This window comes from Chionomys nivalis, chromosome 19 (genome assembly GCF_950005125.1).
Source record: "Chionomys nivalis chromosome 19, mChiNiv1.1, whole genome shotgun sequence".
NCBI lineage: Eukaryota > Metazoa > Chordata > Mammalia > Rodentia > Cricetidae > Chionomys > Chionomys nivalis.
Window position 1 is genome coordinate 15,127,378 of NC_080104.1, and position 144,179 is coordinate 15,271,556.

At 45.4% G+C, this 144,179-nt stretch overlaps 1 protein-coding gene across 1 annotated transcript; it reads right to left on the bottom strand.

Moving 5' to 3' along the window:
• Positions 1-46,876: 46,876 nt before the first annotated feature.
• On the bottom strand, positions 46,877-113,515 carry Tnfrsf21 (TNF receptor superfamily member 21). The gene is made up of 6 exons (XM_057751930.1): positions 112,966-113,515; positions 93,071-93,719; positions 91,124-91,618; positions 70,905-71,170; positions 49,555-49,783; positions 46,877-48,456 (listed from the first exon to the last, which is right to left on the bottom strand). The coding sequence occupies exons 1-6, from the start codon at positions 113,059-113,061 to the stop codon at positions 48,227-48,229; spliced, it is 1,965 nt and encodes a 654-aa protein (XP_057607913.1). The 5' UTR covers positions 113,062-113,515; the 3' UTR covers positions 46,877-48,226.
• Positions 113,516-144,179: the final 30,664 nt, after the last annotated feature.

Below are 144,179 nucleotides of genomic sequence, written 5' to 3' on the forward strand. Positions count from 1 at the left end.
TCTTAGCAGGGGAGGTGGACTGAGTTCTCCCATGTGGATCTTGGCTAGCACTGCTTAGAGAGGAGAAAAGAATGGGGTTTTGGAGTGACACCTCTCTCTGTAGTCTTAAGACTTCTCTCTGGGCCTCAGTCTCCCCATTTGCAGAACAAGAGGTCAGTGTCTGCTCTGAGGTGACATAAGGACCGTGACAAATATGCAAAGGCAAGCATATAATAGAGGCTCAGACGTCGGTTGCTCGTCACCCAGCTCCTTCTTTTACAACCCAGTCCTCGCTGACTCATTCAGGAGAGCCACAGAAGGGCAGAACACGTACCTCCGGGGGAGTGGGAAAAGCCAGGTGTGTCTTCCATCTTCAAACAAGAGCCCTGAGGCTCTGTGTGCCTCTTGCCTTCCTTTCTCCAAATTATTCCCGTAATTGGTTTGTACAGCTGTTACCAGCCTGAAGCAGTCACGGCAGGTCACGGCCACCATCTCCAACCCTCCCCTGTGCTCTGGGGGAGCATGTTGTGTTAGCACTTGGTGCTAACAGCATTGGAGCCCAAACTGGCACTCATGGGGTCTCACCGCAGCTCTAATACATTTGGGGATCAGAATACCGGGTACATAAATAAAGAGCTGTTAATCAAAAAGAATTTTCCTTCCTCTATTTCACTTAACTTTCTCTCTTGGCTGAACTCCATTCACAATTACATAGTAAGTACATGCTTGGACCAGTCTTTCTCCCCAGGCTTCTTACACTCATCCATTAAACACTCAATACTCAGAAGCAAAATGGGGCCATTTCAGGTACCCAACAAACTATATATAATACATAAGCGTCCCCTGCTTTCTTTTACTAAGCCCAAACCCTCTCTCCATCCCCCAGCCTCCCTTGTTCAGTTCCTCCTGCTTCATGAGGGTCAGTTTGCTGGGTGACTCTTTCTAGAGTTTCAACTCCAGGCTGACTGGGGGGCTTCTGTGCAGGTACTTCTGCAACAAGCATTGCCAATTGTTTTTTCTATAAAGACCCAGATACTAAATGCTTTAGGCTTTCTAAGTCAGTTTGCTCCTCAAGTTCCACATGGCAGAAGAGAAGCATGAACTCCTAAAAGTTGTCTTCTGATCTCCACTGTGAACTGTGGCGCATACATAAAACATACATACATACACCCTGTAAATGCAATAAAAATGTAACGTTGGGCTGGAGAGATGGCTCAGAGGTTAAGAGCACTGGCTGCTCTTCCAGAGGTCTGAGTTCAATTCCCAGCAACCACATGGTGATATACAACTATCTATAATGAGATCTGGTACCCTCTTCTGGTATGCAGGCATACATGCATGATGGAGGAAGGTCATTGGTTAAATAATAAAGAAACTGCCTAGGCCCATTTATAGGCCAGCCCTTAGGTGGGTGGAGTAAACAGACAGGATGCTGGGAGAAAGAAGCCGAGTCGGGAGTCGCCATGATTCTCTCTCTCCAGACAGACGCAGGTTAAGATTCTCCCTGGTAAGCCAGCTCGTGGTACTACACAGAATATTAGAAATGGGTTAGATCAATATGTAAGAGCTAGCCAATAAGAGGCCGGAACTAATGGGCCAGGCAGTGATTAAAAGAATACAGTTTCCGTGTAATTATTTGGGGGCATAAGCTAAGCCATGTGGGCGGCCGGGTGCCGGGGACGCAGCCCTGCCGCTCTTATTACAACACATGCAGGCAGAGCACTGTATACGTAATAAATAAATAAATCTTAAAAAAATGTAATGCTGAAATTTATTTCATAACCAGTCACTCACTATCTGAAGTGGTTGTCAACCTCCATTTGCCGTTTGTTTTGATTCTTCCCCATTCTGCCTTTCTTCGTCAAGTGTATTGTGATTCTTTTCATCTTCTTTTCATTTATAGTCAGCTCTGGTTCAAAGGAAGTGTCTACCTGGGAGTCCGGCACTGCATGAACAGTGGTCCTTCATAGAGATTTCCATTAGTTTCTAGACTGAGAGCACTCTGAACACTGGGTCTTATTTTAAAACGTATTCTCGGCTAGATTTTTGTAACTCACGCTGAGAGTTTGAGTGTGGCTGCATGCCCACATAAAACCAGCCTCGGGTTATAGAGCCTGACTTTGCCGAGCCATCAGAGTCCAAGCAAAGGCTTGACAGTTTCCTCTCCTTGCACGAGGAAAGAGAATGGGGAAATTCCTGCTGCAAACCCTCACTGAGGGCTACCCGTTGGGGTCACTTACACATGGGTCTCTGCTCAGACCCCCTACATCCTCCCAGGCGTTGTACCCTGTTTGCTATGCCACAGTGCCTTGTTTGTAGACCTCTGAGGGAAACTGATGAATCTTCCCATCATTCGAGGATAGACGGATGTGCCTAGGGGAGGCTCCAGCTTAAGCACTTACTTATCTCTTTCAATCTCCATTTCCTCGTGTGTTTGTTTCCCCCTGATTCTCCCGATAGCATAATCATGCAATTTGAATATATATTGAAAACCCCTCGTTTTTTAAGGGCAGTGGGAGAAATCCCCCAGTCTCAATAATTCAGGCCAACAGATGCAATCAGCAAGAGGTGTCTTTATTGATTACACAGGCGCCTGTGGATGCTGCAGCAACTAAGTTACAATTAAGTTACTGAGCATGCCAGGCTGATGGCACATCATGTATTTATAAGGATTTAGGAGTTACATAAGAGGCTTGTCTAGCAACATCATTTCATTGGTTCTCAAATTGGCGGGCTTAGCTCACCCTGGGGACGGCCCCGTGTCTATTCCCGAATTTCCCCCCAAAAAACCATAAAGCCAGATAAAACACCCTGTAGCAGGTTGACAATTTAGATAGGATGTCTTGGAGGGGGTGGAGTAGTCCCGAAAAACCACAAAGCTAGATAGAGCACTCTGCAGCAAGTTTGACAATTTAGATAAACTGCCTTGGGGGGTAGAGGATTCCCTCTTCTTAGCCTAGTCAGTGAGTCTGCAACCCATAGATATCCAGTTTTAGCATTGGCTGAGCTGAGGGTCCCAGCTAAATTTCAGCAAAGTTTAACATAGTACATGGGCATGGGGGTCTTTCAAGTATGGGGGTCTTTCAATATGTTACTCAGAGGGCCAGAGAGATGATTTGGGAATTCAGAGCTTGTCTTGCTCTTGCGGAGGACCAGGGTTTAGCTCTTAGTACCCTCGGAGTGCTTCACAGGCATCTATAGCTCCAGTTCTAGGACTCTCTTCTGTCCTCTGTGGGTATTGGATATATGTTGCTGCGGGAGCTACTTTTGCTCCTTTAGCCAATAGCCTTTGAGATACCAGCCCACTGGGGTGTGGTATCTTTTGTTTTAAAAGTAAGCGGCGGCTGCCCTCTTTTTCTCTTGCTTGCTTCGGATTCCACTTCTGACTATCAGATGCTTTTCCTGGTCGTGCAGGAGGCTGTTGTCTAGGACGGTGATCTGTAAGTTTTTTCCCTTTAAATAAATAACCCTTTTATTAATCATAATTCCAAATTGGTGTGGGATTGTTTTGTTTTGTGACTTACTCCTTTAACATGTGACACTCACACACAGATACACAGACCTAAAATTTAAAAATCAAAATAAATCTTTAAAATGTTTTATTCAGTATGTTTAGGTATGTTAAGGGAGAAACGTTTTAGGGTGTCCAGTTCACTGATCCTCCGGTGTGTGTATATACTTTGCTGTTGTCAGCCAGAGTGTCATGTAACCCTGAATGACCTTAACTCACTTGTATAACTGAGACGGGCCTGGACAGTCTGCTCAGTCTTCTGAGTCTTGAGCCTACTGGCACATGCCAAGCTCATCTTTGGAAAGCTCTAATCTTCCAGACTATGAGGTGGCCTTGGCTGCAGCCCCCTCTGGTGCACAGCCTCCGGTATTTATTCTCTTCCGCATTGAGTCAAGGGTTCTTAGAGTGGCCCATGAAATGCAGCAGAAGCGATAGTTTGTCAGAGATCAGGGCACAGAAGAACATGGCTCCTGTTTGATCTTTTAGAGGTCATCTCAGTGATGACAGCTTCCATGTCAAGGGGACACTCACCCACACAGCGATGCCCCATTTGAAGGACAGAAGCCCACCACCGGAAGAGTCTCCATGCCAGTTAGGCTGCAAGTGACAAAGCCCTGGCCAATGTGTGTTTGCTGCCCTATGAGTGACCTGGAGCCAGACCTACTCAGCTAAGGGGTTGCAAATTCCTGATCCTCAGACACAAAATAAAGGTAATAACTTGTTGATATTTAAAGCAACTGAGGGGCCCAAACAATTGTTGTAATAGGAGCGGCAGGCCGCTTCCTGCAGTCTGGCTCCCATCCTCCTGGCTAGCTTTACACCTGAAATAATTACACGGAAATTGTGTTCATTTAAACGCTGCCTGGCCCATTAGTTCTAGCCTCTTATTGGCTAGCTCTCACATATTAGTTTAACCTGTATCTAGTAATCTGTGTATCACCCCGGAGTCATAGCTTACTGGCAAGATTCTAACCTACGTCCATCTCGGGCTGGAGAACCCTGGTGTCTGCCTGACTCTGCTTTCTTTCTCCCAGCATTCTGTTGCAGCATTCTGTTCTGTCTACTCCGCCTATCTAAGCTGCTGTCCTATCAAAAGGCCAAGGCAGTTTCTTTATTAACCAATGAAAGTAACACATAGACAGATGGCCCTCTTACACCAAACGATGGTTAAATAGAACGAGGACCTCATGTGCCAGATGATCTGAGGACGAGCCCTGAAACCCACAGAAAGGTAGAAAATGAGAAATGATTCCACAGTCTGTCCTGTGACCTCCACCCATGCACTGTGGGACAAATGTGCCTATATACAATCATAAATAAACAAAATTAAGTAATTAATGAGTAAATAAGGTGATTAAATTGGGGGAGGAGTACCCAGCAAAACATCAAACTTGAGTTCTTTCTGCTCTAATGTAATTTTAAATATTTTAGAAATGTTTTATGACAATTGGACCAGAAATCCTCCATTAAATCCTGTGTCTACAAAATGTGCATGGTGTCTTACACCAACACACTTCCACATTGTCTTCTAGGACCTTAAAATTATGAATCTTGAATACATACACATGGGGTATGAGATAGGTGTCTCCAGCTGGTAGTAGTGGTGGCTGTGGTGGTGGTGGCGGTGGTGGCTCTGGTGATGGTGGTGGCTGTGGTGATGGTGGTGGCAGTGGTGGTGGCAGCTCTGGTGGCTGTGGTGGCTCTGGTGTCTGTGGTGGAAGTGGTGTCTGTGGTGGCTCTGGTGGCGGTTGGCTGTGGTGTTTGTGGTGGCTTTGGTGGCTGTGGTGGCTGTGGTGGCCATGGCAGCTATGGTGAAGGTCTACAGAATCCCAGAATGGCCTGTGGTTAACAGGGAACAGGTGAGTCGGGGTCACTGAGGTTGAGCCTCACTCTTCACCTTCGCTCACACTGCTCCTCCTCCTTGTGTTCCTGGGCCCTGTATGCTCCTTGCACAGCTCAAGCCTCACCTTTCCAGTACATAACCTTCTCTGATTGTACCAGAGAGGAATGACTGGTCCCTCCTCCCCGAGAGTCCTCCTCATCCTGCAGTGACTTGGGGAGCACAGGGCTACCACACCATCTCCCAAACCAGAAGAGAAACACCTAGGCATTTGTGGAGAGCAAACCTGGTACTTCTCAGTGTACTGTGCATGTCATAGGTGCCGAGACGTCTATGTGTGATGGCCAACCTGGAAACGAATGCGCCTAAGAGAAGCTCATGTTTTGGGATAGTCTTCATAAAGGTGGCTCAGGCGTCTACAACTTGAATTCCTCATTGGTGACCAGGGGACACCCCCACAGGAGATAGTTGCACTCACCACCATGATTATAGTACATCCACTTGACAAAGGGACTACAGGGAGGGACCCTCTCCCCCAGTCTGCATCACACCATTTTTGTGCTCCAACCTCCCGGAAGCAACTGTTGAAATAACACAGGGATGTGCTGAAGAGCCCTGAGGCCTGTACCAGGTACAGCAGCAGAATCTTGTTCCCCACAACCTGACCTGGGGTACACACCCATGTGTTCTGTCGTTAGAAACCCAGACAGGAGGCTGGTCTTACATCCAATCATACGGCAAAGGCTGTTTGCTGTCTTCCCTGGGTTCTGACTGAACCTAGCCAGGTCCTTGGCTTAGGCGTGCGTCCAGCCGGGACTCTTGGAGGTTGCACATTTTCCCCCTACTCAGCCCGTCAGTTTTGTGAACGCTCTTGATGTTCACTGTGTGCTGCTTAAACCAATTTTCAGTGTTTATTCAACATTCCCGGTTTTTAAACTTTTTTAATAAAAAATCTAGAGGGTATTTCCACTTGTACAAACAAAAGAGAAAGACAAGGAAACGCACTTCACAACTGGCACTGAATGGCTGATGCAAGAACTTGTCCCTTCGCTCAATATACGAACTGTGACTACTGACTGCTCTCTTCCTTCTACACTTCCTGTACACTCTTAGCAACCCTTAGCCAAGAGAGGAAGAGGTCTTTATGCATCCTCAGATGTCAGGCTGCATCCATAGTCATCTATGTGTGTGTAAACATGAAAACTGCCGTCAGCCTATAAGTGAGTTCCGCACTTCCTCCCTCCTTTCTTCCTCCCTCTCTTCCCTCCCTTCAAAGCGCTAAAGATCTCGCCAAGCACACACACATAGCAGGCTCTCTACCAATGAGCCATGCAGCAGGCTGTGCTCAAACTACTGAAACTCTAATTTGAAGAGCGATTCTTTAAACTTTTATAAATTCTTTATCACTTAATACAAAAAATAATTATATTATGAAAACCCAACTTAACGTCATAAACATCTTTTCAAAGACACGGGTGGAATTCAAGCTCGTTCCTGTGCCTCTACCAGATGGTGCAGGATTTGAAAGAGCTGCAGCCTCGTGATTTCAGAGGTCTAGTAACCAAGGCTCAGAGCTTTCCTCTGCAATCCCGGATGCGTAGTGCTCAAGTAACTTAGTTATTTCTTGAGTCCCCTGGGACAGCTAGATGCTAGTCCCCATTCTCCATCCATCCTCTTTGTTGCTGGTTTTCCACCTCAGACCTCTGGGAAGGAAAGTTACTGAGAATGTCACCTTCCATTGAGCCCTGGGAAGGTTGACAAACTGATGAGAACTTAAATGATGTGGTGAGGTTAGAATGTTACAAGTTCAGAGCCAAATTATCTTGGGGGCGTCTTTAGGAACCTAAAGAGCCATTTATTGGTCTTCTGTGTGCCATTCAGTAAATTCTATGGAAGGGAACAGACTCTTAGTTTCTAACCTACCAAAGAACTAAGAAATGGCATCAGATAGCACCGGCGTCTAGAACAAAGGTGCCCCTGCACTGCTACGACCCACCTACTTGATGCCTCCACTTGTCTTTGAAAAAAAAAAATGTCTTGATTTATGAGTCTTTTGTTCTGTTACCATAAAAACGTTATCAGATCTTACCACATTGGAACATGGAATGCCTGACAACTCAAATCTGTGTTGCTAGACCACGGGAACTTCTATTTGGCTCCAGAATAAACTGATTGTTACCTGATTTGAGGTGAGAAGAGCCGTGTTTTTGCATTAGCACCCCGTCTTTTATGTCTGCATCGTACAGATACAGTGTTGGAAGCTTCTAGAGCCCTGGCAGAGGACCCAGGAACTCTTCATTAAATCATGACACTGAGCACTGTGGACCTGGAAGCCAGTGGGCACAAGCCTTCCTAGCTCAAGGTGGGGTTTGTCACAAAGGTATTCCTATTTTTGTTTTCCTCCCAAAATATTATTATAAAAATATTCAGATGTACAGCAACATTAAGAAGCACAGAGTGAACATCTTAATTCCCTCTCTCTATTATGAGCTCTATTACTGCACTTACTTTAGTACAAGTCTGAATTTCTATGCATGAGAGTTTGATTCATTTCAGTGATTTTCAGTTTTGTTTCCTGATGCTGGGATAAAAGCAAAGTAAGGCCAGGCAGTGGTGTCACACACCTTTAATCCCAGAACAGGCGGAGGCAGGTGGATCTCTGTGAGTTTGAGGCCTACCTGATCTACGGATCGAGTTCTAAGACAGTCATTGCCACACAGTGAAATCCTGTCTCAAAACAAAAACAAACAAAACAAAGGCAACTTAAGAGAAGAGTATGCCTGGCGCACAGGTCCAGGTTCCAGCCATCACTGCAGGGCGGTCAAGGCAGCAGGAGCTTGACAGAGCCAGTCACATCACGCCCACAGTGTCACACCCACAGTCAAGAGCCCAGAGCTCTTGCTGATGCACGCACACCAGTGCTCAGCTCACTCTCTCCTTCTCATTCAGCCGAGAGCTCAGACCATTCAGTGACACCACCGCTAACCAGGGTAGGCCTTCCCACCACTACTAACCCAACTAGTACCATCCCTCCCAGACTTGCCTGTAGCCGACCTAACCAGATGATGCTTCCTCAAGACTCACTTTCCACGCGACTCTGGGTTGTGTCAAGAAGAGACTGAAAACTAACCCTCACTGCCCCAAACTCTGAAGCCTGCAGACCACTATCTGTTGCTTCATTTTTAGTCAGTTTATTATTTTCTTCACATATGCATTTATGACCGTTATGTCACATGGGTGCAGTGCCTAGCGAGGCCAGAAGAGGGTACTAGATCTCCTGAACTGCAGTTACAGACAGTAGTCAGCCTCCCAAGCTGAATTCTGAGAACCAAACGCAAGTCCTCTAGAAGAGCAGCAAGCACTCTTAGCTGCTGAGTGGACTCTCCAAGTGCGCATAGCTTTCTTGAAAGGCGTTATTCACACAGAGTGGAAAGCACTGGTCTTGTTAAGTCTCCTGTAAGACTTACTGGACCGCTAAATCTCACCCTGATCCCCTTTCACAATATAAGTTCCTTCCTGTGCCAGATTTCCTGCAGCCTCTGGAGGTTTAGCATGAATTCAGTGGATAAGTTGCATTCGTCATCTTGAAGTGAAATGAAGTTTTATAGGAAAAGGCAAGTGGGAAAACTTGAAAATTGTTATTGCAATAATTTCTTGAGGTTGCTTACTAGTTCTTAATTGTAGGAGATACTTTTAGGTCCTGACACTATTGAAAAATTATTTTTTTTCTACAAAATATCAGTGTGCTCAGTATCATTCATACTGATTCTGTGTGAGAAACACTAAACTGATTTTATTTTTTATTATTTAGCTTCTTTACTCTTTGATAATTTCATACATATACGGAATGTAGTTTTCTTAAAGTCCCCATTCATTATCACCTCTCATCCTCTTTCCCTCATTCATCAAATTCCTCCTTGTCCTCAAGTGCCCTTTGCCCTTTCCTGTCTTCAGGGAGGCAGGGGAGAGACCCACTGCACTTAACTGGGGTCACCAGCATGATCATAGGTAGGGTCTATTTACTTGAAGGACAAAACTATGCCAGTGGCCACGATTAACTTCCCCTGGCAACGTCAGGGTCTCATGCACACTCCCTAAATCCATGACGATGCTGATGGGCCCAGTCCTGTGCAGGTGGCCGCCACTGCTGTGTGTTCACGGGTACAGTAGCATGTCACAGGACCACAGTAATTTCCACACAGCCGTGAGCTGTGCATCGCTGCCACTGTTTTCCAAGCGCAGACACGAGGGCTCAGAGCAGTTAACCAACTTACTCAAGGTCACTTGGCTCATAAACCACACAGCAGAATATCAGAACCAATTTGAGTTCCAAGCCCACTCAATAGTCAACATCTCACCAATATTTACTGGGCATCCACTAAGTCCCTACCACAATTCTGGAGATGAAGTGGTCAATGGTAACCCACATTCCACACTCATAAGGGCTTATCGTTCAGTGCAAAAGACACGTTAAACTAATAGATGGAGAATTCTGGGATATAAAACATGACTGACAGGAAATCACACACGATGGTTGTTGTGCTATTTGATTTCAATGAAAAAAGAACCATACTCACAAGAATGGAATTGTGCCCGACTTGCTGGTACATGCCTTTCATCGCAGCACTTGGGAGACAGAGGCAGGCGAATCTCTACGAGTTCAAGGCTTGCCTGGTCTACAGAACCTTTCCAGCTAGCCAGTGCTACGTAGGGAGGCCCTGTTAAAAAAGAAAAGAGAAATTCTTCAAATACTACAGTTCCAGTAAACAGATCCTTTTATAACAAAGATCAGGGAAGATGGCTGCTTAAGCAAGAAGCCGGTGAGGGGTGGAGGACCTCTCCAGAGGTACTCCCTGGGAAACTACAGGTCACTGCAGTCACGGAAGCAGGGAGGCTAACTGCCGGATCTTCATCTCTTCCCCGACTCCTCCAAATCCAACCCCCAGTCCCATCCCCAGCTCTGTAGCAGGACTGCCTGCTGCAGCCTTCCCCACCCCCTGCTTCCATCTCCAGTGATCACACAGATCTCCAAATGTCCTCCCAACATAGGCTTGGTTTGTTCCAATCACCAACTCCAACAGGCACCCCCTGGGAACCTAAGTTCATCCTGGCCAGGGAAGCAGGAAACTGCAGATCTTCATCTCTCTGCTCCTCTAAATCCAAATCCTCCAGTCCCATCCCTAGTTCTGAAGGAGATGGCCTGCCATGGCATGCCCTGCCCCGGCATCCCCTGCCCTGGCGTCCCCTACCCCACCCTGGTTTCCAATGAACCACACAGATCTCCCCCTCCTAATCCCCACACCACACCTATTACTTTATCCAAGCCCCCAACCACAGCAGGCTCTCCCTGGGAACCCGAAGGCCATTCCAGTGAGGGAAGCAAGTGGGCTCACTACAAATCTTCCTCTCTCTCCTCTCCCAGACCCAGATGCCTGGACATTAGTGCAAAAACACAATCAATAACAGTCAGGAAAATGTGACTCCATTTGAGCCGAGCAACTCTACCACTGGAGGCCCTGAGAATATTGCAGTGTAGCTAGAGCACAAGAAAAGACCTTAAAATGGCCTCTCTGAGTCTGATAAAGGTCCTTAAAAGGGTAAATGAATAAATCCCTTAAGAACTCCCTGAAAACACCAACAAACAGTTGAAAGAAATGAATCAAACAGTTCAAGACCTGAAAACGGAAATAGAACCAATAAAGAAAATCCAAACTGAGAGAAATCTGGAAATGAGAAATTTAGGAACTAAAACAGGAATCTCTGAGGCAAGACTCACTAACAGAATAGAATGGAAGAGAGAATCTCAGATACTAATGACACGATAGAAAAAATTAATACCTCAGTATTAATTAATTTAAAAACATTAAATCTAAAAAAAAAAAAAACTCACACAAAACATCCAGAAACTATGAGACACTATGAAAAAACCAACTCTAAGAATAATAGGAATCAAGGAAGGAGAAGAAATTCAGGTCAAAGTCACAGAAAATATTTTCAACAAAATCAGAAGAAAACGTCTAAAGAAGGGGGTGCCTATCAAGGTCCAAGAAGCTTACAGGACATCAAATAGACTGGACCAAAAGAGAAATCTCCCTCAGCACATAGTAATCAAAATACTAAATACACAGAACAAAGAAAGAATATTAAAAATTGCCAGGGAAATGGTAAAGTAATATTTAAAGGCGAACTTATTAGAATTACACCTGACTTCTTAATGGAGACTCTAAAATCCAGAAGGGCCTAGATGGAAGTTCTACAGACTCTACGAGACCACAGGTGCCATCCCAGACTACTATGCCCAGAAATTTTTCAATCACAATAAATTGAGAAAAATAAGACACTTCATAATAAAACTAAAATGAAAAGATATCTATTTACAAATCCAGCCTTACAGAAGGCTCTAGAAGGTAAACTCCAACCTAAACAGGTTAACCATGCTCAAGAAAACACAAGGAATAAATAATCTCAGACCAGAAAATCAAGAGTGGAAAACCACACACACACACGCGCACACACACACACACACACACACACACACCCTACAACAGCAAAATAAAAAGAATCAATAAACACTGACCACTGATATCTCTCAACATCAAAAGTCTCAATTGCCCAATAAAAAGATGCAAACTAACAGTGTGAATTTGAAAATAGTATATCCATACTTCATCTGCACCCAAGAAACATACCTTAGTATCAAAATAGACATCACCTCATGGTAAAAGGACATAAAAGATATTCCAAGCAAATGGACCCAAGAAGCAAGCTGGTGTAGACATTTTAGTATCTGACGACATAGATTTCAAATAAAAACTAATTATAAGAGATATAGAAGGACACTACATTCTCATCAAAGGAAAAATCCACCAAGACAACATTGCCATTACTTTTGTTTTGTTTTGTTTTGTTTTGATTTTCAAGACAGGGTTTCTCTGTGTAGCCCCAAATGTCCTGGAACTTGCTCTATAGACCAGGCTGGCCTTGAACTCACAGAGATCCACCTTTCCCCGCCTCTGAGTTCTGGAATTAAAGGCATACACCACCAATGTCTGGCTAAAAAAGTCTTTGCCAGTTCAGTTGGTGTTTGGTTCTCATGAGAAGTTGATTTGGAGCTATGGAAGTTGATTTGACTACGAATCCTATAATTTTTCTTTCAATTTTTTAATTTTATGTGTATGGGTGTTTTGTCTGCATGTATATCTGCACACAGCATGCATTCCTGGTGCTCAAGGAGATCAAAAGAGAGCATCAGAGTCTCTGGTACTGGAGTAGCAGATGGTTGTGAGCCACCATTTAGATGCTGAGAACTGAACCCAGGTCCTCTGGAAGAGCACCCAGTACTCTTAAATACTAAGTCATATATCCAGCCTCAATATTCCAATTCTTAACATCTATGCTCCAAACACAGGGACACCCAAGTTTGTAGAAGAAACACAACTACAGCTTAAGTCACATATTTTAACCCTCACACACTGATAGTGGGAGACTTTTCTATCCCACTCTTCCCAATGGTCTGGTCAACCAGACAAAAACTAAACACAGAAATGCTGGAACCATCAGATGCTATAAACCAAAAGGACCTAACAAATCTTTACAAACCATGTCACCATAACACAAAAGAATACACCTTCTTCTCAACACCTCATGAAACTTTCCCCAAAATTGACCACACATTCAGACACAAGGCAAGTCTCAATTGATACAAGAAACTGGGATAACCCTGTGCAACCTATCAGAGCACCACAGACTAAAGATGGATATCAACAACAACAGAAACAACAAAAACCTACAGTGTCACAGAAACCCAGCACCTCCCTATGGAATGAAAAGTGGGTCAAGAGGGGAAGCAAAACTTTCCATAACTGAATGAAAATGAATCAACAACATACCCAAACTAATAGAAAACAATAAAGGCAATTCTAAAAGGCAAATTAAAAAACAAACTATGGAGAGATCTCATACTACTAACTTAACGGTGCACACGAAAGCTTTAGAACAAAAAGAAGAATTCAGACCCAAAAAAGTAGAGAGCAAAGTAAAAACAAAAAACAAAGAATCAATGAAACAAGAGTTGGTTCTTTAAGAAAAATCAATAAGATTTACAAACGATTACCCAAATTAACTAAAAGACAGAGAGAAAATATCTAAATTAACAAAATTAGAGATGAAAAGGGGGCATAACAACAGACACAGAAGAAATCCAGAAAATCATAAGGACACACCTTAAAAACCTGTACTCCACCAAATTGTAAATTTTTTTTTTTTTTTTGGTTTTTTGAGACAGGGTTTCTCTGTGGCTTTGGAGTCTGTCCTGGAACTAGCTCTTGTAGACCAGGCTGGTCTCGAACTCACAGAGATCCGCCTGTCTCTGCCTCCCAAGTGCTGGGATTAAAGGCGTGCGCCACCACCGCCCGGCCCAAATTGTAAAATTTAAAATAGATAAATTTCTCTATACATACCATTTATCAAAGTTAAATCAAGATCAGACAAGCAATTTAAACACACCAAAACCCCTCATAAAATAGAAGCAGTTATTAAAAGTCTCCCAGATGGTTTTAGTGCAGAATTCTACAAGACATTCAAAGGAGAGTTAATGCCAGCACTCCTCAAATTAGTTCACAAAATATAAACAGAAGGAACGTTGCCCAATTTGTTTAATGAAGTCACAGTTACCCTGACACCCAAACCACATAAAGACTCAGCAAAGAAAAATTACAGACCAGTTTTCCTTATGAACATAGATGAAAAGATTCTCAATAAAATACTTTCAAATTGGAATCCAAGAGTACATCAAAAAGGTCACCCACCATGATTAAGTAGGCTTCATCCCAGAGATGCAGGGATAGATGGTTCAATATATGTAAATCAATAAATGTAGTCCACTATATAAACAATCTGAAAAATAAAAACCCCATAATCATCTCATTAGAAGCAGGAAAGGCCTTTGACAAACCCCAACAACCCTTCATGATAAGAGTCCTGGAGTGATTAGGGATACAAGGGTCATAATAAAGGCAGTTTACAGCAAAACTATAGCCAATATCAACTTAAATGGAGAGAAACTCAAAGCAATTCCACTAATATCAGGAACAAGACACTTTCTCCATACCTCTTCAATATAGTACTTTAAGTCTTAGCTAGAGTAATAAGACAACTGAAGGAGATCAAGACGATACAAATTGAAAACAAAGAAGTCGAAGTATCTTTATTCATAGATGATATGATAGTATATATAACTGACCCTCAAAATTGCTGAAGACAACAACTCATTGAACACGGAGAAGTTAAGCTGGTGCCTACCTAGAGCCTCCGCCCCTTGACACTGGTGTCCTTGGTACAGGAAGCTACTCTGCACACTACCAAAGGAGAATGGTAAACACCAACCCAACCACAAACCCTTAGGTCTGCAATGGTGTCCTGCCTACAGAATAAGCTAGGGCAATGGTGGTCAAAGCTTACGGGAGTAACCAACCAACTCTAATTTGATTTAAGGCCCACTCCATGAGATTGAACCCATACCTGACCCTTCTTGGATAACCAAGAACCTGAGACTAGATATAACCCAGGGACCTAGGGTAAAACTAGATACACTGTTTTTAAACAATCAAACAAGTAGCAATTGAATGACTCCTAATGACATTCTGCTGTACCATAGGTCAGTGCCTTGTTCCTCCATCATCAGAGATTCTTCGGCCTGCAGTAAACAGAAACAAATACAGAGACCCACAGCCAGTTATCATGTGGAGAATGAGAGCCCCTGGAACTCTCAGCCCTAAATGGGATGTCTCCATCAAACCCCTTCCCTTGGGGCTCAGGGAACCCTGGGAAGCAGAGGCAGAAAGAGTATAGGGACCAGAAGGGATGGAGAACAGCAAGAAATCAAGGCCGTTTAAATCAACAGGAGGGATGCACGCGCGAGCTCACAGAGACAGAGGCAGCATGCACAGGGCCTGGATGTGTGCACCAGACAGCTCTTGGAGCTGAAAAGAGAGGAGGACACATGTCCCGTCCCTAACCCAGACGTTATCTACAGCTGACAACCACTTTCCAAAGCAAATTTGAAATGAGTCTCACAGGGGAATCAAACTACTCTTGAGGTTAGGCCACACGCCCAGCGCTAGACAACCAACAGAAAAGGAACTTAATGACATTTTTGTTGGTTCTTTGTCTTACAAAGACAATGCTGTGGCAGGGGTTTTCTGCCTAGTTTTGATATTTTAATTTTATCGTCTTTATTTTTATTTCATTTATGTATTTTTTCCTTCTTTCTTTTTAACCCTACAGGTCCCTTGGGTGTGTGTTATGGATTCCAGTTTAGTGTTTCTATGGGATTCCTGAGAGTGGGAACAAGTGGCTCTGTTTCCCATGTCTTCTCTTGGGTTCTTTTTCTTCTGCTTTTTTGTTTTGTCCTAGTCCGATGTGTTAGTCTTTGTTTTTTTTTTTCTTACTCTATTTTATTTTATTATTATCTCTTAGAAGACTTTGTTTTTTTAATGAGAGACGGAAAGCAGGTGGATCTGGGTGAGATGGGAGATGGGGAAGAACTGGGAGGAGTAGAGATAGCAAAAACCATAATCATTATGTGCAAAAAAAAAAACCCTATTTTCAATTAAAAGAAAAAAAAAGAAGCTGGTCTCAGAACACCATGTAACAGGCAGCAGCAAGTTTTCAAAGAAACCAAACATAGGGAGAAAAAGGTCACACACATGCACACACACATGCACACACATATTTAAATTTTTGAGAAGTTTTTCACACAAGAACAGAGCAGGGTATGATGGCACCTCTGTTTTGGAATAGCTGACTAGTTATTTGTTTGTTTATTTGTTTGTTTGTTTGGTTTTTTGAGACAGGGTTTCTCTGTGTAACAGTCCGGCCTGTTCTGGAACTCACTCTGTAGACCAGGCTGGTCTCGAACTCACTGAGATCTGCCTGTCTCAGCCTCCCAAGTGCTGGGATTAAAGGCGTGTGCCACCACCGCCCGGCCTGACGAGTTTACTTACATTTCTAGTTATACGGATCTACTTCCAGTTGCCCTGGGACCACACTCAGCCCTGGGACCGATCTACATAGACTGAGATAAAATAAAATATTCTGAATTCAAAGCAGTCAAAGCTTCAGGCCCGAACTCCGGAAGAGGGGCCGTTAGGAAACCCGGTTGTCTTTAACCTTTTGGTTTTGTGCCTCGGCGGACAACCCTCTTGTCTCAACCTCCCCTCAGAGCTGGGGTTACAGATTTTCACAGTATGTCCAGTTTCTTACATGGCTTCTGGAATTTGAACTCCAGTTTTCAGGATTTCACAGCAAGCACATTTAACCCATGAGCCATCTCTCTAGCCCCTTTACAGGAGTTTTTTGAAACAAGAACTCACCACATAGCTCAAGCCATAACCCCCCTGGGCTTTGTTACAGAGTCTAAACTAGCTTCTGTCTTGGGAAGCTCCTTCCTCAGCTTCCTGAGTGGTCAGTTTAGGGGCACATGTCACCACACCCAGCTAGGAGACACCCAGTTTTGCTACCCGTAGATCAAGTCACTGGTCTTTCTCATGCTGTTCCCTTGCTGGGAGCCGATTCGAGTGGCCGCCATTACAAGGTGGCGCTTGGCCTCGGCCTTGCTTGGTGAACAACTCCATATTAGGCAATGCAGTGGAACCGTGCCTCTCACTTCCAAAATTGGGATAAGAGCACAGTGATAAATACATCAAACCTGCGTGATTTTGCTAATACTGCCTCTCGCAACTATGCCTGGACCCTTAGCGCCTAAAATAATCTTACTGCTCTGTCATCTACACGCATACGCTTGTACACACAAAAAGACAAAGCTAGAACTATAGGATGAAGCTGCAGTGATGGCTCGGTGGGTAAGAGCTCTTGTGCAAGCATGACGACCCGAGTTCAAATCCCCACATAAAAACCCAGGCTTTGCCACGTATGTCTGCAACCCCAGCTTTGGGGGATAAAGACAGGTAGATCCCAATAATCTGCTGACCAGCCAGTCTAGATGAATTCGTGAGCTTCAGGTGCGGTAAGGGCCCATCTCAGGCAATAAGGTAAAGAGCCATAGAGAAATACACCTCCGGCCTCCTTCTGCCTGCACATAGGTTCACATGCAAACTCACATATACACTCAATCCACACAAACTTTGAAACATTTTGATAAAAATATAAAAACAAAACAGCAGTAGTACAAAAAAAATTCTTTAAACGGTCTGCATATAATTTTTAACTGAGATAAGCATCCAGGACCAGAGGAATAGGAGGCTGGGAACGTAACTATATCAGGATAGTTTGGGGTGCAGGGATGGAGGGCTGAGTTAGCCATCCAACAAAAAGCTAACATTTACAAAGTTGAGGGCGCACGCCTTTAATCCCAGCATTCGGGAGGCAGAGGCAGGCGGATCTGTGTGAGTTCGAGGCCAGCCTGGTCTACAAGAGCTAGTTCCAGGACAGGCACCAAAGCCACAGAGAAACCCTGCCTGGAAAAAAGAAAGTTGAAGGGAGACATTGGTCTGAGAAAAGACATATCCTTGGCTTAGAAACTGGTAACATTTTGAGATACATATTAGCTAAGAGACCTTGAACACCTGTGCTATAACAAGAGTCATAATTCCCCCCACACACACACACCCTATTTGTGGCAAAAATTAATATAATTAAATGTGATGACAAGAAAGGACAGAGTCCATCGTCGTGGAGGTCAGTAAGTCTCAGCTGGGCCTCAGTTTGAGTCTACTTTATAATTTCTACTTTATAATTAAGGTTTTGTTGGTCAGAGTTGGTTTGGCCACATAGTGTGTACTATTGAGATGCAGAAGAAACGGAAGACAGATCAATTCATTCCCCGTTGAAATCCCGTTCTTTCACGCTAGACTCAGATTAGTTTTTCTCTGGAATTCAGATGAAGACTCTCTTTGTACTTCAGAGAGGGGAGCAAGAGAGAAGTCGCTTGTGTTTACTGAAGGCAAACTCCAACCCGGGGTGGAAGGAAAGCTCAGATTAGCTGCAGGCGCTTCAGCTGTTTGTAGTAAAACTTTGAAACCCTCCCAGAAACCTCCTTTCTGATTCTCTCAGGTTTTATCTGATTAACTGGACAGTCCACAAATTCCCCAAGTGTCTCGCCCTTTGTATAGTCAAGGACTCGCCCCTGAGCGCAAACTGGAGATGGATTTGGTGTGTGTCACCTCAAGTTCAACTCTACAAACGCTGGCTTGTTTCGAGACCAGGACCGGCTGGTTTTGAAGTGAGTTTCTTCACTTGGGGGGGCTCAGTCACAGCCTGAAACCTTTCTAGACAGCAGCAGGCAAAAAAAAATCCACTCAGCTGAGGCCTGGTGTTTGTTTTTCTTGTCTCCTGCAGCTAAGCACGGAAAGTCCCTTGAACTTTTCAGAAAGTAAGAATCGGAATGTCAATCAAGACCATACCGCTCAGATAGGCCTCGGCAGGGGAGCGAGCTCCTGCAGAAGTGGAGGCTAATCTGTTGCCAGGAATCTCCCCTGCAGACACGGACAGCTCTGCCTCTGCAGCCATTAGTCTTCGGGGCACCTGTCCCTCTCTTCCGGGTAGCAGTCCCTGTCCCGTCTCCACGCGACTCAGTGAATTCTCCTACACCCAGGAGTTCAAACAAGGTTAAGAGTCCCAGGTTCCCAGAAATAGGACAGTCAAGATAAGAACATCTGGAAAACCTCTCTGTTCTGCCCGCAGTTCCAGCGAGTGCTGGGTCAGACAGTTTATGAAGGCTTTGACAGGTTTGGGGAGCTGTTTTGACCACAGGAGCGTCTTGGGGGAACGTTGTGCTCTCGGGCCCCAGTGCGCACCCGGTTCACATTTTCTCGAGTACCTGTGATGTAAGACTCAGGCACCAGGCAGGACTTGGTCTCATTTCAGTTCTCACAACGTTGCCAGGGTCAAGTTTATCAACTTCTTTTTGAGGGGAGGAAAATGTCAAAACTCAACAAGGTCAAATAACATAGATGAGATGCCATGATTAAATCAATAAAAGTGAGGCTATTGTAGCCAGGTCCACCTGTCCCTGACCCTAAAAGTCGTGATCATTATTCTCCCTTTCTCTCCCTTCCTCCCTCTTCTTTGTCTCTCATTCCCTTTCCCCTACCCCTGTATGCACGAATGTGTGTAGTTAGGCTACAAATGGAAAGTCATGTTTTGAAATAGAGCCCTGGGTATTAATTAACTCCTCCTATCTTCACTTGATGGGCCCTCAAGACTTGCAGCGGCTCCTTCTTGAGTAGTTCACACCTGCATCCCAGTGCACTCTACCGAATGACTGCATTCACTCCCTGTCATCTTTTCACCCCAGTTTTGATGGCTCCCCAACTCACGCTCTAGAGTCCTCTGTCTAAGACTCAGATCTGAACCCATCACCACCTCCTTGAGCCCTTCAAGATGCTTCCATAAGCAGTGATCATACCATAGCCGTCGCCGTGTCCTAGACATTGTTTGGAATACTTCTGTGTGAGGTTAATCTCAATGGAAGTTTAAGTCACTGTGTCTTCCAGCACCTGTTCAGTCCGGATTATAATCTTTTCCACTTCTTCCCTTTCACTGCCTGCATCCTCACTCCCAATGTCTCTTCCTGTTGAAGTCCCTTCATCCCTCAAGGCCAATCAAATGCCACCTTGTCCTAAATGTTCCTACATTCCTTCAGTGAGAACGGACTGTTCAGTAAGCACCAGGGATTTCCTGAATCAGCACCTGATCCCCCTCACTAATCTCTCCACATTTCCATCTGCTTCTTGCTAGCTTGTTAGTTGTGTGTGTCTGTCTCCTTGGCTACGCAATTCAGTAATAGTGAACTGTCTATATACTAGTCATCTGTGGGCCTCTCATAGTTCAAGCTAAGTGCACTGAACACTACTGTCATCTGGGTGGAGCTCAACGGACTGTTCTCTGTGTCTGGCTGACTTAAGCACAAACTTTTTATGGCATCACCTTTGCCCTTGAAGACAATGACTTTTAATGGTATTGTTATGACACTCAGGTTAGCAAAATCCCTCAATGTGAAAAGATGCTTGCTGTGCAAGCCTGACTACCTGATTTGAGCTTCTGAGCCCATAAGTGAACTCACAAAAGTTGACCTCTGACCTCCATATACACACTGTACTGTGGAACATGCAAACATACACACATGCATAATACACATGTCTCTCTCACACAATAATAATAATAAATAAAAATTTAAAAACAACACAAAGCTCTGGGCTAGATCATCTACATCACAGAACAGGGCCTGGTGGTGGTTCTAATCCCTGCACTCTAGAGGCAGAGACTGAAAGACCAGAAGTTCAAGACCATTCTTGGCTACATAGCAAGCCTGAGACTAACCTGGGCTACAGTGTGAGACCCTGTATTTTTTTTAAAAAGGTACACACCCAGGCCAGGGACATCTACAGAAACACCAGAGACACCCACCAGAGCAGGCCTGGGGCAGTGAACTCCACAGGACCAGATATGAGGGAGCAACTGCTGAGAGTAGGCCTGAGCCACACAACTCTATGGGACTGGGTGTGAACCCATGATCGCTGAGGTAGCAGGACTGAGCCAGCAACCTCTGCCAGAGCAGGCCCAAGGCAGCAACCTCAGCAGAAACAGCCCCAAGCAAGCAATCTCCATGGGAGAAGAGTGTGAGCAGGCCAAACAACACCTCCCCACCTCCCAGTGCTGAGTGGCCTCCAGGGACACGAAGTGACCCAACAGGGTGACTGGAATTTTGGCCCTGAGTGCACCATGAGGAGCAACCATCTAAGCCTTGGATCCACTGGCACCTGGAAGGTTGATCACTAGAGACACAGACAGCCCCAACTATACCATCAGAGGAAAAGGTGGGTGGACAAGGTAAGAACACACACAACACCACAAAGAGCAACATGACGCCAAAAAAAAAAAAACCAAAAAAACAAAAAACAGTGACCCTATAACAGCAAGACTTGAACAACCGAATATAGATGAAGCAGAAAAAAATGCCCTAAAAAATAACTTTAGGAGAATGTTTGAGGCCCTTAAAGAGGAAATGAAAAGTTCTCTCAAAGAAATGGAGGAAAAGTCAAACAAAAAATTGGAAGAAATGAATAAATCCCTTAAAGAAAACCAAGAAAAAGCAATCAAACATATGAAAGAAATTATTCAAGACTTGAATACTGAAATAGAGACAATAAAGAAAACATAAGCCAAGAGAATTATAGAAACAGAATTATGAGAAATCAATCAGGAACCACAAATGTAAGCATAAACAGCAGAATACAAAGGATGGAAGAAAGAATCTCAAGCATTGAAGATACAACAGAGGAAACAGACTCATCAATCAAAGAAAACATTAAATCTAACAAAAGTTTAACACAAAATATCCAGGAAATATGGGACAGCATGAGAAGACCAAACATAAGAATAATAGAGATAGAAGAAGGAGAAGTTCAACTCAAAAATACAGAAATTATATTTAACAAAATCATAGAAGAAAACTTTCCCAACCTAAAGAAAGATATATGCCTACGAAGATACAAGAAGCTTATAGAACACCAAAAAGACTGGATCCAAAAAAAAGTCCCCTCGCTACATAATAATCAAAACACCAAACATCTGTATAAATATAAAATGAAGAAAGAATATTAATAGCTGCGAAGGAAAAAGGCCAAGTAACTTGTAAAGGCAGATCTATCAGAATTACACCTGACTTCTCAATGGAAACAATGAAAGCCAGAAGGTCCTGATTAAGCATTATGCAGACGTTAAGAGACCACAGATGTCAGTCTAGACTACTATACCCAGCAAATATTTCAATCACCATAGAAGGACAAAACAAGATATTCCATGACAGAACCAGATTTAACCAATACCTAGCCACAAACCTAGCCCTACACAAAGTACTAGAAGGAAAACTCCAACCCAAGGAAGTTGGCTACATCAACAAAAACACAGACAATTGATGATTTCATGGCAGCAAATCCCAAAGAAGGGAAAAACACACACAATAACATCATCAACAGTGAAGACTAAGATATCAGGAACTAGAAATCCCTGGTCATTAATATCTCTTAATATAAATGGACTCTACTTACCTATAAAAAGACACAGGCTAACAGATTGGATATAAAGACAGAATCCATCCTCTGCTTCATACAAGAAACACATACCTCAATATCAAAGACAGACATCACCTCAGAGTAAAGGGTTGGTAAAATATTTTCCAATCAAATGGACCTAGAAAGAAACAAGTTGGTGTAGCTATCCCAGTATCTAACAAAATAGGCTTGAAACTAAAATCAATCAAAAGAGACAAAAGACATTTCATATTAGTCACAGGAAAAATCTATCAAGAGGAAATCTCAATACTGAACATCTATGCCTTGAATACAAGGGCACCCTCATATGTAAAAGAAACACTTCTAAAGCTTAAATCATACATTAAACCCCACACATTAATAGTGGGAGACTTCAACACTCCACTCTCACCACTGGAAAAGTCTGTCAGACAGAAACTTAACAGAGAAATGAGGGAACTAACAGATGTTATGCTTCATTTGGACTTAACAAACATCTGTAGAACATTCCATCCAAACATAAAAGAATATACCTTCTTCTAAGCACCTCATGGAACCTTCTCAAAAATTGACCACATAATAGGTAACAAAACAAACCTCAACAGACAAAAAAAAAAAAAATGGAATAACCCCATGTATCTATTCAGATCACATGACTTAAAATTAGAATTCAACAGCCACACTAATTCCAGAAAGCCCAAAAACACATGGAAATTAAACAATGTTCACCTGAAGCATCAATGGGTCAAGGAAGAAATAAAGGGAGAAATTTAAAACTTCTTAAAATTCAATAACAATGACCACACAATATACCCAAAATTTGTGGGGCACAATGAAAGCACTGTTAAGAGGAAAGTTCATAGCACTAAATGCCTACATAAAGAAACTGGAAAAATACCACACTAGTGAATTAACAGACATTTGAAAACTCTAGAGCTCAAAGGTGCAAACTCACCCAGGAGAACTAGACAGAAGAAAATAATCAAATTGAGAGCTGAAATCAACAAATATAAACAAAAAAAACAATACAAAGAATCAATAAGACAAAGAGTTGGTTTTTCGAGAAAATCAACAAAATAGACAAACCCTTATCCAAACTAACCAAAAGGCAGAGAGAAAATATCCAAATTAACAAAATCAGAAATGAAAAGAAGGACATAACAACAGACACGGAGGAAATCCAGAGAATCATTAGGTCATATTTCAAAAACCTGTACTCCACAAAGTTGGAAAACTTACTATAAATTAACAACTTTCTGGCTTTCTGGATTAATATCACTTACCAAAATTAAATCAAGACCAGACAAACAAATTAAATAGACCTATAACTACTAAAGAAATAGAAACAGTCATCAAAAGTCTCCCAACCAAAAAAAAAAAAAAAAAAAAAAAGCCCAGGACCAGATGGTTTCAGCTCAGAATTCTACAAGATTTTCAAAGAACCAATACCAATACTCTTCAAATTGTTCCACACAATAGAAGCAGAAGGAACATTGTCAAACTCTTTTTATGAGGCTACAATTACCCTGAACCACATAAAGACATTACTAAGAAAGAGAATTGCAGAGCAATATCACTCATGAACATTGATGCAAAATACTCAATAAAATACTAACAAATCGAATCCAAGAACACATCAGAAAAATCATTCACCATGATTAAGTTGGCTTCATCCCACAAATGCAGGGATGATTCAACATACAAAAATCTGTCAATGTAATCCCCCATATAAACAAACTGAAAAACAAAAAACACATGGTCATCTCATTAGATACTGAAAAAGCCTTCAACAAAATACAACATCTGTTCATGATAAAGGTCTTGGAGACAGCAGGGATACAAGGAACATACCTAAACATAATAAAGGCAATATACAGCAAGCCAACAGCCAACATCAAACTAAATGGAGAGAAACTCACAGTGAACCCACTGAAATCAGGAACAATACTCTCTCCATGTATATTCAATATAGTCTTGAGGTTCTAGCTAGGGCAATAAGACAACAAAAGGAGATCAAGGGGATACAGATCAGAAAAGAAGTCAAACTCTATTTTCTGATGGTATGATAGTTTACATTAGCAACCCCAAAAATTCTACCAAGGAACTTCTACAACTCATAAACACTTTCAGTAATGTAGCAGGATACAAGATTAACTAAAAAAATCAGTAGCCCTCCTTTCCACAGATGATAAATGGGCTGAGAAAGAAATCAGAGAGATATCACCCTTCACTATAGCCTCAAATAGCATATCTCAGTAAATCTAACCAAACAAGTGGAAGACTCGTATGACAAAAACTTTAAATCTTTGAAGAAAGAAATTGAAGAAGACACCAGAAACTGGAAAGAATGGCCATGCTCTTGGGTAGGTAGAAGTAACATAGTAAAAATGGCAATCTTGCCAATAGCAATCTACAGATTCAATGCAATGCCCACCAAAATCCCAACAAAATTCTTCACAGACCTTGAAAGAACAGTACTCAACTTCATATGGAAAAACAAAAAAACCCAGGATATCCAAAACAATTCTGTACAATAAAAGAACTTCTGGAGGCATCACAGTCCTTTACTTCAAACTCTACTATAGAGCTACAGTACTGAAAACAGCCTGGTATTAGCATAAAAACAGACAGGTGAACCAATGGAATCAAATCAAAGACCTGGATATTAATCTAAACACCTTCAAGCCGGGCGGTGGTGGCGCACGCCTTTAATCCCAGCACTTGGGAGGCAGAGGCAGGCGGATCTCTGTGAGTTCGAGACCAGCCTGGTCTACAAGAGCTAGTTCCAGGACAGGCTCCAAAACCACAGAGAAACCCTGTCTCGAAAAACCAAAAAAAAAAAATAAAAATAAAAAATAAAAATAAAAAAAAATAAAAAAAAATCTACACACCTTCGAACACCTGAATTTTGACAAAGAAGAAAAAATATCAAATGGAAAAAAGAAAACATATTCAACAAATGGTGATGGCATAACTGGATATCAACATGTAGAAGAATGAAAATAGACCCATATCTATCACCATGCACAAAACTCAAGTCCAAATGGATCAAAGACCCCAACATAAAACCAACCCCACTGAACATCATAGAAGAGAAAGTGGGAAGTACACTTGAACCCTTTGTCACAGGAGACTACTTCCTAAATATAACCCCAGTAGCACAGACACTGAGAGAAACAATTAATAAATGGGACCTCCTGAAACTGAAAAGCTTCTGTAGAGCAAAGGACACAGTCTACAAGACAAAATGGTAGCCTACAGTATGGAAAAAGATCTTCACCAACACCATATCAGACAGAGGGCTGATCTCCAAAATATGCAAAGAACTCAAGAGACTGGTCATCAAAAGAACAAATAATTCAATAAAAAACATGGGGTATAGACCTAAACAGAGAACTCTCAACAGAGGAATCTAAAATGACTAAAAGACACTTAAGGAAATGCTCAGCATCCTTAGCCATCAGAGAAATATAAAACAAAACAATTCTAAGATTCTATTTAATACTTTTAAGAATGGCCAAGATCAAAAACACTGATGACAACTTATGCCAGAGAGGATGTGGCTTAAAGGGAACACTCCTGCACTCCAGCATTGCTAGTGGAAGTGCAAACTGTTACAGCCCCTTTGGATAACTGTAATGGGTTTTCTCAGAAAATTAGAAAACAACCTACCTCAAGACCCAGCAATACCACTTTTGGATATATACCCAAGGGATGCCCAGTCATGCCACAAGGATATGTTCTCAACTATGTTCATAGCAGCATTGTTTGTCATAGCCAGAAACTGGAAACAACCTAAATGTCCCTTGATGAAAGAATGGATAAGGAAAATGTGGTACATTTACACAATGGAGTACTACACAGCAGAAAAAATAATGACATCTTGAAATTTGCAGGCAAATGGATGGATCTAGAAAACATCATATTGAATGAGGTAATCCAGACCCAGACAGACAAATATCACATGTACTCATTTGTAAGTGGCTTTTAGACATAGAGCAAAGAAAACCAGCCTACAATTCACAATCCCAGAGAACCTAGACAACAATGAGGACCCTGAGAGAGACAGACATGGATCTAATCTGCATGGGAAGCAGAAGGAAAAAAAAAAAGATCTCCTGAGTAAATTGGGAGCATGGAAACCATGGAAGAGGGTAGAAAGGGAGGGGAGGGGAATAGAGGGGAGCAGAGAAAAATGTATAGCTCAATAGAATCAATAAGAAATGTTTTTAAAAATTTAAAAACTAGTATCTGTAATGAGACTTGAAATTTAGAATTTGCTAAGAATCATCTTTACCTTTTCAAATGTCCTCACTACTTCTCATATGCTTTGCATATTCTCAGTTCTCTAAACCAGATCATTTCCTTCAGCAAGTGTGAATGCGTACTCCATCCATAAACCCCCTTATGATCTGATCCAAGGGCAAACAACTCAGCATTGATGCTTACAGGCTGAAGTAGCAACTGACTAATGAGGTTGAGTTAACTCTTCACACATCTGTCTCCCTCGAGAATAATCCAGGGAATTGCTTAACCTGTCCAAATGGGAAAAGTGACGTTGAACCTAGGGATTTCAAAGGACATAAAGGGAAGGGATCAGTGCTAAGTACCGGATATGACGGATTTGAAGACAGCAAAGACAGTTGGGGAAAGATGGATGGATTTGTTTATGCTGTAGATTGGAAGATTTCCCAACACTTCCCAAAATATTTTGTGGCTGGAGAAATTAACCTGCTGAACTTACAATTTTTGAGATCTTTTCTCAAAACACCAATATTATTTTATTGTTATTATTTTAGGGCTAGAGAGACGGCTTAATAATTAAGAGAACTGGATGCTTCTCTAGATGACCCGGATTTAGTTCCCAGCATGCATATGGCAGCTCACAGCCAGTTTTAACTCCACTTCCAGGGACTATTTCTCTCTTCCTCTCCTCTCTTTCTTCTTTCTCTCTCTCTTTCTCTCTCTCTCTCTCTCTCTCTCTCTCTCTCTCTCTCTCTCTCTCTCTCACACACACACACACACACACACACACTTGTATGCATGAGGAGATGAAAGGAAAATCTGTGAAAGCTAGTTCTCTTTCCCAGGGCTCAAACTCAGGTCATCAAGCTTGGCAGCAAGTGTCCTTACCCACTGAGCCATCTCATTGACCCTTATATGTCTTAAACCTGTGTGTGTTGTATGTATGGGCATGATCATGTGTACACAGATGTGTGTAAGAGTATGAGCATGTATGTGGAGGCCAAAGGTCTGTTGTAGGATTCTTCCCTGCTCCTGTTTCTACATTATTTATGTTCTTTTTTTTGGTCAGATGTCATCTTGCTGTGTAGCCTAGGGATTTGCTTTGAAGACTATGCTAGCTTCAAACTCACAAAGATGCACCTGTCTCTGCCTCCGAGGTGTGTTACCACACAGATCTGTCTTTTCTTATTATTTATTTTTATTTTGTGTGTACATGGGTATTTGCCTGCATGTATGTCTCTGCACCATGTGCATATAGTGCCCTTGGAGGCTGGAAGAGCACATCCGATCCCCCAGGACTAGTATTAGAGGGTGTGAGTGCTAGGGATAGAACTCAGGTCCTCTGGAGAGCCAGCCAGTGCTTTTAACCACTGAGCTATTGCTCCAGTCCTCTGCTTTTATTTTTTGAGACAGGTTCATTCACTGACAATAGAGCTCACTGATTGGCTAAACTGGTTGTTCAGAAAGCCCCAAGAATCCACCTGTTTCCTTCCTTCAACTGCTAGGGTTACAGGCAGGCACCACCACACCTAGGTTGTTGTTTTTTTAATGTGGTTCTGGGGATCTAAATAGAAGGTCTCATGCTTGCAGAACAAATGCTTTACCACTGAGCTTCCTCCCTAATCCCCATCACCACGTTTGAAAGACCAAGAGCAGGGCTAGCCAGTTCAGTTCGAGTTCACAGGATTAAATACAAAGCTCTTTCTTTAGGAAGAAAGGAATTCAGAGATACTGTTCCTAAATGTTAATTTCTGGTACCTAGACAGTAAGTATTCAAGTAACTGACAGTGTCCAGTTCCTTTCTCTAAGCATGACCTATACATTTAAGAGGAAAAATATGCACGATCTCAAATGCACTGGACAACAGTAAAACAGAACAAGTTTCTGCACTGATCAGGTGGTGCAGTTTCTTTGCTTTCTCTGCAAGAACATAAGATCAGATACTCAGCTTCTGGGGTAGGAGTGCACAGCAATAATTAAGGGAAGCACGTGAGTCTGGAGTAAACACAACTCCAAGGTCAAGTCAGAATGAGAATTCAGGAGTAGTGAAAGAGAGGAGGTTGCCCCCAAATTCCGTGGGGCATAAAAAGCATTCAGTTGATCTTGTTCAATTAGCTGTTGCTTAATTAGCAGGGGTGAGAGTCAGTCCCTTGGGAGAGGTGGCATATGCCACTTGTTCTTTGTTACGGGCATGGCTGTGCAGGTCCAGACTCAGGAGGCCTGTTACTGTTACCAGATTTGGGTTACAACCTGTTAGGGTTACAACCCCAACAGCCAGGTTTGGACACCTATCCTCAAGGCAATTGAAAGAGCCAAATTAATAGTGAAAAATAGCAAACTGGAGATTTATTCAAAGTGGCCACAATGGAAAGAGGAACAAAGAGATGCAATGACCACCACCTCCAAATCCAATTTCAAGGTACAGACACAAGGGCATATAAACAACAAGGGATGTGCGTAACTCAGCAGTCCGGCCAGGTGTGGCCTCTGCCCATTACTGTCTCTCCAAAATCATCTAAGAAGTCTTCACAGGACATAAGGCTCTCCTTTGGATGTCACTGGGACTACAGCTAGTTCTGTTCCCAGCTGGAGATTCTTAGGGAAATTTTTAGTTTCTTGGGATCCATTCTTTCAATAGCCTCATAGCCAAAGAGGGGTCACAAATGGCTCTTTGCCAGACAAGCTGTTTCATGATAGCTGTTTGGTAGTGGTGACAACTTAACATGGAAGTACTCATGCCCACAGGGATTATTCCTTTGTAAGGTGGATAGCCCAGGCTCATGGGTATTATTGAAAGCAAAGCCAATAGAGGGGAAGATTATGGAGAACCGTGGAGCCCAAGGACAGAAGACAAACCAAGGAGCCCCAGGGGAGCTGACTGCCAAGCATGCTGTTACCATAACGGGACCAGATTCTACTACTGATCTCATAGGTTGGAGAGTCCACCATTAGGGGACCACGCAGTGTTTCCAGTATACTCCAGTCCCCTTCTCTCTTCCAGTTCAATAAAGTGTTTATTAAACACAAAGTAGTGAGATAGCATTGTCTGGTCCCCTCCGAACCCTCCCCCCCCCGCCATGTGCCTCCTCAATGTACTCTCTCCCTCCCATCTCAGCTTGTAATGCCACAGGAAACCCTGTGAAAGTCCACAAGCATCACATTAAGCAATTGCACTGAAAACCATGGAGGTGACAGAAAGCAAACCTTATCTCTAAGGAAAGCCGTGTCCCACCTCCAAGAGCAAAGCAATCTCTCAGTGATGCTCATTTCTCAAAGGTGGTCTGGATTCATTGGCAAATACTAACTCATAACCCAATCCTAGTCACTGTCAACCTTCTTATAAAAGGTGTGGTAGTGCACACCTTTGATCTCAACACTCGGAAAGCAGAGGCAGGAGGATCTTTGAGAGTTCCAGAACAGCAAGGGCTGCATTGTGAGACCCTGTCTCAAACCAAACATGAGTAACAAAACAAAGCAACAACCCCACAACAGATGTACAAATAACTAGATCTTTCTTGTTGCTTGTGTGTTGTTTTTTTTTTTTAGGTTTGTTTTTGTGCACGTATGTTTTGCCTATATGTATGTGTGTGGACCATGGGCATTCCTGACACATAAGGTTTGGAAGAAGGTGTCAGATCCTCTGAAACTGAAACTAAGAAAAATTGTGAGTCACGCTGGTCCTCTGGAAAAGCAGTAAGTCTCTTAAATGCTGAGTCATCTCCCCCCCCTCCCCGCTTTCTGGCTTCGTACCCCATGTCTTTCCTTGATGCCTGCTTCCCTAGTTCCAACATCATCTCCTGTTGCAAATAAAATGTGTGAGACGGGCAAGTCCAGGATGTTCACGGACCTCTCCTTCCTCACACAGCTAAACACTCAGGTGCCCTTGAGATCTCAGTTCTGCCGACTCCTGCTGAACGCTCCCAATCCTAACAACACAACCGCACACATGTCCTATGGGAGCCTACCTTCAACCTACCTGCTCTCCAGTCTCTGAAGACTCGTGAAGACTGCTAGTGTCTCCTTCACAGGGTAGCGGCCACATCCATCCTCCCTAGTTTTCATTACCTGTCTTCCCTAAGCAGACTAACACTATTCTTCGGGCTGAACCCCCGACCTGCACTGACCCGTACAGTACCACTGGTCATGCAGGCACACTGGTTCCAACCTATTCCATCACCTACTGACTGTGGCTCTCATAAAGACAGAATAGCCGAGAAAGGGGATTGAAGCAGAGCCAAAGAACTAGGAGAGGGTGGGACTTTAGAATCATAGGAGCATATTAAATATGTAGATTTCCTCTCTGTTGGCCTTAACTGAGGGCCCTAGCAAGCTGCAGCAGTCTGTTAGGGATACAGTACAGATGATATAGTCTCCTAAGATTTAGGAAATGCAAATGAAATTTGATAGAATCATAGGAGGCAGTGCATGTGTGTACATGTGTGTGCATGTATGTGTGCACACGTGTGCACAGGTGTGTATATTTTTATGTGAGTGCGTATGAGTGTGTGTATACTTGTCCCCCGTGAGTATGACTGTTGTTAGTAGATCTGGTTCTTCCATGAGTCTTTCTTTATCTTCCCTCTCTGCATAGCCCTGGTTAGATCCAGAACTCAACCAGACCAGCACATGGAACTGGGAAGGGCATCCAGGGAGGCTGGAGCTCAAAAGGACTTAGAAAGGGAAGGGCCTGAACCATCATGGTTCGGCTGGGCTGGAGGTCTGGACATATGCAGAGATTGGAGTGCGAGATGGCCGAGGGGACTTGCAGCTCAGGTCCAGCTCCTGCTTGACCTGGGAGTGGAATGCAAACACCTGCCCGGAGCTTTGTTTGTTAGTTAAAAAATACACAAATGAAAGAAAGTGGGAGGACGGAATCTCACCTTCTCATTAACTTGCCTTCCTGGGCTTGGCAGCACATAGTGTCTTTCCAAACCTTGCTCCTTGGCCTAGCAACAGAATTTTCCTTAGAGACTCCACCGGAAGAAGCAGAGGGGAGGGGAGAAGGTTTGTGTAAGCCTTTGTATAAACAGGTCCGGGAAGGGCTACAGAGAGGAGAGGGTATTAGGAGGTGAATCAAAGAGCAGCCTGGGTCAGCTATGGCCAACTATCTACAAGGACCCTGGTCAATGGAAAAAACGTTCTCTCTTGGCTTCAGGAGAGGCCACCCAGGCCAGGCAGGTTCTAGAGTTCAACCTTTGAAAAACCCCAGCTTGCTTGGACTAACGCAAGCTGGAAGCGTTACATAAAACCGCGACACAGAAACAAACCGAAAGGTGATAGAGATACGGAGATGAATTGTTAGATCCCCTGGAGAACTCCAGGACTCCCAAGGGGTGGGGGTGGGGCGAGGTGGAGTGTGGGGTGCTGCAGCTTGGAGATGGAGGCCGGATGAAGTCCAGAAATAGTCAACACCATAGGAGCTTCTCTCCCTTGGTCTGAACCTGTCACAAACCAAGATCTCTATACCTCGTGCCAGCCTAATCCTCCTGAAATATGCTTTCATCTCACCCCTCCCTGGACCAGTTCACTCCCTGGCTCCACAGGGCCTGCTGCTTCAAGTCTCAACTTTGCTGCCCCGTTCCTGGCCCCCCATTATCCATGGAGACCTGCCTTACTCCCCAGTCCATATCCCTTCCCTCCCCTACACACCCTGCTGCCTAAGTTATACAGAGCTGCATCCTTGCAAGTCTTCCCTGCTCATTCCTAGCTCTGCTGCCCCTCCCCCTCTTATAGTTAGAAAATCACATCTGACTATAAACTGCCTGCCCATCACAGCGTGAGTATTTATCAACTCATGTTGTTCTCTAATGCCTCCAAATTCTATTCTAACTACCAGTTAACTAAGGTAACTCTTGACTCAGACTAACTCTAATGCAAACACCAACTCTGATCATAAAACACAGGTGTTGGATGCCAACCCCTGGCTAGACAAAACCTTAGGCAATTTTGTATGTTAACACATTTACTCTACCAAAGACCTACCGGATCTCATCTGACCTATTCGTCCATGCTTGGGGGAGGAGTGTCGATTAAGAAAGAAATAGACAAGAGAGAGCAGACAGAGTCAGGAGGTCATCCAGTGAATGGAGTCATGTTCCTTTCTCATAGCCTTTATATACCCCATCCAAAAAGGAGTGGGAAGGCAAAAGACTTCTTTACCAAGATACAAACAAGAAAGTAATTACCTTCTCAACACCCAAACCATCACGTAACCACACCCTAGGTCAGAAAATCCTGTTAGTAGCCACACCCTGGGTCAACCCTGTCAATAACCTTGAAGGAGCAAGACTAGCTCTGAACTCTCTGACCTTCCTTAAGTCAAGGTTAAACAGAGCTACTTCTTTGGGCCCCCATAAAGACCCTATAAGTTATACATTTTGGTTACCCTGTTTTCCATCTTTGAAAATAAGGAAGGGGATATGGCATTGGTCATGGTAGGAACTCTCAGATTTGGTGACTGTTGAAGAGAAGAGGCCTTCAGAGATCGTGTGAGAAGAGCAAACACAACCCCATCCTCAGCTGTGGGCCTTTTGAGACACCTCACTATCTTACCCCCAAATAAATCTTGCCTGAACAGTGCCAGAGTTCAGGAAAGGCAGAATTTCGACTGAAGCCAAGAGCTTAGGAAAATCTGTGTTTTTCATCTTAACTACCCTGTGCCTTGTCCAGGTATCTTACACAGTGCATGCACACTGCATCTCGTTGAAGGCGTGTGTAAACATTCAGTTAATATTTAATGCCCACCACTGAGAACTCAGTTCCTGATGAGGGGTTGTTCTGCAGTTCTACTGTGAAGAATCCTAAGCCCACACGAATGTCGATGGACCTCAAAAACCTCAGTGCACCCGACACGCAGGCTCTACAAGAATCAGCGCACAGCAAAGTTTCACAGATTGCCCACGTGCACACATGCCCCACTCCAAAACCTGAAGCATTGTGAACAAATTCCTAGTAACCACATCCTCTCAAGACATGGATATCTGAAAGAGAAATGAAAGGTTAAATTTACATAAATTTACATAAGTTTAATTTTCCCATAAATGTAGCAGGGTGGGGGGGCAGAGCTGAGAAAGAAGAAAACACCCATTTTCCAGGGTGGGCAGAAAACAACTCTACCCTGTTTAAATTGTTTTTCAGCTTCTTACTTACCTAGTTCATGCTTTCCTTTTCCCTTTTGTTCCCACGTGTGTGTGTGTGTGTGTGTGTGTGTGTGTGGATGTGCAGACACATGTGTGTATATGCATGTTTACCTGTGGATGGGTGGATACAATGGGTGCAAGTGTGAATGTGGGTGTGGGGAAGAGAGGTAGACCCTGAGGAGCTTCCTCTATTGTCTTTGGTTTATGTACTGAAGCAGCATCTCTAGCTAAATCGGGAGCTCTCTGTGCCAGTTCAGCAAGCCACCTTGTGCTGCAGCTCCCTGCCTCAGCCTACGTAGACTGGTACTACACGTGGCCTGCATGCTCACCTGGCATTTACATGGTGCCGATGATCTAAATGTCAGTCCTTCTGCTTGCTCAGTAAATGATTTATCTGCTCAGCCATCTCTTTGGTCCCTGGTATATTCTGTATTCTTGTTGCTGTATGTGTTGCCCTGTGTTTTGTGGCATTAATGGTCTTGGGTTTGTCTTATGAACTTGCTATGAGTTGGGAACATGTGGTTAGCAAGACCCACGTTCTTCTTTTCCTACACACCACACTGAGCTCCATGTGGCTCCGTAGGTCTTTAGCATCCTCTGGTCTTTCCTTCTTAGCATGCTGCCCTCCTTTCAAACTAATCTCTTGTAACTTTCCAATTTCCTTTCTTTAGCTCCTAGCATTCAAAAGTGAGATGGGAGAAACCAGTAGACGAGTGGGGACTGAGGAGTGGCAGGAAGGCGTCTCAGAGGACAAGACCGCGTGGTGAGTCTTAGAGGGGAAGAGAGAATTAACCAGTAAAGGAGGTGATGAAAGACATTTGGGGTAAAGGAAGTATCTCCATCAAGAAGACATAGGAGAAGCCAAGGACAATGAATGGCACTAGGTTTCGATCCTAATACATGAACTGGCTTTGTGGGAGCTTAGCCTGTTTGGACGCTCACCTTTCTGGACGTAGATAGAAGGACCTTGGTCTTCCCGCAGGGCAGGGAATTTGGACTGCTCTTCAGTATCGAGAGGGAGGGGGAATGGAGTGGGGGGAGGAGAAGAGGAGTGGGGATAGGGGGAGGGAAGTGGGGGGAGGGCAATATTTGGGAGGAGGGGAGGGAAATGAGAAATGGGGAGCAGGTGGAAATTTTAATTAAAAAAGAATAAAAATAAATAAATAAGTAAAAAAAAAAAAAGAAAAAAAAAGAAAACAAAAAAAAAAACAAACAAACAAACAAAAAAAGAAGACGTAGGAGAAATCCAGGGAACAACAAAAAGAAAAAAGTGCCATATGGCTAGCTTAAAACGTTGGAGTGGATAGAAGGGCAAATAATGAGGCTTCAAAATTTGCGTTAATTCCGAACAGACTTGAGTCTCAGTTCTGTTAGAATTTTGGGGAGCTGTGTGGAATAGGGTTAATAGGAGAGAGAAGTCCTCTGATGAGAAACTGCTATGAGGGGCTGGAGAGACGGCTCAGCAGTTAAGAGCACTGGCTGCTCTTCCAAAGGACTGAATTCAATTCCCAGCACCCCCATGGCAGCTCACAACTGTCTGTAACTCTAAGATCTGACACCCTCACACAGACATACATGCAGGCAAAACACCAATGCATATAAAATTTAAAAAAATAAATTTAAAAGAAGAAATAGCTATGAGGAACTCCCCCACCACATGGATTCTCCAAAATGTTTTCATCTTAGACACTGTCTTCTATCAAAATATGTTCTCCCGTGACCAGCATCATGTAGTGTCTCCTCCCAAGATTTGTCCTCAGCGAAGAACTGACCTGGCAACTAAGAATATTATCCATGGTATGCAGGTCTGTTTGGTTTGCAAACACCTACTTTCCCAGAAAATGTTTTCAAATCAGAAACTAGCCCCAACATTGTCTTTACACATTTGCTTCATTAGCACAACCAAATGGGAGGGTGCTGACGTAAATAATCCATTGTAGTGGCTGTTTTCATTATGTTGGCGGGGACTTGCAGTGCACCTGTGGAAATACATTCAGAACGGCTCATTTCCTAGCACCGGGCTGTCGAGTCATGCAGCTGAGACTTTTGAGGCCAGATCTGTAGAAATCAAAGTGGACCCTTGTCTAGGGTGACTGGGTGCCTGCTGAGTCAGGGCGGGACGCGTGCTCACTGCCGCCGATCTGGTCTGATCGCTGCCTTGCTCAGCCATTGAAAGCTCCGCACTTAGCTTTGGACTTGTTGCACTTGACCAGTTTCAGCATTCAAAGGCCGATGGGTAATGTTTTTAGTTCCAGGGGTCATGACTTTGAGTTGCTGTGAAGCATGTAATAGAAAGCTCTGAAGTGGGAAGTGTCATGAAATGACCTCTGATGTAACTTCCTTTATATAACGCTCCAGTCTTCGGGCCACAGGTATCTGAAGCACTTAAATTTATAGTAATTTTTTTCTGGCCTAAAAATAAACGCAATTTTAATCCATAAGTCATGAACTAGTTTAGATGGTGGAGGGAGGTATTTGACCATGAGATTTGGTTTCACACTTGGCAAGATGTAAATTCTCAACCTCATCTGGGCTTATGAGACTTAGTTTCAGGGCTCAACAAGAGTCTTCTTTCAAGACAGCAATGCCATCTCCCCAGTTCCCCCTCCATCTCCCCAGTTCCCCCATCTCTCCAGTTCCCCCTCCATCTCTCCAGCACCCCTCCATCTCTTCAGTTCCCCCTCCATCTCTCTAGTTCCCCCTCCATCTCCCCAGTTCCCCCTCCATCTCTCCAGTTCCCCCTCCATCTCTCCAGTTCCCCCTCCATCTCTCCAGTTCCCCCTCCATCTCTCCAGTTGCCCCTCCATCTCTCCAGTTCCCCCTCCATCTCTCCAGTTCCCCCTCCATCTCTCCAGTTCCCCCTCCATCTCTCCAGTTCCCCCTCCATCTCTCCAGTTCCCCCTCCATCTCTCCAGTACCCCCTCCATCTCTCCAGTTGCCCCTCCTTCCATGCAATACTTAATTTCTACCTATTTGCATGCCTGTCTGAGCCAGGAATTCACAGAACTGTATTTCTACTTGTGGTCTATTTTATATTTAGACTCCATGTTGTCTTTCTTTATGACTGTTCTCCCAAATCTTACCTCACTTGGAAGCTCAGTTGTGGCCCTTCCTCTGGGAACAGATCCCATCTTACAGAGGGAGAGCTGTTTGGGGGATTGCTTACAGTCTACTCCTATTTACTACTATCTTTAACCCTGTCTTAGCTAGGGTTTCTATCACCATGAAGAGACACCATGACCATGGCAACTCTTATAAAGGGAAGCATTCAATTGGGGCTGGCTTACAGTTTCAGAGCTTTAGTCCACTGTCGTCATGGTGAGAAACATGGTGGCACGTAGGAAGACATGGTGCTGGAGATGATCGTTATACATCTCGATTCACAGGCAACAGGAGATGTGTGCCACACTGGGCATAGCTTGAACATATGAGACCTCAAAGTCTGACCTCACAGTGACACACCTCCTCCAACAAGGCCACACCTACTCCAACAAGACCACATCCCCTTAGTGCCACTTCCTATGGGCCAAGCATTCAAACACCTAAGTCTATTAAAACCACCACACCCCCTCCCTTAGTCTATCACTATGGGGTTTTTGTTCTACCCTCAGTCTTTCAGCTTTGACCATCCAATATAGGCTACAAGCATGGTCTACAGCAGCATCTGCTCCTAGGGCCAAGACTGGGATCCCCGCTATTGTTTGGACCTCTAGATTTTAAAGTATGGGACTTTAGAATCAGTCTTTGCAACCTATAAGTGTTGTAACCCTGAGATACATACCCTGGACCTGCCCCCATGTCACCTTCTGTGAGTCCATCTAGACCTCAGACTGAGTCTGCCTTACAACTCAACCGGACTCATGGTCCTAAGAACCCAGGAGAAAGCAACTGTGCATGTCTGTCTCCACCCAGGCATCACCTGGGTTATCAGCCATGTTATCACTCTCTGACTGCTTCTCTTTGGTATCCAGTCTGTCTCTGGACTCTGATTTCTAACCACACTTGGCTTGGCAATGGTCACCATGTCTATCACACAACCTTTGGTCTCTCACAATTCTCAAAGCCACCCTAGTTTCTGGAATATTCTCTTACTCAGAACTTGGCTTAAATGTAGAGACTTACCCAATAGTGACAGGGGTCCTGGACTCGTGACTAAGATCAGTGTTCTTCCTGGATGAGGCAGAATTACCTCAGCGTCTCTTAGATTTGACTCTGAAGAAAATAACTGTTCCATGAGACAATAAATTGCATTTGTAAAAGCAAACAAATTAAGAGATTTTAAAGGATATATTAATTAGTATGTGTTACATCGTCTTGTAATCTTAATAGGGTTAAAATTGTTTTAAAAAAAGGTTGCTGCATTATAGACTTCTTGAGTCCTTTAATATACAGATGGTAGCATTAAAATATTGGTAATGTAGGCTGTGAGATTATTCAGCAAATAAAATACTTGTACTCAAGCCCTAAGGCTGAGTTCAATTCCCAGAACCCAGGGAAAGGCAGGAGAGAACTGCCTCACAACGCTGGTCTCTGGACTGCACACATTTGCTGGGGCGTGCACACACCCTACGTCCAATTATAATAATAAGATTAATAGATTACCAGCAGTGGGTTCCTAGAGGGAGTCAGGGCTGAGGCTCTTTTTTCAAATATATTGGCCTATAGATGACTTTTCTGGGGACACACTGCATATTTTACCAGGCGTTCCCCCAAAGCACCATGCAAAAGATACTGCATTAAACTTCATTCTCTGATACTAAATGGGAGCTGCCTGAGGTAAGGTCCCTCAACAGAACCTTGACAGGGTAGGAGAGTCAGAGCGTAGCTGGGGCTTTCCTAAACATTAAAACAGGCCTTTATCTTAGGATAGACTCAGAATCAAACTCTAGATCAATTAGAGACTTAAAGCCTCAAGCCAGAATCACCTGAGGACACAGCCTCAGCTAGGAGATTGCCTAGACCAGGCTGGCCTGTGGTACTTCCGTGGGTTCCTGGAGCCGAACTCAGGCTGTTGTTCTTGCATGGCCATTGCATGGCATTGCATGGCATGTCCTCCCCATCCCCATGTGTGAAGGCTCCACAAATGGCGAGTAGAACAGTTGCCCACCTAGAGGTGGAAGGGAAGGTACAGCTGTGGATAAGAGTGTCCTTCAGGAGTTTAGTCGAGCTGTTTCCTGATCACAGTGGTGGGAACATGAATCAGTACATCGATGAAGATTAGCACACGTCAAAAGAGCACGCGCAGAAACTAGTGGTTAGTGTGACCCACATGATGTCTGCAGTTTGCATGGTGATGTAACAAAGCCAGTTTCCTGATTTTGGTTATACCTAAGGCTGATTTCCTTGGGAGAAACTAAATGAAAAGAAAATGTGAACTTTGTAGTATTTTAAAACTTACATGTATTCATTTATTTCAAAAATTAGAAAGAACTCCAATGACCAATGTGAGACACGTTTTATATCACGGGAAGTTTGAGTCAGGAATATCAGTCTTAACTACATAGCAGAATACGCCATGAGTCCAAAACAAAACACACACAAAGTGGCCAGCCAGTTGGGCCAGTGGATAAAGAAAGCTTCTTGCTACCAAGCTTGACAGTCTTGTTTGATACTTGGGACCCATGTGGTAGAAGGGAAGAACCAACTCTTGCATATTGTCCATAACCTCCACATACCTGCAGTGGCATGGGCCTTTGCATGTACGTATATCAAAGGCAATTTACATTTAAAAATATATCACTAAGGGAGAAATGGAGGCGTAGTTCAGTGGTTAAGTGTGATTACTGCTCTTATGGAGAATGGGGGCTCGGTTCCCAGCACCCGAAGGCAGATCACAGCTCCAGAGGATCTCTTGAGATGTCTTCATCTATTCTCCTCAAGCTCCTGTACATACATGGTGCACATAAACTTATGCAGGTACACATATATACATATACATTGAACATTGGACTTTTAAAAAAAATTAATAAGGAGATTTTTGGTCGAGTCCAGGCAGGTTCCAAGAGTCAAATCACCTTACTTGCCATTTCATGACCTTGAGTCATTCAGGTCCACAGACATCCTTCCTGGCTCCACCCACCACTAGCTGTGTAATGCTGAAGAAGTCACGATCGATGTCCCAGCCTCCTCAACGGAATGGAAATAACACTTCTAGCATAAGCTTCAAATTAAGATTGAGCAATGAGCATCCCCAGAGCCTTTGAACACTTTCTCAGAGACTGAGTTCTACAAGGGGCTTCACCCAGCCTGTCGTCTGCCCAGCTGCCACACGCCCAACCTCAGATCTCATGATGACAGTTAATGATAAGCCTGAAAATGAAACAGCTGGAGCAGAAGAACTAAGGCATCCTTGCTTATGTAACATGCTCCACAGCATACTTCCTATGCGGTCCCTGCTCACCTGTGCTTCCCTTCTGATGGCCTCACCCTTTCCATCATGGCAGAAGCTTTGAAGCGGATAGAATTGCACCTGTCTACTCTTGACTCCCGAGATGATTTTCTTTGAAATTACGAAGGAAGGCTTACACTAGAAAAATTTGTATCCCTTTTTCTTCACTTTTATTTGGTTTCTGGCTCATTTAATTCTACCTCAGAATGTGACCACTATATTTGAATATAATTGATGACTTTGTCCATATTTCTCATCATTTCTCATTATTATATAAATGTCTTAGCATCTCTTACTGCGTTGTGAACTTCCTGAAGCCAGGAGCTTCGCTCTATAGGCTGAATAGGAATTCCCGCCTAGTCAGTCTATAGAGTGAGTGCATGTTCTATGCATAGCCTGGGATGTCCCGGATGAAGCCTTGAACAGAGAGCTCCCTTTCCTCATCAGCAGCTACAGCACTCTGTCAAATTCTTCACATGTCTAGCTCCTAGCTCAATACCAGGTAGCCGTCCCAATTCTCATGGCTGGGTGGCTGGAAGAATATGGCATAGGTAGGTACGTTGTATTCAAACAAATGGGAAGAAAACTTGATGCTAAATCTACTCTTCCACACTGTTGGAAATAACTGTCTTATGATCTTGGAAATGAGCTTTCTGCCTCTTTCCTGGGAGATTTCCCATTCAGTGATCGTGCTGTTGGTGAAGCAGGCTGGGAGCCAGTAGGACAATGCTAACGAACACAGAACGGGCACATCTCCAGAGAACTGTGGAAAACTCTAGAAATCTTTCATGGGTTTCCTCCCGAAGACATTCATTATGAGGGATTCCTGTTCTGAGAAATCAAGCTATTTGGGGCAGAAAATGGCTACTGTGTTCTATTCTTCTAAATGTTGAGCTTAAACCTCTTCATTTGGACTTTTGTGTTTGTTGGGGAGCAGGCCTCAGGAAAAGCGTGGAGAGCTGGGGGAGCCTGCTGCTTGTAAGAGGCAGAACGAAGGCTAGAACCTACAGAGCTATGGCTAGCACTTCCTGTCTGGTTCATATAGGCCTAGCTATGTTGGAGGGAGGCCGCTTGTTTGTTCTCAGCTACCTGGTAGCTCAGCCCAGAAATAATCACACAGAAACTGTATTCATTAAATCACTCCTGCCCTGTTAGCTCTAGTTTCTTATTGGCTAACTCTTACATCATAATTTAACCCATCTACATTCATTTGTGCATCACCACAAGGTCATGGCCTACCAGCAAAGTTTTAGTGTGTCTTGTCTCCAGCAGAGGCTTCATGGCGTCTCCCTGACTCTGCCTTCTTTCTCCCAGCATTCAGTTTAGTTTTCCCCACCTACCTAAATTCTGCCCTATCAACAAGTCAAGGCAGTTTCTTTATTCACCAATGGTATTCACAGCAAACAGAGGGGAATCCCACATCACAGCTATATCATGGTGCTTTGAATGAGGAATAACCAACCCCTGTAGACTCTGTGGTGTTTGGATTGAGCATGGCTCCTATAGGCTCATATGTTAGAATGTTTGGTCCCCAGTTGGTGGAACTGTTTTTGGAAAGGATTAGGGATTGTGGCCTTGTTATAGGAGAGTGTGACAGGAAGCAGGCTTTGAGGTTTCAAAGGCCCACACCAGGCCCAGTTTTGCCTCACTCTGTCTCCATCTTTCAGGTGAGCTGCAAGCTCTCGGCTACCCCTGCTGCCGCCATGCTTCCCACCATGATGATTACAGACTAACTCTGAAATTGTGAGCAAGCCCCAATTAAATGCTTCCTATCAGAAGTTGCCTTGGTCATGGTGCCTCTTCATAACAATAGAAAAGCAACCAGGGCAAGTTCAAGTGCTTGGGTGCCTGGCCCTGGGTAGCACTGTTTGGTGAGGTGGGGCAACCTTGCTGGAAGAAGCCCATCACTTTAGAATCTATAGCCTCACCCACTTCCAGTTCACTTTCTCTGCTTCTTGACTGAGGTGGGAGATATGATCCATCTCTCAGCTTCCTGCTCCAGCGACCTGCTGCCATGCCTTTCTTGTCATTATGGACTTTCCCACAGGACATGGAAACTCAGACTCTTTCCTTAGGTTGTCTTTTGGTCGAGGTGTTTTGCCACAGCAGGAGGAAAGCAATAAATTCATAGCCCAGTGCTACAGTCTGGAGTGAGCCCCAAAGAGCGAGTGTTAAAACCTTTGTGTCCAGTTTCTTTTTGGGAAGTAGTGGAAACTTTAATAGGTGGAGCCCACCGGAAGGAAGTCAGGTCACCGGGAAATGCTCCTCTAGGGTCTATCGAGACGCTGGCCTTTCTTGTCTCCTTCTTTCTGGCTCACCACAAAGTAAACAGACTTCCTCTGCCACGCAGCCTTGCCGTCTGTTCTGTGGCTTTTCCTGGGGAGACACAAGTGTTTGTTTTCCTCTAAAAGGGCACTGATGGCAGAACTAAAAGACAATTCTTCTCACGTCTAGTTGACTTTATTGGGGTTGCTTGGAGAAGTAGGGGTGACTCAAAGGTAAGGGTACCACAGAGAAGCCCACCTGTGAAAGTTATATCCCTAGAACTCCTTACACAAATTCCAAGTACTTGGGCTGTGAGGAGTTTCCTTTCAGTAATTGTTGCTGCTTGTCTAACCCTGCTGGAGGAGGCATGGCCTGTGTGTGTGTGTGTGTGTGTGTGTGTGTGTGAGAGAGAGAGAGAGAGAGAGAGAGAGAGAGTTCAACGTTCAATATCTTCCTTATTGCTTTTCTATCTTATTTTTTTAGGCATTCTCTTATGGAACCTGGAGCAGGGAAGTCAGCAAACCTCTGAGATGCTGTCCCTGCTCCCCACCAAGCACTGGGAGTATGGGGCATGCACCCCGTACCTGGCTTATTTTCTAAGGTGGGTGCTGGGGCTCTGAACTCAGTTCCTCATGCTTGTGCCACAGACACCTTACCAACCGTCTCTCCAGCCCCATTCGGTTGCAAGTTTTGACCAGATTTGCTTGGCTCTGGACGTCTCTTCAGGGTCATCAGAGTTTGTTTCTTCCCTCTGGTGAAACTGGTGTAATCATCTCCCGCATCTGTTCTGCCCTTTTCCTGAAGGCAAGACATCATCTCAGGCTTCACGAAAAAACTAAACAGCAGTGCCCACACTACCCAGAAGCTTGGGTAACACAGGTGCCGAAGGCCCTTTCCCTAGAGAAACTGAGTTTGCATTTTAACAAGACCTCCAGGTGTCTCATTTGCACATTAGAAGGGCAGACAGGAGGCCTCAAGGAGTGCAGGTCTAACCAACCAGCTGTAGCTGGTCTTATCCCCAGGGGCAGGAACAGAAATTCACTAAAGATAGTTTTTTGAGTGTGGCCCAAAAGCCTGCAAAGGCTTCATTTCAGATTCCACCACAAACCTCCCCAATCACATTGTGGAATTCGGCCCTTTTAAAGTGAAAAGGCTGCTCGCTCCCAGTTGACTGATTGACATGAAGGTTGGAGGACCACTAACGCCGGCCTAGCTCCTTCCCCTTGAAAAACAGCCCTGTCTAATTGAGTTTCGCCTTCAGCAGCCCAGAGGAAACTGTTACTCTCTGAGGAAAAAAGAAATGGTCTCTTCCTTTGTCCTTCAAATTTCTGAAGCGAGTCATTCTCCTGCCTGTGTGACAGAATCCAGCTAGACTTCCCAACAGTTGCTTCAATTCCTTATTCTTCGATGTACCCTCCCACCGCCCCCACCCTCACACAGACAGCCTTCCACCTCAGCCGTCTCTGTTCCTCAGAGGAAGGCAACCCAAATCAGAGACGAACCTTTCCACGGTGTAAATGGTGTCATTATTTGCTTCGATCAGAGCTTTGCATATTTTAATATTTTATGTTAGTTTCTGTTTTGTTGAGTTGGTTTGGTTTTAACAACATGTCCCAGGCTGGTTTCCAACTTACTATATATCCGAAGGTTACTTTGACCTCCTCATCCACCTGCCTTCACCTATGGAATAATGGGGTTTGGAGACAAGCATAACCACACCCAGTTTCTGCAGCGCTGTCAATCAAGTCTTAGGGCTGCGCGCACACAAGGCAAGCGCTCTATCAAATGAGCTATAATCCCAATCCCTATATGGCTCTTTGAGAGAGATTCTTCCTATGTAGGGTAGGCTGACCTTGAATTCCTCCCTCTTTATGTGTGGTGTGTAACCTCTTGCTCAAGTTTGTGTGGAGGTGGGACTTGGGTGTCAGGTACCTTCTTCAATCATTCTGCACCTTCCTTTCTAAGGTAGGGTGACTCCCAGTGTTTGAAATATGAAAATGAAATTTCTGCTCTGGCAATGCTGAAGCATGCATAGGCAGCCTGTATATGGCGGTTCTGTTGAACTTGTCCATATTGGGTTTCATGGTCTAAGTTGATGAGGACGGACTGACCCAGGTCTCTTCCTCAAAAGGGCACCAGATGTCAATATAGACGGTTGTGAGCCACCATGTGGTCGCTGGGAATTGAACTCAAGACCTTTGGAGGAGCAGGCAGTGCTCTTAACCACTAAGCCATCTCTCTAACCCAGTGCTTGGCAGTTCACAATTCAGCTGGGCTGGCCAGCAGGCAAGCTATAGTGATGCTCCTGTCTCTGCCCAACACGGATTGTAGGCGTGTACCACAGAGCCCTGTGCTTTGCTGTGCGAGGCATCCTAATGCAGGTCCTCAAGCTTGTGTGGCACATGGTTTACGGACTGAGCCATCTCCCCGGGCTTCCCGCTTGTGCCTCTGAGTGCTGGGTTACAGGCGTGTGCCCCCACACTTGGCCCTGTGTACTCTAATGAAGTAGCCGATGGTACTGGAAAAGCTACATACCACGTGATCTCGGTGCAATGTTTATGTTTAGCTCGAATGCCTAGGCTGTCCCCACTTATGCTAACTTGCATCTGAACTCTACTGGTGACCCAGACAAATTTCACTGCCATGCTTCTGCCCATTGTTTGAGCTGACAATGGATTTCTGGTTACTACTCTTAAAGAGACTGAACACTCTTGGCTTACAGCCATTCCTTCCACCCTGCCTCCCCCAAACACACACAACAGTCCCAAGTCTAACCTTTGAAACTTCTCCGTGAATTTTTAAGCAAGTTCGTCGGTGGTATATAATGTTCCTAAATCCCGGGCGGCTAGCGGCGGGGAATGCTGGCGAGTCCCGAGCGGCTGTAGGCAGGCAGCAAGCTCGGCAGAGATGGTTGTGGGTCCCTGCAAGATCCCAGGGCGGGTTTACGAGTGGTGGCCCATCCCGGGCCCGTGCGGACGGGAGAGCCAGCCCGCGGCGGGTAAAAGACACATAGACACATAAAATAGACATAAAGCTAAACATTTATAAAAGGTGAGAGAAAGAGAGAGGGAGAGGGAGAGACAGAGACAGACACATGTGCACCCGCCAGAGGGGATAGTAAGAGAGTTTCAGGAAGGCGGCGAGAGGTCAGAAGTCGCAGTAAGTGGGCGTGGCTTGTCCCTTAAAGGGATCAAAAGAATAACAGTATGCCTTGGATATTAAGTGTCTCCTCAAAAGCTCATCTACTGAAGATTCGGGCTTCAACTGGTGATGAGGTTGGATTATGACAGCCCTAACTTTATCAGCCACTGATGAATTCATGGCTGAATAGGCTATGAGATTGTGGGTCCTAGCTAGGTCACTGGACTTTTGGCACTGAAGAGTTGAATGAAACACAAGACCCATCCTGTATCTCTAGCTGCTTCCTGGCCACCATGTGTTAACATGTGTTAAGCAGTTTTTCTCTATTGGGCCTTGCAACCATGTATGTGCCTTGCCACCCCACCGAAAGCAAGAGTCAGTAGATGATAGGCCTAAAACCTTAGAAACCCTGTGAGGTAAATCTTTCCTCCCTTAAAGCAATTTTTCCCCCTCAGGTACTCTGTTTTAGTGTTAAGAAACTGCCTAATATACTCAGTTTTACAAGCCTTTTTTAATCTGTAAAATGGGCATAATAATGGTACCTGTTTCACAAGACAGATATGAAAGATCCAATAAAGTAATATAAAGAGCACCTCATAAAATATAAAGCTATGCATTTATATAAAGCTATAAATTTTGTAGCTATTAATAAAGGCATCCCCAAGTTACTAACAGTCTACAAATTTAACCATAACAGTAATTAAAGAATAAATTGTATTTCTCAGAGTCCTAAATTCTCTGAAACAGTGAAAGCCTGATACAATTTGTTCCCCCCACCACAGACCCACTCTTGTTGTGTGTTTGTGTGTGTGCATGAGACAGAGTTTTTGTTTTCTATCAACAAGGGAGAAGAGAAACCCATCGTGGGAACTGGGAGTGTTGGGTTGTTTCTAGAAATCAGCTTCTTGGAAATGGGCGAAACCAGACGAATCCATGTTGTTGACATGGTGTTGCAGTGTACAGAGGACCCACTTCCAGGTTCTCATCAAAAGAGGAAGTTAAAGTTGCTAACGTTTCATCATTGGAATTTTGCAGATGAGGGGCTCCAAGCTAAGGGGAACTTGCAGTGAGCATGAGCTATCCCACCAACACGAGACTCCACCTGCCCCACTGCTGAGAAAGCTCTCTGGAGTTCAGCAGGGATAGGGAGGCTTCGGTTAGAAGCCTGTGTATGTGTGCAGATCACCCCACAAGTAGCAAATTACCTGGAGGAAAGAGAATCCTACAATTTGCCAGGCAGTAGGGGCACACACCTTTAACCCCAGCACACAGGAGGCAGAGGCAGGCAGATCTCTGTGAGTTTGAGGCCAGCCTGGTCTACAGAGCTAGTGCTCTGAACCTTCAGGTACTTCTCCAAAAAGGACTTTTACTAATTTGCATGATTTATGTATTAGACATGGTTTACATATTAGAACATACATTTTCTTCCCAAGAGATGAACAGGGTTAGAACTTGAGCATAGAGGCAAGGGGGAAAGTTAAGTAGTAAATACACTCGAACCACTCAAGTAACAAACACCTAATATTTATTAATAAATTAGTATACTTGAAGGCATTTTTCTGATATCAGTTCCTCACCGCTAAGCCCGCCCACACAAAGGCAGCCAGCTCCACCTCTGCATGAGAACCCGACAGCTGAGTGTCAGCGGGCAGGTGGGTAAGGGAGAGCACAGGTGCAAATATATCAGACAAGAGTTCTTACAGCTGCAGCCATTCTTATTTAAAGTGGTTGAATGACGACAAAACCCAGCCAGCCCTTGCAGGCAAGCTGGATCTATTGACTATGTGTATTTAAAAAAAAAAAAAAAATCTTTCAAAGCAAAGCCGGGCAAAAGTTGCCACTGGCACGCAAGGTTGACTTCCCAAGGTGCAGCAGAGCTGGCCCTAAGGATGAAGATCAAGTTCTTTGGTGGCCCGGGTGACAAGCCACAGAAACAGCAGGTCCTCAGGACGCGAGGACTTCGGTCTCCAGCCCAAAGCAAATCAGCGTTAAGAGGAGCGCAAGTTACCAAGCAGTGTACGGTGTCCAGACGAAAACCATACAATCAGCGATAGAGAGTGTGCTCAAGTTTCAGCCATGAATATGAACTATACGACAAGACATGAGAAAGATAACTCGGAGTCTAATTGCATTACAGTAATCAACAGGGTCTTAAATACCCTCAGTCCTTAACAACACTTGTAAAAGACAAACAGTAAGATAAAGAGGAAAAAAAAACAAGAAAAAGTAGGCATGAATGCTGAGAGACTTATATCTGCTTATAGAAGTCACGAGATGCCATTGTGTTTTTTAGGAGTTAAGAGTCTCAGAACCCAGCATGTGGGAAAAGTCACACTGCATTTACCTTAAGTTTTTAAAGTGCGCAGGACAGCTCTGAAAATATGTAAGAAGGCAAAAAATGGAGAATATGGGGAACTTAAAATAAACTTTAGTGGTGGGCATTTCCCAACAGTTATACATCAAAAAGGCTTTATCAATTCACTTTCAAGGAGAGGAAAAAAAAATAAAGAAAGAAAAGAAAAATCCCAAACCCCAAACTCAAGCACCAGCCATATACTCCGTTAGACACATACATACGCGCGCGCGCACACACCAGAACACAAAAGTCGGAAAGGAAATGAAGCCACCCTGGAGCAGGTCTGTTTCCAGAATGCGGTGCCCTGTGTTCTACAACAGGTCAGGAAGATGGCTGTACACAGAGTCCAGGAGGGTCTGGCTGGCTTCTTGGCTCTTGACTCCGATGATCTCGAAGAGCCTGTCCAGTTTGTCCTCAGCCTGGGGGATCTCTTCAATCACCCGCAGCTCCTCGGGATTCAGGATGTGGAGCATGTCATCAAAGATGGGCTGCAAGTCACAGGGGTCCAGGCGGACCTGCCGCAACACTGTGTCTTTCTTTTCTGCAGGGGACGGGGAGGGGGGAGAGAAAGACGGATGAGAGGGGCAGCAGCGGTAGATGCCTGCAGTCTGAGACACTAGTAGCTTCCCTCCAGCGTGAGTGAGTGGCCTTCTGGTACATTTTAAACAACGTTAAGTTTCTTTTTCTGCATGGCGCATAAGGACAGCAAACAGGACTCTCGGGGGGTGTGGCGACCCGAGTCTGTAATCCCAGCACTTGGGAGGCTGAGGCAGGAAGAGGAGTTCAAGAGCATCCTCCAGCCTGAGCCACAAGAGTCCCTGTCTCACAAAACAAAAACACCGACAGAAAAAGACCTGCTTAACAGAAATGAGACAAAGACCTGTTTGAATGGATGCTTTAAAAAAAAAAAAAAAAACCCACAACTTTTTATTTTAAATCTCTCCAGGCCCCTTCAGTGCATTCCTACTGTGTTAGTAAAGTGACATCTGCCAAGTCTTTAGTTCTTCTGAAACTCAAGAGAAGTGCTGACAAGCTTGTGGAGGAAGTCCGAAGCCGGTGTACTCTGTTTCTGTCTCTTTACAACTACACTGTGAAACTTAAAAAAACGACAAAAAAAGCTCAACAGCGGTGCCACACGCCTTTAATCCCAGCACTCCGGAGGTAGAGGCAGGCGGAGCTCTGAGTTCGAGGCCAGCCTGGTCTACAGAGTGAGTTCCACGGCAGCCAGGGGTTACACAGAGAAGCCCTGCCTCGGAAAACAAAACAAAAAACAAGCAAAGCAAAACAAAACGAAACCTATATACAACAACCCAGATGGGTTATGCTTTTAATCCTTAGACTAGCAAGTGTGGTAGATAATTTTTAAAAACCACCTATATTGCATTTTATCAGATGCCCCTTGAAGCAGACATTGGATAGCATGCTGAGAACAGAAGGTGACAGTATGTGTCAGAACTGGCACAGGGACAGAGTTGTAAAGAAAGACTTTCTAAACGTGTCCATGTTAACCAGTGGTATGGCTTCCTTGAGGCCACTTTTATCTTGGAGGGCCCCTGAACCAGTCATTCGATTGGCTCAGCTGCAGCGGGACTATGGAAGTGGCCAGAGAGAAGGCCCCAGGCCTCACAGATGCTGGTACCTTTGGTAATAAAGGAGCCGTTCCTGCTCAGGGCGGAAGAGCCACTGGATGTGGAGTCGCAGCGCAGAAGGGGCTCCGACTCGTCCACGAAGAAGCCCTTGTTCTTGTCTAGAGGGGAGGGCTCCACTGTCAGGAGGGTGGAGTTCTCAAGCTTCACGTTAGGACTGGGGATGGGGCTTGGGCTCAGTGGACTGGGGCTCATGGGGAGGGCCAGTTTGTCAGTTTCCAACTGCGGGAAGAAAAGAAAAGAAGTCTATTATACATCAAAATTATATAGGCATAAAATTAAAGTAAGCCCTACTCTCTTAACATGTTTTGGTGCTTCCATTTATTTATACAATCTTGATTTGTTGTTACATTGTTGGTAAACACATACACATTTTTAGACAGCGTCTTACTATGAGGCCCAAACTGGCTTTGAGCTCATAGACTCACCTGCCTCTGCCTCCTGAGTGCTGGGAATAAAGGTGTGCGCCACCACACCCTGCCCGCAACTCATTCTTAAACCTTTTCAGAGGACATGTGAAACCATGTGTGGTGACAGGCCAAGTCTGGATTTGAGGATAGCCTGGGCTACCAAGAGTCTATCTTTATTTTATTTTATTTTAGGTTTTTAAGACAGGGTTTCTCCGTAGCTTTGGTGCCTGGCCTGGAACTAGCTCTTGTAGACCAGGCTGGCCTCGAACTCCCAGAGATCCGCCTGCCTCTGCCTCCCGAGTGCTGGGATTAAAGGCGTGAGCCACCACCGCCCGGCCCCAAGAGTCTATCTTAAAACAAAACAAAGCACACGTGAGCAGACAGTGTAATATTAAAGTGAGGAGACCCATAAGGTGACGTGTGCCTGCAACCCCAGCTGCTCTGGAGACGGCAAATGTGGTGCCAACCCGGGCTACACAGCAAGGTACCGCTCTAAAAAGATAAATGCAAACACGAAGGGGGCATTTGTATGCATTGTTCTGTCACTTGTGTTGATGTGATAATGTACTCTGACCAAAGCAACAGGAGGGAGAAAGTATTTATCCCAGTTCACAGCTCAAGGTACAGTCCACCTCGCTGGAGTCATCAAGGCTGCAGAGAGCTAGCTGGTCACACGGCATCCAAAGTCAAGAAGCAGAGAACAATGAGCGCAGGAATTCTAGTGCTCCCTTTCCTTATGCAATCCAGGAGCCTGCCTTGGGAATGGCCCTGCCTACAAATCAGACGGGTCTGTAGACAGTGCGTGGTGGTTCTCCCTAGCACTGCGGAAGGCTGAGGCAGAATGGCACCTGTAGGTTTGGGGCTAGCCTGGTGGGTTTCAGGGTGCCCTGTGTGATGGTGGTCCAGTCTCCTTTAAAAGGAAAGGAGGGAAGGAGGGAGGGAAACAAAATGATGGATCTTTTCACATCTGTCAACATGGACACGTCCAGGAATGGCCACACTCACACCAAGTTGTTACCTCAAGGGCATGGAGCTGCACACAGGTAAGAAAAGACTCAGTCTAACCCAAACTCTAAAAACCAGAAAGAGTCCTAGATCATATCCAGATGTTTCCCTCTGTCAGAAATGGTCTTCTCTGCCGGGCGGTGGTGGCGCACGCCTTTAATCCCAGCACTCGGGAGGCAGAAGCAGGAGGATCTCTGTGAGTTCGAGACCAGCCTGGTCTACAGAGCTAGTTCCAGGACAGGCTCCAAAAACCACAGAGAAACCCTGTCTCGAAAAACCAAAAAAAAAAAAAAAAAAAAAAAAAAAAGAAAGAAATGGTCTTCTCTGGTGGATACCTCATAGCAAAATTAATGCAATATCCCGAAGAGGTAGAAACTCCACCCTGGAAATGTGAATTATCTTCTTTATTTTTAAATTGTGTGTACATGTGTGTGAGAGGGAGGGAGTAGCTTTAGGGAGGCAAGAAGCCAGGAACCTGGATTGTGGTGAGGAATGACCACAGCTTATACCAGAAACATGCAGTGGGCATGGGGGTGGAGCTTGCTTTATGGGTGAAGAGACCAAAGCCCAGGGAGAACACACAGTTATCCCAAGGAAGCCAGTGCTCATTTCAAGTCTATTTTCCCTCTTCACTTTTAAGAAATGCTTTAGAACTCCATTAGGCACTTACGGCTCCCCTAGCCCATTGATTTTATGCTCTTATCGGCTTTCCTGGTATAAAGGTTATTACTGATAATCAAGTTGACAAAGCTAGGATCACCTAGCAGATGATCCCCTGGGAATGTTGGTGAGGGTGTCTGGAGACTGGGTTAACTGAGGTGAAAGCCTCATTCTAAAAGCAGCAACTATTCCCTGGCTGGGAGAAGGAGAACATGGCGCTGGAAATGGCTCAGCAGCTAAGAACACTTGCTGCCCTTGCAGAGGACCAGAGTTCGGTTTTCAACATTCACAAATGCTTACAATCCCAGCTCCAGCGGACCCAGTGCCCTCTTCTGGTCTTCACAGGGACCCTCACACATGTGGCATACACACAGACGAAGATAAGCATAAATTAAAATTAAATAAGTAGCTCATTAAGGAAGAAGAAAGCTGAGTGTCAGCCGCCATTTCTCTGTTGTCTGACTGTAGAGGCAGGGTAACCGACTGTCTCAAGTTCCTGGTGCCATGCCTCAACTGCATACCCTTGAACTATAAATTAATATAAACTTTCTTAAATTGCTTCTATCGGGTATCTGTTCACAGCAATGAGGAAAACACGCACCCCCCCTCCCCAAATATACACAGCACAGATGAGTGTGCAGGAAGTAGATGAGCAGTCACCCATGACAATGTTCGGGATGACATACACTCTCCCAAAGCTGTGGAAGACCACCCTGGCAACATCTGTCATTCTCTCAAGCCCTTCAAGTGAGATGCTGTCAAGCTCTCCAGACAAAAGACTGACTCTGATTTCAGATTAGACTTATGTAAGACATGAAGCCAACGTGGCTGCCTCTTCTACAACTCTTAATCACTGAGGGTCTGCAAAGGCGGCCAGTTCCTGCACACTCCTGACAGCCTAATGGGATGCTCCCCTAAACCACCCCCCAGAGCTGACTCTGCTTTCAGAACTGGCCATCGTGCATCCTAGAGGGCCTTGCTGATGCCCAGATAAGAGTTATGCATAGGCTTTGAGGTTTAATTCAACAGGGCCTGGCGTAGGGCGCTGTTCCCTGAAAATGCATGTAGCCACTCATTCACGCCAATATCCTTCTTTGTGTCCCCAACTGACAAAGAGCATTTGTCTGCATTCTGGTTCTCGGGGACATTACACTGGTTGACACGGCCCTTCAATATAGCACACTGTTCTTACTTAGAAAGAAAAGGAGAAGAGAAAGAAAGCACTTCCCACCCACAGATGCGCACCAATGAAAAGTCCACCCACCTATTTCCTGCACCCACTTAAAACTTTCAATCTTTATTTTCCCAACAGCTTTGCTTCCAGTTGGAAAGTGAAGCAGCAGATTTCCAGCATAATTGCACAAGGTGCTGAGCTGACTGGTGCCACCGTAATTACCTCCAGCCAGGTGACTACCAAGCTGCCCCAGGGAATGGCCTGCATCACCCACCATGCTGGAGCTACCTAGTGAGAATAGCTGAGAATAGCAAGAGCCAGAGACCACGTGCCCAGCATCCTTCTCAAAACTCCTCTCTCTGGCTTTGGGTGGCCAGCTGCATTTGGAATCCAGCCGGAGGTTCCTTGCATTTTTCCTGTAAGTTCACAGAAACACCTTTCCCTTTTTTTACCCAATAGTAATCAGTTCCCAAAGCTGCTTTGCAAGCCTGTATTAGGTATTGCGTTTCCTGGCGTGTCTCTAACCAACAAACTGGATTGTTGGGCTCTCTGGAATGAAACAGTCACTCACTAATTATGGAAGTTCACGACTTGGTGTTTTGAGTTTACAGTAACAAAGAGCATCAATATTAACATGTCAATATTACTTAAGAGAGAAGGCAAGTACTTTGGGGTTTTTGTTTTGCTTTTTGTTTGTTTTTACTAAAACACAGTCTCATATACTCCAGGCTGGCTTCTTACTCACTATGCAGCGAGGATGACCTTGAACTCTCGATCCTCTTGTAGCTACAGTCTGGATTCTGCAGTGATGAGGACCTAGGGCTTTGTGAATATTAGACTAGGGCTCTGCCAATTAAGCCACATTGCCAGCAAGAGAAGACACCAAAACAAGAAAACCAGATTTCCTCAGAAGAGAGTCGCATCAGCTTTAAGAGACTATACAAAAGCTTTGTCAAAACGATCACAATAGAGTAACTTAATTTATTCCTTAAGTATCTTCGGGCTCTCCAAGTTCTCTGTGGGGGCATATCCATTTTACAATAGAGAAATAAAGCGTGTTACTTTTAAAAGCATCCCGACTGATAAGTATATTTTCCTTCTGCTAATTTGAAGCTATTGTTGTGGCTGTGGCAACTTTTATTTTTATTGGGTTGAAAAACAGGACAGCTGGCAGCACGTACAGCTCAGCCCCTCTGTACTTCCACGACAGGCCCATGGGCTCAGACACCCCCATCTGACGAAGAGCAACTGAGGACGAGAGGAGAGGACTCGGGGAAACTTGGCCAGAAAGGAAATGTACCCGCCAGCTCCTTGTTGCTCCTCCAGAAACACTAGAAAGCCGTGGTTCTTTTTGCTTTAACGCTGCCAGATGAGATCATTGCGACACAATGTGAGAAAGAAGGGAGAGCCAGAGAGACAGGTGGGGAGGAGAGGAGGGTAAGGGCAAAGGGGACCAAGGCTCTCCAGGAAGCCCACACCACAACAGTGCTATGGAGTGTGCTTCCAGAGCATGGTATTTTGTTTGGCCCAATGGGTCCTTGTTCCCCCTCATTAGTCTCCACACAAGTACACTTACTGCCTCCAGGTGCTTATTACCAGTGGTATGGAGGGGAGATAAACAGCCGCCCCGACCTTACAGCCAAGTCAGCCCAATAGCCCCATGGTTGTGGTTTCCTCTCCGAGTATCAGGAACACGGAAGACAAAGAGTCATTTAATCTGATCTGATACACAGTGGAGTCTGGGGCCTGAGCATCTGGGCTCTGAGGACCGTGGCAGGGCCATCTAAGCAGTGGTGATGGTCTCCTTGCCCCATTCCCACTGCGTCTTTGTCAACCCTCCCAGTTCTAAGCTGAAGGGCACTCTGTGTCCTCAGGTCAACTGGAAACCCACACTGCTCTTCTGAAGGTGGGACAAGCCCTCCCCTGGCCAACTCGGAGGGTGCAGTGTTCCTTAGCTTCCAGGATGGTGAGTGTGGACACTGAAGGAAAACCCTTCTCCTCCTTACCCCTGACAAGACTGGCAGTGACACCAAGGGAGGTCCGAATGGTCTAATTGTCCTCCCCCTGCGTCCTCTGCACCCAGGCTGATAAGTATATTTTCCTTCTGCTAATTTGAAGCTATTGTGGCTGTGGCAACTTGTATTTTTAATGGGTTGAAAAACAGGATGGCTGGCAGCACGTACAGCTTAGTCCCTCTGTACTTCCACGACAGGAAGTACAGTGGCTGTCCTGGCCCCCAGGCACTTCCAGCCCGCATTTCCTACTTCCCACATTTAAATGCTCAAGGAATTAAATAAAATTAAGAAGTCTCAAAAGTCCCAGAAAACCACTGCAAGGAGATGTCCTATTAATCAGTTGTGTGGTCTTAGGAAAACCACTTCCCTCCTGAGACCCCCACTTCCTTTTTCATTTCTAAACTAAAAAGCGTAGGTTAGGGCACCTCTAAATTAATTCCATCCCGACTATCTTACACACTGCTTGTTTTATTATTGCCATTTCGTTCTCCTAACCCTCGCCCCCCACATGACCCTTTCTCCTTTGCCAAGTTATCCCCAATTAGTTCACGCAACTAAGGCTCACCAGAGTTATTGTCAGTTACCACCCAATTACGATCTCCCCCTGTGGTGGCGCAATCTGTGCTCACGAAATGAATTAAGGACTTTGATTCATTAGTGATCCCCCGGAATGAAGCATTAATCACGCAGCCTGGATGCTCCTCGTCAGCCTGTTAACATGGTTCAACTTAACCCCTTAGCCCCCGTCATGTCCTACATGGCTATCACCACAATCTCTTCTCCTCGATGTAACCACTAGCCACAGGTGCCTGGTGGCCTCTAAGGAAGCTCCTGACACCCAAAAGCTGACCTTCCCATCTAATGGCCCCTCTCCATCTCCTGTAACAACACAAAGGAGCTTCTCAGCTTGCTTGTGGAAATATCATTTTTCATAATGGTTTCAAGAGCACCCTTCGCTAATCTCAACTGAAACTAATCGCTATTCCACGAGTTGAACAGCTTGCTACCCAGATCCTGTAAGCAGGAGGGGACTTTAAGAAATAAGTCATCCCCAGCGGGAGTATAGTTCAGTTGGTAGTATGCACATTTAGGATGCTTGATATTCAGCACCACACAGAACTGGGCATGACGGCACATACCTGCAATCCTAGCATTCAGGGGGTGGAGACAGGAGGGTCAGAAGTTCAGGGTCTATAAGAGACTCCATCTTTGAAAAGAGGTGAAGCGGGGGAGGGGGTTATTGGAAAACTGGCCCTCACAAAATGCCAAGATGAATCTGTATAACCTGCCTGTAATTCACTGATGAGGAACAAAAGCCCACAGTGCTTAGAGAAGCTGGATTCTGCAATCTCATCACCAACCATACATGAACGCAAGAAGCTGCCCCGCCCCCTGGGCAGGGTAAGGGTCGGTCAGAAGGGGCTGCCAGGGCATGGAACTCAATAGTGGTCTTACCCTCTGGCTGGACAGCTGTCCTAGGATAAAAGGATGAATGGGACATTCTTTAGACACCACACACTTTGCTTGAGACCAATAATTTGTTTTCTATTTGAAAATATTTCAGCTGGGCGGTGGTGGCGCACGCCTTTAATCCCAGCACTCGGGAGGCAGAGGCAGGCGGATCTCTGTGAGTTCGAGACCAGCCTGGTCTACAAGACCTAGTTCCAGGACAGGCTCCAAAACCACAGAGAAACCCTGTCTCGAAAAAAAACCAAAAAAAAAAAAAATATTTCAGACCCCAGCAGACCCACAAAGAACCAGTTAAAAAAACAAACAAACTGAATTTCCACCAAAGGGCTATCCGAAGGGAATTACAGTCACAAATAAGTCTAAAATGATAACTATGTGAGGAGTGTGATGTTATCTCAAGCTTGTTTCCCCTGCCGTCCAGCTGCTTGTATAATACAGATGAAATTAGATTTCAGACCATCTGCGGATCCATGTGGGAATCCCAGTTTGAGCCCTGTCTTCTGTGCCAGGTCAGTATTTTGTAATATCTGACTCCATCGAATCCACTGGTCCTTATGTTGGAGAGCAAGAACACAGACAATAAAGCAGTAAAGAAGTTAAACTCAGGTCTGGAGAGGTGGCTCAGTGGTTAGGAGCACTGACTGCTCTGGCAGAAAACTGGGGTTCGATTCCCAGGCCCCACAGGGTGACTCACAACCTTTGATGACTCCAGCTGCATATGATTCAATACTTTCTTTTGACTCCCACAGATACCAGACATGCATGCAGCGCACATACTCGAACGCAGGCAAAACATGCCTACACATTAAATAAAATTTAAAAAGGAGTTTAAATCTATGTGCTCCAGGGATTTCAGATAAGGGGGAGTGGTGTTAGCAGCCAGATCATAAAAATTTTTATCTGAATCTCTTCCATTCCTGAGTTCACAGACTGAAGAATGCCTGTGATAATGTCGCCTTAACAGTCATTGGGGGAAGACAGAGCCATGCATTGAAAGAGAGCAAGGCAAGGGAAGGGGAAGTGATGCTATTATATTAAATTCTCAAAAAGCAAAGAGAATAACAAAAACCACACTGCTTTCATTGAAAGGAGGGGTAGGCTTCCTTTAAATCTTAAATGAGAGGAGACAATAATTTAGAAAAATACTTTATTGTTACTTATTTGTGTGTGTGTGTGTGTGTGTGTGTGTATGTCTGTGTGGCCAGAGGGTCGTCAGATCCCTGGGAGCTAGAATTACAGACAGCTGTGAGCCGCCTGTTGCTGGTGCTGGGACTCGAACTGAGGGACTCTACAGAAGCAATATGCTCTCTGAACCACTGAACCATCCCTCCAACCCTAACAATGACTTTTAAGTCCACTTTTGAAGTGTGAATTCTTATTGGACCCAATTCAGAAATAAACCACATTTACTGACAATTTTTTTTCCAGATTAAAAAAAAAACATACATAGATGCAAGTGGCATGATGTCGATTCATCCCCAAGCCTTTCGGGAGAACTTGATCAGCTGTCTGAGACACAGAAATGGAAACATGGATTGGAAAGAGCCACATATGCAGAGATAAAGCAAGTATATTGAAATGGAAAGAATGGTCCGCCAAGCCTCTTATCTTTCCTTCTCTCTTCCTCTGCAGCTCAGCCCAGACCTCGGGAGACATGTGAGGAGTATATTTATTGCATGAGGAAGGAACCGAGCTGACACTTCCAGTCTAGATGACCAATTAGCAGGCGGCCAGCACAGGCCCTCTGCTGTCTGCTCTCCCTGGGGTCACTGAAGGTCATGGGATGGCGTAGGAACAAGAACACAAGCCAGGATGGGACTCCCTGGGAACTCCCAGGCAAAGCCACAGATGAAGCATAGATGTGTCTAACTGGAGAATCTGGGAGCCAGTGCAAGCTTGTAGCATCAGTTTACCCACCGTGGAGAGAAACTCCGGGTTAACCTGGATAGCGAGTACCTGAAGCCACTGGGAAATTACGTGAAGAGACAACTCCACCCACCCTGATTAGTTGAGGCTGCAGAAAATTGGCCACGATTTGGTTACAACTGAAGTCTTTTTTTTTTTTTTTTTTTTTTTTTTGGTTTTTCGAGACAGGGTTTCTCTGTGGTTTTGGAGCCTGTCCTGGAACTAGCTCTTGTAGACCAGGCTGGTCTCGAACTCACAGAGATCCGCCTACCTCTGCCTCCCAAGTGCTGGGATTAAAGGCGTGCGCCACCACCGCCCGGCTACAACTGAAGTCTTACTGAAGACTGTAGGTAGGCTAGCCAGCGGCGAATTGGCAATGGTAGGTCCCGACTTAAAGCCAGCGGGTTAGCAGTATTGCATGCACGAATACTGACCATTCCTCAGAGTTAGTTTCAATAGGGACTTCAGAGACGACATTTAACTCAAAGTGTGAATGGTCAATCTTTGCCCTAAGCAAAAGAACTCTCCTTTTCCTGGGTACACGGAGAAAAAGCTGCAGGAAGCCACAAGATGTGCTTCAAAAGCTGCCAAAGCTGGTAAGAACCAGCTGGCTCCAGGGGGAGGGAGGCAGGGCCCTGCCCAGCTGCTTGGGCGGGTGTCTGCAAGCTGTCCCGACTGCAAGGGCACTGCTCACTGTGGTGGCCCTGAGCTGACTCACTGACTAGCTTTCTCAATAAAGGAAGTGAGGACGAGAGCAAGCGGGCTTTCTGGGTTCTGAGTGGGAACCCACTCACATCTTAGGATAGTATTGCCAAGCTCAACACCATCAGGACACTGGGAGGTCATGTTGTTCGAAATAAGGGGTTCCCCTCAGTGCAGTCTAGACAGGTCTAACCTTGAAAACATGTCACACAAGCTTTCTTAAAAGCTTGCCTGAGGACCTGATATCCAACAGCGATCACATTGGGGTCAGACAGTGATGTGAAGTTGGTTCTCTCGTCCACCCTGTAGTGATGGATGGAGCTCAAGTACCCAGGTGTGGCAGCGGTGCCTCTACCCTCTGAGCCACTTCAGAGGTCCTCCGTTAGGTTTTATGAGCTTGGCAGATGAGTATTGCTTAACAAATTCATTGAGTTGTGCTGTTATAACCTCAACCACCCGGTTTCCACCCTAACGGTGGTCCTCTGAGACTTCAAGGTTTCGGTGGCTCTGACTCTGTCCCCATAGCGGTTAGCCAGTGTATGACCGTTTCCTGTGCACTGCTCCTTGCGTCTATACGTACACAGCACCAATAAGCAGGAGCAAACAGTCTCAGCCTGCACATTCTTGAGGGCAGCAGTCAAAGCTGACTCGCTCCTTTGATAAGTGTGTAGGTGCCCACAGCTGACCTCACCTTTTCTGGCATTGGGTGGCTTCGACCCTAGCTATAGCGGGTATCACCAGCAGTGCGCGTTCTAGGGTTTGCATCTGTGTGGAAGGGAAACAGTCCCGAAACCAGAAGAATGCATCACACCATGCCTTCCTCCTCTCTGCCAGCCTGAAGCTGGACATCGGCACACGTTTAAAGTCCTCAGTTTCCTCCTAATGCCAACTGGCTTGTCTCTGTCTTGAGGACATTCATTCTGTGCCGTAGACCATCTCCTCCAGCCGTATGTGCCTCATGGATCAGAAGAGATCAGAACATCACACACTGTTCACAACTCAAAGGACGGCACGCAGGCTCTCTGCCGGGTCTGGCAGTGCTCGCTGAAGCGTATGCCAAGACACCCAGGATTTCACTTTGTGTGCATCCTCTATGTTCTCCGCCACTTTCAGGAGCACCTTGCCTACAGATGGGATTATAAAGACACAAAAGACACAAAGTAACCCCGCCCCCACACGGTTGGCAATGAATTATTTTAATGATAGGCGATTCTGCTCTTTCTGACTCACTCCAGGAGGTAAGTGGATGTCTCTCCAGGGATGAAGTTCACAGGAAAATCAAAGCGATATTGTCTGCCCTTCAAGGAAAATGTTGAAATTAACGCCTGTACAATAATCAAACCTACTTCAGATCAGACGAGATGCGATTTCCCTATGAGCTAGTGACTGGCTAGTGACAGGGCTGTAACTGATTAGAGGACCGTCGTGAAATGCAGGATCAAAGCCTGGCCAAGCTGGAAGCCATCAGTTTGTCTCCACACGTGTTTGGGCTTCAGAAAAATAAAACGTGGTCTTCAGTCATGATGGTGAAATAAGCGTTAAAGAAACTCTTTTCTATAATTTTAATTCTGATTTCTTCCCGTGAGCTTTTGGAGAAGGCCAGTAAGGGTGGGGACTGAAAGGATGGAAAGTGTCATTGGTAACATACTTAGCCTTTCGGGGATACCATCTGGGGGGAGGGGAGGGGAGTGTCGGGGTCCGGTGCCAGCCCGGAGTAAAAGGAAGATTTTCAAAAGTCCACTTTAATGTCTCCATAGCAGTTTCAAAGACGATAGTCTAAACATCTGTCCCACATACTTGTCCTTCTTACAAACATGGCAGCAGAGAAGGGATGGCCCCCCGGTTTGTCCTTTGCGACTGTTCAGGGTGTGTCTCAGGGCTGGGCACGGTGCTCAGCACACAAGTGACACTGGATTAATGCTTACTAAATAAAGTACCTGTGTAAAAAACCCTACCCTTCAAAGCAATGACAACCATAAAATAATATGAATAAATAAAATAAAAATAGAATAATAACAGTAATAATTAAAAGTGTGTGCGTGCAGGTACACGCGGGTGTTAGGTGTAGCGCTATTATGACTCTATTTCTGGGCTGAAGGGCTAGCTCAGTCAGTAAAATGTAATCGTGAGGACTTGAGTTTGGACTTCAGAAGTCACATGAGAAAAGCCACGGGTGTTGGTAGAAGACAAGCCGATCCCTGAGCTCGTTGGTCAGCCAGCCTAGCTGAATCCGTGAGCTTCAGGCTCAGGGAGAGACTGTGACATGCAATGAAGGTGGAGAGTGACAGAGAAAGGTCACTGACACCAACCTCTGGCCTCTAGGAAGATGTGAATTCATACGTGTGTCCTTACACAAACCACACCAAGTGCAAAGTCCATACAACACACACGGGGGCGGAAGTAGTTTTTTTTTTTAAAAAGAAAGAATCTATTTCTCTCGTTTTTCTCTTCACGATCTATACATAGGGCAAATTCAATTTCTGTATTTCGCTGGTTCTGTAAGGCACATTTTAACATCCAACAGCAAGGTGTATCTTTCAACTACAACTGGTGGTGTTCCTATCTTGTTTTCAGGGGCACACCCTAGTGCCTTTTATGATCAAGCTAGAATCCAATGAAAAACAGTAACAGCTGGGAACCATGACATCTACATACACTGCTGACTGAGCACAGAGGCCAAACACCTTGAAATGTGACGGACGGAGTCTGAGCAAATGCTGCTCTACTTCCCCGTGTTTCCGTTATGGGCTCATTGTTCTATAAGGAAAGAGCAGAGTCACTAAGATCCATGTCAGCACAGACTGTGCATGCACCCCTCTATCCATGTCAACACAGGACTGGGTGCATGCACCCCTCTATCCATGTCAACACAGGACTGGGTACATATACCCCTCTATCCATGTCAGCACAGGACTGGGTGTATGCACCCCTCTATCCATGTCAACACAGGACTGGGTGCATATAACCCTCTATCCATGTCAACACAGGACTGGGTGCATACACCCCTCTATCCATGTCAACACAGGACTGGGTGCATATAACCCTCTATCCATGTCAACACAGACTGTGAATGCACCCCTCTATCCATGTCAACACAGGACTGGGTACATGCACCCCTCTATCCATGTCAGCACAGGACTGGGTGCATGCACCCCTCTATCCATGTCAACACAGGACTGGGTGCATACATCCCTCTATCCATGTCAACACAGGACTGGGTGCATACACCCCTCTATCCATGTCAACACAGGACTGGGTGCATACACCCCTCTATCCATGTCAACACAGGACTGGGTGCATACACCCCTCTATCCATGTCAACACAGGACTGGGTGCATACACCCCTCTATCCATGTCAACACAGGACTGGGTGCATATAACCCTCTTCCATCTCAGCACAGACTGTGCACGCACCCCTCTATCCACGTCAAGCACAGGTCTGGGTGCATACACCCCCCTAGTTTTGGCAAGCTTTACAAAGCTTTCCGGAAGAAACTGAGGCATGGAGACAGAACTTGGCTTGCCCAAGGTCACAAAGGGAGGGAGTGTGGGAAACAAAATTCACCTCTAACCAAGAGGAAGCCCAAATTTTGGATTTATTTATTCCATTACATATTATTCAAACTTCTAAGCCCCTGCATTTGATGTGGAGGGGACACCGGAACCTCACCCTTTGTACCTTTCTCACTACGGACCAGTTCTAAGTTTCTGTAAAGCTTGCTACTGAGCCACGGAAAACGGGATGTAAGAAAACACACATTGTTTGCAACAGCGAAGGGATGAGACGTCCCTACTGCAAACAGGCAGATGTGACTGCCTGCTGGCAGGAAGAGAAGTCTCAGGGAAGAAGACCAAAGCACAGTGTTGAGCGAAACCAGCATCCTGTCCTAAAATGCACAAGCCTGCATCACCTTTAGTTTCCCAGACTTATTGGACTGAGAATGTCCCGATACTATACACTCACACACGAATTTCCAATGGAACACCTGCTCATGCCCGTGAATTGTAATTACCAGTCCTTGCACACTCATCTTCACCCCGGAGAGGGAGTACTTTGAGAGGCAGGGACCACCTTTCTTCCTCGCCTGGTATCAGGCCAGCAGCGAGTACCCGCAGCACTAGCGGGAATAACTAGGAAACTTTGTGGAGAACATTTTGACACTTGTTTCGTTTATGGACTTGTTTGTTTGACAAGTTATTCTGTGTATCGAAGCTGAACTGGGGAACCCAGGCTGGCCTCAAACTCTTGGCAATCCTCCTGTTTCAGCCTCCTGTGCTGGAACTATAGATGTGAGCCACCGTGTTCAGTGGAGACTTGGAGATCTGGTAATACGTAAGCCAGCCCAAAAGGCCATTACAAGTCTAAAGTCTTCTCGCCGACCTGGCTCTTTGAGCCCTGTGGTCAGCAACATGAAACATACCTGAGCGCACACCTGAGCCTGAATGTTTCAGCGGTCCCTCTGGACTGTCTTCCTTTGCTACACTGGAAGTTCCCCAGAGCCCATAGTCACACCCTGTGATTCAGCAGCGTCCTTAAATGACCCTCTATGCTGTAGAGACACAGCGAAGAAGAGCAGGGCCTAGGTCCATCCAAGTCTGGCTAACAGCTTGGGTCTTAGGTCTTTAAGCCTGAAGACAATAAGTATTATTTTCTAGAAAATTAACAACAACAACAACAACAACAACACAGCATAAAAACAAACAAACAAACAAAAAATCAAACTCATTTGAATCCCTAAAAAGTCTCCTGAAATGTCCAGCTGGTATTTGCCTCAGCTCACGCTCGCTGCATTTCTGAAAATAGCTAGTCCCATAGATAAGGACAGCTGCATCCTGCAGCTTGGCAGCAAAAGCCAGGAGCTGTGGCCCCTCAGCAGCCAGAGCAGGAGCGTCCCAGTCCCTCCCTAGCTCTTGGATTCTCCCAGCTGCTAGAGCAAAACTGCCCAGTGCCTAAGAGAAAGGCTACTATGTAAGACAGGGAGGGGAGGGCTGGGGGAGGCTGGAAGGGGATGAGGGACATAGCATGTAAGAATGGCCAAGCACTCTGATCCTGAGAGGGTTAGCTCTTCTATGTTGTTCTAGAAAGGCCGAAAGGTCCCTAAGGACAAGGAATCATTCAAGTAAGAAACAACAACATCAACTGAGTTCCATGGCTGTTAAATCACAGTGTAGTCTCACCTACCTACGTCACTAGGCAAAGAGGAAGCGAGCGGACAGCCAGGCTCAACCGCCCTGCACCACACCACGCTCAGCAAGCAGCTGGTCACATGTTAGATCAGCTAAACTTGCAATGCTTCTCTCACTCCTTCCTCCCTCTTTCCCTCGTCTCTATCCTCCTCTCCCTTTCCTTGCCTCTGCTGTGTTAGCCTAGGCCACCCACAAATCTGCAGGCCTCCTGCAGCAACCTCCTAAGAATCATAGGATGGTCTACTACACTTTCTGTTATATTTATTTTTATTTTATGTGTACAATGTTTACCTTCATGTATGTATGTGTGGTATAGGAGGTTCTTCTATTCATGTGTTGTTTTCATTGGTTAATGAATAAAGAAACTGCTTTGGGTCTGATAGGGCAGAACTTAGGTACGTGGAGAAGACAGAACTGAATGCTGGGAAGAAGGGCAGAGTGGGAGATGGATTCTCTGTCCGAGATGGATGCCGGTTGGAATCTCTGGTAAGCCACGGGCACGTGGCAATACACAGATTAATGGAAATGGGTTAAACTAATATGTAAGAGTTAGCCAATAAGAAGTTAGAGCTAATGGCCAAGCAGTGTTTTAATTAATACAATTTCTGTGTGGTTATTTTGGGTGTAAGCTAGCCAGGCAGCCGGGACAAACAAAGGGTCCCCTCCCCCTGCAACATATGTGTATCTGGTGCCCACAGAAGCCAAGAGGCATCAGACCCTATAAAACAGGAATTAGAGATAGTGTAAGGGAACTGTGGCTGGATCCTACAAGAGCAGCGGGGCTGTTAAATGCTGAGACATCTCTTCAGCCCCTTAACTAAAAAAAAAAATATTGTTTAAAAAACAGCAACAACAACAAAAAATGCTAAGCAATGGTGGCACCCACCTTTAACCCAGCACTCAGGAAGCAGAAGCAGGAGAATCTCTTAGTTCAAGGCCAGGCTGATCTATAGAGTGAGTTCCAGGACAGCCAGGGCTATATAGAGAGACCCTGACTCAAATAAAAACCAAACCAAATCAAATATATTATTATTGTTTTAAGACAGGATCTCTTTCTATAGCACTGACAGTCCCGGACTCAATGTGTAGAACAGGCTGACCTCAAACTCAGAGATCTGCCTGCCTCTGCCTCCTAAGCTTTAGGACAGCTGGGGTTACATGGTGAGACCCAGTTGAAAAGAAAAAAGTCAAGATGAAATAATAAAAAGTGCTGGTACACAAATTATGGGATCAGAGTGTTGCAGAAGTGAGTGGCTAGCCATTGCTCCCACACCTTGTCTTCTTCATCCCAGAGTAGGGCCAGTCAGCTCTTTTCAGGTGTGAAGAGTATGGCCTTGAATTCCCATGCAAGCACACAGATTTCACCCAGGGCTTTCTGTGGAGAAAAAACTGGACCCTACTCCACCCCCACACCTCACCAAAGGAAGGGAAGGGGATGGTAAAGAAAAGACCAGTCAACAAATATTACACTCACTCAGCCTATCTGCATTCACAAGGGGCCAAAATTAAAAGGCAGGGAAAAGAAGAAAAATTAGAGTTCAAACAGCCAATGTGATGTCATGCTTCTTCTCTTGAGAGCCAAGAAGGGGAAAGCCTTATCTCCACACAAACCTTTATTTCCTCGCAAGGGGAAGCATTCCAGGCGGCCAAGAAGCACTCGCTCTTTCAGGCAGGAACGAATAAATATTTACAGTCAGTTGCCTTTTCTAGTCCTCGGCCACTGAACCCAAGCAACTCCGCCTTGACATCCACTTCCAGCAGCCTGGAAACCTGCTGAGCCTCCCTGCCCAAAACTATGTGACCCCAGCCTTCGGGATTTAAAAGGCCCATTATGCGTGTGAGTTGGAGCTGGTTAGGAACAAGTTGGGAAGTCATTCCATCTAAAAAGAAATAAACACACAGTGCCTGCTTTCTGGCAGCCACGCCACATTCATCCCCAAAGCAAGCCACGAGCATCATGTTTTATCACAAAGAAACTGAGGCAGAGAAGTGCAGGGGTGGACCCAGGGTCCTCAAACTGATCATACCAAGGAATTTAGCCCATCACTCATCTCACACCCCTGTTCTGACCGGAACTTTAATGGCTGTTTCCAAGAACAGCAAGTACATTCTCGCTTCGTCCTCCTGGACCGCGCTCTTTGATGACGCAGCTCTGTGTGAGCTACTTCTGGTCAACTGTAAGTTCCCTTGACTGCCTTACTCATCTGGGGGCCCAAAGTGCCTAGTATCATACTGTGCTCATAAACTCTCAGATAACAGAGATTTAAAGATAAAATCCACATCATCTCCTAGCTGTTCCAGGGCGATATGGAGGCTACAGAAAAGACAGCAGAGAAGGGTCAAGGAGAGCAACACAAACCCTGACTTTGGAAGGACACGCTCACCGGGCTTTGCAGGGCAGTGTGCTTATAGCACAAAATTTCTTTTTACCATCTTTAAGATGATGATGATGATGAATGATTTTTAAAGACAGAATACCCCAGGGTGGCCTCAAACTCTCTCTATAACCAAGGATGATCTTGAACTCCGGATCCTCCTGCCACTGTATCTGGAGTTTGGTGATTACAGGCATGTGTCCAGTGTGCCTGACTTATGCAGTGCTGGGGGTGGAACCCAGGATGGCTTGAACACCAGGCAATCTCTCTAGCCACTGACCTACATCCTCAGACCCCTTAAATCTTGTCAATGAAAGCAAACATGAGAGAAAGATAAATAGGACTAAAGTTTTCTGGAAAATGGCAAAAAGCACACATCTGTAATGTACTTTGTAGCTGAAGTATGCTATAATGCTCATGGTATTCATTAAAAATAAGGTAAATCTTTAATCGCAGCATTCAGGAGGCAGAGCTCTGAGTTCAAGGCCAACCTGGCTTACAGAGCTAGTCTCAGGACAGCCAGGGATATGCAGAAAAACCGTACTCGGGAAAAAAAAAACAACAACAAATATGTGTGTGTATAAATATGGTATTATACAGATATATGGTAAATGTGTGGTGTGCGTTTAAATATGGTATTATATACATATATATTAAATGTGTTATATGTGTAAATACAGCATTTTATATATATATATACACACACATGTGCGTGTTAAATGTGGTGTGTGTGTGCGTGTTGTGTTGTGTGTGTGCTCATGCAGTGTAAGATGAACAGGCTTCTTACAGTAAAAATATGCATTTGTGCACACTGGGTGCACACACATGAGGAGATCAAAGGCTGACGTCTTAGTCACACTGCACCGCTAGTTTTGACGCTGGGTCTCTCGCTGAACTCACGCTTCACTGATTCAGTTAGACTAGCTAGCCAGTAAGCTTCAGGAATCCCCCTGCCTCTATCCACTGCCCCAGCTCTGGGGTTACAAGAGCACCTGGCCGGGCCTTACTTTTTCCCATGTGGTCAAGAAAAGCTTGAGGAAACACACAGACAAGCACACAGAGAGAAAAACCCTCCACGAAGCAGAGGGGGACCCAGGAAGCCAAAGCCTGAAGTTTAGGGAGGTTTTATTTATTTGCTTTTGGGGAGGAGAGGGGAGACAGGGTTTCTCTATGTAACCCTGGCTAGTCTTAAACTCAACAGATACACCAGGCTGGCTCCACCTTACAAAGGTCCTCCTGCCTCTGCCTCCCAAATGCTGGGATTAAAAGCATGCACCACCATGACCAGCCCACCTTTTAAGTGGATTCTGGGCATCTTGGGACCTTAAGTTGTGTGGCAGGCACTTGACTGAGTCATCTCCCCTTAATCAAAGACAAAATTTAGATAAAATTACACACAAAATGAAGTCAAAGGCGACAAAAGAGAGGTAACACAATTTAGAATGCAAGAATGTTACATTTTTAAAAAAAAAATAGCTTTGTTTGTGGGAGAGGTGCTGGAAGGAGGACTCAGCAGATCAAAGCACTTGCTTTCCTTCAATGGACTGGAGTTCAGCACCCAGTATCAACACTCAACACTGGGCAACCCTTGACTTCCTGTAGCTGCAGTTTCTTGGGAGTGTATGTGTATGTGTGTGTGTGCATTTAAACAGATGTGTAAAAACCCCATTCAACCATTTAGCTACTTCTCTCAAATGCACACGCCTGGAAGAAGAGACACAATTCTGGAAGATCTGGGTTCAGTTTAGACATTGGTCTTAGAACGCCTGCAGAGTGCACTTCACATCTCAGATGAAGAAAGAGTCAGGCCCAGCATGGACTTGACAGTGGCTACCATGGTTAATACCGGACCAGCTGTTCTGGACGGAGGTAACGAAAAGCCACACGAATGCCAACCTTTGGAAGGCAGCATAATGTGGGTGTTCTCAGCCTCACAAACAAGAAGAAACATTAACCATTTAAAATGAGTCATTTTTATGCATTAAGAGTCCATTAACTCCTGGGGCAAAGTCCTGAATCCCCAGAAGTACTACAATACACAGGGAAAGCAATTCCATCAGAAAATGTGGCGAGTGAGTCTTAATTATGCCCCCTGCTTTCCAGGTCTCTTGCTTGACTTGGCAAACCTCAAAGAGAAGCTATGGATGGCGGACTGTTCCATACTGTGCATTTGTTAAGAACTGGCAGCCAGGAACCAGGCTTGTTAGCTCCTAAAATTAGTTAAGAACCAGACCCAGAGTGTTGCAATACAATGATGCACATTGTTAAAACATGCAATAAGAAGCTTATTATTGTGCAACCAGCATGCACCGTAATACCTAGGCTACAGAAAAATCAAGCTGGGAGCTTAGAATGCTATCACACCGTGGCCTCTCAAAATACAAATTAAAAAAAAAAAATAGGTTAGAATTTTTTTTAGTACAGAGGAAGTGAGAGATAGGAAAGAAGTGTGTATAAGGTTAGCATACAGGAAGACACGTTGTGTTTTAATTCATTCTTATAAGTTTCTTTTGCCTTTTAGCTTATCAAACTTTCCATTGGATACCCAGTCATCTCTTTTTATTTTACTTATTTGTCTAGTTTTCTGATTTTTGAGACAGTCTCACTATGTAGCCCTGACTGTCCTGAAACTCAACATGTAGAACAGGCTCTCCTTGAGATCCGCCTGCCTCTGTCTCCCAAATTCAGGGATGGAGTAAAGGCGTGAGTAACCACCACCGGCCACAGTGACCTCTTAGCTTCTGGGACCATCACAGATTTGAGATAACCAAAACTCAAACAGTAGCTTAACTTGCATTATCTTTCTCCTAGGTATCGTCAAGGAGATCTGGCGGTTTATTCCAAATATCTGCTCCTATCTTCAGTCTTCCGTTGTCTGACCAGTTCTTTCCCTCATAGCCAACACTCATGAATACCACCTCTGCACTCCTTCTATTTCAACAGCAAATATTTAAGTGGAGGATAAATATTTTTCTTGCCTTTCCAAACCCAACTATTTAAGAACCCAGCTGTGGCTGTGTATGATACTTCTAAAAAATGTCTCAAAATTCACAACACAGCCTTGTAACACATCCAGGTGTGCCTTTTAATTTTTATAACTGGCTTATTAGTAAACTTTTTTTCTGAAGTTCTACATTTCAAAGAGGTTAAAAATATACTAAGAACTTTGAAAGCCACCTTCAAAGTGAGTCTACACATACACATTGGTATCCTAACATTGCTATTAAAAATAAAGCTCACCTGACCAATTTGTTTGCACTACTAATGGAGAGGCATTGCACTGGTAATGCCTGTAACCCCTTGTTGTACAAAATTTGGTGCAGAATGGTCAAGAATTGAGTTAATGTGGTGAACTAATTTCTACTCAGCTCTTATAAAAAATGAATTTGAATCTCTGAAGGCATAACACATGCAGAATGACCTTTAACCTCAAGTGGGTTTTATCATGTCTTAATGGCAGAATATGTCCCCAAGTTTTAGTCAAAGTCTATTTGAATTATGATCCAATACCAAAATTTCTGCTTAATTTCATGCTTTTTAGGGAACTATTAGATAACGAATGGCTGGGTGAAATGAGTTACATGATGATAGTAATTACCATGCTAGAATAACACCAATAACTCAGGCACCTTATACTCCATAGTTATGCTGTTGTTATTAATGACCATAAAGAAGGTTTGCAAATATGATCAGTATCAGCCAGACTGGATGAAACTTATCTCTGATCATTCATCTAACACGTGTCAGAGATAGGATTTGGATCCAGTGTTTGGTTCCAAAATTAGTGCTCACTGACATCAATAACATACACGGGTGGGATTTCCTCAGGCTTGGTGAGGGCAGTTGACTAACCAGTGAGGGTCAGTCCTGTTACCAATTGCTGTCGGCTATTTCACAAGCAAAGAGGGCCTCTGTAACTAAGCCAGAAACTCACATGAGTGCGCACACACCCTCTGGAAGAGGAAGGATTCCCTGTTTGGTTTTGTTCAAAACATGCAATGCAAAATGAGGTTTTAAATTGAGTTTAACAAAGAATAGTTCTGGCTACATAGGTTGATTCTAGAACATTTTTCCAAAGATAAGGATTCTCAACTCCGCACAAGACACTCAGAAAGCTTTAAAAGCAGGTGATTCACAACAGGTGATGTCCTCCTCAGATACTCTGACAGGTGTGTTGTGGGGTTCCAAGCATCAAACAATGACAGAAATCCCATGCATATTGTAAACCACAGCCACTGAAGACTTCTGCCCTAAAGAGTAGAGGTGTGCTTGAGTGTGTGTGCGCGCGCACGCGCGCGCATGTGTGTAAGCACTTGGCAAGCACGCTTACTCAAACACCTAAGATCAGCTGTTTTCCCTTGTAAACATACCTGATGAAGTGTGAAGTTCAAAGACAAACAGATTAGCGGCAAAGCAAACAACCGTATAGGGCTCTATTACCTGCGTGGTATCTTCCATCAGCCCACGAATCTTCTCCACCACGTCATTGCGTCGGTGTTGGCGCAGGGCGCTGATTAGCTGGGCGAGGCTGGCCTCGGGGCCACGGATGGTCCAGTGCTGCAGGGCTGCATAAGCTCGCTCGTGGTCTGCGGTGTATCCATTGGAGAAAGCAGCCACCTCCCTCTCGCTGGCATTGCAAAGAAACTGATAGATGTCCTTCCACTGGCTGCCCACCTGTGCTGCTACAAGCTTCAAGATGTCAATACCTATGCCAGGGATGAAAGAAAATAAAATAAGTAAACACAAGCATGTCTTACTGGAAGCTTTCCTGTTGCGCTCTATCGTCTCCATCTTCTGTAAGTACTTGGCATACACAGCCCACCTTGGGACAGCTAGGTGACATTATAAGCTTTACTTTGTGTACTTTGTGAAGGAGAGATGTGGATCAGTGGTCGAGCACTTGCCTAGCATGCAGGAGGTGCTGTATTAGATTCCTAACAGCACACACATGCGGACACATATAGAGACACACACAGAGACACACAGACACAGAGAATCAATAAATAAATAATGAGCCTTTAAACAACAGGTTAGCTTCCTGAATACACATCAAAAGAAGAGCTGATTTCAGAGGCACAACAAATCCTCCCCCAAGAGTTGCTTTCGAAAGCCAAACCAATCAAGACAACCAATGATTCCTTTGTTACTACTAAATACAACTGCAACGAAAGCAATCAGACCGTCTCTCCAGAATCAACCTTGGCTAAATAACATGCATCTTGTAGGATCAGTGTCTTTTATGTCAACTGACCACATACCCCATTGCCCCAGTCCAGTGGAGTCACTCTGTAAGCACATACACTAGGAGGCTGAGAGTTGGTCCAGCAGTGAAAAGCTCATACTGGTCCTGTAGAGGACCCAAGTTCTGGAACCCACAAACACCTGTAACTCCAGCTCTGGGGGATCTTTAACCTTCTTCTACCCTCTGAGGCCACTACACCCATGTGCATGAGAGAGAGAAAGAGAGAGAGAGAGAGAGAGAGAGAGAGAGAGAGAGAGAGAGAGAGAGAGAGAGAGAGGTAAAATGATTTTTCTAAAAGAACATCTTATTTAGTGGGCCATATCAGCACAGGTCTGTAATCCCTGATGGACCAGTTTAGAGACAGCCTAGGATACACAGGGAGACCCTGTCTCAAAAGGAAAGAGAAAAAAGGCCATCTGTCCTCTCATCTGATTCTACAAGCTCTTTTCTGCTCCATTATCCAGTCTTCTACGTTGACTTGCACAGCTGCAGTGCAGACAAAGGCCCAAATGACAGCATAACACTGGTGGTAGTTATTATCTTCCAGGTTTTATGTTAAGCTTAAGCATTTAGCTCACGGAACATCTTCAGAAGACATTAACATTCCAATCGCATACTTAGACGAAGAAAAAAAAACATCAGAAGAGTTAGACTATCACCACCCCAGTATTGCAAAGGCAGGTGGCTGGGACTTGAGCCCACCAGGTTGGACACAGAACTTTCATAGAAGCAAGCACCATTAAATATGTCAGTACATGCTAGCTTCTGAAACAGAGAACATGTTTGAGTAAATAATCAAGGCTGGTTATTCTATAAGGTATCTGTACCCTGCCCCATGGTTTAATATCTACTAGTCCCTCTCATCCAAAGGACACGATCCAGGACTCCCCATAGATGCTTAAAAACACAGTGTCCAACCTTGTAATCTGATGTCTCTCCCATCTTAACTTGGCGCTTACCACAAACAGTGATATGTGCCTTCCAGTCTGAAGTAAGAGACAACTAGTGTATATTTCTCTTTACTTTGCGATTGAATAGAGGATCCCTCTTTACTGTGCTAATAGATCAATACCCAGGTATTTCAACCCAAGACAATCATTCCTTAAGAACATCTAACTTAACAAGATGTGACTGAGCATGGCTGCAATCCCAGTACTCGAAGGCAGAGGTGGGGTGTGGAGGGTGAAATGGAACATTCTCAGTATGGGATTTTTTCTTTTAAGTGGAGAACGTCTACGTTTTCACTTAACGTAAGTATTTCGTGGTTTCCTTTTTACTTATTTGAACTGTGGTCTTATTACTCCTGTACTCCAAGACTACTGCTAAGTGAATTAAAGGTCTTGACCTTTAACCAAGATAGCTAGGCACAATGGGACTAGAGAGAGGGTAGCATATACAGCATGAACACACTGGGCAGAGGGATGCTGAAATGGATGGTGGGAGACTTTACCGTGTTTCTCTGAACAGAAAGCAACCAGGGATAAAAGGGAAGAAAGGGAAGATTCTTCTCTGGTCACTTGTCAACTCTGTGAACATGTGTGTTGCTCCCTAAATCTGATGGACCTAGGGTAAAATCAAATCTCAGGAGCCACACACTTAGATAATCACCTGGCAGAGCCATCAGTCAGGCAAGGGTGTTTGGTGTCTCTGGCATCTTCTCTCTGCAACTGCAAGTTGGTTTTGCCCAGATTTCTACATGGTGTTTCATGTCAGGAGCACAGGCGATCCCCAAAACCAGAACTGTTGATGGGATGATGGGATTGATGTCTGAAAAGTGGCTCTTAAGGAGCTAGCACATTCTGGCCAAGAACAAAATAACTACAGAAATCTCTCTGGAACTGGAGGACCTGGAAGTGCCTCTGTGTAAGTTCTTATCCCCCACTCAGTTTTATAGAAGTAGATGTGATGGGGGGCTGCGTATACATACAGGCCAGGTCAACCTCTGAAACTGTTTTTAAAACCTAAGTTTATAATATAAGACTTCTTTCTTGTCCACAAAAAAGAAAGCTACACACACACACACACACACACACACAAAGGGGGTGGAGGGAGGGAAGTAGAGAAAAATGTATAGCTCAATAAAAACAAAACAAACAACAAAAACAAAAAACCAGTGGTACTGGAACACTCCTTTAATCCCAGCACTTGGAGGCAGAGGCAGTTGAAAATCTGAGTTTGAGGGCAGTCTGGTTTACAGAAGGAGTTCCAAGACAGCCAAGGTTACACAGGGAAACCCTTTCTCAAAACAAACAACAACAACAACAAACAACAGCAACAACAACAGTAATGATGGGCTGTTACAAACTGAGATGCTGACGTCATCGTGGTGAGCCTCAACAGCTGCGGTTCGGTTTTCCTGGCAGTATTTAGACAGATGTACAGTTTTTCTCAAGCAAGCAAGAGGATAGGAGAGAGAGAGAGAGAGACAGAGAGAGAGAGAGACAGAGAGAGAGAGCCTAAAGCCTATTTAAAGCCTCAACTTGAAGAAACAAGCCAGCTCTTTGTGGTTAATGTGGTAGGCTCTTCCAAACACCGGAGGCTTGTTAGTCCCTGAATCTTAATTTAGGTCAATTTGAGTAAAGCCTACAGTGTCTTACATGAAAACACGGAGCTTTTGCTTATAAGTAGGACTATTGCTTCCATCCTCTGGATGCCCGTGACAGTGTGGCTTTGGGCAAACCACTGTCAAGTCCATTTCCTCACCTTACAATGGAAAGGCTCACTGTCATCCCTAGGGCTGAGGTGAACAGCATTTCCTATGGAGTTAATTTAGTTTAGAAATCACCCACATGATTTTAAATGTTCCATATATTCTGAACATGAAAACTTGAGGTCAATCCATTTCACATCCAAATATATAGTGATTTATATAGTAATACAGAGCATGAAAACCTAAGAATGGTCCCTTATCCAACACTCAGTATTGTTTTTTCAGCCACAAAAATAAAGAGAAAGGAGATGGGAGATGGTGAAGAAAATGAGAAAAGAAAAAAAAAAAAACGGAGAATGGGCACAATGAGATTTTCCTTAACTCAAATGAACTTCAAACTAAATTTAAAGTCTCCTCGTTCAGTTTCACCTTGCCCTCTTCCCTGGAAGATGTTTGCACTGTGAAACATGGAGTCAACTCCGCAGATTCACCTATAACGGCCAATCTCTTTGCCACTGCCTTCTCCCATTCCAGAGCTGATAATTCAAAGATAAACAATGGCTTCCCCAACAGACAGTAGCCTTCCAACATACAGTCACAAAACCCCAGGGAGAAAAGGAGTCAGAACATGTCCCTGATCTCCCACCCCATCACCACCAGGGATAAGATTTCGGGACCACTTCACAAGTGTCTAAGGGCAGCTGCCATATTACGCTGCTTCTTGAGCAGACTGCCATCTGAAATCTGAAGGCAGAGAAGTTTACTAACAAGGAAGTGGATCAATACCAAGGAAACAAAGCTGTCAGACCTGGAACATGTTTTTCCTTAATAATAAAAAAAAAGTGTTGGAAGCTAGGCTTGATGGCCTACCTGTAATTCCAGCTCTTAGAAGGTGGAGAAATCTCTGGAGCAAGCAGACAGCCAGACTAGAGTTCTGGCTCGACTGAGAGGCCCTGCCTCAGTGGGGAAGGTGAGCAGACTATAGAGAGCCAGCAATAAGCAGTGTTCCTCTGGGGTCTCTGCTTCAATTGCTGCCTCCAAGTCCTTGCTTGTCTCAGGCCCAGACTTCCCTTCGTAATGGGCTGGAACTCACAGAGTGTAATCCTTCCCACCCCGAGTTGCTTTTGGTCATGGTTTTATCACAGTAGTGGAGAAGCAATCTAAGACACTGAGGTTCATGCCACACACCCAGACTTTACACGGAAGTTCAAGAGACAAATTTGACTGGAAACTCATCTCTTCAAAAGACTCAAGCATTCACATTCATTCAGAACCATTAGATATGAAGAGTTCACAGCGTCCTACAAAGAGAGGGGAACGCTATCAGATGGGAACATTCTCAAGGAGGCATACCATTTCCTCCCAGGGCCGACTTCTCCATTATCTGAGTCTGTATCTCAGCACACACACAGTGGCCTCCGCAATGAACACACGAGGAACAGGAGGCATGAGTTCAAGACTCCCTTTCTTTCCCTGCCCTGATCCTACCGGGAAGCCACGGTTTGGGCTGGGCTAAGCATCTTAAGTACAAGGCATCTCTCAGACATCCAGATCTGCCGAGCAGGTGGAAGCTTTATAACCTGAGTTCAGGGCCTGAAGATTCAGAGCAGAAAAGTACTATTTAAAGCCTGGGATCAAACCAGGCTTGGTGGTGCATGCACCCAGGAGGCAGAGGTAGGTGGATCTCTATGAGTTTGAGGTCAGCCTGGCCTACATGGGGAGACCCTGTCTCAAAACAAAAACTAAATATAATAAAATAAAAGCCTAAACCAAATCTACAGAGAAACGCTGTCTCAAAAATAAATAAATAAATAAATAAAGCAAGCAAGCAAGCCTAGGATCGCCAGGGTAGGGAGAGTGAGCATGGACAGAGACACAGGGTGGAGCCTGGGGCTCTCTACTATGTGGAGGTCAGAGGAACCTACCAGGAAGGAACAGCCAGCAACAGAGGAGAACAGGGAGTCCGTAGAGGGAAGAGACCCTAGGGAAGGGGACGCAAGTGGGAAAAGCTGCCACAGCCCAAGTGGAGGCCGACTGAGAGCTGAGCTGAGCTCTAGGGTTGTGTGCTTATGCGCGGAGCAAAAGCGCGGCTAACATACCGCCCTGTTCCCTCACTCTGATTATCAGAATACATATAGAAACCAGTCCTTTCTGTGGCTTCTGCTGTGGCAGCGTTCGTGGGTTCGTTCCCCCTCTTAGAAAAGACTGGTGTGTCTCACAGTCAGTGGCAGTTCAGTCTGGATCAAGTACACCAGCTATTCTATCCCGAGGTGTTGCTTTTATCTGAACCAAGTCCAAGTCTGATGTAATCCACAAACCCAGTTCACTGAGCTCTATGCATTGGCTGCAGTGTTAACAATCATTGATTTCTGAGGAACCTTCAACAGAATTCCAGAAAGCCTTTCTCCTCTGCAAAATGTGTCTGACCTGGCTGACATAAGTGCACACATTAGGGATTTTTTTCTTATTATTATTCTATTTGTATTTGGATTCTTTGTAGGGAAAATGCGAAATTGTTTTTCACCAACTCAAAGAGCTTACATTGGAAGACTGTTGGGTAAACTTTTAACAATACAAATCATCATAATAAAATCTTCTCCCCTAAGGCTTAGAGGCAGAACTTCTGGCTGGCTGGCTGGCAGAGAGTACACAAATACCTCAGATGCCAAATACACACCCTGGGGGTCCGGGGTAGGGGGCAGGGGTAGGGGGCAGGTCTCTGGCCGATCCAGTACTTGCTAATGACTGCTCGAGGCTGGCCCAGTAAGAGGCCTTGCTCCTCCAGCAGTTCTGTGTGTTTCAAAGTCCTCTGATGGGTCTGGGGAGACAGCCAGGTTAGTAAGGTGCTTGTTTTGCAAAAAATCAGGATGTAATTTTTATCCCCCGAATGCATGGGGAGAAAAAAAGATGCAGATCCCTGGGGCTCACCAGCCAGACAGTCTAGCCTAATGGCCAGCTCTAAGCCAATGGGGACTGTCTCAAAAAGCAAGGTGGGAGCCAAGTGTGGTGGCACGTGTCTTTCATCCTAGCACTCAGGAGGCAAAGGCAGTCAGATCTCAGTTCAAGGTCTACAGAGAAAGCGCCAGGATAGCCAGGGCTACACAGAGAAAACACGGTCTCAAAAAAAAAAAAAAAAAAAAAAACCCGGAGCCGGGCGGTGGTGGCGCACGCCTTTAATCCCAGCACTCGGGAGGCAGAGGCAGGCGGATCTCTGTGAGTTCGAGACCAGCCTTGTCTACAAGAGCTAGTTCCAGGACAGGCTCCAAAACCACAGAGAAACCCTGTCTCGAAAAACCCCAAAAAGAAAAAAAAAAAAAAAAAAACCCGGAAACTTCGGAGGTCAGGGGGCACGCAAGATGGATGATGCCTGCGGAACAAAACCTGAGGTGTTCTTCTGGTCTCCACGTGCAGAGTAGCACACTGTGCAGTTCCCATATCTCACGTGAGTGCATCCGCGCACACACACACACACACAGTCTAATATTCTAACAGATTAAATGAACAGAAGAAGTGGAGGTTACCGAGGTTATAGTTCAGACGTAGAGTGCTTGCCTAGCGTGGGCAAGCCCTGGGTTCTAGCTCCAGAACCACAGTAAATAAAAAGAGGAGAGGGGGTGAGGGGTAGAACAGGGAAGAAACCTGGGTGTTTTAAACAGGATGGTGCTATCTACAGGGGAATGGCATGCCTGAGAGCACAAGTGGCACAGGCGGTGGGAGGTGGGAGCCCAACCATTCCCAGCCGGTCTAATGACCGCAGCGGTGGCAGTCCAGGGCTGGACTGGCGGGGTACAGCAACCACTGAAGGGGGAAAAATCTGCTCCCTTCAGTGAGGCCTCCTGGTGTTTACACTTGAAGTCCACTTCCCATAGGAAATCTGGGCTGGCAGACAGGATGAGCGTCTGGGATTTTGGGTCAAGAAGTCTCGGGTAAGGAGGGCGTGGCGTGCTCCCGGCTGCAGCTTTCTGGAGGTGATGTAGCACCAAGCCACGCAGGCAAGTGAGCTGGATCGGCAGGATGCTGCTACCTCCGATACCACAAACAGCCCTGGAGACCGGTCAACCGCTGTCTGCCCTTTTCCTTTTTTAAGTTTTCCGCTCTAATCAGTTCACGGAAAATCCAGAAACTAGTGCAAATTTTAAGAGAAAAAGCTCATCGTTAATAATAAACTACAGGCGTTTTACTTCAGAACAAACTGGCTAAGAGATATTCAGTTCTCTTGACTGAGCATGTTTTAAAATATCAACCATACGGAGCTGTGGAGCACAGCTCATTGCTAGAATCCTCACCTAGCTAGCATGGGCGAGACCCTTTCAACCTCGGCACCAAAAATAATCATGATAATAATCACCCCAAACTTTAGAAATGTTTGGTGTGGAGTAATAGATGGAAAACCAGAGTGACACAAGACCTGGCATTGCCACTTTCTAGCTATGTGGAGTTCAGGAGGGTTAGCTCAGCGGTAGAGCACTGAGCCTTGAGTTTGGAAATGTGGGTAAGGACAGTTGGGGGTGTACTCTTGCTACCCAGAAGTCAGGAGGCTAAGGAAGGACAATCTTGACCCCAACACTAGCCTTGGGCAATCTAGTGAGTTCAAGGCCATCCTGGACCTACTTAGAGAAGATAAAGCAAGCAATAAAACCCCCGTGTGGTGGGAAATCTTTACCTTGAACTTGTAGCACTAAGGAACTAAGAGCACCTGGGTGTGTCTGCATCTCCAAAGAAGTTTGGCTGAGGAGAGAGACCCACCTGGTAGCCGAGCGCATTATCCCATGGGCTGAATTATCCCAGGCTGAATTAAGACAGAAAAGAAGGAACCGGGCTTTGATCTCTTTCTGTGTTCTGGCTACCGGTGGAAACTCGTGCAGCCGCCTCACAATCCCGCCACCACACCCTCTCTGCCTCTGTGGATCATAGCCCTCCCTCATGCTTCCTTCTTCACATTGCTTCCGTCAGGTATCTAAGTCACAGCAACAAGAAAGGTAGCTAACAGGCCCTTGTACAAGCTTTAAGATCCATTTTAGGGGCCAGGGAGAGAACTTCATGGGTAAAGGTGTCTATCATCAAGCCTGATAACCTAGTTTGACCCCTGAGACCCAGAAGGTAGGAGAGAACGAACCTCCGCTAGTTACCCTTTGACCCCACACATGCAAGAGACATGTCTGCACCAACACCAGCACACACACACACACACACAATCACAATGAAATTAAAAGTCCATTTTAGTAGACATAGTCTGTTAAGTCTGCACCCCAAAATCACCTTTGGGTCACTATCAGCAAACATCCCAGACCCCACTTGGAAAACAACTGTAATGGAGAAGCTCTGACTTAGTTCCCAGTTGCTAACCCTTGACGGTCCCTTCCCTTCTGAGCACTGCACCCTGCAGGTTTATTAACTCAGACGATGAAATGTTTCCTTCAAGTGCTCTTGATTTCCGGCTTCCTCTTTTTCCTGATGTGCCCAGGACACACCTGTCACCCCTCCGCTGCGACCTCTGAGAAATACATGCAAAACACAAATACAGTCCCCACGGCCAGACCAGTACTGCCTCGTGAATCACTTGTCTTTGCGCACGAGGTAAAGTGGGCTGAAGTGATGTTTTCCCTGGCTTAGACAGCGAGCTTGGGGAAGGGGCAGAATGGAAGAAACAACAATGTTATCTCCAAAATTTCAACTAAAACCATAGCTCAGCTCAGCAGCGGTTTCGAAAATGAACTCTGCATAAATTAAGCCCCCCTTCTTAAGCAACCACTGCTGTCCTAAGCCAACATTACATACTGCTCGGAGCACAGACGTCATGCAAATAAGGTTTGCCACCAAGCCAACTTTGAGTTGGAAGGAATTTGGTGATGAGTTGGGGCTCTTTTTTTTTCTGAGACAGGATCTCACTCTGTAGCCAGGATTGACATGGAACTTAACTATACAGCCAAAGATGGCTTCAAAATCGCAGTGATTCTCCTGCCTCAGCTTCTAGGAGCTAGGATATGAGCCAACATACCCTCAGCTCTTGTTTTTTTTTTTTTATTTTTGTATCACCAAGGACAGGATTTTTTTTTTTTTTGTGGTGGTGTTTTGTTTTGTTGTTGTTTGGTTTGTTTTTGTTTTTATTTTACTTTATCTTATTTTTTGAGGCAGAGTTCTCGGTGTAGTCTTGGCTGTCCTGGAACTCATTCTGTACACCAGGATGGCCTCAGACTTGGAGATCTGCCTGCCTCTGCTTTCTGAGTGCTGGGATTAACGGCATGTTGCCCAGCTAAAGGCAGGATTTTAAGAAAGAGACATTTACGGTTATTTGAACCCAAGACTTTCATGATCCAGGTGGGCAAAATCAAGTCTCACAACATGCTTCCTTTGTGTCCCCATGGGGGCCAAGCGAGAATTGTCACTTCATACCTCCTACAAGAGCAGGGATCCAGTCTGCCTGTGCCTCAAGTGGTCCCTTCTCCCAGGTCACCCTCGCTAGAGTTCTGTTCACTACAAGGACAGGCAGCCAGAACAAAGGGCTTTGCCTCTAGAAGGATTAGAATGAGAAGAACCAGGTAACACTCTTTCTTTTCCCCTTCCATTTATAATGGACAATTAAGACTTTATGGTATTTTATAGCCAAAGTTCCTTGGGTAAACATTTTTTTCTCTATAGTCATTTCTTTGGCTACACATAACTCATTAAATTTGACCCATAAGAATTTCTAATTCAGTTAAAAATACTGGGTCTCTGTCCTGACCTCAGCTCTCCATGCCTCGGGGCAACTTGTGGCAGTGTCCTGGGGGCAAGAAGCCAAGCTAGCTAATAGACCTATCAATCAATACTACTAATGATCTCATTCAGTCCACAAGAGGAAGCCCAGGAGAGAGGAGCCACGCCCACCACAGAGGTGAGAACCTAAGCGGAGGCTCAGGAGGCTCAGTAGTGAGCCGCAGACCTCAGTCCTTGGTGAAGCTGGCCCTCTTCTGTCACCGCACCATGCTACTTCCTGGGACTAAGAGTTCCCTATGCCATCTTTACAAGGCCTAAATGTGTTTTGAGTATGTGTGTGCGCATGCGCACGTGTGTGTTTGAGCTTGTATGGATACACACGTGTGCACATGCGTTTGGTAGCCAGAGGAGAACCTTGGATGTCAGAGTCCCGAGTAGCCAGCCAGTGAGCTTCAGGGACCTACCGTCTCTGCCTCCTCAGCAACTGGGGTGCAAACGCGTAACATAACACCCTGCCTGGCATCTCTGCATGCTTCTTGGAATCAAACTCTGGTCTTCGGTCTTGCAAGGCAAGCGTACTAACTAAACCATTCCTTCAGAACTTTGGATGTGTTTTTTAGCATAAATATTGTGATTCCCCACAATGCACATTCCCACCACGGGGTCATAGAAGGGCAGACAGTTAGGAAAAATTGTTGTGATGGTCTGGCTTCCAGCTCTGCCCACATCCCAATCCACCTTCTCTACAGAGGGTAGGAGCGAGAAGTCGGGTATCACACTCATTACACTCGTCCAAGGGCAAGTGGCTGAGTGCCAGTCCAGGTCTGCTACTAACTGGGTATGAACTCGTGGTTCTGCATCTTCCTCTGCCTCTGATAAGCAAAATGGGTACAATCTTCACACCATAATGTTTTTCTGAGAATTAAAGGGGAACCTACAGATAAATTTCACATCGTATAGGAAGCATTTGATACAAATGAATGATCATTTTTCTTCCTCCTCCCAGGCCAGCATCAATAATCAAAAGTGTTTTTCTAAACTGGCTGGGGAGATGGGTCAGTGGGCAGATCGTGTACCGGCATGAGGACCTGAACTGGAATCCTTTGAACCAGATGCAGCGGTGAGCATCTGTAAAGCCACTGTTCCTATGGAGACAAGGAGGCAGAGATCCCAGAATCTCTGGGAGCTTGGAGACTAGCGGGGCAGGAGTGTGCACAAGGACCCAGAGATCCTGTGCCCAGACACGGTGGCAAAGGAGGCCAGACACTAGAGGTTGTTCTCTGACCTCCACACACACACACACGTATACTGGGGGGGGGGGGGAGGGAAGAGAAGAAAGGAAAAGAAAAAGAGAAAATCTTACAGATTTGCCCTAGACGAGAGAATTTTCATGAACAACCGAGTCAGAAGCGGTCATACAGTGATTTGTTGTCTGTGTCGGGGTGAAGGAAAAGGGGGATTGGAGAGAACTAACTGCCTCTGCTCTTCACGACCAGGGAGGAGAGGTTTTGTGTAAGAGTTTAACAGTTTAATCTCGGTCCAAGACCTCCTCATGCCCCTCACGGCTGTGGGTCTTTGTCTCTCACCGTCTGGAGACATCCCCCTGAGGTGCTCAGCAAAAGAAGAGACACACCAGCTCCCCCTCAGACCACCTATCTCACAGAGGCAATCTGGGGAGATTCAGCAGGTTTCTAGGCACTCCTGGTCTGGGTGGGACAGGGCACCTACCTATTTCCCTCATCCTCACCTACTTCATGGCTACTACTGATGACCAATGTACGCTTCTTTCCTGCCCGGCCTCGGCGTCCAGGACCCTCAAAGGCAAACGTCCTCTCTGCTGTCTTACTCAAGAACTGTGAGTGATTTTCTAACCACACTGTTGCCTGTAGCAGTGGGCAAAATCAAGCGGTCATTCCTTTGACTAGAAAGGCATTGAGCACAGCGTGATATGAAGAGTACTACCCCAGAAGTCAGGGAGCGGAGGCCTCAACTCTCCCCGGACCTTGAGCAAATCACTCCCTTGTGCTCAGTTCCACCCTCCGTCTCTCCCCCCACCCCAGGAGCTCAGCACTGTCCAATCTATGTCTTCTAAAAGCAAATCAAAACAGTCTTCGTGTTACCAAGGTCCTGTAAGCCCTCGTCTACTAAGACAATGCCTCGGTCTTAATGTTCAAACACACATAATGAAATGAAAACATCACACGAAAAACAATTTAATAACCGATCTTTTTTTTTCAACTCCAACGTTTTGTTTACCTTAGGATTCCTTAGATGCGAAGCTGGCTACGAATCTACCCCATAATTCCCCTATTGTCTGAGAATGGGTTAGCACACCGCACCTGCCCATGCCTACCTCCTGTATGACCCAAACAAGCAATTCAGCTGCAGCAGTCTGGCTATTCAGGCTCCCTGCAGGAAAGCAGCTCATCCAACAGGTAACAGTAATTCCCAGAGGAGAGAACGAGATGCAGGGCAAAGAGGGAGGAGGTGGTAACTAAGAGAACGATCTCCCTCTAGCCCGACATCTCTTGCTTCATTTGTCCCTGAAGAAACCCATGGTTGCCATGACTAAAGATGTCCCCAACGGACATGAGCTTTGCCTGGGCCCCTGGAGGGTCACCTTCTTCAAGGCAAGGCTTTGCTGTGGCCTTTCTGGAAATGACGTAACTCACTTCTGGAACCTGGGCTTTCTACCGTTATACAAGCAATAGTTTTTTCCACCCCAAAGGACCACTTTGGACTAGTCTACAGAACTTAGACTCACAGTTGAGAAGAATTGCAAACAGACATTGACCTGGGGTAAACATGCAATTTAAGAATCCTTTTACGGAGAGACGTAATGCTCACAGTAATAAGCCATGGTCAGAATATATAAAACTTAAAGAGGCAGGCTAGTCTAAACCTTATTTGTGACTCCTGAGAAGGAATCAGAGGGCTTTAGATGCATCTATCCCCAGCCCTGTTCTTTATAGACAGACAGGAGCTGCTGGCCTCTTTTCAGCCAGCATGAGTGACGAAAAAGACTCCAGACACCGAGGTCTCCTGCAGCACCAAAGTTCAGAGATACCTGAAAGCCTCGGTCAGGGCTTCCCCCTCCATTACCACCACTGTGCATGTTGGAGTCCTGGAATTTTGGATAACACACTTGAGAAGATCGGCTCCAGACATGAGTTCTGAACTAACTGTTGAATCTCTCTCAACACCGAAGGATCTTCTACACCCCACAAAGGCACAGGGCCATGGTATGCTCTCTCAGCCCTGCCGGGCCGTGTCTCCTAACACAAGCAGAGCCATTTACTGCCCACTGTACTCTGTCGTCAGCTGCAGGGTAACCCTTTGTGTTGCAGTGAACCTAAGATCCTTTTTATTCAATTCTAACATACAGTGATATATTGTTAAAAATATACATCTTATCTTTTTTTTAGTGGCAACCTCCCATGTGCCCTGGTATGCATTAAGCTGAATACCAATGTACTGAATGTCCATTTTTATTATTATTAATTAAATTTATTCATTTAACCCGAGCTGCAGCTTTCCCTCCCCCCTCTGTTTCCATCCCTCCCCCACCTTCCCCTATAGGATCCGTCTTCAGCATAGAGTTGGGATCAAGCCTTGTTTCCTCTCTATGACTAGCCAGCCACACACTGTTCCCACACTACAGCAGATTGTAGGATCCACAGGGCCTGCATTTCTCCTGTCGGATATCAGGGTGACAGGAAGTATACTCAGGTAAGGCAAAAATACATGATCACCTTGATCATCTTCAACTGGATCCCTGTGATGGGCTTAGGTCTCCTCGTTTTACTGAAAAAGCTGACCACCAAAGAGAGTCCATGTCTGGCCCGAGATCACTCACAGCCTTTTGGAGCTGGAGTTATATGTAGGCTGTTATAAGCCACTCTGGATCCTCTGGAAGAACAGCGCGAGCTTTTACCCACTGAACCACCTTTTTAGCACCTTCATTTTCATTTTAAATCAGATTAAACTTCTGTACTCCCACCCACACTGATCCCACTATCTTGGGGTTATAATACAAAAAGAAATCTATTTCCACAAAATAACAGAAGGATGATGATTAAAGCCCAAACAATAGGTTCACATCATCATGACAACTCAACCTAATAATAAAATCCTAAATAGGTTTCATAGATAGAAATTCTACAATCTCTAAAAAGTGGATATACTGCGAGAAACCAAAGTCCCTGACAACCTAGCGACCACTGAGCTCTTCTGACTTCAGGAAGGAAGGGAGCTAGGGTGCCATCACACTGACCCTCAGAAGGTGCAGCTCCAGGGTCCAACCACAGGACCCTATGGCAACAGGACATAAGAGGTCTCAATGGTGAGAAGACAGGAACCAAAGGCCTCGCTTCAGAATGCAGAGTCCTGAGGTCCAACAAGGCAAGCAAGAGGCCACAGTGTAATGATCTGTCTCTTTAAGAGACAAGCCATGCCCACTCTCTTCCCCATCCGCTACTGCAAGGTGATATTTAGCTTCCAGCCTGAGTTCTCTCTCTTTTCTCAGAGAGGCAGCTTTGGTCTCTCCCTTCTCTCCCCCACCTCTCTGTCTCTCTGTCTCTCTCTCTTTCTCTCTCTCTGTGTCTGTCTCTCTCTCTGCTCTTCTCTCTTTTCCCCCTTCCCCTCCATACTTCCATAACCCACTTAATTAATATCTAACCTCACTCTGTATGGTGTACTTATCTGTCTGTCTGTCTGTCTCTCACCACATAGCTCACCGCCCAGGACCAGTCACCTTTGGAGACCTGCTGCGTGGTCCTGGGCATCCCTGCCTGGGATTGACTGCTCTCAGGACACCCTGCCCACTGCCTGCCGCCGGCGGGGATCCTGAAGCAAGCTACTCGGGGATCCTCAGCAATTTTTCATAATCCATCACACACCGGTCACTGGAACACAACATAGCCCTTGCAACCATGAACAGCAGCAATAGACACCTGCTCAAGATTGAGCCCTAAGGCCGCATCATGGAGATAAGAAGTGACAGGAGCCCACGCTCCCTTCCTGAAGCCCTTTCTAAAGATCTCACCATTATGGATACTGTGGGAGGGGTACCATTTTTTCTGATGGGAAAGCAACTGGTAGACTAGTTAGACAGAGGAAAGTGTTCAGAGACAGGAAGACTGACAATCAGAGGTCCATGGTGGGTGAATAGAATCACAGCGCATTGTGCATATGTACAAAACTGTCAAACACTAACAATACTTTTTAAAGAAGAGCCCAGCATGTCCCTATCACAGTGGGCAGGGGTAAAGGAGGTCTCACAAAACTTCTGATAGAAAACTCCCGGGGCATTCAGTCCTCATGCTCACGGCCATTCGGAGTGAATGGCCGAAAGTCAGGAAGAGATCTTATGATGCGGGGATAATCTCCTGCTAGAACACAATGCGGTCAGATCAACGAGGCATTGTTTACAGAGAGCACAGTGCACCTGGGGTAGCCTTTACAGAACAGAACCTCTCTTTGTAACAGGATTTTACCTGCTTGCACCATGGAAACCAGCAATTTGGAAAGAGAAGGCCCTCCTTACCGAAAGGCCTCACATCCCAATGCAGAACCTAGGAAAAGCTAAACTACAGGAAGGGCTAATTACACTACCAACACCGATGGAGACACTGGAAGGCACCGCACTGAAGCAGCACAGGAGGGTGACTGGGTTGGGTTTGATTTGCCACTTCCATTCTTTAATAAAGGAGGATATGGCTATGAGGACACATGGTATTTCATAGGGTAAAAAGAGCTGCAAGAATGGTGAAAGCCAGGTGGGTGAGATGGCTCAGAGGGTAGAGGGCCTTGGCACTATGCTGGAAGAGGGCTCAGAGGGTAGAGGGCCTTGGCACTATGCCGGAAGAGGGCTCAGAGGGTAGAGGGAGTTGGCACTGGGCCAGAAGAGGACTCAGAGGGTAGAGGGCCTTGGCATTGGGCCAGAAGAGGGCTCAGAGGGTAGAGGGCCTTGGCACTACGCCGGAAGAGGGCTCAGAGGGTAGAGGGCCTTGGCACTATGCCGGAAGACCTGAGCTCCATTCCTGGACTCCACACCGTGGTAGGATAGAACCAGCTCCTGCAGACTCTCCTCTAACCTTCCAAGGTTCACCATGGGGTTCACTCTGGCATGCACGCACCCCAGCACGCTAGATAAATAATGTAATACAACGTTTAAGAGAGTGTTTAAGGTCATGGTACTGTGCTGTTTTCTGCTCCTGGACCAATCTGTTTCTACAACCCGCTGTGTTCTCTAGGACTTTAGAACTATGCTGCCAAAACATTTTTCAAAATGTATCTGATCATAAACCATGACAGCAACTACTGATTAATAACATGACCATAGAAGGATAGTTCTAGATTTACATAATTTAAAAGGATAGTCATACTGTTTCTATTAATGAGGTAAATTCAGAGCACAGGTCACTGCAAAACTTGATCCTGGACAAGATCTTATACTCAAGGGAAAAGGTATACTTCTTAGGGTAAGGTAGCTCAGTGGATAGAGGGCGTGTCAAGCACGTATGAGGACTAGAACTCGTATCCCCAGCACCTGTATAAAAGCCAGGGTGGTACAAGGCCCACTGGCAATCCCAGCACTTGGCTGGTGAAGACAGAAGATTGCTAAGTAAAAGCTGGAGTGCTAACCGGGTTGTGGTGGCGCACGCCTTTAATCCCAGCACTTGGGAGGCAAAGGCAGGGGATCTCTGTGAGTTTGAGGTCAGCCTGGTCTACAAAGTGAGTTCCAGGAATGCGAGGGCTACACAGAAAAATCCTGTCTGGAACTGCCCCGCACTCACCCCCACTCCACTACATTGGACCAGAGAAATGTCCATGCCTTAGTTACGGTTTCTGTTGCTGTGAAAGGACACCACGACCTCGGCAACTCTTATAGGAAAAACATTTAATTGTGGTGCCTTCCATCTTCAGAGGTTTAGTCCATTATCACTATCGTGTGACATGGTGGCCTGCAGGCAGACATGGTGCTGGAAAAGTATCCTGAATGTCTTACATTCTGCAGACAACAGGAAGTGGTATGAGACACTGGGTGGAACTTTAAGCGTATGTAAGTCCTCAAAGCCCATCTCCACAGGGAGACACTTCCTCCTACAAGTCCACCCCCATTCTAACAAAGCCTTACCTCCCAATAGTGCCATTCCCTTTGGGGGCCATTTTCTCTCAAACCACTTTGAGAGAGTGTCTCTGAGACACTTTCTTGATCATGGTGGGAGGGCCACTGTGGATGGTACTGCCACTTGGAAGATTGTCAAAAAGTCAAGCTAAGGGAGCCATGGAGAGCAAGCCAGGAGGTAGGGACTCTCTATGGCCTCTGAATCAGTTCTTACCTCTAGTTCCTATTTGAGTTCCTGCCCTGACTCCCCCGACCCCACACCCCCGCGATGAACTATGACCTGGAAGTGTGAGCTCAACGAAACCTTACCCCCACAAGTTTCTTTTGGCCACAGTGTTTATCATAGCAACAGAAAGCTAACTAGGACACCGGGTGAACAACAAAACAGACAAGGACATGTACACAACAAAGCACTGTTCTCATGTTCACCTTAATGAGGATGGAAACTACAAAATATTTTACAGAGAGAATATCCTTATTGTTAGGAAATACACTAATTTACTGAGGGGTAAAGAGCCATGGAACAATGTGGGAAATTTATGTGTAGATACATGTGACGTGCAATACTCACGCCATTAAATATAACAAGCTATTCTATAATACAGGCTATGGAATCAGTGCATGGCTTTAGAAGCAAAGGGCAGAGGTGACAAAGAGTAAAATGTTAAGCTGGATATGGAGGCGCGTGTATAATCTGAGCATTAGGGAGTCTGAGGCAGGAGGATAAGGAGTTCAAGGGCAGCTCTGACTATATGGCGAGTTTGAGGGCAACCCGGACTATGCCAGGCACTGTCACAAAACACAGCAAAAGGAAGAACAGCCCGGGCACAGGAATACACATGCTTTATCCTTATAACTCCCCCCACCCCCAAGTTAGAATTATGTGCACATAGGAAGCTATTCAAGGTTTTCACTAAAGGGGGGTGGTGGTGAAGCTTTTCCAGTCACTGGGTTTCCAGATTGCCACAGTAGGGTCGACACAGGCTCTCAGCCAGGCACGTCCAACCCGCAGCCCAAAGACCACAGGCCTCCTGGGTCAGCACATGGCCCTGCACACTCACGGGTGGCAAATCTGGGACAGCTCTGAGAGTCTGCACCAGGCAGAGTGCCGCCACAGCATCCCACTGCCCATTCACCCGGTCACTGAGGGAAGTGGACTAAGTGGGTTTTAATGCCCCTCCAGCCCCCACAACTTCCTACAGTGTTTTATTAATCAAAACTTAGGAAAAGTGTGGGATACTAATAAACGGAGGGCAAAGAGTCCAAAAATCCTACCACACTGGAAAAACATTCTCTCCTCTGGTGCCTTCCCTCCCTCTCAGCCTCTGAAGGCTTAGGAGAGTTGGGACTTTTAGAAACTGTCGTTCCATTGAGAGTGTTTCTTTTACCTAATATAAATGTCTCTTGAGTATGGGAAAATGTTCTATTATACATGGACACTTGACCATTTACTCAGTTATTTCCCTAAAATTGTTACTTCATTTGTTTGCAATGTTTATGACTCATGAGGCTATGTTAAATGGTTATAAGGTTACCCAGCCATGGCATCCCATACTTCTAATCCCAACACTAAGGTGGCTGACATGGGGCAATCGCGAGTTCAAGGCCTGCCTGGCTACAGAGCAAGGTCCTGTCTAAAGCTGCTTTCCTCTCCCTACAAGACAACGTCTATGCTCACTGAGATTACTTTAAAAAAAAAAAGAATCTGTTTATCCTTCTGTGACAGGGTCCCAGAAATAGAATTACTAGACCAAACAGTGTAAGCATTTCCAGCATTCAGTAGAAAAGACTATAAGCAGGCTGTAGGAAGGTAAGCACACACCTCTATCTGTAACTGGAAAGGAAACAACTGAGTGGGATTTCCAGAGCTGGCCTTCACTCAGGAAAGGAAGCTGCAGCCACAGCAGGAGAACAAAATTGCAGCCTTCAAGTCAAACTGAGCTCAGAGACAAGCAAGTACTGTAAGCTATTTTTGCCCTTAAAAGAGAAAAGAGCAAAATATTCCGGCGTCTATCCACACACACTGACTAGTAAGGGAGAGATGTAGGACACGGCCTCAGACCAAGAGGAACCTCTTATGTTGTGGGCGTCTATCATCTAAAAAAATCCTCCTGCACCCTGGATTGAGTGAGAGTCTAAACATTTAGGTAGGAGGTGTGTGTGTGTGTGTGTGTGTATGTGTGTGTGAAGAAATGTGTACATATAAAGATATAGAATGAAAAGCAAAGTTCACATCTAAATCTTACAGCCCAGCTAGCTTACAACAAATTAGTTTTGGACTCCTTTTATTATTTTCCTTAGCCTGAGGCATAGGAAAGGGAAGTGTGGGCTGGCAATACGGCTTTGTGTGTTAAAAAGCTTTTATTACACAAGCCTGAATTTGACCCTTGGAGCCCACAGTAGGAGAGAACTGACTCCCAAAAGCTGTCCTCTGACCTCCTCGTGCGTGCCATAACATGTGCGTGTGTACACGCGTATACACAGCATGACCATACACAAATAACATGTTCTTTGTAACTTTTCAAAACCGAAAAGAGGAAGGGCTCCGGCAGTAAGAGACGGGCAGTCTCGTGCCAACCAGTCGTCAACAAACAACTAGACTCTTGTTCGAGCGAAACCTCTCTGAATTACATTCCTACATTTGCGAAATGAGACAAGTTAACCAAGAAGTCCCTGAAAGTGACTCGCAGGTCTCTGAGTCCGCAACGTTCTCCAGTTTCAATAGTGCCTGTAGGGGAAGGGAATAGAAAGAGGTGGTTCCCTCTAAATGCATTATTTCCAAATAGTTGGTCAGAATCATTTGCTGGAACACACTAGATCAAGAAGCACTTGGTGAAGGAAGGAAGGAAGGGGACTCCACAAACTATGGCTTTCCCATCCCTCTAGGGAACAGGAGGGAGGCTGGGAGCTCTACAGACACCGAGGGAACAGGAGAGGCTCACCGTGGCCATTGCAGTAGTAAATCCACTTCTCGCGGTTCTGGGTCGGAGTCAAGGACTTCTTCAGCCCTGCCTTTTCCACGATGGCACTGGGATCCTGCCGGGGCCCCTTTTTGAGAGTCCTGGAACTCTTGCGGATGCTGCACACCACGATCAGCACGAGCACCAGCAGAAGGAAGAGCACAATCATCCAAGGCAAATGTTCGTTGATGTCGAAATGCTTGTGCAGGTTCTGCCGGGGATGGCCCCGCTTCGGGGCCTTGATGGCAGTGCTGGACTTCTCCCCAGTGGCCTCCATGGATGTCGGTAGCAGCTTCAGGATGTGTCTGTGGTGGGGGCCTTGCTGGTGAGTAACTTGGGGTGGGCTTGGGAGGGTCTTGTTCGTGCCTTCCTTCACACTGGTTGAACTTGTGTTGTCGGGAACTGTCCCTTCCTGGATGCCACTTGGTACCTTTGGTCTAACAGAGGCAGTAGAGTTGGGTTCTGTTGAGTTCACGCCTAGAAGAAAGAGTAAGGAGGGGGGAACAGCTTTTCCATATTTGGGCATCTACACATTCTCTCCTGTCCCTGGTCATGTCAAACAGTCAAAGAAGAGGTGACTGCTGAATCTTAAGATCAAATATTATCTTGCATATTTTCATAAAGGTCCTAATGGCATCTTTATATAAAAGATAAAAATCTGAATAGCGAAACTCGGGTTCTGGCACTCAGAACACGGGCATCCTCAGGGAGCCAATGGGTGAACCCCAGATAGTTTCTCCTAGACTTTAGGTACTCTGTGGACAAGTGGGCACCTGCCACGGGTCAACCCCCCACTGATTCGACTGCGCAGAGAACTCGCTCCAGCTAAATTCCCTTGCGCATCCTCCTCCTCCGTCACCTTTAGTTTCAGAGGTGAAACAGAGCCTGTCACTAAGATAAAGACAAGAGCTCAGGCTCAGCTCCAACCCTGCCCAACAGGTCGATACACAAAGGAAGCAGCTGGAACCCAGAGGTTACACAGGGCTGGGGTTGGCTCTGGGGGCTTCTTTCTAAGAAGTTTCCACATTAGCTTTCATGAAAGAGTGTGAGGAATGGGAGCTGAGAGTCTCCGGGGACCAAACCCGGCCTGTGTCAGCCCCTGAAGCTCGTCACACCCATTTCTTCATGGCAGAACGGTGGGCGGGAGAAAGCATTCCCTTTTTTATCAATGGAGTGCAGGCACCGCACCGCCCCCCTTGCTGGGGGCACAATTTACATCGGCACTCACGGCCCGGAAACTAAGGCCATGAGAGAGGATATGGCAGAATGTGAACTTCTGTCCGAGTGCCGACTGGGATGCTAGGCAACCAGGGACACCAGACAAAGGACAAGAAGTCAAGACCGCTGGAAAAAACACTAAGTTGTTCTTTTCCAGGTGTGAGAGCTAGTGATCTCTACGTGGGTTTAATCTTGTTTGTTTTTTGAAGTTTCTAACTTCCTTTCCTATGGTTTTGTCATACCATGGACAGCAGTCCTTCCTTCCAGACATTAGGACGAGCTCCCCCTTACTGGTTCTCCTTCTGGCATTGTCTACCTAGGATTAACTCCATGTTGCTTAACTTTTTAATCTGAAAGAAACCTTAAACATTTAAAATCACTCACTCACTCACTCGGCAAGTTGGAAGCCGAGAGCTGAAGGGGTTAATTGTTTTACATAAAGTCAAACACTGTCCTTATTTCTCTCCGTTCTTATTTGCTGATTTGATGTAACCTAGTTTTTAGATATCTGTTGTCTCCTAATTGAAACCTTCTGAGTTAAATGTTTCTATTAAGTCCAAAGAAGCCAAATTTAATTAGCCACAAAAATGAAGGTTCCCTTTCTCCAAGGAATGATTTTAGATTTAGCAAAGAGAAAACACGCTTGGTTATCAGCTCACTCTACTGGGCTCAAAGTCTTCCTCCAGCAAGTAATTCATGAGGTTAAGTTACCTTGGGGCTCATAGGTGGAGGAAGGGACTTCATGGGGTTCCATGTGCTCAGGGTGAGAAAAGATAGCTGTGCCAGGGGTAGGTGGGGGTGTGCTGGAGGGCAGGCGTGTGCCACAGACGTTGTCTGTCTCCTTGGTCCCCGGCTTGACCACCACCAGGTTCTGACCCAGACAGTCTGTGTGGGCTTTGCATTTCATCACACTGGAAGGCACATCAGAGAAGGTACCCCGAGCACACTGCTTACACCGCACATCCTCATTCTCTGTCCCTTTCTTCCGCACACCCCAGCCCACAGGGCACACTGTATGGGGAGCGCAGGTGCCATTAGACTGATACATTCCAGGTGGGCAAATGCATTCTCGGTCAGTCAAGGCAGCACAAGGTAGTCTCTCGATCATCGGCCACGGGCATGGCTGACTACAGTCATGGCACCTCTCTATGCCATTCTCGTGCCTGGTAAAGGTCCCTGCAGGGCAACTGCTGCAAACTCGCAGGCTCATGTTGGTACAGTGCTCGGAGACATATGTTCCTGCCGGACACTTGTCACAGGTTAGCACCTGGCCTGTGGTACGGTCAACATGGCGGTATGTGCCTGTGAGACTCGGAGTCTTTTGTTCCGGCTGAGCTGTGGTGGTGCTGAGGAATCCAAGCTAAAAGAAATAAGAGAGGTATCAGATCAGAGCAGAGGAACAAAGCACCAGCGATAGTAACAACACTGTCACCTGCACTGTTCAGAGTCTGGCTGGTACCACATCGGCTTGACACCAGGAACAGGGAGGCCCGTGCGGAAGTCCTTAGTTCTGTAGCACCTGCATGCCTGATGCTAAACCTTTCTGTCTTGTTTTTACACAAAGGCATACTTTTGGCATTCCTAGTATGTATCTTAAACAACAGAGCCAATGCTTCTAGAGGCAAACCTGGTTTGTCCGGTCTCCAAAGGCCACAACTGATAGGTAGATACACACTCCTACAAGCACCCACCGAGGGATCTATGCAGTGAGCCAGGTCCAGCAAGAACAAGCCAGTGGTCATGTTATGCTTAAAATAAAAGCTTCACCCAGCAGCCAGAGTTACACCAGCTTCCAGAGTAAAAAATTGGGGGACCTGGTATGCGTGGTAGTTGGTGACTTACGCCTTTAATCCCAGCACTTGGGAGGCAGAGGCAAGAGGATCTCAGAGTTTGAGGACAGACTGGTCTACTGAGTGAGTTCCAGGACAAGGAGAGCAACATAGTGAGACTCGATCTCAAAAAAAAAAAGGCTTCAGGAGCACAAATCCTGAGATGCCCAGAGAAGATGGTGGTAAGGAGCAGGAACTGAGGACCAGAGTGACAGCTTCCCTGTACAGGGCCCTGGAAATGGAGAGACCCAACAGTTCTTGCATCCTCAGTAAGATGCAGACGTTTATAAGAAAATGACGGTTGTCTTGAGCTACCAACTCCAGTACAAATTCCTTCTAGATTTACATCTACACTGGTAGCCAAAAGAACAAAGCAAGAACTTCTGCGCACTCATCAATAGTTTCTGTCTTCTTAGAATCTTGAAGGTTAACCTGAGTCTATCCCTTCCCAACCCATGTTCAAGTGAGGCCTAGGCACTTCTTGAGTCTCTTCCCCGCTCTTTACATGACAATGGCTGATTTCTGGCCTTCTATATGCTTAGTTTTTCTTTCGTCTAAGCCTGAAAGAGCGGGGGGGGGGGGGGGGGGGGATGAACAGGAGTGGGTGGTGGTTGATTTCCTCGTTGAGAAACTTAATTTCATCTTGGAGACTGAGAAAGAAAAGAGAAATGCTGTGCCTTCCCTTTCAGCTTTTGGCTTGGCGCTCCCTTTTCTGGCTCCTTCCGCTTGCGCAAGGAGCCCAAACACCCTCTTCTGAGCCCAGCAGATTCACTGTGAGGAGAAAACCATCTGCCCAGTGGAGACCAAGCACAGGATTAGTGTAGTGCCTCCACGCCCACATCCCAGACTCAGCAGTGTGCACCCTGGGGAAATGCACGAAGCTCTAGGAAACGGGGCCTCAACACCAGCCTCCCTGTGCTGGGGCTCTAACCCACGGAGCCACCCGCAGTGTGCTTATCGCTGACTGCCCACCAGCTCCGAGTCTAGGATGCGGAATGGCATTTACTGCACTTGTCCCCTGGTGTCTGACTTTTCAGAGGCCACCGCAGTGTATAAAACCCACCCCTAACCTCACAGCCCCTACACTCTATACCACGCTTGCTCTATTTGGATTTCTTAATTTCTTGGGGGGTAAAGGGCATTGTTAGTTATTAGCTCATTTTGAAGATGCTTTATTTTGAGATAGGATCTTACTTTATAACCCAGGCTGGCCTCGAACTTGTGGCAATCCTGACTCAGATTTCCCAGATGCTAGTATTGCAGGTATGAGCCACTGAGCGGGATTAGTTATTTTTGCTATTTTTTTCATGTTTGTTTTGTTGATACAGGCTGTCAGTATGCAGCCCAGGCTGATATGAAACTTGCAATCCTTATGCTTCAGACTCTAGGTAGTCACAACAATGCCTGTCTGATATATCAATTCTTAAGAGACTATAATATTGACTTATAAATTGCCTCCTACAATTCTATCTCCTACAAACAGAATAAAGGAGAGTGGGGATTAACTGTGTTTGGTGAAGCGGAAGAAGGAAGAAACCAATGGGACAGAAGCAAGGCCTGAGCTGGACAGAGATCACAGGGCTGCTCTTGGCCAAGGAGCAACAGGAGGTAGGCTCCAAGCCCCTCATTTCTGTCTCAAACAAGCCTCTCTGCTTTGTAAAGCCTACTCAGGCTTCTGAGTGAGGGGCCTTTAAAGTAAACATTTCTAAAGCAAGGACTACAGGGGCCTCTAAAGTCTCTTCTGAATCCAGGCAACAGCTAATCCCACTGTGCCAAAAGAACTGGGGATTTCCTCCCAGAGGCTCAAATGGAGGAAGAGACAGGACACCAAAAAAGAGTTACTCTCCTAAGAGCTTTCAGTCAACCAAGAAGTCCCCATCTCAACCAGAACTTTCCCGTCAGGTGTGGAAGCACTTGCCTGTAATTCCGGCATTAGGGAGGCTTGGGGGAGAGAATCCAGGATCCAGATCAGTCTGGGCTACATAAAGAGACTTTGTCCCAAAGCAAAACAATATCCCCTTATGATGGCACATGCTTGTAAACCCAGTACTTGAGGGCCTGAGGTAGGAGGATCATGAGTTCAAGGCTATCTTCAGCTACATGGCAAGTTTGAAACTAGCTTGGGCTACCTGAGAACATGTCTCAATATCAAAATAAATAGATAGTTAGACAGACAGACAGACAGACAGATAGATAGATAGATAGACAGACAGACAGACAGAGTATAGATAGAGTGCATAACACCACACACACACACACACACACACACACTAGCTTTTCCCTTTAATCTGGAGCTCTGGGCAGAGATAAGATGGATCAAGTGAAAGACAATATGTAAAGATAGCCCCTCCCTGCACAATACAAAAAGATGATAGTGAAAGCTAATACTGGAAAAAAACAAACAAACAAACAAAAAAAAAAAAAACCACTGGAACAGGGGACTCAAACAAAGTCCTTGATAAGTGATAGATAGAGGCTGGGTCCTTCCAAACACGACCTTTGATTCTCCCCTTTGCACAGACATGGATAAGACAGATCAGCGAGGTCTACCAAAGTTTCAGGCTTCAAATACGACACTAAAATTGTCTGGGAAGAGAAGGTAGTTAAAACGTTTGCCACACAAGCATGAAAAAACAGTTCAGATTACTAGAGGCCATGCACAGAGCGAGCAGGGGCGGCGGTCTACCAGTAACTCCAGCATAGGTAGTCAGGACAAACCGGCTAGAGACTGACTACCCATATCAGCGAGCTCTGGGTTTGATTGGGAGCCCCTGCCTCGTTGAACAGGGTGGAAGAGCAATTGAGGATGTTTCCCAACATCAACCCAGGTCTCCATGTGCACACTCATGGACACATGTGTGTCCACACATACACAAAAAAATAATACAGCCTGGAATGAGTCTTGAATACACCTCCCACTGCCCCTTCTTATCTCTGAGATCATTGTGAGGCTCAAGCAGGGTAAGGATCTTATTTTATTTGTCTGTGGTTTGTCTTGCCTTTCAGCTCTCTGAGTGTTTCTGACACCCAACTAAATCTTGATGCCTAACATTAAACCATTAAGCCAGGTCTCCTCTGGCTCTAAAATTCTCTGATCCTAAGCCCCATTTTGGACACGGCCCAATCCCACTATCAGAGTCACCCCCTCCATCCCTACCAACCTGGCATTTTTAATTACCTCAATACTGATCTCTATTAACTTTTTACCACCCGGAATAAACATCCCTGTAACAAGCCTACAAATTTTAACTACAGATTCTCTGAGCAAATCGACTCATCCCCAGAGAGAGTCACTGTAGACACTGGTGGCCACCTTCCCAAGCCCTTCGCTGAGAATTTGCTCATAATACACACACCCTTGAGTCAGCTTCTCTGTTCTCTTGCTTGAGTTTGGTTTTATATATGCAAAAGGTAAAGCCAACCACCCCAATAATCTGGGATTTCTTTCTGACTAACTTCTGCTACTACATCACTGAGATGTGTCTGTATGAACATGCAAACTCCCTCCTTCTAACAGTTAAGCTCTCTTCCACAGAATGAGTACAGGCTAGAGAGCTGGCTCACCTGTCAAAGCAATACAGTACTGGTTATGCCTTACGGTACTTTAGAGGCCTTCCCACCAACGCTATGTTGACTGCTTTCTTGTGTATGGGTCAGTGTATATTTTTCTATCTTGCATACTTCCCGTTTCATCTTCTTCCCATGCCCCACCCAGCTCACCTTTTCTTGCCTCCTCATTCCAAGTACCTGACACAACCCCACAGCTCTCATTCTTTTGAGGTCCAAAATGCAACCAATAAGCTGAAGCCCTCACTCCATTCTCTCATCCCTAAACAATAAAAAATGTATACATACCGAAATATCTATCTATATATATACATATATGCACCCACGGGTGGATTAGGCTAGAGTTCAAAGAAGAACAACATAAAGCTTGTGAAAACAGAAAATAGGAGGCATATTCTTACCTGACCTGTCTCCAAGTCAGGATCTTGGTTTGCTCACTTATAAGATTAGCAGGTTGGCCTAGCATTCAGTCAGCCCTAACCTGTGTGTTCTGATATTGTTGAGTCCCGCCATCCTCAGGTAGCCTTCAGAACTCTTCCTAGGCACTCAGATGCCAAGCAGATGAGCAAGTGGCCCATCACATTTCCTGTTTCTGTCCTTCGTATTAGTGCCTAATTACATAGTGTCTTGTAACGCTGGCCGACAGCCTCCTAAGTGTATATACTTATCTTCCCATAATGGTTATAAGCAGCTCGAGGCCAGGGACTGCCACATATACCCCAATTTTCTTACTTGCTCAACTACCTAATGAAGACCAGAGACATAACAAGGAAAGCATCCTTCAAGCCAGGAGCTGGCAAAGGAAATCCAACACTCGGTTGTTCTTGTGAACAGGCTTCCTAGAATCCAGACACCAGTGTCGTTAGCACTCATGGCTGCTTCCATGCTACTGTGGAAAAGCTGAAAGGCTACGACATGCCCGGAGACCTCAGTGACCTACTGTTACCATTTGGACCTTTACAGACAAAGTTTGCCAACTCCCAGCACGGGCATCCAAAGAAATCCAAACAATAAAGAGACCGGAAGCTCACAGGAACCCTTAGGTACTCATGGGAGTTTCCAATGAGCATCTAGTTCTTTCTCTCTCCCTCTTTCTACACCCACTCTAATTCACACACTCAGTCTGATCCTTTCACACCCAGCCTAAAACTCACTTCCCACCTGACATCCGACGACAAGCAAAATCATCCGGAGAGACAAGACTTCCTCCCAGCTGCTATCCTTGTCTCCCGACCCCCACTGAAAAGCCCTCCTCTGTTTCTTCATTTCCCTATGTAGCTGTCATCATTTTCTACTTATGCATTTAGCTACTCGTGTGTCTTCCCTGGGACCTGCAATGCAGGACAGCACACAGACTCAGCACACATTCGTTGGATCACTGAGCCTCTGTTTCCTTTGCGAAGTGAAGGGCTGAGTTGCTATGACCCATTGGTACTATCCAAAACCTCCAGGACCCAGCTCATGGTCTATATGACAAGGACTCATTGACTAGAAGGCTGAATTTGCAGACCGTAAATAATTAGAATTAGTAAACAAAAGAGTGGTTTAAGATGGACTATGTTGCTGGCTGTGAGAAACCCCAAACCCTCCACAACGGTGCCATAATATTAACTGAATATCTAAAAAAAAGCATCCTGGTTCCCTGAATCATCAAAGCAAAGAGTTCATTCACCTCCAAAGACTCTGAGGTCTTAACAGAACCACGATTGGCTTATAAAGAGTTGGTTTCTTCATGCCACTGAAAATACAAAGCTAATCTACTAAAGGGTTCAATACTCTCCACTCATTTAAAAAAAAATCACATTTAGTGCTTAAGATTATGAACAGTAGTATAAGGAGCTTAGATTTTCTCTGTGTTTAAACTGCAGTTATTATGAAAATTCCATTTCCCCGACGAGGAACTCGCTTCACCAGCAATAGACAGATGAGGTAAATATCAGCATGCAGTCCCAAACTGCATGTTTGGTCGAAAAGTCACCAGCGCTTAGTGAATGACTAAACGCTTAGAAAGGAGAAAGAGACAAAAGTCAAGTGGAAAGCAGTAGCTGGTTTACACGACACACTACCACGTCTCCCAGAGGCTCACTGCTCATCCTGGTGGCCCACGACGCACCTATGACATGTCACCTGGATTTTACAGCACCGAGAAAGGCAAGCAGCGCCTGGGTGTGTAAGAATACACATCAGGATCTTGACATCGATCTGTTCTTCAACAATTTCCCTTCCGTGATGGCATCCTCAGATCTCTTGTAGGTTACAGCAGATTTGTGTCATTCACGCTGTTGTTTGTATGTGTGTGTGCGTGTGTGGTATATGTGTATGTGTGCACAGGTGCACATGCCCATGGGAAGTTGGAGGAGGACGGTAGAGTGTCTTGTTAAATCGCTCTCCATCTTATTCCCTCGAGACAGGATCTCTCACTGAACCTGGAGCTTGCATTTCAACTAGCCTGGCAGCCAGCGAGTCCCCACAATCCTCCTGTCTCCAGCCTCAACAATGCTAGGGTTACAGGTGCACACAAGGTCACACCCAGGCTTTCACGTCACTGCGAGGGATTGAAACTCAGGTCCTCACACTTGTACAACCAGCATCTCACCCACTGAGCCATCGTCCCTGCCCCAGACTTGAGTCACTTTTGTTCCCTATCAAGTTCTAATAATGATCTAACAATTAAGTAAACCTGGTTTTCCTTATGAATGAACAGGAAAATTGCTCTAGAGTTTGATGTAAAATTTTTTTCAGTGCTGTATAGAGCTAGTGTGTGTGTGTGTGTGTGTGTGTGTGTGTGTGTATTTGAAATTCAGTTACTATAGAGACTGTAAGATGATCAGGCTACCCTGGGAGTCTGACTGTGACATATGCTACCAGATGACAAAGGGTAACCGCCATGGAGAGATGGGCAACCCTCAGAACTGCTGACTGTTTTATCGGGGCATCATTTTTAGTTTCTAATATCAACATACTGGGTGACTTGAATTCCCCAGATTTGAAGGTGGGGGATGGGGGCGGCAATGACAACAGAAGGAAGAAGAAGGAACAGTTCAAGGATAAAGGGTCCACAAACGCAGACAGAGTATTTCCAGTTGTGTTATATAAACTTGCTTGGCTCTCTCTCTCATTTCCTACTGCCCTGTCTGAGAAAGTTGCCTACTGTTGCCAAAGCACAAGAAGCAGGGACTGTTTTCAAAGCTGGTGACTCTAGAAAGGCCAGCGTCAGAATGTGCTGACTGTAGGGACAGAAGGAGGCAAGCTCAGGGAACATGGGAGAGGAAAAACCCAGGAAGACTCCGTACAGGTGCTGTTTGCTCGGGAACCTGCAATGCAGGAGACTATGCATGCATACAGTACTCTGTCACTGGACCCGCGAACTGTCTCCCTGCAGCCCAGCAGCGATCTCTCTGTCCTCTGCCCACTGAAACGTCAGTAGGGTGCCCACTGAGTAACAAATGAGTGGCATTACGTAGAAGACAGCAGGAGAAGATGGAAGGATGCCACTTCATGCTGACAGGGCATGTCTGGAAAAGCACATAAACACAGGCAAAACCCAGTTTTCAGCCAACACAGAACTGAGGCTACAAGTATAAGGAAAACCTACTGACACCTAGAATGAACCATGTAGACCCTGCTCTTCCGGGAAATAGCTGGGTGTGATACTATGATAAAAAGAAATAAAGATTTCGTCTCTCCTGTTAGCTCCCATCACAAGTGGGAAACCCCAAAGCAAGTGTGACCAGCATCTTCCCTATGCTGAGGAGCTGACGTGCTGGAGGCTGTGAGAGCTCCAAGAAGCTCGGGGAGATCAGAAAACAGCCCCACTCCAGTCTCCCACAGGCAGACGGGCTGAAGGTTAAGTTAATCACCAAAGGCTAATGTCATAGCCAATCATGCCTTCATAACGACGCCTCCATAAAACCCTCAGGACAAGGTTCAGAGAGCTGGAAGCTAGCTGAACAGGTGCGAATACCCGGGAGAAGCATCCAGAGTGGACCTGGCAGCTGTGCAGTACTTCCTATTAGCCGCCCGAGGCTTGCCTTCCTCAAAATCCTTTAGAATCTCCTGTGTACAGAAGCCAGTGATGAGCAGAAAGGGTTGCCCTGAGATAGGCGAGGCCACACCTGCAAATCAGCTGAGCCCCAGAGGATTATGAGACCTCTGATTTATAGTCAGACAACCCGGGAACACAGGTGACAACCTGGCTTTTGCTACTGATGTTTAAAGTCGGGGTCAGTTGGATGGAACTGAGCCTTCAAACGCATAGAGTATTAGATGCTATCTCCAAGCAAATTGGGTGTTGGAGGCTATCTCCGAGTAAACAGGGTCAAAAGTGAATTAAGGATACCCTGCTCGTCTCAGATGGGGAGTCTGGTTTCTGGTCTGAAAGCGGGCAAACCATTTTGGATTTCTTCTATCCTTCTATTGTGGGTGACCTTGGAAAGGAGTTCAACTTCCGAGCCTCTCCCACCTCACTTGTGAAATGGAGACATCAATAGTAACTGTCAGTCAAAGCTGTTTTGATAATTAATGGTTCATACAAAATAGCATAGAGAACATGTCTGTCACGGTAATTGCTACATGATTATTAGTTTGGGAAATTATCACCCCACCAATTTATTATTTTACTCTACTTTAAGTCTATTTCCTGGAGATTAGACAATCTTTTAAAACAGCTCAATTATATCTCAAATATGTGACTCCGGAGATACATAAATTTATTTGTGTATTATTTGTCATGCTGGAACTACATCCAAGGTTATTTATGTGCTGGGCAGATAACATTTCTAATCCCTCAATTCTAGATTTTTAAAAGGAGTAATACCAGCCGAATGGCACACACCTGTAGTTCTAGCGCTCGGAATACAAAGGCGCGAGGGACGTCACAAGTTCAAGGCTAGCTTGATCTACTGGGGTAGCTTGTTCCGCATCAGCTTGGTGTGCCTAGTAAGTTCAAGGTTGACTTGGTGTACTCAGTAAGCTCAAGGCCAGCTTGGTCTCCCTACAAGGCAAGTTCAAGACTAGCTTGGCTATCTACAAGGTAAGTTCCGGGCCAGCTTGGTGAACATAGTTCAGGATCAGGTTGGCAATATTCAAAGTCAGGCAGAGATCGACAGCAAAACTGGATCAAAACAAACAAATAAAACAAAAACTTCCACCTAGTTGCAAGTCTGTGCACCAGTGGTACATGCCTAAGATCCAGAAGTTAGGGTGCACATGCAGGAAGATCACACGGTAAGGCCAGGTGGGTCTAGTCACTGAGTTCCTATTCAGGCTGATTTGCATAGGGAGGTCCTTTCTCAAAAACCAAATGTTTGGTAATTTTTTTTCATTTAATGAAAGATTAAAATCCTGAAACACACTTCCCTAAACACAGAACATACTATATTGGTTTGTTTTTAAAGCAGATGTCAAGATAAAGACAAGAAAGACAAAGGCTACTTTTCAAAATATACTAAAAACAAACAAATAAATACTTAAGACTCTAGGGGTGTTGCTCAATTAGTAGAGAGCTTGCCTGAGTGTGCAAACCCTCAAGTTCCAGGACCAGCATGCCCTCTAATCCCAGCACTCAAAGAGGAGGCAGTTCAAGGTCAGCCTTGGATCAGCCTAGATAACCTAAGACTTTATCTAAAGTAAGTTAGTTAATTAATTAAAATGAAATAAATCTTGATTTATAACAAAAATATCATAAGAGAAAGGATCTACAATTAATAATCTCACTTTAGGTGCTCATGGCACAATTAAGTAAGGGTTTTCCAGAACGAGTTTCCCTAATCTGATCCCACACAGTGTTGATGCCCTGGTCTAGAAACAGACTAGACCCCAGCACCTCCTGCTTTTGTACAGTCCGTAGGCTAACAATGCTTTTATACTCTGAATATCTGGGAGATGGGGAGGAATGAAAAGAAGAATATAGAGTGCCAGTGAAAAGTATGTAAAATTCAAATTTCAGTGTCTACAAATAAAGTTTTATTGAAACACTGCCATGCTCATTCTTTGAGGCATTGTCTGGGGATGCTATGTCTACACACAGGTGGAATTAATTAGCTTCTATAAATATCATAAGGTAGAAGTTCTGCCTAGTTCTTTAGAGAAAAAGTTTACTGATCCCCTGGTCTAGAGTTGAGAAACTATTCGTTCTTGTACCTTCTCCCAGAAGGGCACAACTAATAGACCAGCCTATGACTGGTTCTAAGACTCTGCCAAAGAACTGCCTGAAGTGTGAATCAGTTGTGTCCCGCACGCCCCTGCATGTTTACCCACAAGATCCTCTGCACACACAAGGTGTGCAGATAGCCTTCAGAACACACCAAGGGGCTTCTCACCACAAATAGGACACCAACATCCAGAAGCATCAACATGCCCAACAGTCACACAATAAAATTCTAAAATTCAAAGTTATCAGGATCCTTTATACTACCTGTCAAAGGATAAATTCTTAACAAAACTGGGCAAAACACAAACAACAAAGAATAATCTCAGACCCAGAAAGGAAAAGGGTTAATAACACAAGCCTAATTTTTCATGTCATTATAGGAATATTAGAAACAGAATATGGTGCTGGTGAAATGAATCGGTGGGCAAAGGTGTTTAACTGGATCTGACAGCCTGGTGATTCCTATCCCCAGGACTCACAGACTCCTTAAGTTGTATCTGACCTCCACCTTGGCACTGTGGCATGGGGATGCCCTCCATACAGAGAGAGAGAGAGAGAGAGAGAGAGAGAGAGAGAGAAATACATAAATGTAATCAGAAAAAATGAAGACTGTAAAACAATATGTCATGCATAGTTAATATGAATTTATAACCAGAAAGATACATAGAACAAATAAAAATAAAAATAACATAACCTCTACTCAATAGTGAGAGACACGCACCATTAAAAGACAAGCTCAAGTAAGTTTATGATCCCCTAAATGACTACAATGTCACCAAGACCACCAAAAAATATCTTAATTTAAAAAGAGGATAAGTAATTCGCAATGAGAAACTCCAGCGCTGGCAGGTTCACGGGCTAGAAAGCACATTTACTGGTGGCTGGTGGCATTCTGAATTGATTGTCTTCCTAAAAACACAATCTGGCAATCTGCAGCAAACGCCATAAAACCACTCATTCGTTTCCTCTGACCTGGCAATGCCACTTTGGGGAACTCACTCGGGGGAGAAAAACCTAAAAGGGAGCAGAGCATCCGTGCGTACAGCGACGTCTGTGCCGCTGAGCGCTGTGGACGAATGACGGCAGCCCAGCACCCGCGCACCCGGCGACAGTAGCGATGGCTCAACACACTTTCAGACCTGCAGAGTCAGCTATTTTTAAATGGCAAGAAAAGGGCCTGAGCCGATGTACGTCATAAGCACCTCAAACTTACTTAATAAACATCCGAGCCTTGGGTTCCAGTCCCCCTCTCCCCTCCCTAGCCTGTCCTTCCCGTCACCGTCACCGACTGTTCAATTCAGAAACCTAGGTCCACCGTCTTTGACACCACCTATGCCTCCCATCTCACCACCAAATAAACATTCCAGAATCTCTATTGCTGTCATCTTCACTGCCGATACCCCAGGACCATGATCTCCACCCTGTACTCTTGTGAAAAAAAAAAAAAACTGGCCCCCTTTCCAGGACTCATCTCTCTAAGCCCCGCTCTACCAGGCTTCCAGGGTGAGCTGAGAGCTGAGAGTGTAACTCAGCGGTAGAGCACTAGCGATGCACAAGGCCCTAGGTTCCGTCCCTCAGCTTGAAAAAACAGCTTTTTTTGTTTTTGTTTGTGGCCTGTTGCCTAAGAATAGTTGACCAACACAAACTATATTCAATACAGGGAGGTAGGAGAGGAATCTGGAAGGAGATCAGAGAGTGGGTAATAGAATCAAAATATGCTGAATAAAAATTCTCCAAAATTAAGACTTTATTATTATTATTATTTATTATTATTATTTGCAGGCTGGAGAGATGCTCAATGGTTAAGAGCATTTGCTGCTCTTGCAGAGGAATTTGGTTCCCAGCACCCATGTTGGTATCTCAAAAACTGCCGGTAACTTGAGCTCCTGGGGATCTGATGCCCTTTTCTGGTCTCTGAGGCCACCTTCACATATATGCATATCACACACATGTACACATGCATGCGTGCGCACACACACACACATGCACGCATCCACGCACACACCTCAAATATGTAAGTCTTTTTACAAAGTGTTTCAAGCCATATTGTTACCCTCCCTCTCGTGAGTGAGGCCTTCACACGGTCAAGTGTCCCACATGGCAGTCCTGCTGCCTCCTCCCACCGAGCTCCCACTGCTCCGTTTCACAGAGCCCCAGCCGTAGTGACCAGAGGTCATAGGTCACAGTCTATCCTGCACTTGGCTATTCCAATATACTGTTCCCTCCCACTGGAATCCTCTCCCTTCTGCTCTATGGTGGTTACCAGGAAACGTCACCTCTTCTACGAGCTCAAGGGAGACCACGGACAGTCTCTCGATTCTATGTAGCCACAGTCTAATCACACCTGTTAGTTAATAGACGGTCCTTAAGTTTGAATAGACGGATGAAAGGTGCCCCCAGTAATTGTGGCAACCTCCATGCCACGTTCACAGCATCCGTCAGCCAGTCAAATCATGGAGTTAAATCCTCATCGCGGAGAAGAAATCCTAGTCAGAGCTGGCACAAGCTGAAGGCTTGTCCTATACACATAATTAGGCTGGCAGCCAAGAGGACCCTAGCAGGTCCTCAGAGTAAGTGAGTAGCAGCTACACTGTGAAGCAGAACCCACACCACGCCGTTACTCACTAAGCAAATATTTTTCAAAATGGCCCAGGCTGCAGGAGAGCAGCGCACCCATCCCCTATTTATAACATTTCAGTGTGCAGCAGGGTCTTTCCATTTCCACCACAGCACCACGGCCTGTCAGAGTCACACCATAGGAAAATGCTCGCCCATGTCTCCACACCCTCCCCTCTCAACCCCCTCATGCCGTGCTCTCACCGGGAGTTTTGGCAAACCATCAAGGCACCAGCACGGAACTCAGAACACAGAAAGAGCACGCTCGACTCTTGGCCAAAATCACCCCCTTTAGAGGAAACAAACATATGGTACATTGAAGTGAACCCCTACCCGCCACATGGCAGAAAGAACTGTGAAACTATGCTAACCTGCATGTCATTCCCCTCTCCATAACTAATGAGGGGCAGAAGAGAAAACCCTATCAACCCTCACTCTGGGATCTGTAAAATGGGACTAAGGCTGCGACCTGGGGACTTGGAATACGGATGCTGTGCTGCTTTCTAAAAGATGCTCAGTAACAGGCGGATCTCTGTGAGTTCGAGACCAGCCTGGTCTACAAGAGCTAGTTCCAGGACAGGCTCCAAAACCACAGAGAAACCCTGTCTCGAAAAACCAAAAAAAAAAAAAAAAATGCTCAGTAAACGAGGACCAGTCACATCCCGATATGAATGGTTGCCGGCCATGTGCTTAGCCCTCCTCTGAAGGCTACAAGTACAGAAGCCTACTGCATCCACAGCCGAGTCCAGGGCACGTGGACACCCTCCACTTCTCCTTTAAATGCATTAAGCTCCTGTTCCTTTTCCCGCGAACAGGAAGACTTGCAAATGGTACCAAGCAACCAAGCCACCACGTCCTTCTGGTTGCAGAGGAACAAATGGAAAGCTATGTAGATATGAGATAATGAGCCTGGCTACGATCTGGATAGTGCATCTCCGTTCTGGTCATTTGTTTTAGTCCAGACAAGTATCCGGCACAGTCTGCAGATATCCTGAAGAGGTGAAAAGACAACTTACACGGGTCCTGCTGCATCCCACACTTTCCTGGGAGCCTTCTGAGCACAGCTCTCCCAGTACCACAGACACTTCATCTCCAAAGCCAGCGCACTGACACCAGGACACACAAGTTCAGCACTGCTCACCTGCCTTCTTCAGTCACAAGCGTGATCCTCAGTCCCTCCCTCCTTCAAGCAGAGGGCCTCTCCATCCATCTGGACCTCGGCCAGCTTCCCCCAGGTTAATGACCACTGCCCATCCAGGTGGCAGCGTTCAAGCCAACTTCAGATCCTGTTGATTTTGAGGTATTTGACAAATATAAACACAGGGGAAAGCCAGTGTTTATTCATGATCTTGCCCCAATTCCTAAAGAACACAAGCTCAGCAGTCGCTCAGGCAGTAGCAAGTGTCAACCTCCTGCGGACACTCGGTGGAGATTAAAAGCTGGGACCAAGCTGCTCCTATAAATGGCTCAGTTGTCATCCTGACCATGAAACATATCTCCATTTCGTGGCCAGAGGGGATTCGACTCCAAATGACCACTGGACACCCACCAAAGCTCTGAGATAATCTGGGCTCCTCGTGTCACAGAGGAGAAGCCTCTGAGCTTGCCAAGAAGCTTCTGATGGTGACCTGGCATTACCGCACTTGCCAGGCCTGTGTGGGGAAAGAAGGCCAGGGGAGTGTTACTGCTTTCTGGAAAATAGGCAGAGCTGTTTATGCAAGGGAAAGTCACCCAATTCTTGCCAGCCCCTGAAGAGTCTGACGAGGTGTCTCACCATTTCCCGTCACCAAAAAATAATAATAATAATAATAATAATAATGAACTTTACTTAGGTCAATTACAGTTTACATACTAGCTGAGTAAGCACAAAACCAATTTGCGACTTTTCTACCAAGCTTCCCAGGAGGCTTTGCGTCTCTTCAGGATGAAATCAAATGCAAAGCCAAAGTGTGATGTCTCCAAACCCCAACCTCCAACAACTACAACTCACCAGACCCAGCCGAGGAGCCACACCCACTCCTGAGTACTGGAGAGGGTACCAGCCTGCAAACTACTCAAAAGAAGGTGGCACTAACTATATGCTTGCTCTTTGTAACTCTGTAGACATTGTCCAAGTGTGTAAAAGTGAGCAGTTGGCAAATCTGTTCCCATGTAGTCACAGAGGGGTTTTTTTTTTCATTCTAAGGATATATCTTATTTGAAGAAATATTTTTCTTGTAGATTTAGCTTAGTTGTGCTAAAGATTCTACCTGTCTGTCTGTCTGTTAGGGACTAGACCTCAGAGAGAGCCAGACATATACCTTTAGTGCAGATGAGATATACCTGATCCTATTCTCTGGTTTGGTTATGGGGATAACTCACGAGAATCGGGAATTGTTCAATCCAATACAAGTTCTGCACTCATTCCCAATTTCCCATAAGTCAATTTCCCTACTAAGACTGATACATTATACCAGGATTGAAAAATTTCCCAAAACAGAAGTATTTCCCTGTCTAATGGCGAAGTTACTTGCACTGTTTCAAAGATGCGAACACAGACGGCATTTGTGCAACACTCTGGGTCTAGCATGCGCATCCACTGATCCCCCAGAATGAAACTCCATCGGTTCTATTGACAGCCACACGCTTTCTAAGTCACAGAAACTCTTTGTATGGCGAGGTTCTCCTCCCACTCCATCACTGTACTTCTGCTGCCTAGGACGACACCCTCAGGGAGGGCACACCGTCACTTCCTCAGGGTAGGCTGGTCTTTACCTCAGCCAAGCTGTGTGGGGTGTTATATCAGTCACAGCTTGGGTTTCCTTCCAGCCCCACAGTCCAAGACGGTACACTTAAAGTATATAGCAGGGAGAAAGTCCCCTGTGTACAGTGCCAGCTCCGATTCAATGTTCGCCTTGAACTTGTCACCAAATCTTAAAGATATGAGCCCAACCAGATCGCCCCACACTCCTGCCTAGGCAACCAGCCATTTGTTATGACAGGCGAAGGAAGAACAAGTGACACTTGGTACTCTCTAGGCAGAGATAGCTTGATGATGTGTCTCACCATTTCCCACCACCAAAAAGAAAAAATAATGAATAAAGTCTTTTCTTTAGGTGATGGGAAATGGTGAGATGCCAACTGCCTAGAGAAAGGACAGATGGAAAGAGAGCTGGACAAGGTACTTAGCAAACGGCCCTGTGTCTGGAATTCTTTTATTGTTAAATTAAAATGTAATTATTAAATACAGTTTGTTCCCTTTCCTTTCTTTCTTCCGACCCCTCCCATGTACCGTTTGTTCTCTCTCAAATTCATGGCCTTGTCTTCAATTGCCGATACATAGAATATATATATATCATAGAATATATATACATATATCATAGAATATATATATCATAGAATATATATATATATTTGTAATACATCTATACACGTTTCTTAGTTGCACATAATTCTAATCCTTTGTCTAGGGCTGGGACCCCATGAGATTACCCCTTCCATGTTATCATGTCTATCGGGATTGTCCCTGTTCAGATCCTGTTTAGGCAGCCATGTTGCTGAGACTTCACAAGTGAAGCTTCCCTGACATCTCTAGGAAACACAATCCCCCAGGAGACCTCCCTCCATTCCTCTGGCTCTTAGACTCTTTCCATTCTGTCTTCTGCTGTGTTCCCTGCGCCTTGGTGCAGGAATTCTCAATACAGGGATAGGAGTAGCTTCCAAAGCTTCAGGTCCAATGCCGTTATCAAGGAAGTCTCCTTTCTGCCTTGACTGGCTCTTGTGATCAATCTGTATAGTCAAAACAAGCTCCCTAAAGACACAGGCCCCTCTGACTGCATCCAGTGTTGTGTGAGCAAGTCCTTCTAGCTTAGCCCTACCAGGAATCTGAATATGTCATTTACAGAACTTTAGCCTGGAACATGTATGCTGTCTTTCAGCTCGTGTGCAGTTCTCAAGCCTGACACGGTCACCTCAGCTCATCAGCAACAGGGCTCTTAGAGCTCACACCACATGTGTGTGGAGACTCTACTTCCTCACCCCTAGAATGGAGGCAGCACCTGTTTGACAGGCATGGTGAGACGCTGTGTATAAAATACCCTGCTGCTCTCTCTACATGTTCATATAGTCGCCAAACAAATACATCATATTAGACGCCATACAATACGTATCCATGTCAGAGCCTATGGTAAGCTCCCTTTAAGCCTGTCATGCTAAAAAAAAAAAAAAAAAAAGTGTCACAAAAATAATAGTAACAAAGACTGCTGGGAAAAAAGTGGGAGGGGGCAACTGGAGACATTATGAGCTGCCTCGCTGGCAGCATTATTTTCTTTCATCTGACCACACCGTACAAGCGCAGCAGCAACCTCCCGACACCCCCGTTAGTCTTCCAGGTCCCTCACACCATATTTACGTGAGCTGTCCTACCAGGTGTCAGTCATTAACGTGGCCAAGACTGCTGAGAACAATGCCACCAGATCACTGCTGTACACATTAACAAAGCCTGTCCTGGTGGCCGGGGCCTGCAGGGTGAGATGGAAGATGGTTCCGGGCACACCCACCCCTTCAGGAGTACCAGACCCTTCTTCTGATCCAACAACTCAAGCAAAGTCTGTTTACTATAGTCACCAGAAGATCAAGAGATCGCCTCCAAAATGCCTTTGTGAATTTCCCTTTTAACTGTCAAACGTACATTGTCCGGCCATCAGCTGCAAATTTGTTGCGCAATTTGTGGGTAAGTTGAGTTTGATAAGCTAATCAAAGAAGCTTTCTAGGTTAGCTAAAGCATGCATTTTTATAGACTGAGAGCTTCAAGTACCTACTGCAAGCTAAAAGTTAAAAAAAATATGAAATGTTACACACTGAGCAGTAACTTAAGACTGAATGTGTGTGTGAAGTCGGGGCCCAGAGCGTGTGCTGACCTGATCTCTTCCAGTCAGTAGGATCAATGTTCCCGTGAACTCTGCTTTAAGACAGTCAGTTCAAGTTCATTGCCCCAAGAACTCACTGACTGCTTGTTTCAAGGGAACAGACTTGGACTTTGCTGTTATTATAAACAGACAGAAAAGAGCCTCCTAAGGGGTACTGAGATTTGCCTCATTATAAAGGCTAAGAACAACAAACTTTCTTTACTCTCTCTCTCTCTCTCCACACACACACACACACACACACACACACACACACCCCAGAGAGAGGGGCAGGGGGATGGGGGTGGACCTGAGTATCTGTAGGGTGAATTCTCAGGCCATAGCAACTGCAATGCCTTGAGATGGAAGCAGTAGATCTTGGCTGGCCAGGCAGTTAAGTCCTTTAGGGGAAGGAGACAAGAGGCCTGCCTTCCCTTACACAGCCCAACCATGAAAACAGGCTCTTTTTGTTTTTGTTTGGTTTTTTAGCTTAACAACCTTCATCCTCCCTGCTGGGATAAAAGGCATGGTTGGTTTATGACGGCTCAAGGGTTTGAATTCAAATTATTTTCCACCCAATTCCCTACTTGGCCCCAATACTCGAAATAAAGGGATGGCTTGGGTAAGTTTTGGATAAGGAATGATGTCAGACTTTACTCAGATAAAGTAATGGAGGACTATGCTCAGGGCACGCCCCAGCTTTGGGCGCTGAGGGAGCCCGCATCATCTTGGGTGGTGACATGCCTAAACACAAAAAAGGAGAAATAAGGATGGAGAAAAATTAATCCTCCTTTATGTAGCTCTTTTCCCCTCCCCCCTCTACTGGAGAGCCAGAGCGCCTGTTGGCTCCGAGCCGGTGCTTAGGAGGCGCCTGAGAATGGGTCTCGGGGTCCCTTTTTTCTTCTTCTTCTTCTTTTGGCGTGCAGAAATCAGGACCCATCCGAGCCAAGACGGAGGAGAGAAGCAAGAAAGCTTGAGCAAGAGGCGGCCTGCTCAGTACTCCGGAATGCCCGCCCGGCGCGCGGAAGCACGCAGCGGTTGCTCGCGTCCAGAGCGCACTGGTCCCGCTGTCTCCACTGCGGTAGCATCCGGACGTGACATTGCAGCAGCGACAAAGCGGCGGCCACAACCGGCCGCAGGCAACTGACAGGACTGCCCGGGTCTCGCACCACGCAGAGGAGCAGGCAGCGAATGATACTGGGGTGAGGCTAGGTGCTGGGGTGCGAGGTAGGCCGAGTCGGGGGTAAAAACCCTGAAATGCGCAGAACGCCAGGGCGGCCACCTCTCGCGCCTCCTCCAAGCAGTCAGATTGCAAGAAAAATAATTCTAACACTAATAATGCTAACTAAAAATAATGCTAACACTTCCCAGTCGTAGCTCACTCTCTATCCCTCAAAAAAAAAAAAAATGATCTAATAGGAGTCCCCCCTCGGACTTGTAACCTTCCAAAGGAGCTGGTCCCACCGCGCGCCTCAAGCACTCCGGGCCCGGGGACCCGCCCCGCTCCCGCACGTCGGCTCGAACACAACCGTCATCCTAGGGTTCCCTCCGAAGGCTCACCAGGAGAAGGGAGCCGGCGACCATCGTGGCTCCGACTTGGCCGGCGACGCGGCTGCGAGAGGCGAGGGCGGTGATGCTGCTTGCCGAGGTCCCCATGGCCGAGCCCGGGGCTCGCAGGGGCGCCCGGAGCGCGCGGCCCCACGGCAGCTGGAATCGGTGGCTATTTCTGCCCAGCGCCGCATCCACCGCCGCCTCCCAGGCGGGGAGCCCATCTACCTCCAGCAGCCCATGTGCACTGCAGCAGCCGGGCGGCCGGGCGGAAGAGGGAGGCGGCAGGGGAGGCTCGGGAAGGCGCTCAGCACCTGCCCAGGGGCGCGGGCGCCCGGGCGGAGAGAAGCAGGCGCGCTTGGAACCCGCGCCTCCCGGTGCTCTCCAGCGACAGAGGCTGCGGAGAACCAGGGAGCAGGGCTGACGGAGACACAGCGAAGGAACGGCTTCCCATAGCGAAGCCTCCAGCGGCTACCAACCACTCGCCTCCTCCGCTGCCCAGACCGGCCGGCGAGGGACTGAGTCGGGTGGCCACTCAGCCCGGGGACACACGTGGTGGCGCCGAAGGGGCGGAGAACCGGCCCTTTGTGATGTCACCCGGGAGGAGGCTGGGCTCTTTGTGCAGATGGAGAGCGAAAGGCGGTCTAGAAACGGAGGGGAAGGAAAGGGTGCCCCTTGGCGTTAGCTGGAAGAATTGCGCTTGCTTGTTAACCTGGGAGTCCAGTACACACCCCTTACTTTTCTTTTTTTGCAAAATGATTCCAAGTAAATTATATGTAAAGCAGAGACTAATTTCTTTCTCAAACACAAGTTTTAACAACAACCTACATAACTTGAGCGTTATGGCGCTCTCCCGTATGTTCTTCCTAGGAAAGCTGAGGCAGGAGAATTTGGAGTTGGAAGAAGGCCTGAGATACACAGAATCCCTGTCTCGTGAATGTATACATATATACATGCATGAATGAATGAATTAGTGCGTGAATGAGTGAATGAACTGAGCATATGTTAGCAATAAGTACTCTGGAGGCTGAGGCATGAAATTCTCCAGTTCTAGGCCAGCCAAAACTAGGGTTCCACACAAACCTGGCTTACGAAGTAAAACGGTGTCTCAAAAAGTAATTAATTAAACAAGCAAAAAACCAGCAACCACGGAGTTCACATCAGCATTCAGACACGAGCAGACTTGTGCACTGATTCGGCCTTGCTCTGGGGCTCTCTGCTTCCTGACTCCAGGTACAATGTGACCAGCTGCCGCCCCTCGGCTCCCACTATAACTGCAGCCTCCGAAAAGGCGAGACAAATCAGACCTCTCCTCTGTGTCTGCTTTCGTTGTGTATGTGATCTCAGCCGTGGGAAAACTACTTCAGAGACACAAGACTAGGCTATGATAGGGGCCCTATTTACTTCCTTATCGCTTAGCACATTGAGCGTTGGCTCTTTTTCTCAGCGTCCTTTGGAAGATAAAAATGTATTTAAAAATTAATATGAAGATTAATATCAATCTCATCTTTCAAACATCTGCCAGGAAAGAAAAGGATTGTCTATAAACACTAAAGGGAAAGCTGCAATATAAAGTCTCCAGTAAAATTCAAAGAGGTTCTGAAAAATACTATCATGAAATACAGAATTTTGGGAAATGGGGGTGGGAGCGATATTTCGATTTGAAATCCTCAAGCTGTCTCTAAAGTTTCCAAAAGTGAGGGGTGTGTACTATGTCTCTCTGCATGGTAGGGCTAATTAATTCCAGAAAAACTCAAAATTAGTGAGCACTACTCTCCTAGGTCTTTTTGTCTAAAGAAAAAGAAAGTGAGACAGTCAAGGAGGAGGTCAGCACCTTACATCCAAATGCGGGTTGCTCAGGTAGCGTGACTGATCTGCCTGAGCTGGGAGGGTTTCAGCTGGGTGACTGCAGCTCTGACCAGCTCATTCCTCTTGTTCTTTGCACTGCTTTTGCATCCCCTGGGGTCTTTACAGGACATTAATCACCTGGACTCAACTTTTAACACACCTTTCCGGTTGGGTTTGGTTTGGTTGGTTGATTGCTTGGTTCTTATCTGTTTTAAACCAGGTCTTGCTGTGTAGCTCAGGTTAGCCTTCAATGCATGACCACCCCGCTTCAGCCCCCCACCTGAACACCGACCACTAAGCCTCTTGTTGAAAAGCTTCAGTTGTTCTTGCCTATTGCTAAGTAAATGCTCCTTGGTATCAGTGATAAACCAATAAAGAATCGATCAAATCTCTTGAACCTAGTTAGAATATAAAATGTCATTTCTCCATTGTATGTTAAAAAAACTGTCTTTCACTTCAGATTGGAAAATGCTTTTATCACCGACTACTTCACATATTCATTATGGCCATGCAGATGTCTTTATTTACTCATACGTGGCGAATATTCAACCATAAATAATGGATTTTCTGCCTAAGCTCCGAAGAAAGAGAAGATAAGTATTATTAATAAAGCATGACTATAGCAAAAACTGAAAGGTACAAATGAGGTCAAAATGGATAAACCCAATTCTGTGTTTGCCATAAAACAACAGCCTCTGGCCTCCAGCCTGATTTGAACTTTTTGTACTTCTTCCAATACCATATAGATCTCCTGTTTTCCCAGCCTCAAACTCCTCATCACTAGAATTTCCCATTTCCTTGGTATATTTCTGTTAATATACCAAGAGTTAAAGAGTTAATAAGAAGCCTGAGCTAATAAGTCAACCAGTTTATAATTAATGTAGGCCTCTGTGTTTCTTTGTGACTGAACAGCTGCGGGACAGAAAACTTCTGTCAACAAATGGCGCCAATGTGGCTAACTTCATCCACATAAAGCCTGAGAGAGATTGGGAAGTAATTCTAGACACAAAAGAACAGAGTTAAGCACGGCTTCTTTGCTTGTTTTTTTTTTTGTTTTTGTTTTTGTTTGTTTGTTTGTTTTTGGTTTTTCGAGACAGGGTTTCTCTGTGGTTTTGGAGCCTGTCCTGGAACTAGCTCTTGTAGACCAGGCTGGCCTCGAACTCACAGAGATCCGCCTGCCTCTGCCTCCACCGCCCGGCTTAAGCACGGCTTCTTGATAGCAGCATTTTCTCAGATGGGCTCTGTTTGGTAAAGGCAAGTGCATCTCATTTAAGAGAGATTTCCTGACTCAGCTTTAGCTGCAAAAACCTTGCAGCTCTTTTAAGAGGCCCCACCACCAAACACTTAAATGGTGTTGATGAATAGCCAGTAGCCTGCTTCTTGGTGGTGGCAGGGACCTTGAAATTCCATAGAGTTGTGGCAATAAACATGGCTCTGGCCAGTACCTCCACCAGGAGGCTAGGGGACTCTCAGAAAGCTGAGGAATGGGGTGGATACAGCCGTCAAAGCCACAACTTTAATCCTAGCCATATTACTTAGCAAATTAAAGACTCATGTGGTCAGAAAAAGAGAGATATACAGTCAAGATAGATTCAGATGAAGAAAACCTCTAAATGGTTTACAGTGTGTTTAAAATATATATATATATGTATATATATATATATATATATATATATATATATAGAGAGAGAGAGAGAGAGAGAGAGAGGGGCTTGGAGAGAGAAAAAAAAAGAAAGAAAGCATAGTTGGGTGTGGTGGCACACACTTTTAATCCCAACACTTGGGAATCAGAGGCAGACAGATCTCTGTGAGTTCAAGGGGTGGTAGCACACACTTTTAATCCTAACACTTAAGAGGTAGAGGCAGGCAGATCTCTGAGTTCAAGAGCAACCTGGTCTATAGAGGAGTGCCAGGACAGCCAAAGATACACAGAGAAACCTAGTCTCAAAAAAGAAAAATTAAAAATAAAAATAAAAGAAATAGAATTTAAAATAAAGCCACATAAAAATGGAAAACACAGAGTCTGAATACTGTATGTTATTGTTTTGTCTTTGAATGCTTTGATGGCTGAGAAAGGAGCAAAAGCTGCTAAAAGATATTGATTACAAATGCTGCTGGATTAATACAACATATATATTTTGAAAATGCCCTGACTTCAAAATTTAAGTTAAAAGATATGTTACTTTGGAGATGATGTTTTGTTTTTGTTTCCACAGGAAATGTGAGACTGTGCACTCATTCTGGGTTAAGAAAAAAATCCTGTTTGATCAAGGAAGAACTTCTGAATAATCTCCAATAGGAGTGGATGGTCCAGATGATGCAACATTTCAGAGGACTGTTGTTGGAGTTTTCTGAGTCTACACACAGAGCAGTTTCAAGACTGCTGGCTGAGATGATAAAGCCTTACACAATACTCCAGTCAGGACTTGATCATAATTCTAAATCTTCTTTAGGTCCCCATGAGATTATCAGCACCCCCAATCAGCAGGAAGTAGCCTGGAAAACCTCCATGCCATGAGAGTTGTGATTTTACTTTTTTATTTTTTCATTTATTTATTTATTTATTTATTTATTTATTTATTTATTGAGACAGCGTTTCTTTGTAGCTTTAGAGCCTGTCCTAGAACTAGCTCTTATAGATCAGGCTGGCCTCAAACTCACAGATATCTGCCTGCCTCTGCTTCCTAAGTGCTGGTATTAAAGATGTATGCCACCACCACCTAGCAAGTTATATTTTTATTCCCACACCTCCACTCTGGTATGAGAAATAATATAGATTTAGGCTGGTCCTGAACCCTGACAGAAAACTATGCCCACATTCCCCCCCGCCAAAAAAAATGGATTATGGATAATTATCTTTGTTTAGAGTGATGGTTACAAGTTATTACAGATAATGGTCTGGAAAAAAAGCTAAACAAAGGAGATTAGATTCAGAGTTCCTGTTTTAGAAAAAATGGGGGGAGTTGTTGTGGAACAATGGTCTTATATTGTTTCAATAAAATGCTGATTGGTCAGTAGCCTGGCAGAGAGTGGAGGCAGGGTGATGAGAACAGGAGAATTCTGGGAAGAGGAAAGGGTCAGTTTGTAGTCATCATAGAGGAAGCCAGACACAGAGGAAGCAAGATGAGAATGCCTTGCTAATAAAAGGTACCAAGCCACATAACTAACATAGACAAGAATTATGGGTTAATGTAGGATGTAAGAGTTAATAAGAAGCCTGAGCTAATAGGCCAACCAGTTTATAATTAATGTAGGCCTCTATGTGTTTCTTTGGGACTGAACAGGATCAGGCAGAACAGAAACATTTGTCAACATATTTCTAATCAATATATTTTTCTATGTTTCCATTTTTTCCTTTTCCAACTAAAGGTTCCTGTCCACTGAAGCACCAGGATTGCCACCTTCTCCTTTGTTTCCCTTCAGAAGTTGTAGTAAATTCTTAATTCTAAAGAGTTTAAACGTGTGTAGAGAGATGGTGCTGCAGTTAAGAGCACTTGCTGTGGTGTTGCAGAGGGGGAGATGGGGAAACAGGGCCAGGCTTTTAATGGGGGAGGGGAAGTGAGGATAAAATAGGGGGAGAGCAGAGAGAGGGGTAAATAGGAATAACTGTGTTTCGAAAAGCCACAGGGGAATGTTATTTCATGTTTACTTAAAATGCATACATAGCCGGGCGATGGTGGTGCACGCCTTTAATCCCAGCACTCGGGAGGCAGAGGCAGGCGGATCTCTGTGAGTTCGAGACCAGCCTGGTCTACAGAGCTAGTTCCAGGACAGGCTCCAAAGCCACGGAGAAACCCTGTCTCGAAAAACAAAAAAACAAAACAAAACAAAAAAATTGCATACATAAACCAGACAGTGGTGGCCCAAGCCTTTAATCTCAGCACCCAGGAGGCAGAAACAGGTGGATCTCTGTGAGTTCAAGGCCAGCTTGGTTTACAAAACTAGTTCCAGGACAGCCAGGGCTGTTACATAGAAAATCCTTGTCTCAAAAAACAAACAAAAAAAAAATAGAAAGAAAGAAAAGAACATGAAAAGTATACATAATGGGGTACTGGAGCACTGGAGACGTGGCTAGGCTAAGTTGTTAAGAGCTTTGACTGCTCTTGTAGAAGACCCAGGTTCCCAGGTTCAATCCCCAATACCCATGTAGAAACTCATAACTGTCTGTAACTCCAGTTCCAGACAATGTGTGCCCTCTTCTAATTTCCTCAGGAGCAGACACACATGCACTACACATGCAGGCAAAACATTCATACACACATAATAAATCTTTAAAAAGAACACATGCATATTATATATAAAAACTATGTATATACATATATTACATGTGTGTGGTTTAAATGGAGTTGAACCATTTGGGTGATAACACTCCCCACAAGAGCCATAGGCTATCTAACAGAATATCTAGTACCAGGCATGAGAAACTTCTCTCTGAGTTGGTCAGAGAGTCCAGCAGTCTTCCAACGCCTCCTTCTGAGTGTTGGTCAGAATCCAGGAGAATTCTGCTGCTGCCTTACGTTGCCTCCCCATCCTTGAAGGTAACATGGCTGAAGGCGCCACATGCTTTGCACACAGGGCTCGAAGGAATCTGAAACTGACCTTGAAGCCTTCTCTCTAAAGTGAGAAGAGCCACAGACACCTGTAACGCCAGGTCCATTCAAGGGATCTGATGCCCTCTGCTGGCCTCACTGGGCACCGGGCATGCATGTGGCGCACAGCTACATAAGCAGGCAAAACACCTATACATACAAAATAAATAAGTCTCAAAGAAGAAAAGAAGAGGTCATTAGTTTGGGGTGGAGCGGTTGGGATTGGAGGGTGGAAATGATGTAAATACTGTATATAAAATTCTCTTAAAATCTAAATTAAAAAAAAAAAGAGCACTTGCTGCTCTCGCAGAGAAGCTGGGTCTGGTTCCCAGCACCATCACAGCAGCTCACAGTCGTTTATAGCTCCAGTTCCAGGAGACCCAACACCCTCTCCTGACCTCTGCAAGCACCAGGAATGCACATGGCACACACATACGCATACAAACAAGATACGCATACATACAAAACAAATAATTCTGTTTTTAAAATGCAACCCATATGACTCTTGTGGGTAGCCAACTGCTTTCTGATGGGACTTAAGGCCTGATCCATAGACAATTTTGTGTCTAGTTCTGCAAACCTGTTGGAAAGCTTAGGGTTAGGCTGAGCTAGGATGGACTGGCAGGAATTTAACAAGATGAGTTTGAACACCCAAAAGTGTAAGAAGCCAAGTTCACGGGGAGGAAGAACATGACAAGCTATCTAAGCTTGAATTCCTGTTTCTACACGTCCTATGTATCTGTGTACACAGTGTAGATAGCATAGATACAATAACAACCTTTCTAATGCACGAAGACCCCACCATCTCTTCTCCAGAGGAAATGGGTAAAAATAGTTAAGAGTACCAGGGGATGTAGCTTAATGGTCAAGTCCTTATCTGCCATGTGCAAGGCCAAGGATTCAATGCCCACTCCCCTGCACATACGTGTGCACGTGCGTGCATGCGTGCGTGTGTGTGTGTGTGTGTGTGTGTGTGCGCGCGTGCAACTCAAGGAGCATAGCTACAACATAGGTATGGATGATAGGAGCAGTCACTGGACCTACAATAGATAATGCACATCTATTTTCTGCTGAGAGTGTGGCTGCCCAGAACAAGAGGGTGTAATTTCTACTGCCCACCCACTGCATGTGGCTAAAGATCTGTCCAATCGGAGTTGCTTTGTGTCCCTTCTAGGAAACTTCCCATTGACTAAGGCTGGGTTATCATCACCCTGTTCATATAGTATCTAGGAGACAGGCTAATTCTATCTTAATTCTAATTGACTTCCATCCCCTGTGACTTCTAACCCTTCCACTCAGTCAAGCCCTTTTCCTGGTTGGTTCTTATCCCTCCTGATAGTTTTTTTTTCTTTTTTTTTTTCTTTTTTTTGATCTCTCAGTCCTTCAACAAGCCTTTCCTTCATGGGCTAAGGAAAATGAGCTTTGGGGGCTATCAAGAGTCATGTCAAATGGCACTTTATCTGAAAAATGTTCTCTACGTCTGAAGAAGACGACCTTTTTCTGGTTTTCCCCCACATGGCTCAATGGTGGCACTTGTGACATTACCCTGTGACCAGCTTACCTCTGTGTGCCTCTCCCAGTCTTGGAGGTCCTTGAGAACAAAACACGTATCTTAATCTTCAAGTTTCCATAGCCAAAATTGGACATAATGACCTTGCTCAATAAATATTTGTTAAACAAATTTGGAAAATTTGGCAGCAGTGGAATAGCTAACACTGAGGCACACCTTGCTTTTCCTTTAACTCAAACACTCCGAGTTGTGTACAAATGATAAAGCTGTACTCTAGGGTATTTCCAATGTCCCGCTCAGTCCTGGACTCCGATTAAACAAGTTCTATATAGCTCCGTTCCCTTACTCAGTTAGGAACCTCCTGTTCTTTGATCTCAGAAAGAATATCCACCATTCAGCGACAGATTGCAAGATCAAGTGCTTGAGTTTGATCGGGTCTCCATGGTGACCATGACAAGTGAGGACAGGGGAGCAGAGCAGGCACTGTTCCAGGGTCTCCCTGCTTTCTTAGTTGATAAGGGATGGGTGGTTTGAAAAGTAAGATGACAAGTCTAATCAGAAGGGGTGACACCTCTATTTCACTCCCAAGGTCAGTAGGGTGATTAAATGCCCACCATTTTCTGAACGAATCCTGATCATAATAGATGTAACACCATGCACAAGGATGCTTGCCTGGAAACATTCATCCCATGTGCTCTTAAGAATCCTACCTCTAACTTTTTACTTTTTGGGTTTTGTTGTTTGTTTGTTTGTTTTGTTTTGCTGAGATGAGGTCTCAAAATGCAACCCTTGCTGACCTAGAATTCAATTTGTAAACCAGGCTGGCCTCGAACTCACAGAGATCTGTCTGCCTCTCTAGTGCTGAGATTAAAGGTGTGCACCAACAGGCCAGGAAGATTCATTTTTATTTGTGTGTTTGTATGTGTGTGTGTCCATGTGTGTCTGTGTCTTCTGCATCCTGGTATCCTCAGAGGCCAGGAAAAAAAATCTACTTCCCTGCAGCTTGCTGTGAGGTGTCCCCTGGTCCCCTGGGAACCTCCGGAAGAGCAGCAGGCACTCGAAACAGCTGAGCCACCTCTCCAACCTTCTTTGGTCTTTTTATTTCTTGACTTCCTCATTCACCAGCAGTGTGTGATTTGGAAAAAAAAATCTCTGCACTTCCCCCTATCTATTTGACATGGGTTTTTTTTTTTTTTTTTGGAAATTTAATTATTTTTATTTTTGTGTTTGGCCTGGATGTATATATGTGTCCTGTGTGTGTGCCTGGTACTTGTGGAGACCAGGGAAGGGTGTCAGATACCCTGGACTAGAGTTATTAATGGCTGTGGGTTCCCTTGTAGGTGCCGGAAACTGAGTCCTCTGAAAGAGCAACAAGTGTTATTCACCAATGAGCATCTCTCCAGCCCTCTGGTATTTTAAACTTCTTGAAAAACAAAATGATGCCGGGCGGTGGTGGCGCACGCCTTTAATCCCAGCACTCAGGAGGCAGAGGCAGGCGGATCTCTGTGAGTTCGAGGCCAGCCTGGTCTACAAGAGCTAGTTCCAGGACAGGCTCCAAAGCTACAGAGAAACCCTGTCTCGAAAAACCAAAAAAAAAAAAAAAAAAAAAAAGATAACTATAGACTAAGTGTGGTGTGTGTGCTTGTGGTCTGTGTACATATGTGCACATGTGTTGTATGTGGTGTGTGTGTTTGTGTGTGCTTGTGGTCTATGCCTGTATGTACACATGTGGTGTGTGGTATATGTATGGTGTGTGCGTATGTGCACATGTGGTGTGTGTGTGTGTGGTTTGTATATGGTGTATGTGGTGTGTGTGTGTGTGTATGGTGTTTGTGTATAGTGTGTATATACGGTATGTGTGTGTATTGTTGTTGTTGGAGATCAACCCAAGGCTTCATGCACGCCAGGCAAGCACTCTACCACTGAGTACCCCCTACCCTGTCATTTTTATACCCTTTCTACTACTGAAGTTCTAGAACACTAATTGGAAAACATCACATGGACACTTTGCTTTCTCCTGGCTGTGAATGGTGTAGGCTGGAGAGAGCCAGGAGTAACGAAGGAACTGTTTGTCCAGAGGCTCCAAGCAGATGTTGCCTGCCAGGTTTAGGATGTACCAGCTGTTGAGTCCCCCACCCTTTTTCCCTTCTCTGACCGCTCACCTTCCATCTATTTGTCAATCACCAAGAAGTCCCAGAAGACTTCCTCTGGCCCAGGATGGTGTGAAAAGTCATGGCTACTGACAGAATTTTCAGCAAGGCGGGCAGGAAGCCTAATCAACATCCAAGAACAGAGGTAGCGCTCTTGAAAGCGGTTTCTTCCCCGTACAGTCTCTGCCGTGGGAAGTCCTAAGACAAGTGAGTCATGGGTGGGAGGCAAACCAGAGCATGGCTGCGCTTGGGCAAGGCTAAGTGAGTTATTCCTCTAATCGGGTGGTTTGGACTGAAATAAACTGGCTGGGTTTCTTAGCTTCAGAATTCAAGACAGATGCGAGACAGCATCTGAAACTCCAAATTTCCCCTTTTCAGACCAGAGCCCTTTTCCTTCCTCCATCCTTCAGGCCTGGATGCTCGCTCGAGTCTACGAGTCTCTCCCATCTCTCCTTCCTGGTGTCCCAGGACGTGCCCTAAGGTCTGTGGCCCAGCATCCCACCTTCTGATACATGTCCTCCTTCTTTGGGTCTGCAGACCTCACCTGCTGATGTTGTTCCACAGGCAATCCCTGTCCTTGTCAAGGCTCCTTCTGAGGGTCTTGACTTTACAGCTCCCTTCTCCGACTTCCTAACTGCTTTTCTCCCAGCATCGTAAAGCCCCTCTCTTTTCTGGTTGTCATCAGACATGGGATACCCAGGTGTTATCATCTTTGTGTACGTCAATAAATGCTTAAGTGATGAAACCAAACCCAACTGGGTCAGCCTGCTACGCCTTCACATTGATTTACAATCGCTACTTGATCCTTTTTTTTTTAATCAGCAAACTTTAAATTTTTTTCCATATCCACATTCTTACCTCTTCAGTTTGGCTTTTCCTTCCATCATCTGCCATCTTTACCATCCGCTGTTCTGGGCAGCAGCTCCCCAGACCCCACCGTTAGCACTGTGGGGTTGAGCACTGTTTCCTGCCCTAGGGGTCTCTGTCCTTGTTACACCTTTGCCATCCCAGCTCCGCTTTCTGTCCTTTAGTCCTCAGAGCTTCACCTCTGGCCTAAGCCTTCCCTCAAGTGGCTTTTGGTCAGAGTCAAACAAAATTAGAGCAATGACAAACACTGGTGAAAACAACAAAAATGAACTCAAAATTTAACAAATTATATAAACATAAGGAAATTCATAGACTTTCAAGTGACCTTGTTGCCATTTGTAGCATGTGTTCTTTCAAAATCTTTGGAAAAAACACAAAACCCAGGAAATTTGACATGCTCCTCAAATAACCAATAGGCTAACGAAGAAGTTAAAAGAGAAATTAAAACTTGCCTTGAGCAAATGGAAAGGAAGCACAACATGCCAAGGCCTGGGGATGCTCAGAGATGTTTCCCAGAAGCAAGCCTGGATCAATAAATGCTTACATCATGAGAGAAGCAGAGGTGAAGAAGCAGATGCTTCAGTGGAAACTCAGGGGGCTAATTTTGAAATCTGAAATATTCTCATCTATCTTAAATATAAGAGAATATAATTCTTGTTTTGTTAAGCCAAAAAAGTATTATTAATTTTAATTTAAAGAATTTGGGATGGGCAGCAAAATTGTTCAATGGGTAAAAGACGCTGCCTTTCAAAAGTTGTCTTCTGACCATGAGACATGGTTCATGATGCAAGAAAACCTACAACACACACACTCATAACAAATTAGTATAGTATAGCATAGCATAGTATATATAGTATGACAAAAAAGTAATTCAGGAACTCAGCAGTTAAGAACACTTGCTGTGCCAGGCAGTAGTGGCACACACCTTCGGTCCTAGCACTCGGAGGCAGAGTCAGGTGGATCTCTGTGAGTTCGAGGCCAGCCTGGTCTATACAGTGAGTACCACTAGTACCAAGACAGGCTCCAAAGCTACAGAGAAATCTTGTCAAAAAAAAAAAAAAAAGGAAAAATAAAAATAAAAGAACACTTGCTGTGTGACCATGAGAACCGGGGTTCAGATCCCAGTGCCCGCCTAAGAAGGCAGGCATGGTTCTGCATGCATCTGTATAACTCCAGAGATGAGTGAGGGAGTAAGAGACAGGAGGACCCCTAGGGCTTGCTGGCTGCCCAGGTTCAGGGAGATAACCTGCCTCAAAGAAACAATGCAGGAAGTCATAGAGGAGGACACCCAATTCCCTCTGACGTATGATCCCATAACCACATACATGCATGAGCACACCTTCGTACATGTGCATGCCTTCACTCAACACACTCATACACATACATACACAATTTTTTAAATAAAAAATACAGAGTTAAGTCTTAGTGCTGTATATGGGCCATCTGTTGCTACCTGACCTCTGAATTTAACTTAAAAAGTCATCTCCCTTGATTTAGCAGCAGCTATTCCAGGATCAGTAATGCTGGTGTCACAAAGACCATTGACACCAATAAGACTCATTATCTATACCACTCTCTATCCTGCAAGACCCAGAGAACATCAGCGAAAACTGGAGAGGAAGATGATAAGAGTCGGTGTTTGGGGAGAATTACTTTATAACTGAGACCTATTGGGCGTGCGAACACTCAAGCTGGGGCGCCAGCACAGGACCTGCACAAGATCAAGCCAATCAGCATTCCAGCATTGGGAGGGAAGGGCTCACAAGACCCCGCCCCCTAGCTGAGTGTGGAATGGTAGATGATGTCTGCTGGAGGATGGAGGATCGCTTTCCTTCAGGGGTGTGGCCCATGGTAGGTAGCCCATGCTCAGTGGATCCGCATCTGTGTGTGTACAAGCAACACTACCCAGATTCAGTAGGGGAAGCGGGGAGGGCAGGGAGAAGACAACATGAAATTGGGAGGAAGACATGGTCTGAGAAGAGTTTGGGGTTCAGAATGGAGGGCAGAGATATGTATGAAATTCCTAAAGAGTGAATGCAAAATACTTTAAATATTACAAGCTTGTATTCATAACCATGAAAGTGCTATTGTTTCCCCAATGTCAGAGTTGAGGAAAATGGGCTTAAAAAAAAACAGAGGCTTCATAAGTTTTCTACAGTTAGGGAAATAGACATTTTTCCCACTTTGCTATTTGATGCCTGGTACTAAAGAGAGTTTGAAAGCAAGAGCCAGAGACAGGCATGGATCTGAGCCCTAGGTGACAATCTTCTGACATCTGCCTTTTTCTTGGGAGCTGAAGCAGGGCACAGACAGAGCAGGGGACAGATGCTCCAGCTGGAGTCGCAGGCTTGGTCCCTGGCCAAGGCTCTATATAACATTCCCTCAGAGAAACTCCAGTGGAAATAAGCGACACTTTGTACCTAGCACACTACACGTGGAATTTCTAGTCTCCAGAACTCAGCAGTTGACTTCTGAACACACACACATACACACTCATAAAATGTGGAGCATGTACCCATGCACACAAATAATAACAATTTAAAATTCTAAACATAAATATCAGATGGGAAACAGTGAGTCTGTAGGCAAAGCCTTTACTTTTCAAGCACAAGACTGAGTTCGACGCCCAGCTTCACACAAAAATTGATGGGGAATCTTTGTCAACCAACTATCTTTAAGAAGTGGGACCAACTTAGGGTGTGGCTTTCTGGGACCCGGAGAAAAATGGTGCACAGCCCAGGTGCCCCCTCTCTGTGTGGTTCCCTTGCAGCACAGCTGAGCTTGGACTTCTTGTTCCTGTTTCATGAGTTTTCCCCTTATAATAAATAAAAATGTAATTGTTTTATCTTTTAGCTAGGCTGGTTATTTCCCAAATTGAGCCAGCTTCTACAAAAAAATGACAAAGCCTCACCGTGTGCTTGTAATGCCAGCGTTGAAGCAAGTCCAGAGGCTTTCTGGCCAGCCCAGGGTAGCCTAAATGGCAAGCTCCAGGCCAAACCTCACTCTGTTTGTCCTCTACAAGTGCACAAACATCTACACCCCCCCCCACACACACACACATAAAAATGCAAATGCCCCAGAAAATAGAGTAAGTCATTCTCAGTTATAATTCATTCATGTACATCTGAATAATATCAAGCTCTCAGAGAGCATTGATCCAGTCCGTGGGACACTGTGCAGGTCCCGAGAAGCAGCTAATTGACAGGAAGAAAATGAAGAAGAAAAATGCAGAGTCCCTGAGAACCCTGATAGCTTTGCCACAGTAGAAACACTGAACTAGGAGCCAATGAGAAAGTCCAGCAGGTAAAGGTGCTTGCTCTGCAAGCCTGGTGACCAGACCTCCAACCCTGGAACCCCATGAAAAGAAGGAGGAAAATGACCCCACAAAGATAGCCTCTGGCCTCTACATATGCAATCTCTCTCTCTCTCTCTCTCTCTCTCTCTCTCTCTCTCTCTCTCTCTCTCTCTCTCTCTCTCTCACACACACACACACACACACACACACATACCCTAAAATAAAATATTTTTAAGCAAAAAACATTGAACCAGGAATATGAGCATCCGAGTCCATCTTTGTCTCATAGCTATGGGAGGTCTGCTGGAGTGAAACAAAACTTAATGACTTCCACACTGTAGAGTTCCTTATAAGAATAAATACAACTGCCATGCTGGCCACAGGAGATGGATCCATGCAGAACTGACCCAGGTCAGTGTCTTGGTTAGGGTTTTTATTGCTGTGAAGAGACAGCATGACCACGGTAGCAGTTATAAGGAAAACATTTGATTGGGGCAGCTCATTTGCAGTCTAAGAGGTTCAGTCCATTAGCATCATGGTGAGGAGCATGGCAGCGTGCAGGCAGATGTGGTCCTGGAACCAAGAGTCCTACATCTTGACTCAGAGGCAACAGGAAATTGGCTGACTGTCACACTGAGTGAGGCTTGAGAAAAAGGCCTCAAAGCCCATCCCCACAGTGACACACTTCCTCCAACAAGCCACAGCTCTTATTAGTGCCATTCCCTTTGGGGCCCTTTTCTTTCAACCCCCCACAGTCAGCCTGCAGAAAAGTCTAGCACACAAAAAAAAATATTCCCGGGCTGGAGAGATGGTCAGTCATTAGAAGCATTTGTTCTTACAGAGGACCTGGGATTGATTCCCGAGGTCTAGTTTCAGTGTCTCTGATACCCTCTCCTAACTTCTGTGGGTACCAGCTCACATGGTACAGAGAAATATATGCAGGTAAAAACATACATGCACATAAAGTAAAAACAAATCAACCTTAAAACACATTAAATTTTTAAAAAAGAAAAAGAAATTTTCTCCTGAAGAACGAATTAGAAAACTGACTAAATCAACCAGTCCCTCTATCTCAGAGGACTTGGAGGCTAGATAGCATGAGAGTTGAGTGTGCCCACGGTGGGTGCAAGCTAGAGAGCATGAGAGTGAGTGTGCCCATGGTGGGTACAAGCTGGATAACATGAGAGGGAGTGTGCCCACGGTGGGTGCAAGCTGAACTGAGCATGTCTGTGTGTGTGTATATGTGTGTGTGGTATGTACATGTGATGTGTGTGTGTGCATTTAGAGAAAAGTGTAGAGCGCCCAGGATACACTTTTCTCTGAATGCACACATACACACCACATGTACATACCACACACACATACAGAGAGAGAGAGAGAACCAGAATAAGCCCCAATTGCTTTCAACTCCATAGTCTTTTTCAAATAAGTTTCTCTGATACTGGTCTTTTTCTAAAATGAGAGTTGAATTTCATAAGACAGGATCTAGGCTCTCTGTCCTTTAGGATTTCAGGAAACTAATAGTGATAGGAAGTGATTAGGATTGGATCCAATTTCATATAATATTAACCCCACCCACCCTGCATCAGGGATGTGAGGGTCTAAGAATTTATCTCTTCTACAAGGAAACCCCATAGATATTGTACCAAGTTACAGAACAACAAAGGAAAGGCAGATGGTCAAACATGCACACACCCACACACACATGCGCACACACACGTGTGCACACACACACACATGCAGACACACATACTGTTCTCCCCACTCTGTATGGGTGTAAGGTGTGTACATGGCACACGCGCGCTTGCATGTGTGTGTGTGTTAGGGAAGGGGTGAGGGTGGGAGGGAGACACAGGGAAGGAAAACTTGGCTAAGAAGACAGTCTGGAGTCCTGACAGAATCAGGACTTAATTAGGGAGCCAGAGGATTGCTGCTCTCAAACTGGTCCTAATTGTGTTAGCCGTGTGTTTGTTATGAGTCTCCAGCCTTTTCTCCAAGTAATGTTGACACATGTCTGCTCAGATAAATTAATGGTCCCATCTCCACAGATGCTGACAGTGTGGGAGGGGACACAGCTGAAGAAAAGAGGAAGCCGAGAAGAGGGAAAAGCAATAGAGGACACTGACAACTAAGGACTTTTATTTTATTTTATTTTATTTTATTTTATTTTATTTTATTTTATTTTATTTTATTTTTGAGACACTCTTTCTGGTAGCCCTGGCTGGCTTAGAACTCACTATATGGACCAGGTTGGCCTGAAACTCGAGGAGATCTACCTTGCCTCTGCCTCCTGAGCACTGGAATTAAAGAATTACTGTAATTTTGAAAAGCAGTAAATTGACAAGGTGAGGTGGGGGGAGGCGCCACCAATCTGAGCAAATGTTAATCAGTTTAAAGAGCTGGGAATGCCAATCACCCTGCCTTAATCTTTGCATGCTATATTTGTGTATCAAACGATCTCAATGCACCCATACATACCATATATGTATTGGCCATTCTTATGCCAATTGACATTTAAACTTTTTAACTCTTACAGCAATATGCAGAGGCTAGAAGAGTAGATTATTGGGTTGAGTGCTTGCCTAGCATGTATAAGCACCCCGGGTTCATTCCCAGGGCTACATAAAACTAGGTATGGTGGTATATGACCATAACGCCGGCACTGGGAAAGTAGAGTGGGAAGGCCAGAAGTTCAAGTCATCTGTAGTTGAATGACAAGGTTGAGGCCAGCCGGGACTACATGAGAGCCTGTCTCAAAAAGAGAGAGAGAGAGAGAGAGAGAGAGAGAGAGAGAGAGAGAGAGAGAGAGAGAGAGAGAGAGAGAGAGAGAGAGAGAGAGAGAGAGAGAGAGAGAGAGAGAGAGAGAGAGAGAGAGAGAAAAGGAAAAAGAAAAACAGCTGGTAAGAGCCCTTGTTCTTGCCGAGGACTGGAGCTCGGTTCCCAGTAACCTCTTTTACCCACCCATGGGCACTGCACTCGTGTTCACAAAGCCACAAACAAACGTACATAATTAAAAATAAAATCTAAAACAAGCAGATAAATAACAACGCGACTAAAGAGAAGGGTACTGTGGCAGAAACTGTCAGCCAGCCTACGTGAACCTCAGCCGTCCTGCCCAAACCAGCCCCCGTGAGCATGCGCGGCAGGTACTTCCTCCCAGAGCCAACCAAAAGCCTGCCGCTGCACCCAGAGACGCATGATGCAGAGACAGAGGACTCAAGATGCCAATGAATAAAGGACAACACAGTCTAGTGGGCTACCTGAGCCAATGGGACTTTGAGAGGGGGTATAAGAGGCCTGCCAAAACCCTGAATAAAGAGACATCGCACAATCTGTCAATCATTGCCCCTTCCCGACTGTGTACAGTTTTATACATTTCCCTAACTTTGCTGGGGTGGCTGCAATGAGCGCACTCCTCACTGGCAAATGTATTTGAACACTTCGTTCCCAGGTGGTGGAGCTGTTTGGAGAGCTGGCATGGCCTTGCTGAGAAAAGCACGTCACAGGTGGTGAGTTATAAGAGGTCTTTTCTTAGCCTGACCCGACTTTCCATTTGTGTCGCTGCTTCCTGTTCGGGCCATCAGGCCTGACTGTTACCATGTCTTCCCACCATTATAGACCCTTATCCCTCTGGGTAAGCCCGGACGAACCCTTTCTCCTATAAGCTGCCTTAGTTGAGGTGTCTTTCACAGCAACAGAAAGGTAAGTAACACAACAGCCAAACCAAGAATGGCTGTTGCTCTCAGGAACCTGATTGCGTTGTTGGCAGGAAGAATGTGGCGGAAGACATTGAAACTGCACTGGAAAAGCCAGTTGAATGCCGGAATACGGTAGTGCTCAGAGAAATGCGCACTTTGCAGGCCTGGCCCAACAGGTTTCAGAGGAAAACAATATTAGCAACCAGGCCAAGGGCCATTTACCTGATATTTTAGTGAAAATTTCTTAAGAACTTGCCTGGAGTTAAATTAAAAAGTAAAAGACACTTAAAGAAATGTTCACCATCCTTAGCCATCAGGGAAATGCACATCAAAACAGCTCTGAGATTCCATCTTTCATCTGTCAGAATGGCTAAGATCAAAAACACTGATGACAGCTTATGCTGGAGAGAATGTGGAGTAAGGGGAACACTCTTCCATTACTGGTGGGAATGCAAACTTGCACAGCTGCTTTGGAAATCAGTATGGCGGTTTCTCAGAAGATTTGGAATCAACCTACTTCAAGACCCAGAAATATCACTCTTGGGCATATACCAAAGGATGCACACTCATACCACCAGGACATTTGCTCAAGTATGTTCATAGCAGCATTATTCATAATAGCAAGAACTGGAAACAACCTAGATGCCCCTTAACCGAAGAATGAACAACGAAAATGTGATACATTGATACAATGGAGTATTATTCAGTGGTTTAAAAAAAAAAAAAAAAACAGTGACATCTTGAAATTTGCAGGCAAATGGGCAAACTAGAAAAAAAAAAAAAAAAACTTGGGTGAGGTAACCCAGACCCAGAAAGATGAACATGGAATGTACTCACTCATAAGTGGACATTAGACATAAAGCAAAGGACAGCCAGCCTATAGTCCATGACCTCAGAGAAGCTAGGTAGCAAGAAGAACCCTAAGAGAATCATACATGGATGCCCCTGGGAAGGAGAACTAAATAAGATCTCCTGAGTAAATTGTGACATGGGAGGGAGAGGAAAGAGAAAGAGAGAAGAACATGAGGGAACGAGATGGGGTGGTTGAGTTAGGGAAGGGGTGGAGAGGGAGAGCAAGGAAAGAGATAACTTGATAGAGGGATCTGTTAAGTTGGGAGTATAACCCCCAGCCCCCAGGCCTGAGAGCTGTATTGGTCTGGACTCCAAATCCCAGGATGCCCTCTCCTACAGAGTATTTAAGTCAACTCCCAAAAGAGGAACACCTGGTCCCTTTTCCTTCCCCCAGGTGGTCATATTTGCGGCCTCCCAGTTCCCTCTTGGGGCCACCTGAGAGCGCAGGAATCCCATTAAATCTGAATATTTTTTAATTTGTCTTGTTTTGTTTTGGCTTGGTTGGGAATTTGCGTCAGCAGAGAGCTCACATTAGGAAAAATTCCTAACAGGATCCATTATGTGGTTAGGAAGAAACCCGGCACTATGAAAGTTCCCAGGAATCTACAAGGAAGACCCCAGCAACAGTGTAGAGGGTATCTGAACTGGCCTTCTCCTGTAATCAGATTGAAGACTGCCCTAATTGTCATCATAGAACCTTCATCCAGTAATTGATGGAAGCAGATGCAAAGATCCACAGCTAAGCACTGGGCTAAGCTCTCAAAGTCCAGTCAAAGAGAGGGAAGAGTGAGAACATGAGCGAAGGGGTCAAGATCATGTTGGGGAACCCCCCAGAAACAACTGACCCAAGCTAGTGGGAGCTCACTGACTCTGGACTGACAGCATAGGACTGAACTAGGCCCTCTGAATGTGGGCAACAGTTGTGTAGCTTGGCAGTTTGTGGGGCCACTGGCAGTGGGACCAGGATTTATCCCTAGTGCATGAACAGGCTTTTTGGAGCCCATTCCCTATGGAGGGAATACCTTGCTCAGTCTAGACACAGGAGGGTCTTGGTCCTGCCTCAACTTGATATGCCAGACTTTGTTGACTCCCCATGGGAGGCCTTACCCTCTCTGAGTAGTATAGTGGGGAGCAGGAGGATGGGAGGGAGGGGAAATTGGGATTGGTATGTAAAATGAAAAAAGATTGTTTTTAAATAAAAAATAAAAAGTAATAGATGAATTTTGGGCAGAGGAAATGTCAGGATAACATTGAGTCTAGTTTGAGTCCAGTTTTTTGTTTTTTTTGACTTTTTTTTTTTTTTTTTTTTTTTTTTTTTTTGGTTTTTCGAGACAGGGTTTCTCTGTGGCTTTGGAGCCTGTCCTGGAACTAACTCTATAGACCACGCTGGTCTCGAACTCACAGAGATCCGCCTGCCTCTGCCTCCCGAGTGCTGGGATTAAAGGCGTGCGCCACCATGGCCCGGCTGAGTCCAGTTTTTGTTACTGATACCCTGATGCGAGTCTATAATAAAAATGAGCAAGTGAGGCGGAAAGAAATACAAAATGTGCAATCTGGAGAGAAAAAGAGCCCAGCAATGATGTAGGTGCTTGTTCTGACAGAGAGGCTGTAATTGTTAAGGAAATTAGCGCTCTTAAGCAGAGGCCTCCTGCTCTATGTAGGGAGCAAACGGTAAGGTTCCCCAAGAGGAGACCCATCCAGATAGGTTTCTGCCTGAACGGGAAAATTTCAGCTCCTCGAAAGCAATCTCTTCAGCACACAGAGGATGACGCTGATGTGGCGAAGGGGGTGGAGGGTCCCCCAGCTGACAAATACCCAAATCTGGCAGTGCTGTCCACAGAAAAATAGCTTTAGGGGCATGAAGAGTGCCAGAGGGGGCGGTGGTGGCGCACACTTTAATCCCAGCACTGGGAGGCAGAGGCAGGCGGATCTCTGTGAGTTCCAGCCTAGCCTGGTCTACAGAGCGAGTCCAGGACAGCCATGGCTACCCAGAGAAACCCTGTCTCAAACGAACAAATGAAAACAAAAAAAAGAAAAGAAAATAGATTTTGAAGGGGGCAGTGGCGAGGGGACAGGACGATTGGAGAGATGATTCTGCAATTAAGAGCACTGACTGTTCTTCCAGAGGACACGAGTTCAATTCCCAGCACCCACATGACAGCTCATAGCTGTCTGTGGCTCCAATTTTAGGGGATCTGACACCTTCACATAGACACACAGGTAAAACATGAATGCACATGAAATAAAAATAAATAAATTACTTTTTTTTTTTTAAGAAAAAGAGTGCGCCAGAGAGAAGAGACCTTACTTCTTTTCTTCCCCCTCTGTTTCAGAGGGCAGCTGGAGTCATCAACTGTCGCAGGAAGTCTGTGTGAGGTCACTATCTGAAGCTGTCAAAGTGAAGCCTGGGCTGCAGTGGAGAGCCTACCATGATGATGATGGAGATACCAGAGAAGAATCAGCTCACGAAAGATGTTCGCTGCGGTCTCCAAATCTGGAAGGACAGCGCCATCAAAGGCCTTCGGTTTCAGACATGGAGATCTAAGACTGATGTTTGCCCTGCTGGAATCCGGTCTTGCTTTGGCCCAGTATTTCCCCTCTATGGCCCCTCCCCAACTTTTAGTATGGGAATAAAATATTCTGTGCCATTATACTTCAAAAGTGTGCTGTTTCCTTTTTTATTCTGCAGGCAGGCAGAATTAAGAAATTACCCTGAGTCTCAAAAGAGACTTTAGACTTTCAATCAATGTTGAGTCTGTGATGGAGAATGGGAACTTTTGAAGTTGAACTAATGCATTTTGCATTATGATGTGGCCCCAAGTCTGTGGGATCCAGGTAGTGGGAAGTGGTGGTTTGAGTAAAAATGGCCCTCAGAAGCTCACATGTTTGAACACTTGATCATCCCTAGTGGTGGTCCCAGCCGGCCATGGGGTGCAGTTTTGATGGACAAGCTTTGAGAGTTTGTAGCTCCGCTCACTTCCAATTTGCTCTTTCTGCTTCCTGCACTGGTGCCACGCCTGCCTGCTGCCATGGCGCGGGCTCTTATCCCCCTGGAATTATAAGCCCAAATAAATCTCCCATCTGCTGTTGCCTTGGTCACAATAGTTTAGCAGAACAACAGAAGAATAACTAATATACATCCAAACCAGAACTTTTAGCCATTTTATTTTTAGCTAACTTATTTTTATTTAATCTTTAGTCAGCATTGATAAGGAAGCATGAAACAGGCATCTCCAAACTTGGCTAATCATAAAGGTCATCCGTGGGGTTGCAGGCAATGCTGATCCATGCCTATTCCAGAATTCCTCAACACTGACAGCTTCTTAATGATGACCATGCTTCACGGGCATTGTCATTGGGCAGAGCTGTCAAGCACGCCAGTTTTCAAGTCTACTCTTAAACCCTACATTTACCAAGCTCTGATCTGGGTAAGTCATTTAATGTATCCTCAAACTGGGGCTAATAATTTTTACCATTTGGCAGGATTGCCATGAGGAAGGAATAAGAAATCATGCATTTATCACAGCCCTTGGCACAGGGTAAATGTCCAATCAATGCAATTGACAGTATTGGAGAGACAAAAATCTTCCCTTGGCAAGGGTGCACTGAGAGATACCATCTTCATTCTGTAGATAGCACTGTTATTACATAGTCAACAGTTACTGAGAAAACAGACTCACCAAACCTGACTGTGGTGTTCAAGATCATAAAACCAAACCAGACAAAGATCCAGGACCACAGCTTATCTCTCCTTAACACAAAGCCCAGCATCTCCCCACTACAGCGCTTTAAAATAAATGTGGTACCTTTTCCCATCCTTTCGCTTTAATTTCTAAAATCGAGGATGTAACTCAGTTGATAGAGTGCTTGCCTCAAATGCAGGAAGCCTATGGCTTGATCCCAGCACCACAAAAACTGAGTGTCATGGCTCCTTCTCATAATCCCAATACTTATAAGGTAGAAGTAGGAGAATCAGATGTTCAACATCATCCTTGACTATATAGCGAGTTCAAGGCCAGCCTGGGTTTCAAAGAAAATACTATCATGTTGTTTTCTGAGTTTCTTGTAGTATTAATGTTTGTCAAGTTTTCAATTTGTTTGCAGTCATAATAGAAAGAATGCAGATTAATAGCTCTCAGTTCAGGGCTATCTCCTCCCCAGAGGACATTTGTCCCTGTCTACATATGTTTCTGGCAACCAGAGGGAAGAGGCCAAGGGTGCCCAGAAACATCCCACAGTGCACACAGCAACTCTCCATGACATCATCAAATTAGCTAATGTCACCAAAGCTGAGAACTCTTACTTACAGATAACAGGTTCCCTAGGAGCAGGGGTAGACACTCCTCATGCTGCACCCTCTATAAACATCCTTCCTTGTACAGTCTGCAAGGCTGAATCTTTCCAGAAGCTGTTGAAGTCATCCACCACCTTCCCACCCCACCCACCACCACCAAATAACTAAAACCAACTCTGACTTATCTAAGTGTACTGACCCTCACCTTTAATCCAGCAGTCAAGAAGTGAAGGCAGAAGAAGGACCAGAGTTTAAAGGCCATCCTCCATTACATGGTGAACTTAACACAAGACTGGAATATATGAACCCCTCTCTCAAAACAAAAATATATACCCCTGACATAATTTGTCTGAAGTGAAATGGTATCTATCTATTTGTCTATCTATCTATCTGTCTGTCTGTCTGTCTGTCTGCCGTCTGCCATCCATCTGGCCATCCATCATGTATCTACTTACCTATCTACCTAACTCTGTACCTATCTACCTACCTACCTGTGTCTGCCTATCTATCTATCTATCTATCTATCTATCTATCTATCTATCTATCTATCTATCTATCTCTTTTCCTTCCCTTCCCTTCTCTCCTCCTCCTTCACCTTTTGTGGTAATGGGAATGTTCTAAAATTGGATTTTGAGTATTTTACACAGTTTGTAAAGTTACTGAAAATGATTAAATTATTTATTGAAATTTCCTAGTTCCTTTTAGGGAAACTGTCAGGTGCTGTGGCCAGCGATCACTGTGCATGGGTAAGTTAAGTGGCATGTATGTGGATCTTTAGTGTGGCTGTTTAAAAGAGGAAAAGAAAGCCTCTGACATTATCTGGTCCTCTACTTCTCAGAATGCAGTACAGTTGTCCTCAGGGGTTTCTCGAGTGCTCGGGTCACAGCAGCTTTTCAGCACATACCAGCTGTACAAACTGGACTGTAACTAGATTGGAACAGGAGCCCTCTACACGGTAGCCAGAATACAGTGGCTTTTCTTTCCTTTGAAGACCATAAGGCCGCAGAGACATGATGGAGGAGGGCCATCTTTCTATCTGTTACTTTCATTGGTTAATTAATAAAGAAACTGCTTGACCTCTGATAGGGTAGAATTAAGATAGGTGGAGCAAACAGAACAGAATGCTGGGAGAAAGAAGCCAAGTCAGTCAGTTGCCATGATTCTCCCACTCCAGACAGACGCAGGCTAAGATCTTTCCTGGTAAGCCAGCTCGTGGGGCTACACAGAATATTAGAAATGGGTTAGATCAAAATGTAAGAGCTAGCCAATAAGAGGCTGGAACTAATGGGCCAGGCAGTGTTTAAAAGAATACAGTTTCCGTGTAATTATTTCGGGTAAAGCCAGCTGGGTGGCGGGATGCAGCCCCGCCGCTTCCACACAACAGAGACATGTTTGTTCCCTTTGGACATCCTAGACCTGCTTGGTGATGCTCTTGGCTATGATGCAGAAACTGAAACATGTTCTGTGTGCCTCACCCCGGCAGGTCCCATAGCTTCCCTGTCCTGGAAAAGCAGGAAGCCTTTCTCTTCCTTGCACATTTGGGGGAAACTGTCAAGAGATGTGACCATACATTCATCCACATGGCTTAAGGGGTTGATACTAAGTGTAATTGTCACCTTTCAACCATCAAACTGAACATTTCTAGATGGAGAACAGTGAAACAAACCCACCCATTTGTAAACGTAGAGGTGAAGTCATGTAGAAAAAGAGTATCCCTTCTAAAAGTGGGGGCCACCCCACCATTAGGACAAGAGAAAGATCGCCTCTCCTTTGCTGAGGATTGCCTTCTCCACTTGGTATTTTTCTGTCTGTGAGGTACTTTCTGTGGTGAGAGGGGCTTCCCCAGGCCTTATCTGTTGGCAGTCCTTTGGCAGCAGACAGTCAGGCAGTGGCTTTCCGTGCCAAGACTACAAGCACACTCCATATCTGGATTTTATATGGGTTCTGGGGCTCCAAACTCAGGGTTTCGTGTTCGTAAGGCAGCATGTTACCAACTTCAGCCCTGAAATACTTTTCTTTTTTAAAGTTCTCTTCTGTCTGTCTGTCTCTGTCTCTGTCTGTCTCTCTCACTTTATATGTGAATGCAGGAATGCTCATGCCCCAGCACAAGTACCCAGATCAGAGGACAGTCTTAGAGGCCTGCCCTGCCACCCTGTTTGAGACCAGTGTCTCTTGTTTCTCTACTTCACATGCCAATTAGCTTGCCGGGCAGCTTCTGGGCATTCTCTCTCCACCTCCTCTCTTCCCAGGAGCACCAGAATTGTAGATAGTGTATACACCCCTGTGTCCAGCCAGCTCTATGGTCGGGGACCAGCTTCAACAAGAATGCCACTTACCAGGGTAGGGGCATGGAGATTAGAAACATGTTAAGTAGGAGGAACACAGGTAAGAAAGAATCGCTAAGACAGAGGATAATACCGAGAGGGTAACTCAGCGAATACTGAATGCTAAATTTGCCCACATTGTTTTCCATACACTTTTACACCCCGATACACCAGGGGGAAGAAGACAAAGACCGCTCTAACAGGATGCAAAGGACAACTAGAACAATTACTTGCTTCAATACTTTAATATATCAAGTCATTAGCACTCTGCTGTGTAGGTAGTGAGCCCACCCTAGACCAAGTATCCTGAAGGCAGCCATTCCCAAGGTCAAACCTCCTATTTCAAAAGAAAGAGCAGAAGTGTGTGTGGATATCCTGACCATTGGTGTTGGGGAGTGGATATACCTGTATTGGTCATCTTAATGTCAAAAGGACCAAGTTACCACACCCTAGGTCAGGATGTACAGCCCTGTTGTCAACAATTTTGAGCAACCTCCAACCTCTCTGACCTTCAGACAAGGTGGAAATAGGATTGTTTTGGGGCCTCCACACTCAATGAGGGCTCTGGGGATCCACACTCTATGAGGGCTCAGATCCTCATCATTGCTCGGCAAGCACTTTACCACTGACCAGTCTCCCAGGTATAGAGGGTTTCTTCATGCATCTTGTCATACGGCCTTTTTCTCTTAGCTTGGTAATAGCCAGATCACCTGGTTACGAAGCCTCCTGAAGACATCCTTATAGAAAAGCCTAAGAGTTCTCTACTCTCCACTGATCACATAAGGGTAACGATAAAAACAAAACACTGCAATTACCCTAGGGGCCTGTGGGTCATGAGGGGCAGCAAGTCCCAGGCAAGGAGCTACAGGGAGCATGAGAGACAGACATGGATAGGCACGCCATGCAGAGTGAGGTTAGATATTTATTTAGTGGGTTATGAACGGGAAGGAGAAAGGGGAGAGGGAGGGAGAAGGGGAATGAAGAGAGCAAAGCAGAAAAGGAGGAGTTTGCAGGCTGGAAGCAGAAGGAAGATCCACTTGCCTCTGCAATGGGGGAGGAGGGAGTATGCGGGGCTTGTCTCTGAAAGGGACATTACAATAAGAAGACATGTTGTTGCTGAGACCCAATCCCATCCTATCTTCTGTAGGGAACCAGAAAACAAGACTACTATGCCATCCACTTCTTCACTGAGATGAGGGAATGGGTATCCCTTTTCCTCAGTCTTCATTTAGCTATGGGTTGTAGCTAAGTATGAGTAATAAACAACGATAGGCATGCCTCATAGGTCTAGGTGTGAGGTTAGTAAATGGAAGGCCGTTGCTGGTATCCTTCAGCATAGAAGCAAGGCTACAACAGCTGAGCAGGATTCTCTATTGGCAAAGGAGACATTGTGTTTGACTCACCTGCTTCCTTCAGAAGAGTGTGGAAGAGTTAAAGCCATTTTCAGCTATACATAGGGAAGCTCTGGGGCCACCATGAATTCCAGAAAGTGCTGTTCAAGTGCTCTTGAAGGAAACAATCGTGAGAGAAGGATAAAGGAAAGGCCCTGTCGGAAACTGTCCCATTCCTGTGTGAGGTGTCAGGACATAAGAGGAACTCTGGGAGTGCTGACACCCTTGCCCACATCCTCTGCAGTCAGCTAGTTCAGCCAGAACACTTGGCCTCACTTTCTGGCAATGACTTTTTCAGTGCAGACATCCTATACTTAATTGAAACTTTCCTGGAGCCCAGAACCTCTTTCCCTGAACAGTGTAGAGAAGGAAATGGAGAGAAGAGACAGAAGGAGGGGACTCCGAAGAACGAAGGAAGCATCCCTGCTGCAAACTTCCTGGTAAGATAAGACTTGATTCCAGTTGTGAAGTGAGACTGTAGTTAGGACAGTAAATTGTGGGGCTGCACCTACAGGGGATGGGGAAGTTCCAAGAGAGGACAGATGGTCAGGGACAGGGAAGTGAAGGACCACAAAGCCTAAAAATGTGCAAATATTGACAGAGAGCTTAGTTTACTTAACTCTTTCAGTGACTCAAAAATCAGACCTCTTCTCTGTTTTACTCAGGAAATTGCTGTGCAGTGGGATTGAAACTACACACAAACTCATGCAACTGATTGTCTTCCTACCTGGTGTGTCTCTTTCTTGTACTCTGGCTCAGTCCACCCTCTCTTGGACTTGAGATGAGACCTGGAGAATTGTTAGGCGTTGCATGCATGGTAGTAATAGAGTCGAGGCGTCCCAGATGGCAGCTGGAGAAGAGAAAGTATGGTTTGACGATTGGCTTAGCAGGGTAAGCTCTCTTGTCCTGTGATCTGGGGGCAGGCGAGAAGGGGTGCTGTAGAGAAACCCTGAGGTGAAGAGGAAGTATGTTAGTGTCTTCTTCCCTTATAGACATTCCTCTGATGACCCAGTGCCGTGGGGTCGTGCCCAGGCAGCTTAGTGGCGACAACCCAACCCTGTACTGGAAAGTTCCAGAAGCCTCTTCCTGCTTTCATGAGCAGATGGTACTATCTGGACCGTATTTCAGAACTTAAAGATTTTGGTCCAGCACGTTTTATTTTCTTTTTCACTTTCAGTGTATAATTCACACAAGCCGAGATAGCTTGCTTTGTTGAAACATTTTCTGTTTAAGCTCTGCCCTCCTGTTGGATGTCTTTTTACCTGACTGAGGTACTGGCCAGTGCAAACAAGTAAATAATACCGTTCAAAATAGTAACTCAGACCTGGTTTTTATAAAAAGCAATTCAAACCATAGTGTGTGTGTGTGTGTGTGTGTGTGTGTGTGTGTGTGTGTGAATTTTCAAAGTCTATCAAATATTTATTTCCCTGGTTCTAGTGTGACTCAATAATCCAAAATGAAAGGAGATGTAGCCCAACTGGCTGTACTGCCCAGCACTGATATACACTTTTCATTGCTAAGATTCAGATTGGAAGGACAAGTCACACTCCTTGTCTGTGGTACTTTACTGACAAAGCCACCTGTATAATCTCTTCCTCTGTGTGTGTTGAACATCCGTGTTAAAGGTGTGCTGAGAGGTTTTGTCGTTTAAAAGGATAGCCTCACCAAACAAATTTCAGTAAAATACAAAGACACATTATTAAGGCCTATACCTGCAAGTTATAAAGGTGTAAGGACAATGCATGTTATCAAATTTCTCTCTCACGCTGCCTTTCATAGTCTTAAAGGTACTTTTCATTATGCAAAAATATCTGCCACAGTTATTCTGGTATAAACACGCTGCTGTTTAAAACTTATATTTTCACAACCCCCCAAAACTCTTGTGAGTTCCAGGGAGCTGAATTGAAGGAGCCATCTTAAACAGGTCAGACACACCCCTCTCGATTCCCTATTTTTTTTTTTCCTAAACTTAACTTTGTCCTCTGTTCTGCCAATACCTTAAACAGGTCTAAGAGGCACGGGACATTTCCATACCACAAACCCTGGACAGGAGTAAAGAGACCAGTTACCCCAGAATGTGACCAGCACTCAGATTTCTCATGCCCCCGCCCCCACAAGATGATGCCCACAAATAAGCAGGAAGCAGTCTTGAGAATCCACCATCCTGATTCCTTTAACCTGTTGTGCCTAATCTCCCACCTTTTATTATAAAGAGAGAGAGAGAGAGAGAGAGAGAGAGAGAGAGAGAGATAGACGGGAATGTAATGATCTGTACTGCCCTTTCAAGAGACAAGCCCTATCCACCCCCTCCTTCTGCAGAGGCAAGTGGATGGGTCTTCCTTCCTCTTTAGTCTGCTCGCTCTCTCTCTCTCTCTCTCTCTCTCTCTCTCTCTCTCTCTCTCTCTCTCTCTGCCCCCCCTTTCGGAAGAGGTGGCTGCTACCATAGCTCCTCTCCTCTCCTCCTCTTGCTCCCCCCTCTCTTTCTCTTCCCTCTCTCTCTTTCTCCCCCTTCCCTTTCTTCCCATAACACACTGAATAAACTCTGCCCCAAACCCTCTATCTGTATGGCTTGCCTATCTGTCTCCCACCCACCGCAGCTCCTCATGGAAGCAGTTGCCCCTCGTGGCCCACTGCCCACTGCGCCGTTTTATCTAAATCATTATACCAATCATACTCCTTATCTGTGGTACATTCCTGACCACCTGTGTGTGTTGTACATACGTGTTAAACGTGTGCAGATGCACATACACGTGTGTGTATGCATGTAAAGGCCAGAAAGTCAACATGGAGTGTTTTCTTCACCTTATTTTTTTGCTGTACATGTGTATGTACGCATGCAAGCGTGTAGGTAAGTACTGTATTAGCATGTAGGACAGATGCCCACGCCTTCATGCAAATGCCAGGGAGAGAGTTCCATGCACCAATCCTCTCCATCTTATTTCCTTGAGACAGGGTCTCTTACTGGACATGAAACTAGGCTCATGGCCAGGTCAGTCTGCCCCATGATCACCATGCCCAAAGTGGGGTCACGGGCATAGGTGTGCCTACGCCCAGATTTTTATGCAGATGTTGGAATGTGGGTGCAGGTTCTCCTGCTTGCACAACACCTGATCTTATCACCAGGACTATCTCTCTAGGCCCTGTCTACATGGGGAGGGAGCAAAGGGTTTACTTCAACAGCCTACAGCTCTCGGGTCACACTCCATCACTGGGGGAAGTCAGGGCATGAACCTGGAGGCAGAAATGGAAGCAGAGGCCACTGAGCAGTGCAGCTTACTGGCTGGGACCCCACAGCACGCTCAGCCTGCTTTCTTACAGCTCCCAGGACCACCTGCCCAACCGTGGTGCCTCTCGCCATGTGCTGGGCCATCCCACATCAACCCACATCAATCCCACAGGAAATGTATCCTAGGCTTGCCCACCGGTCATTCTGGTGGGGGCATTTTCACAATTGGGGTTTCCTCTTGTCACATGACTCTCCAGCTTATGTTAACTAAAACTAGCCAACATGCTCGTCACTTTGCGTGTGTATGTATGTGTGTGTGTGACAAAGTCTCTCACTGAACCTAGAGCCCACAGATACAGCTAAGTTGGCTGGCCAATGAGCTCCAGGGATCTGCCTGTCTCTGCCTCCCCAGCTCTGAGATTACAGACAGGTGTTGCTGGGCCAAACTTTTTGCAAGGGTGCTAGGCATTTGAACTCAAATTCTCCTGCTTGCATGGGAAGTGCTTTACCAACTGAGCCGTCTCTGCAGGCTCTCGACTCCCTTCTGCATTGGAGTGTGTTTACCGCTGTCACCTTCGCCTCCCATGCCCACTTGCGTCTCTTCTCCTACCACAGACCCATGTTTATGAGTCTGTGCGTGCCACCCCACTGACCACAGCTTTATTCATAAATTTGTGTCACAACAAACCACATAAAGCGTTATTTCACATTTTACATAAATTTTAAGATGCTATCGTTTCATTTTATTTTTTATGATCCGTATCGCATCTAGGAACTGTCCTTGCTGGTATATGTAGATCAGTTCTTTCTTTGTGATTCCCACACATACTTCATAGCAGACATACAGCATACTATATCATCATTCATTCCTGAGGCTGTTTAGGTTGGCTTGAGATCATACTAATAGTTTATTTTTGCTTTGAGTTACCTTCCTCTAGTTTGTTCATGAAAGATGTTCTAAGATAGTGACTCCAGGATGTGATTGCCTTAGTTATGCACTAAACGTACTTAGTTCCACTTAAAACCACCAAGTTGTTCCTTAAAGCTCATATTATTACCAATAGTTGACGAAGCTTTCTGTTTCCCCAATTTTTTCACCAGGATTTGATGAACTGTGCTGGTTCGGTGGAGAAAACCGCCAACAGATTGGCATGTGGGCATGTTCGTGCAGCATTTTCTTGA

Excerpts from the sequence above, each read along its gene's own strand:
- Tnfrsf21 (XM_057751930.1), bottom strand. The coding sequence starts at position 113,061 with ATGGGGACCTCGGCAAGCAGCATCACCGCCCTCGCCTCTCGCAGCCGC. Across the intron at positions 93,720-112,965 it reads TCGCCGGCTCCCTTCTCCTG|CTTGGATTCCTCAGCACCAC; the intron begins GTGAGCCTTCGG and ends TATTTCTTTTAG. Across the intron at positions 48,457-49,554 it reads CGGCTCCTTTATTACCAAAG|AAAAGAAAGACACAGTGTTG; the intron begins GTACCAGCATCT and ends CGTCCCCTGCAG.